This window comes from Manacus vitellinus, unplaced genomic scaffold, assembly GCF_001715985.3.
Source record: "Manacus vitellinus isolate BGI_N305 unplaced genomic scaffold, ASM171598v3 scaffold_0_pilon, whole genome shotgun sequence".
Lineage (NCBI taxonomy): Eukaryota > Metazoa > Chordata > Aves > Passeriformes > Pipridae > Manacus > Manacus vitellinus.
Window position 1 is genome coordinate 49,524,979 of NW_021938789.1, and position 144,179 is coordinate 49,669,157.

The 144,179-nt window shown below is 40.0% G+C and overlaps 1 protein-coding gene across 2 annotated transcripts; it reads left to right on the top strand.

Moving 5' to 3' along the window:
* The first annotated feature begins 19,706 nt into the window (after window positions 1-19,706).
* On the top strand, window positions 19,707-82,231 carry TECRL (trans-2,3-enoyl-CoA reductase like). Of its 2 annotated transcripts, XM_018084211.2 has the most exons (12): window positions 19,707-19,981; window positions 34,268-34,319; window positions 54,124-54,168; window positions 55,665-55,768; window positions 67,714-67,829; window positions 69,843-69,948; window positions 71,634-71,706; window positions 74,216-74,259; window positions 77,872-77,929; window positions 79,496-79,581; window positions 79,998-80,043; window positions 81,594-82,231. In XM_018084211.2, the coding sequence occupies exons 1-12, from the start codon at window positions 19,748-19,750 to the stop codon at window positions 81,719-81,721; spliced, it is 1,092 nt and encodes a 363-aa protein (XP_017939700.1). In that variant the 5' UTR covers window positions 19,707-19,747; the 3' UTR covers window positions 81,722-82,231. The 2 variants fall into 2 exon arrangements, with proteins under 2 accessions (XP_017939700.1, XP_029818979.1); XM_029963119.1 differs by lacking the exon at window positions 54,124-54,168 and having other exon boundaries at window positions 19,739-19,981.
* Window positions 82,232-144,179: the final 61,948 nt, after the last annotated feature.

A 144,179-nucleotide genomic window follows, 5' to 3' on the forward strand; every position in this document is an offset into this window, starting at 1 on the left:
GCTGTGAGGGAAGCTGAGCCCTCAGAGACGCAAAAGCCTGAAGCTATTTCCTTCTGTCAGTTATTCAACTGAAGTCATTGGGAAATTACTGAGGACAATACATCCAATTAGAGAGATCAGTTCTGCACCTCATGACAGCAGTATGCAGTCTGCATAGCTCCTGCAGCAGCAGGCAATAAAAGTTACTCACAGGCAGGCCTGCAATTCTTTGAACGTACTCGCACTGCAAGCAGCATAGACAGGGACGAGGTTTCTGTTTGCATGGCAGCTCTGGGGCAGCTAGATAATAATTCAGGTTGGAGGACAGTGCTTTTACTTTCTCCCTTCAGTTCTGTGTTGTAGACATCTGTAAGCACCACAGGTGTTACCCACATCTCTCTTAGCAAACAGGTTTGAATAGGTATTATTATAACCATTGCATTTCAGAAGCAGCTATCCTGTACACTTAAATGGTGCATACTCCAAGGAGATTCATTTGGGGCTTATGTTTTACCCACTGAGATAACATAACCTGAGATTCTGTGATTCAACAAGACAGACAAATGCATTGGAGTGGGGAAAAACTACAAAACTGGATGTGGAAATGAGTTAAGTTTTATTAAATTGTATTTTTTCCAGTAGTTTTATCAAAACCACACACATTTATACAGTAGGGAAAGAAAATATTGAAGGAGACAGGGAGTCTGGTATTCTGATAGTAGACCAGAAATAGACACTGATTTGCAACCCATTTAGAAAAAGCCAGTAGTAATCTGGACTGCCTTCGCAGAAATTCTCTGGAGCACTCATTTCTTGAACATCATGCTGAGTCTGGGCATTGTGTTATCAGTAGGGAGAGGTCAGAGCTGAAAGAGAAAAAATTGATGAGCAGGTCATTGACTTGGGATGAGTGACTTGTACAGTATGAGAAAGATTAAAAGTACTAAAGTGATTTATGCCAGCTAAGAATCTGAGCTGGCTAGTTTAGTTTTGGCCACTAGCCAACCTAAAGGGTGAGAACAGAGCTCAGCGGTCTGCAAATAACTGAAGGCTGTTAAATACCAAGGAGGAAATTAAATGATTTAATGAAGCACACAAAGGTGTAACTAGAAGTAGTTGGACTTAATTAAGAAAGGGAATATTGTAAATGAGTATCCAGAAAGCTTCTTGCTGATGAAATATGATAGTCTGAAAATCACCTTCTCCTGAGTCTTAAAACTGGATGTGACAGAATACAAATGTCTTGCAGCTTGAGAAAGATTGTGTGTTTATAGCATACAAACTTATAGCTGTTTTGCAGTCTTGAGCTCTAATATGTGCATCTTACCTGTTGCAAGCCATCATAGATGTTTGAGACTCATAAATGCAAATCCACTGTATTTTTTTGCTACCCTGAATGAATATCTGCTCCTCTTCCATCTGAAAAAAACCCCACAAACCAATAAACAACCCTAGCTTATAAGATATGCTTAGTAGAGAATTGGTTTTATGGTTAAATGGAGAAAAGTGATGATAACTATATGGAAGAGTAGCCATGATAGGCCTTGCAAAGTTCTCGGATTAAAAGATGTTTTCTGAGCTGTCTCAAAATTCTTAGAAAATGTCCCCCCTGCAGTGAGGACACTGCAAAGAGACTGTACAGCTGCAAACAGGAGAGAAACTTGAGCTTGGCTGGAGCATTCAGGTACCTCTGTGATGAAGAGACACAGAGTTGTTGCTGCTCCCCTTACCTTAAAACCAGTAGCGACTGACTAGGGGAGTAACACTTCCGTTTGTGAACAAACTGAGAATCATTAGCTGAGATATTTGAGAGACAGAGATTATTCTGAATTTGCTAAAATGGCCACATCTGAATTTATTTCACAGCTCATTAGGGAGCTGTGTATAATAAATTACACAGCGTGTTATGTTCAGCTAACCTGCCAGCTCCCTGGTTTTTTTATGCTCTGGGTTGGTGAATGTGAATAAACGAATAGTGCCAATTCGACCATTGTTTCATTTCCAAATGACAGGGACAGTGACTTGACGGGGTTTTTTTTCTATCTGTTGAACCTAAAGGGGTTTCTGGCAAACCTAGAGGTGATTTTTCTGCATTCTACATCCATGAGGTCTGCTTCCAGTTGATAAGAAAAGACATATTAGCAGGAGGACAGAACTACCTAAAGGCAGGAGGGTCTATTTTTCTTTCCTAATTGTTGCTCACAGGAATAGTTCCTCTCTGCCCAATAATTTCCACTGCCCAGTGGTCAGGATTTTCGGACAGGCTTGAGATGTCCTGTACACCTCAAGGACATGCTGGACATGTCCAAGTCTCAGCCTTGCCATTTTGTTATTCACTTTGGGCTGTGGTTTCATCTGGCTGCTGCACAGCATTGGGCATAGGGAAAAGGCTTCACTTCAGTTTCTTTATATAATTGCTGCATGTTTTGGTCTTTTTAACTTGATTGTGTAGTCCAAGTTTGCTTTGTGGTCCCACCTTACCATTTCCAGAGTTGTGAGAAGACACAGTTGCTGATGTAGGGGAGAGTACCAAAGCAGGAAGAATTTCTTTATGCATTTTTTAAACAATTCATCTTTTCAAAGAAGAGGGACTTTTTTATTTCTGCTACCCCCGCCCTCCCTCAGAATTTGAACCTGTTGGGCAAGATTTTCTTATTTTTACTTAATTTTTTTTCCCTTTCCTGTTTCACAGTTATTACCCAAAATAGATTTCTGTAGAGTGAGAAAATGTTTCATTAACTTCTTTGGTGCTCCTAGGAAAGAATAACTCATTACTGGAACTAGTAAAAAAAGGTAAAATATACATATATATGTATATATGTATGTATGTATGTCTTATAGCATTTATGCTTTCTCAAAGCAAAAGCTTTTGAAGATGAACAGGGAGCTTTAGGGAGATGTTTCACTGTGGAATGTTTCCATTTTCTGTCAGCACCATTCATCAACAGGATTAATTTTTTTCACGAACTGGCTGTTCCAGGCCATAATGATGGCTTTACGAGAATGTGTGGGGACAATTCCTGTTTCGTGTATGGCATGTTTGCATTAAATCTGGTCTAAACACAAAAACTCTACTATCTGTCTATACGAATTTCCCAGTTGATTTCAATAAATCAACTCTGTCCATTACTGATATGTATTTTAGATTGGAGAGTGCTTTATTCAGTGTTTCAAGAGTTGTTGAAAGAAAAAAAAAAACACCCTCTGACAAGTACTGGGTACTCTTATCTCATCTAAGGAGTACCCTGTGAAAGAAGTGTGTCTTTACCAAATCAGGTTTCAAACAGGCATAAGATTGGTGCCCGGATGGATTTGAATTCTTCCATAAAGTAAGTCACAATGTAGGCTTTGATTTACTGGCTGGGATTAAGGGATCAGTAGCATTCACAAGGACATGAAAGTAATACACGGGTGTTAAGACACCTGAAACCAGTGGCTGCATTTTTAAAACCAGCCAGTTCCAGCCTGTGGGATGAGGCTGGGGTTTTGTCTGCTCCTGTGCTTGTGTGGCAAAGCAGTTCATGCACTGAGCCAGCATTTGAGCACTGCAGGAGCCTTGCAGCAGGCAGAAACTGTGAGCATAACTGGAGGCAGGCTATGCCATGCCTCTGTTTCACCAGCTGTGACCAGGGAAAAAATTGCACTCAACTTCTTTATATGTGCTTTGATGACAAGTGGTCTGCTGGAGCCAGGCAGCAGGGCTAAGAAAAATGACCTGTCTTTATTTCCCTTTGCAACTGGTAACACTGTTAAACATCCATCCCCTTTACTCACACATACACCCAAAGAGCTCTGCAAACTTCTGACACTGACCTAAGTAGGGGATGGAAACAATCTGCTCTGTGCAACAGAATACAGGGATTTCCGTTTTCTCAAAACCATACATTCTACCTTAATTGCTTTCCTGTAATAATATAGCGATATGGTGTTGGCTTTGTATGAATAATTCAGGGCAGTAAAATGATAAAGTTATCAACAGAAGATGGCTTACAGCTGATAATTTAATGCAGTTCATAGATATTTCAAAGACAAAAAGATATATCTGCAGGTGGAATCTGAAATACTACATTGAGAATGTGTACAAATGTATTAACTCTGTTACTGGGGTAGAGGAAAAATAAGAGTCAGCTGAAGATAGTGAATAAAACATTTTTATATACCCTGAATGTATGCTATTGTCTTCTAGTAAATAATGAACAGAAGATCTTTGCAAAATTCAGATAATCTCCCATGCAATTGGTACACTGTATTTTATGAGGAGGAACGGGAAGACTTGAAGAAGACTCAGAACTCTTTCCAGTCAGGGGCTTAATAAATGTGGTAGTATGTGTGCAGCAATATATAAGGAGGCAGATTTTGTGCGTGGGCTACACATATCAGAGGTCTAGGGCTTCGCACACAGAAACATGCCCTGTGTGCAGAAGCTCTGCTTTTTTTGTCCCACTCACTCCCCATGCTCTCCATGATGTAGGAGCAGTGATCGAAAGGAACAACTGAAAGAAGGTTAAAAACAAAACATGAATTGTTGCAGCCCTGAGCTTCCAGGATACAGTTGTGCTTTCTGCTGCCTCTCTGGCCCAAGTTAGTGCTGGAAATGGAGCAACTGAGGGAAACATCAGAGCAAAACTCAAGTGCTACTACAATCTCCCAACAGTTTCAGCTGTACTAACAAATGTGAGAGCAGTCCACAGTTCCACAGCTCCCCAGTTCCCACGGTGGAGTGGACCTGTGTGTTTTGCTCCCTGCTTGGAGCATGGGGAAGGTGGGGAACCTCTTCATAACGCAAAACAGGATGGCCATCTCCTGTGCAGCTATGGCAAGCCAGCCACCAGGAAAAAGGCAGACCAAGATGTTCTATCAAGCAATCTTCCTGCTGAATCCTCACTTCTGCACCTCACCCTCGAGGGAGATGGTTTTCCCTTTCGGTGTCTTGATATAAGCACTTGGAAAAGAGGGAATGCATGAACGCACATTTGGAGAATTGCCTGAGGCTCTTCGCAGTTTCAACCTCTGCCTCTGCTGTGGAGGCTCAAAGGGCTGAGTTGTGCCCACCCATGCAGGTTCCATACAGCCCACTCAGGAGGCAGTGTGGGCACAGCCAGCCTGCTCGAGAGCGCTGCAGACTTTGCAGCCTAGACCTTGAGAACTACTTATCAGAGACCATGGCTTATGAGCTGCTTTGGAGAACAAACACTGTAAAGATGGAGGCTTTGAATTTTTAGGGACAAGTCTCAAGTAATTTTTAAGTTTGGACCACAGTTTTCTTTATGTAAATCCATGCAGTTAGGTTCTTTGTGTCTGTTGACCCTTCAGAAGCACCTTGCAAGCACCTCTAGAGATCTGCCCCGAAATAAGCTTGAAGATTTCTCCTGTATTAAATTGCCTTGTTAATATGTCTCTCTCTCTTTTTTCTTTTTTTTTTTTTAAACATTCCTCCCCTTTCAAAGAAAATGAAAGAGGAATCTTTACTCTTCAGTGTCAGAGAAAAAGAGAAAAAAAATCTTGACTTAATGGTCTTGTCTCTTTTTCCTCCCCATTCTGTTACCCTTTATACTATTCATTTACCTGTTTACTATTAAAATAACCATCTGATGGTGGCATTACTTCATGAAGTGATACAGATACGCTAAGTGGAGTGTGACAGATGAATTCCATAATTTGAAAACCTGCTAGCTATGAGGTAGCAAGCAGTGCCTTTTTTTCTGCCTTTATTGACTATTAAAGCTCCATTTCACAGAGCATGCTGTTCCAGTGACATGGTTTTCCATGCAAAAAAAGTCTTGTTTTTTTTCTGAAACCAAAAAGTCTTCCCATCTGTGTTTGTGTGGGCTATGTAATAATGGGATCATTTATTCAAGCCAGAGAAGATAGTTTGTTTTGTTAAGAAAATGGCTTTTGATTACCTTCCTAGAATCTAATTTTTAAAATATGTAAATTAAAAGCTTGCATATTAATTGCAGGGCATGCAAGTGCCATTGGCATTCTTTCAGTATACCTGTGCCAGAGCTGCTGCTGGCTGGAATGTGACAAGGCAAAGGGTTGTATAAATACATCTGGTCTGAGTGATCCTGATGGGAAATCTGACCACAAATACTTAATTCCCTTATGTGATTGCTTTCTGCTCTAATTACTTTGTGAAAAGACAGAATGATTGTCTTTTCAATAAGCTGACATACTTTTTAGATTGAAACTGTAAAGTGTTTTTCTTCAGTGGAGGTTTCCATTTTAATGGACTAGCAGTACTTACCAACTCAGCTTATCTCTTTTTGGCTCAGTTCAGCGCAGTAACAGCTGAGGAGTAACTTCATTAAGCATGTGCTGTGTGGCAGGGGAACACTGCTTTGCCAAAATCTATACTTATTGTGAAGTATGTTATTTTAACAAGGGAAAGCTAGGATTTCATTATACATTTATTCCCATAGTAAAGATAATTGCATTTGTCCCTCATATAGCAACTTTCACAGACCTTAATAAACATCAATTAAACCTAACCTACCCATTTATTCTGCAGCAAAAAAGATAAATATCCATCTTTAAAAATCAGTTCTCAAAATAGGCTTTTTCTAAATGTGTATCTACTGTTTATTGGACTATGTGGTGAAAATGAAAGATCAGATCTTGATCTTGGTTATCCCCTAGGGAATGACAATAAATGTGCTGGGGCTAACAGATTCATGCAGATGTTTTCAGAATGAAAAGCTTGTCTGCAAATGTTAATGTTGGAATGGTGGCCTTGTCCTTCACTCTCTGGTAGTAGGTGTTCACGTGCACTTCTCTGAGAATGGGGTAGTAACTTAAGCCTAGTGTGAGTCCTGCGCTGCTGGAAAGATTTTTGTAGCTGAAATCTAAGGTGCAGTTTCTGATTATGTACAGTGTGACTGGATCCTTGCCTACCTTTTCTGAGAAGTCTGCTAATCCCAAAATTTTGGCCATGGGGTGACGAAAGCAGATCACAAAGCAGATCTTTCATTCCTTGTGAGTTTCTGGTGGTGGGCATCTAAAAGATGTTCAGAGAGCCCAACCTTAGGTATGCAACTCCATGGAAAAGGGAAGATTTTTTTCCCAGGTTCAATTAAGGTTCCTTGATTTACCTTCTGTTCACTGACTGTGTATGTAGGAAAGGTATAAAAAGCAGTTTCCTGGGGCAAATGGTGTGAATAGCTGTATTTTATTAATTTCTAGGCTAAAATCATCTGAATGAGATGATGAAACTGAAAACTCTCAAAGTCTTTTATCCCATAAAATGTTACTGTCCTTTTTAGGTTTCACAATATTTCATTTTTTAAGTGTGTTCATTTGGTTACTTTTAATCAAGAACACAAACATGCTGGTGTTATTCAAGCAAAACCAAATTTTGTCTGGCTGCTGGAAAGAGTTTCTTTTCGGTTTGTGTTGTTTCTGAGCTCAGCCTTCAGGTCACTGTCCACTGAGCCCCCTGAGGCCTTCAGTTTTTGGTAAGCTCCCTCTGGCCAAACGCCCAGTCCATGCTAATGCACTTGCTGTGATTTTCAAAATTCTGCCCAGATGGTCTTTTCCTCTGGAATAGTTTATGATGCTCAATCTCCCATTTTCCTCAGGGGAGAAATATATAATTTAATTTGTGGGTTTCAGTAGTCTTACTAATGACTTGCTGCTTGTTCTGTTGTTTTTAAGGAGTTACAGATGCCCCACTGGCACTTTTATATTGTCCTGTGTTGTTTCCATCAGTTGTTGGATTTCAGGAGGGAGAGATGTAAACTGTACTTCAGCTTCTTTGAAACAAAGCTGACAGAACGGTTGAAAATGAGGCACATTCTGCTGCTAAATATTTTGCCTTCCTGGGTTGCATTTTGCAAGAGACAGTAGGAAAAGTATATTCATGAGAGAAACTACTGAATCTGAAATGCTTGTCTCTCAAAGTCTAAAGGGCATCAAGTAGGAAAGCATTAACTTTGGGCAGAGAACTTGCCCTTTAGCAACACACAGAACATTATTAAAACAACCTTTAAGGATTTTGCTGGTGAAGAAGTCTGACTACTTCTTTATCACCATCTCAGCAGTGCTAACTTAAGGCATGGGCCCGAGGAGCTCAGCCTGTCTCCTGATCCGACAGGTTTGCGCATCGTGCCAATGGCAATGACTCCAGCCAGTGCATCTCCTATAACAGGGGACCTGCTGGGCTGTGTGTGTGGCACTCCTGGGACCTCTACTGTTCTCGAAAAAACCTCTCTGTTAAGGAGTGTTTTTAAAATGGTGTGCTGCAGTAGTTAGCATATAATAACAAGAACTATAAAAGCAGAACAAGCAGAAATTATTTTAGACTTACCTGGTGGTAAGCTGTGCAAAAAAAAGATAGAAGGTTGCTATGTTCCTGTTCTGACAGATTCATGGATTCTTTTTTATCCTTGAGAGCTACATCTAGCTGAAAACAGAAATGTTTTCTGGGAGTAACATCAAGAGATTTTTTTTTTTTTTGGCCCTGTTCATTAAAGCTGTATTTTTATTCTTGATGAAGAACGAAGTATTTAGGTTTAAATGGGTGTTAGTCTGCAAGGAAGTGTTTTGAAAGAAATGTTGCTAGAGGGAGTTTTGGTTTCCTCTATGTAGGTAGTGTCCTGTGCTTAGCTTACAACAAGCTGACACCAGTGGTCAGTCAGCTTTGTTCTAAATGCTGTGAATTCAGAGAAAAGCTGTGAATTCAAATGTTCATTACAAGCCTGAGTTTCTAATAGCTAAACCTACAAAAAAACCCCTGCAACAGACAGTGATCAAGTGTCTTTAGTAGTTTTTTCCATGCTGTATTTTGCATGAGAAATCATCTTCTTTTTGAGAACAGAATGACAGTCCCAGGTCCTCTGTATTAACAACAACAGCAGCAAAGCAGGTTCCTTATCTGTAAAGAAACCTGCAGGCACAGACAGTTGCTCCTGGGGCTGACATAATGCAAAGAGCTCTGGCACAAAGACCGCTAAACTGGATGGACTCAGATACAACATCTGTGGTGCTTGTACATGGTTTGCTCTCAGGGGAAAGTTGCAGCAGAAAGCAGTTGGAGCCGTGTCTTTTGTATGGCAGTGATGACCAGTCATCTGCAGCTCTGGAGAGAGAGAAGAGAGAGACTGTGAAGGTACAGTGTGGCTGTCACGCACGCACAGCGAGAACCCTGGTCAGCTCACACCTCCCAGTCGGCACGACAGCGCAGTACACAAGGATTATGTCAAAGTGCATTTGCAGCAGTACATGGTTTGCCAGACATCTGACAGCTTGAGGTGCTGGCCGCATGGAAAAATAGCTGATGGTGAGAAAAGAAAAAGAAAAGCTATACCTTACTGCTTTTCAAAGAATTGGTCCCACGTCCTGTCTATTGAGGTTATATAGGATGTGTAGCAACATGGTTGCTGGGTGTGGGTCCTTTCAAATGCAGACATACTCCAGTCTCCTGCTGGAAGATAGCACATGTAAGACAGGGTTCTTGTAAAAAAAAAAATAAATATATCTCATCAGATTGTCGAACCAGCAATAACTGCATCAAGTCCCACTAGGCAACTGTGGGTTTTCCCTTTCCACCAGTTAATTTCTAGCCCTGGAAGATTGCAGATGTGATCTTGAATCTTCTTTCATCTCACTCTTATAAATAAGCAGCACCATCAGTCTTTTAGAGTACTTCCTACAGCTGGATATAGAGGGAGTACATTGTTTCTACCCAGGGGCTTTATTCTACAGCATTTTTGAAGTTGTCTGTGGATGTGAGTTGCTTTCTGCAACAGGAACTTGTGGGGAGGCATGTTCTTATCTTACCTGTAATCCTCCAGTGTTCCTTCCCAGACTGCTAAATGTCAGGGCTCTCCTTGTCTTATGTATCTGTATGACCTTGCCCCCAGGATGTCTATGGAAATTGCAGGAACGCTTTACAGAGACAGTTGTCAGCCTGTGAACAGCATCAGTGTTTTTGGTTTTTGTTTTTTTTTTTTTCCTCTTTTTAAGAAGCAAAGATAATTCTGACAGCTGGATGTAACCACATGGTAGTTGTCCTGCCATTGTTTGCAAGCTGGTCACAGTCATTCCTGACTAGGAGCTATTAAAGTGGAGCTCAGACTCCAGAGGTGTTGAGTGACATGCTGTTGTCCTAATGTGTCAAGCAACAAGTGCTGTCTTTTGGCAGCCCGGGCTTACATATCAGTTCTGTCAAGGTTTTAGAGTCTACTGTGGCAATCTCTTGCTTTGGCTGTGCTTGTCCTTAGAGCCAAACTACTTATCGCTGACTTGTCACATGCTAACTAATAAAAGCAGCAGCAAGCCTCTCTCCTTTTGACTTGCTAGAGGACAAGGGAAGTCTGTGCTTTGCAAACCTCACACAAATCAGTGTATTCTTCTCTGTGAACTGTGCAGTACAGAAGAAATTTGTTTACATTAAAATGCTTCTGTGCTGATGCTGGTGTGATTAAACAAAGCAAGAATAAACGGGGATTTGCCAGCAACAGAGAGCCAGGTAGAAAATTCTTTCTTCACTAGGGATTCAGATGTTTCACAAGAAGCCACAGGAACTTTTCTGGAGCTAACAGTATCATTTTACCTGGCACTCAAGTTTAAAATTGTCTTCTTTTCAACTTGTTCAGGTTACTGTGTGGTATAATACCCTGACAGAGATGAAATGCACACTTATATCTGCATTTCTTTCTGGTAGTTAACAATGGAAGAGAGGAGAAGCCTTGAGCTCACATGAGCTCCATCCTCTTGTGTATGGCAGGATGCCCTGATGCTGTATTGAGATTCATCAGCATTATGTCTGTGGGTAGATCACTTCCCCTACAGGTCAGTTCTGCTTTGTCCTCAGAGTACAAACTTGTGGCATGGCGCAGGAGTGCACAGACTGGATCCTGAACGCGATCCAAGTGCTACAGCCCTCTGCTCTGAGGCAGGTGGGTCCTGGAGAGGTATTCAGAGTCCAGCATTGAGCTGCCAGGGCACTTTGTGTCGAGGAGGCAGGTGTCTCAGCATGGGGTCCTCATCTGAATTTTAACCTTGGAAGTTACACATGGAGTCAAGAGCCTGATCTCAGGCTTGTTCTCCAAGGAGCAGGAGGTAGTCAGGAGGCAGGTCTTTCTGTACCTGAGCTCTAGAGCTGTATCATGTTTAGTCATGAGCAAAAGGACCAGGTTGCTCAACTAGTTTGTGAGACAGCCAGCTCTTATAGTTCAGCATGGCTCATGTGGGTGTGCTACTGGACACCCCACGGAACCACTACTTGCCATGATTCTGTCAGCATTGCCCAGTCTGGCTGAATTTTCTAGGAAAAGGCAGATTTTATTTCAGGGCATATGGTGGCTCCAGGTGCTGTGAGGATGGCAGGTTTGATGAGGGGGTAATCTAGACCACATGGACCTGATAAATTTGTGGTAGTAAGTCTGACACTCCCACCAAAGCCTGCTGCTAGCAGAATTGCCTGGCTCAGCACTACTTCCCATGCTGGACCAGACCCCAGCCTAGCAGAAAAATGGTCTGTTCTCAGGTAAAACTTCTTTCTGCTTCTGAAGTATAAATAAAGAGTGGGTTTCTTGTAGTGCCTTAAATATGATAGATTTCCTGTACTGTTTTAAACAATAGTAATGAGGAGACCCTGGTCTCTGATGCAGTCTTGTCAGAAATATTGGTCAAACCAGCAGGCACTTACTAACCCAGGACAATACCCAAACTGGGGAAGGGTCACTTCTTTATCAGGGTTGTTACTGAGAATAGTAATAGGCTGGGGGCAGATGATTTATCTGTACAGGCAGAAGAGTCTAAACAGGAGAATGAAATTATTATTATTGTTGTTGTTATTATTATTAATTCTCTCTGATGAACATGCTTTCTTTTTTTTCCTCTCAATTTTGCTGCATGGAAAATTTTTTCCAAACATTTTAAGCGTGAAAAAAACTGTCACTGAACAACAGTTCTAATGAAATAAAGTCCTTTTTTGTTTACTTGTCTAATTCCAAGTTTTCAGGAATTGTTTCTCAAAATCTTTTGGCTTTGAGAGAAAAATGTCACAAGAATATTTTTTAGTCACAAAATGATTGTAAAAAAAGACTGATAATTTTTCTTTTAGCTCAAGAATAATTTTTGGGCTGAGCCTGAGTATTAAAAATATCATAATAAATGGCAACTTTTCTGGAAACTTGAAAGTTTGTGAAAGAGGGAGGTTATGCTGACAGATGTTTCAGAAACTTAATTAATGAAGTCCTGAAATTAAAAAGTACAATTTGGCTTCTTTAATGAGAAGAAATACCACGTAACATTTCAAAAGTAATAAAAGACCAATCATCCCAAGAACTTCAGACAATAAAGAATGATTGTAAAATAGCAGTTAGGTTTCTTTTCATCATTGTGAACTTTTAAATATATCTCTGAATTGTCTGAAAGACTCTGATCATATTTTGTGACAATTATTGAGCTTTCAGGATTTTTGTACATTCTACATTACCAAACAAAACCTTTTGAATATTTTAATGATTGAATAGCTCCTTTAAGAATCTGTAGGTGTTCCAGTCAAGGTTGTTCTTCCCTCCTACTGGTCAGAAATTATCGGAGACCAGATTGTTCTAAAACTCAAAATCTTTGCATCCAAATGAATAACTCTTTTTAAATGCTTCAGTGTCACTAAAAACTGTATATTTAAAAAACATTTTGTTTTCCTGAAACTACTCCAAGTGACTCTAACTTCATTTTGCATGTAATAGTTTTCCCCAAAAGAAAGATGCACTTAATCTCAGCTGTAAGAACATGGATTTCCTAATTCTGTACTGCTGTCATTTCTGAAAAATGGCTTTGCCTTACTGTGTTTCTTTTCATTATCCTTACTTAGTGGCTGATCAGCTTCCAATAATGTGGTTACTTGATCTTATCCTGCAAAATTACAATCCATTATCTCATCAGGATATGTTCTCAGAGGGGATTTAAAAAAAATGCTGTCAGTAATACCTATACTCAGTTTAAATTAAGTGAGGACATGAAGTAAGCTTCACTGCTGTGAAGTACAGGGTATCAGCACCTGTCCTTCATTAATCTGCTCAGCCCTTTCTCTTTACACTGTGAAGTGGCATGATAACATAAAACCACAATTAAATGCATGGAAACTTGCTGCCTGTCCATGCTTTGAGGAGTCTCATGCACCCAGATGTTGCCTTGTTCTAGCTTTGCTGCTGGGCACGAGAATGGTTTGCTGCTGGGCTGAGATTGACAGGGAGCTCATCGCAATGGCTTTCCTCAAGTAAGCAATGGCATGCTAGAGTACACAAAGCCTGTTGTGAAAAGCTGAAATAAAGCCAAACATTTGTAAGCCAGTTTCTAACCTTTGTTAATTGAGGTGCCATTTTATTAGGCAGAATTGATGATGCAGTAAGGGGAGTCATGCTACATTAAGGCAAAGTATGGAAACACTTGCCACTGGAAGGCAGATGCTGCTTGAGGACGTGTTAAGGGATGAGTGTAATGCCGTAGGGAAAATTCTGCAGGTAAAGGTCAGTGGAGGTTTCCTTAAAAGTAGTTCTTGGACAAGTTTGTGTGACATTTCTTTGTCTGCTTTCTAATACTACTTTCTAATCTTTGCCTCAAAGAAACAATGGGGTACAAAGCATATTGTCTGTGCAAGGACTTAAACTCGTACAGTGTTGATCTCCCTGTCTGTCTGCAAAATGCCAAGAATAGCTAAAAATCATAGACTTTGTTTTGGAAAATAAAAAGAAAAGAAAGCCTTTTTCTCTAGACTTTTTGAGGTGAAGTTTCAAGCATTCTCGTCTATTTCTAAGAGCTACACATTTTCCTGAGTGAAAAAGAATAATAAAATATATAAGTTAAAAAAAAAAAGGTATTTCCCACAGTCATGTACTTCCAGATGCCATGTATTTAGGGGAAAAGAACATCATGTGCTTAAAATAATGAGAGTTAATAACATCAGGAGTAGCAGAATTTGCACTAATTTCATTTAAACAAGAACTGAAACTTCTCAGCTGCACAGTTGTAAATATGCTATTTATTGTCAGTAACCTTAAAAGACTGGTCACCTAAGAAGATTCATTTGGGCCTCTTTATTACCAGAAGCATCTCCTTGGACTTCTGTACTGCAGTCCACCAGCTGTCTGTTACGATATATCCTGCCTGTCATCAGATTTGAGTTCTGTATCATGCAGTACTTATTTTTGTAGAGAAGTAGGTGTGGGTTTGTGTGTTACTGGGTCTGGAGGTGGAGGTTTCACTTTGTACTGCTTGCAGATAGAATTACTGTGCCTGTATTTCAGCTTCACTTATTTCCCTTGTGTCTCTTGTGGATATTTGTGGGGGATAAAATAAACACTGGCTTTGGATTTGTTTTGCACTGTGAATTTGCTTCTAATTGGCACCACCCACAACAAAGTTTAAAGTAAACATTTTCGGTTTTCAAAGCCAGAAGGATAATTCCAGGCTACTGCAGTGAGTTTTCAAACGGCTGACAAAACATCATCGCTGTGGTCAGAGGTAAAAACTCCTGCAGAGACAAGGTGGGCACTAATGATCTCTGGGCCCTGCTTGCAAGCTGGTCCCTGGACTCTCCCTTCTCACAAACTCTGAAGGATGTGGCCTGAGGCTTGTGGCTTTTGGCCATGTAATGTTTCCATTGCACAGTTCACAGGGTCAGAAAGGCTGAAATCCTCTGCTGAGGAGCCCTGCCAGTATAGCTGACGGGGAGAAACTTGGGTGTATATCACTTTTACCCTGTCCCTTAGCTGGTGAGGTTTAGTCCTGACTGCAGCATTATTTAAAATAGCTTTAGGATTGTTTAGTGTTAGAGTCAGGGAACTTGCCTTCTGTGCCTTTTTACCTTGTCCATTACTTATTTATTAAGAGCTTTAGCTTAAAGAGATAAAATTAAACTATCCAGGTAGTTTTAGTAGTAATTCTGTGGAGCTTCTTCAAAGCAGCTTTTTATTGGTGTCCATGCACATGTAGATAGAATGCTTAAAATTGATTTTGTGGCTCCTAAGGTAGGCATGTGCAGGCAAAGAAACACCAGAGATTCATGCAGGGTTTTTTTGGTTTGGTTTGGTTGGTGTCTTGTTGTTGTTGTTGTTATTTGTTTGTTTGTTTTTTTACCATGCAGCCTTTATAAGCAGCATTTGGGAATAAACACTATCAAATTTCACATACTATACACTGCAATCTTAGATCTATGTTCTTAATATCTAACAGCCAGGCTCACATGCTTAAATTTCTGCAGTGCTTCAGAAATACGTTGTAGTTATTACTTAATTGATATGGATAACAGAATCAACCCAAATATTGAAAAGCATTAGGCCCCCAAATAATCAGGTAAACATATTCCTAAACTCTTAGCCAGATGAAGCCAGGAGCCAGACACACAAATTATTGTTAGTGTTTTTCCAAATGAGTACATTAGACCGGTTCTTAAATCTTCCCTTGGACAGCTGAGTAAAAAGAGTCTGAAAGCACAGCTATGCTCCTGTCTGGCCCTGAAAACATGAAATTCAAGTTTGAAATGGGGAGATGTGAACAGTGCTGGTTGGATCAAACACAGTACCAGGTGTAAGGGCTGCACAGCTGCTAAACAAGGTGATGAGGCCATGAGGGATGGTATGTGCCATGTGAATGTACTGGTTCAGACCTCCTTTAGCAAGGGGATTTCACTGCTTGTTTCCAACACAGTTGAGCACTTGACCCCAGCATCTCCTTCCCCAGAAAAATGATTGGTAGAATCTCCAAAAATGGTGAGTGTGTGTGACCTCCTCTGCTTTGTTTTAGGCTTCATGACCTATGGTACCGAACTGCACATACTTTGGGCTCTGGAGTTTTGTATCTTGGGGTCAAAGCCTGTGGGAAAGGAATAACCCTGCTATGCTACCAACAAGCATTTGAAGTGTGTAGGATAAAAAGTGCTGTGTGAGGGGCTGCTGACAAGCATCTGGACTGACAGAGATGACCCTCTGCTGTTGACTTAACAGTTGACATTCTGCAGACTGAAAAGAGGTGACCAGTTCTCTGGGGATGGAAGAGTACAAAACATAACCAAAGATGAAAAGGAACTTTAGAAGCGCCTTGAGATCCTTTGAAATCCCTTTGTGCCAGGCTGTCTGCAAAATGCACAGTACAAGAGAGCCTCACGCAGGGCAGGTGTGTGGAATGGGAAGGAAAAGCAGGAAAAACAGCAGTTCCCTGACACCTCACAGGAATTCAGTGTCATAAGGAGAAACTGAATGCTAAGTCTTAGTCCCTGATCAGTGCTTTGTTACCTATTTCGTCATGACCTGCACAGGCCGATGCTTGTTTCCAGATATTGATTAGAAGGGTGCCAAAAAAATCCACTACAGGTGTTACTTTTGTTGTGAAAATATCAGCAGTTCAGTTAACTAGAGATAATTCCCCTGCTGCATGCTTTGGGGGCAGACATTCCCTCCCTCCTGGAAAAAACACCTCTCAAAACAATGGCTTAACAAAGTGCCTGCCTGCCTCCAAAGCTAGGCATGTCAGCCAAGTGCCAAGTGAGGAGAGGAGGCAGAGCCACTGTTTGAGAAGAGTGATGCCCATTCTTGAGCCCCCTAAAAATATAGGCCCCTTATATGGCAGGAAACTCAGTGCAAGTTGAAGCTGTCAGAGGTGATTTAATTCTTGCTGAGTGCTCTTTGACTCCTCTCTGAGTCCCAGAATGAAGCTGAGGTCAGGAACTCAGTGACTGCTGGCTGCCAGCCCTGTCACAGCTCTGGGAACAGCAGCTTATGTCTGTGTAATGCAGATCAATAATCTCACCATGGGACTGATTGCTTGTAGCCATGTGCTGGGACTCCCTATCTCCAGTGTTAGAGATTGAGATGAGGTACAATAACTGCATTGAAAGGGAAGATGTGCCTTTTGTCCAGTAATTAATATTTCCCTTCCATGTGCACTTCTACACAAAATGGGCTGGATTACCTCAGTTGAGCCAGAACATTCAAACTTGCTGATGACATTTCAAGCAATTGCAGCACTTGTTACATTAATGGCAAAATCTCCACGGCTTTTATGCCTCTCCCTTTTAGAGCTTAGGTTATCAGTGGTAACTCTATCCCCGATTATTTTTGGTAGAGTAGCTTTCACCCACCTTATATGCAAGCAATATGTTTGCTGTAGACATGGTGCTGCAGTCTAATCCTAGACCCATAATATAACAGAGTGAGGAAAGGACCAGTCACCTTTAGAGAAGCCTTCCTAGTTTATGCCAGCAAAGGTTTTGGGTCTGTAAAGACTGTTGTTCATCAAAATGTTGAAATTGCATATGATTACCTTAGATTGAAAAAATAGACATATAGTTTTTAAGCATTTTCCTGGAATTGGTACAGATATTTAAGTGGTTATTGGTCAGTAATAGAATTCTGATCATTTAAATATCTGAAGTAAATCAAAAGCTTTTTTTTCAGAAGCAGCAGCTCAGATGTTATAATTTTAAATGTTATAAATGTACCCACAGTAATGACTGTAACACCAGTTCCTTTATATACATAGAAATTAGCCATGATGATCAATATTAATCTTTATTGCCTTTGAATTGAAATAAATTTAGAAATTTATTAATATATGCTATTACATCACACTGATTCACAGATTTTGTGGCTAAAAAGGGATATTGTATCAGTTTATCTCATCTCTTGTACAGCATGTTGTACAGTTTCCTTATAGTAGTCCATTCAAATAAGTGTATCTCACACCTGGGTTTTAGGACCCATGTATTCTGCAATCTTTACCTATCTTTTTTTAGCAAGCCCCTCACAGGTAGCCAACAATTTGTTTCTCTCCATGTTCTGATTAGCTTATACCAAAATTGCTGCTTGCTATATTGACTCCGCCAAGGTGGTGGTTCCTTGCACACCTTTCATTTAAACTCAGAGGCAGGTGTACTTCACAATATAACGATCACAATATAATCTTGTTCAGTTTAACAATTTTTTCCTTTAGATACTGTCTTGGCAAGATAATGACTGATTTCAGTATAGCCAAAATTTAATCTTTTTTTTTTTAGTAGGTGATCAGTATTGTTATGCATCTGCATTCCCACAGTCAGGGCTTTCCATTAACAAAGCCAGTGAAGGCATTCAAAGGCTGCATGACTGCATCAACAAGTAACAGGGACTTTTCTCTCAGGCTTAGCTACACCAAAGTTTGTCATGTCATGTGGGCATAAAATATCTTAGCTATGAGTTGCAATTAGCCTCTTTAGTCACAACAACTGGCTAAAGAATCATAAATAAATTCAACTAGCTCTTGATATTGCGAGTATTTTATTATTTCAAATGTCCAGTCCTGTTATCACTGAGCTCAGACCCATCCACGAATTCATCCCCTGCCAATTTGCCATTTTCTTCTCCTATGTCTTTTCCATAAGCAGGACACATTTCACGTATGCAGGCTTGATTTTCAAGAACTTAAGCACATATACAACTTGCTAAAGCATGGCTTATTCTATCAACAGCATAGTGTGGAAATCACCTTCTTTTGGGGGTCCCTGTCACTCTCATTTGGCTTCTTGCAGCAACTTATCAGTTACTTTCTCTGTTATTTCATAGAGCTTCTTGCCATGTGTCTCTAGATAAGATGCAGTGACCACTAAATTTTCTGTAAGTTATAACAGAGTCAAAGAAAAGGGACCTGTTCTATTCCCACACTACATCCCAGACGGGTTATTAGTTGTCTGGTAACATTTATCTTGTGGAATTTTTTTTCCACTTAATTAAATTTCCTCAGTGTAACAAACCAGTATGATTTTTGCAATACTGATTGTAGTTTTTCTGAGGTTTTAGCATGGAGAAATGTATTCAGAACTTACTCTGTGTCTCCACTGGAAAGAGCTGTCTGCAGGAATTTGCGGTGCCCTTCTGACACTGTAATCCTAAGCAGCCCAGGGAAATTTAGGGAGAATCTCAGGATGGAAAAGTGCTGCTAGTTCTATTAAATCCTATTAAAGTGTCATAAATGGAAAAATGAAGTTTAAACAAGCCTTGGGGAAGCACTTTCAGAGAAAATCTGTTGTTTTATGTATCTTTATTTTTACCATTAAAGCTACTTTTGTTTTGCTGCAGACACGCATTGTGAAAATTGTCAGGAAAGAATAAGAAAATAGTAAAATGATTCAAGCCCAAATTAATGCCTTTATGGTTATAATTTCCTTTACTTCAGTTGATTTTTCCCTGGCAGAGCTTTAAGAAAAGTTCTATCTCACCAAATAACAGAATATCCATAGTGCAAAAACAAGCAGATATTTGCAAGGAGCCCCAAAATTTTGCTGATGAACTTCTGGTGTTTTGTTATAGGTATTTCTAGAATGGATGACATCTGATGTGATTTTGTAGATGCACACTAAGGGAACATACATACACACATACATATGTGTACATGTGGGCTCTTTAAATATCTGTCTCAGTAGGTAACAGTGGAATTTACTCCATTCGTTACTGATTCCCCTGGGGCTCTGGAATTTCAGGATCTGACATCTTCTGATAGAGAATTTCTAGTTGTGTTGTTTCAAATGCTGGTTTAAATAAAACAAACAAACAAAAAAATCATTACCAGCACTAATACAGCACATCATGATGGCAGGTTAAATATAGACAGGGACTACAGAGTCATTGTTTTCACTCCTGCTAAATAAGACAGTGCACTTAAAATGGAATGCCACTTGACCTTTTGTGTCTCATCAGTCTGTGGCTGTATTTAACCGATGCAGGGAGGAAACATTTTCCCCTGGAACTGTCCCCTGTTGATATGACGATCGCTGCTGCGGGGTCACGCCATGCACCAGAGGCAGAAGCCCAGCGCTCCAGAACGCACGAGCGATCCCGCAGCCGATGGAGGAGCTCTGTCCATGTCTCACAATGACTCACGCTCTCTTCTCAACTTCTCTCAGCTTGTGCTCTCTGCTGGCCAAATCAAACCGTCACCAGCGCTCAAACATTCAAAAATCACATACTTTGAAGTAGAAATTCTTGATGTGCAAAGCAAGAAGCAGATCTGCATTGTGGACAAGGTGAGTGTATTATTCCAGCATGCTGGGGATGTGCCTGGTTCACACAGTGCCAGTTCAGGGACTCTGTTTTCACTGTGTTGTGGTCTTACTCTGCAGTAGAAGTACTTTCATTCTTTGGGAGATACTCAGAACTTTGTTAGTCACAATTCTGGGCTGCTTTTCTCCAGGGTTTTTACAAATAATCCAGCACTGGTTTGTTTTAGACCTCCTGGTTGTTCTGTGGACTCTAGATCTGTCCTTAGGCTGTCTCTTGACAGTGTTTATTTCAGAGCATGAGACTGAAATGTCTGCTTCAAAGTGGATATTCAGTTTTAATACATTTGTAAACCTTACCATCTCAGTAATGCTGGTATCCACACACACTCAACTGCACACTACTTATTAGATTGGGCAGGAACGTGGCATTTTAAAAAAATTTTAAGTTTTAAACAAAGAGTCTTATCTAAAAGAGGTATTTTGAGATTTTGTTTGGTTAGTTTGTTTTAATAATGTGAGCAAAAATATAAACTACGGCCAAATTTTATAAGTAGGATGAGAGGACTAGGTGGGAATGAAGTTTACAGACCCACAAAAAACAGCTAAAAAAATGCTTCACAAATATTTGCATCACAGTTTTTGTGATTCATTTTGTGATTCTCAGCGGAAGAGCTGGTCTGTTGCATGCCATGAAAGTGGGAATCCTAATCTATTTAGACTATAGAATTTTTCAGTAACATAGTAGAGTTTTGAGACTTACTGTTTTGCTAGAATAGAAAAAAAATAAAAATAAAAAAATTCCCTTATCCTCACTGGCAACAGCTGGAACTGGTAGATAAGTTTGCTTCAAGCGTTTAATGCCTTTGAAATATGTAAGGTGGAATACTACCAGATTTCTAGTGTTCTTGATCATTTAAAGGGTGTTTTTGCAATTTGTATGCCTAGTTAAAGGTAAATGTCTCATTTGTTCATTCTTTATGAGGCAAAATATTTTTTATTTTTTTTTTAATCTAAACAAAGAGGAAATATGTACAAAATGGTCAAACAAATATGATGACTATTAATACCAGTTCTAATGGTAGTGTTCACATTATTTAATTTATTGAGTGATATTTACACAGTTAGGTTATCTACATACTATACTGAATTAGGTTTTGATCCAAAAAAAGACTGAGTCTGTTCTTTATCTTGAGCTTTCCTATAGTGTCATTAAAAGAAATATATGACAGAAACAGAGTAAGATAAAGAGCCACATTTCAGGAATCCTTCCATGATGCATGCTGTTGCAATGATAGCAGACCCGTGTTTTAATTTTTATTCTGAATTTTGATGAGCCTTAAGATTTTCTACACCTTATCCAAACCATGGACTCTGCCCCTGCAGTGGTGGAAAGAGAGACATGAGTGGTGATTGAGAAGTACTCTCCATATAGAGGTAAAATACACAAAAGGGAGCAATAACAACTGTAAACTGAAAGTCTCTGAGAAACAGGAATTTGTGTTCAATTTACATGGCCAGCACACCAAGGGATTGGTACAAGTACAGTACAAGGCTGAGATTTCCAAGACTGCCTAAAAATTTGTTTTCTGAATGCTCATTCACCTAGCTGTCTAGGTCCCTTTATTTGCTGTGATAGTCCCTTCCTAAGACAATCCTCAAAGTACTGAAGTTGAGTTCTTTACTTCCACGAACACTTGTTAGTATTGGTGAGCTTTGTTTCTGTTGGTTATTAGAGCAAAAAAGAGACTGTTTTACTGGATTATGCATAATTTTCTGTTTAATTAAATGTAACTGATACAGGCCCAACATGACCCTTCTAATGCCTCTTTTCTGTTTTTAAGATAATTATGATTAACTTTGTTTCCTGAGATTGCATGTAATTACTACTTGTCAAGATTTATAATAGGAAGAACAGGAACCATAGATTTTAAAATGTATGTGTTTGCACTCTTATTGCATATTGTTAGTAGTTCAGACTATTATGATTTAGCAAATACATTTCTAATATTCTCAGATTAATAAATCTAAAGGGACAAACAAATAATGGCAGAGAGAGCAACCTTTTCTTTCTCTACCTAATAGAAACTCAGGCAGAGTGATTCAATGATTAGTGCTATGTGGTTAAATACCAGTGGCTGCTTCCAGAGGTTCAGTTTCTATGAGACTGTGCATATGAATCCATTCAGATCAGTGGGAGCTCTATAAAGTCTGCAACATCATGATACATTTAGCTAGTTTTGCTTTTAGAAAGAAATAATTTCTTGTCCTTAATGCAGTGTCAGCGATTTAGAAAAGGTGTGTTTAGCTGTGTGATCTCAAGAAATCAATTGACATAAATAGGTTTTGAATCCAGCATAAGTAACTGTGAATTAATTCTCTATCTGTAAAATGAAAATAACATTATTTTCTTTGGCTTTCTTACCTGTCTTATAGTTTTGGGAAGGACCAGTCACTTACACTAAGTGAACTGAGTGGTTACTATGAGTTTTTGATCATCTTTAACATAAAGAAACAGAATAAATACATATTTGTCTGCTTTCTAAGCCCGCAAGACAAACTCACATCACACTGCAGGCTTTTCCACAGTCAGGAAAGGCAGAAAAAAATACTGAAAGGAAGCAGTAGGAGAGGAAAATCCCAGGCATTTTGTCCCATAGTCATCTCTTCAGGAGCTAGGTCTTGAAGAAAATTACCTAATCTTGCAAAACTTGAAGTAAATTCACAGGAGTCAGCAACACCGGCAGTTCACTTTGCACATTCACACTGTGAACATAAAATTCTTCATAGGAATATAATTTCTTTAATATTGTCAACCTGCTCTGGGGACTTTCTCTGCTATGGATATGGCATTATGCAAGTAGTTTGGTGCACACAACCTTTTCCAGGGAGTTACTTAAAGAATTTAAAAGAGAAATAATGAGTAATGTGAGATCTGTAGCCAGATGGGGGGTCAGTCTCTTCTCCCAGGCAACCAGCAGTAGGACAAGAGGGCAGGGTCTTAAGCTGTGCCAGGGGAGGTCTAGGTTGAATATTAGGAAAAAATTTTTTACAGAGAGAGTAATCAGACATTGGAATGGGCTGCCCAGGGAGGTGGTGGGTTCTCCGTCCCTGGAGGTTTGTAAGATGAGACTGGATGTGGCACTTAGTGCCATGGGCTAGTAACCACGGCGGTGTTGGAGCAAGGGTTGGACTTGATGATCTCAGAGGTCTTTTCCAACCCAGTCGATTCTATGATTCTGTAATCTTTCGCTCCACATTTGCTCTTGGCATAGAAATTAATTCTGAGGTGGTAGGCCATGGAGAAGAGGCTTCAGATTTTGGGGGATCAGGGCAGAGAAAGGAGGAATCAGCAGTCAAAGGCCTTACAAGAGCTGGTGCCTGAAAGCCACAATTAGGAATATTTAGCCAAGAAATTTGGCCCATATTTTGACAGTCAGTCAAGGAGTGATAAGGAACAGTTGGGTGTCTTGTGGGTCAGTCTTCAGTCTCTTCAACATTCATATCAATACTGCATTTTTAAAGATATTCTGTAGTTGAAACATGAGTCATAAAGGTTTCTTGCTCAATGAGTGAAAGGACTATTTAGGAAAGAATAAGTCTCTTCTTTGGCCAGTGTAAAACAGTAGGTGAGCCTAGATGATCACAAGTCCCTTTTCTTTCTCACAATTTATTAATTTCTATGGATGAAATTCCTGTCTCTGTGTAAAGAAGAGAGGGCAGGTAATTAGTGATTTCTTGTTAGAAATATTTTCAATGAAAAAAAGTCCTAAGATGTCTAAGGGTTTTGGCTTTTGTATTGCTTCCAAAAAAGCATAGAAAAAACCAGAACATGCAAAATTGATCAACTATTATAAATGAAAGAAAACAATTCCTTTTTGTATTTTTTAACAAATAATCTACTTTTTTTGCCAGCCACAATTTATGAAAAATACATACATTCTCAAAAACTGTTTTACTTGTGCATAGTTCCAAAAGGCTGATGTAGGTTGGTTTTAAAGTTATCGATGTGCAATGATTTGATTTATAAATGCTGTTAAGGCAACTCATAACTGGTTTTTTATAGCATTTATTGTATAATATTTTTTTCTTCAAATTAACTTGTAGTAAAATGTATTTTCCCACAAACATAGTGCCATGTAATTAACTTTGCATGAGTTGCTTTTAAGGCAGAAAGTGTTACACAATACAGTTTTTACAGAATAAATCACCTTTGGGGAAACCAGCAGAGAAAGCTTTTTCCCATCTAAAGCCTCAGAGCTCAGTATTTTTGTGCTATCCGATTTTGCAAGTTAAGCTGTAAACAGAGGTGCAAACTCAGGTTTTGGCTACTATGCAGTGACCCTTCTTTTCAGAAAACTTCTTAATTTCTACTGAAAAGAGCTTGCTTCCTAAGATGTTCAGGAAGAGCCTCCTTTCTTGGTGTGCTGCAAAGATGATGGAAACTACTTTCCTGCTGTTCCTTAAACCAGCTCTCCGTGCGCTACACAATGCCTTCTCCCGCTGAAATCTCTTTGTAAAACCCAGTTACTGATAGTTAAATGCTTATGGTTAGGAATATACACTGTAGGAACATTTAACTATATGTTTGTGCTTATAGACATGATGTGCAATGCCTCTAATGAAAGTCATGTGAACATTGTTATTTTAATTAGATTAAAAGACTATTGCATTGACACAGGCCTGTGCATCAACCCCATCACTTGTATATACACAACTCTTCTTGCACTTAAGTATAACACTGTGTGTATTATTATATCTTTGCCAAAGATTAATTAGGGCTTATTCTGACTACTCTGAAAGGCCTGTCTTTGTATGAAGGCGTTCACAAGCAATTTTTTGTTTGAAAAGCACCGAAAACAGTAGTGTCCTTGTATCTGCATACTGTGGCTTAACAATACAGTCAATTTACACTGGCATGTCAGCAAAGCAGAAATGGTATCTCTAGTATCAGAAATCTATTAGTCTGGCCTATGAGTTGCAGCTCTATCACAGAAAGTGAACAGCCGAGAAGAACAGTCATTGCTGGCCCTCTTTTGCATAGTCAGCTCTAGCAAATAAAAATAACTTCTCACATCATGACTTGGAGGTTAGAGATACCACATTCATTTGAGGTGAGCAAATGCAATCACTAAAGTAGGCAATGAAACTCTGCAAAGGAACTCTTTGCAGTACCAGAACATTGCCTCTAACATCAGACTTTCCTCATTAGCCTCATTATAAGGAAGCAAAGTAAAGAAGGCCTTTCCCAGGAGAGTTTAATATTTTCATTGCTTTTTTTTTAGTATTTTTATAATATTTCACTTCAGAGGATTATATATTCTTCCTTGTGGAGAACAAGCAGAATCTGTGAATATCCACAGCAGCCTCATTCCATGAGTAGGATTTTTATTATAATTTTTCTCATTCAAGCAATCTATCATTAGAGATGTCCTGCCTCTGATGTCAGAGATGCCCAACGGAACTGAATGACCAGCTGTGTCAAAGGAGGGGGTTTTCATAGTAAGACCACAAATAGGTGCTGCAATTCCCAGTGCTAGCAATTCCCACAGCAATATGGCTGACGGACCACAGACACAGTGCTAGCTGGACACAGGCTCCTTGCTGTGGAAGTCCTCTTTCTTACTTCCCTTTGGAAGGAGGATTTCATGGTGTCTTGTGCCTTTCACTGTATGTTTCCACAGCATCCAGCACAATGGGGATCTAGTCCCTGCTGGGAGGCACTGCAAAAAAATACATTACATTTACAAACTCGTTATAAAATCTGTGTGTTTTCTTGCTTGCAAAAATTGAATCTTATGCCTACCCCCCACTGCTGGAGGTGATGACAGTAGTATTTTCTTCCTCAGTTATCAGTTATACTTGGTAAAGTAGGTAAACATATTCAAATTCTGTAGTAGCAATGCATTACACTTATTTCTTCCCGCTCTACTAGAAATTCACATAATTTTAGTGTCAATATAGCTACAGATGGTTTCAGATGAGAAGAGACAGCTATTCATATTATTTTCTGCTTGCTCTTTGCTGTCATCATTCTTGTTTCAATATGGCTTTTTAAATGGAATACCTGAAGAAATGGCCTTTGATTTTCCTAGAAGAGAGAGACTGGGGAGAGGAGAAGCTGGTAACTTTAGGGTATTTAGCATTTTTAAAGGGATAATTTAAAGAATTACAGAAGCTGCAACAGAAATGATTTAGCTGATACTAATAGAAGTATAGAAGTGCCTTTAAATGACAAGTTTTATACGCCTCTTATTTTAGATAAAAAAGGTCTAAGCCTGGAGGAAGAAATAAAGAAACAAATATAATAAATAAAATAAATATTCCAAAATATTAAAGCTTGATTCAAATCAAAAAGAAGAGAGTCAGTTCTTGAGACACCAGTGGTGCTCCAGCTCTTCACAAATGTAAGCCATTCTAGTGAACAGTAAAAAACAGCTATGCTACCAGAGCAGTGAATATTGCCAAAATTGTATCTGTAGAGACAGATTCCCAGCCAGTGTGAAAATGTCCTCTTTCCCAACAGTTATGACATTTTACCCCAGCCGCACATTTGCCTTATTGCATCAAGGATAATTCATGGATTATTGCAAAATATGAATGTACTGGAGCAATGTAAGACCATAGGGAGCTGTAGGTGTTTTATTAGTCTAGTAGTTAACAGCACAACCCATGATGGAAAGTTAGGTGTATAATGGCATCTCATCTAGGCATTATTGTAGCATTAAAATACTCCTGCATATGATTTATTGGTCCATCAGAACATGCTTCAGGTTATTTCTGAATCAGACCTGTGATTCTTCACAAAATACCTGAGCCATGTAGTCATGGATCTATAAATATCTAGCAGTATATATTAATTCTATCTCTGTAATATACCTGCCTACATTTAAACAACTTTGGATTTTAAAAAGTCCTTAAAATGCAAGCTTTACTTTCTTAACAGCTACACTTCTTGTGCCTCAAAAGAACAAATTGTGTCAGTCTGACCATCAGAAGTACAGCCAACATCTCTTCATTGCACTTGGTATTGTGAAAAGTACTTGTATTTCTAACTGACCTAATGATGTCTACTTGTTCTCACATATCACCCTTGCTTCCCACTCCTTTCTGCCCCTTCTCAGCTTCCACCTTCTCTTCCTGGACTACAGGGGGTTTGCTGTCTCTCTGTCTTTCCCTGCCTGCTCTCCCCAACATAGTATGGGACCTACTGACCAAATTTAAATGCATCTGATAGAGGAAAGGAACCCCCAGGTTTTAAAAGATTACCTAGTTCCTGGTAGCAGGCAGCACAGGCAGCTCAGCCCTCAGGGCAACCAGCAAGTGCACGGCAGCAAAAAAGCCCCAGATTCTTCCCCAGTGGAAATGTCTTAGGAGACAGGGAAGAGATATGGGGCAGCTAGATAAACCTTTGAGATCCTTTATTAGTGGAAAGTAAGGCTTTATTAGCTCTGCCACTACTAGAACTACTTGTTTGCCAATGCATGTTCTTCTGTGAATTTTCTTTTTAACTGGTTGATCTTAGGGTTTGTTTTTGCCTTTTTTTTTTTTTTTTTCCATGCAGTTTCCCAAATAGATTGTCACCAATCTATGGTAAGCACTGGTTGAGTTTCTTGGGTGCACTTCTTGATTTTAAGTGTTAGCAGTCTGTGTAGATATAAAGAACCAACCACAAATATCTACAGCCATCTGATGGAAAAAGGAAGACAAATTCAAAGAGGTTCTACAGCTAAGCCATATACTTAATTTGTGCTAGAACTGGCAACCAAAATCCAAACAAAAATCTAAACCTCTCTATAAGCCTCACTTTTTATTCCTGAGAAATAAGGGTCAAAATTACTCTTTATTATTTTAATTATTTATATTTTATTTCATTTTATAAAATAAAATAAGTTATTTACAATAAAATAATATTTATTTAAAATTTTGTTTTATTATTTATATTTTGTATTACTTTTTTTTTGGTCAAATTATTATTTTTTAAATGCCCATCCCAAATGTTGTTTTCTCTGAAAATGACAGTGAAAAAAATGAGTCTTGAATTTTTATGAGGTAGAATTTGGGAAAGATTGCATTACAAATAAATTTTGAAGCATTTCAATCTGTTATGACACAATAAACATTTCAAGTGCAATTTATTTTCCAACTTAATAGTGCATTTATTTGCATATTATTTCCTATTGGGTTATTTTCAATGACATGAGAGCCATGTGTTATATTATTTTACACTATCATGATAGATGTGTCAGAAAATAATGCAAAAGTAATGAAAGTTCCATACAGATGAGAAATAAAAAGTAATGAAAATAACACAATAAAATGAATTTTCAGCATGTTTCTGAAGCAGGGGTTTTGTTTTTTTTAATTCCTATTCCATTTTAAAAATTTGAAGTCAACACAAATTTACACATCCAGAGTTTTGCCAGAACAATTCCATTTCCCTTGTAGAAAAGTGTTGTGACAGAGGTTTCCTGACTGGTTTCTGCTGTTAATCTGTTGAGGTGAATACAGCAACCTTACTCAGCTCCCCTTAACAAAAGGTCAAAAGGCATGGGGTAGAACCAATTCTAGTCAGATTTGCTCAGAAATAGGCAACCATGGTGAATTCTGTAAACAGAGGGATGGCCCACACACCTTCTGTCAGCTAATGGATTACATTCTCTTTACCTACACTTTCATCTTTAGCAGGGAGAGAGAAAGCTCTTTCTGGTGTCTGACACTTTTTCAGGAAGTTTCTTGCAAAGAAAGCGGTGGTTTTTTTTAATGTAAGTAACCAGCTAGCAGTACAAAAGCAATGAATCATCTTTAGAGACAAACTTGGCTAGTGTAAATTGACATGACAGCTCCCCACAAGCATGCGACTATGTGTATTCTTAGATAATTTGGCCCATAATCACTGGAAATATTAGTCAGTTGGATTATCTCATATGCCAAAGTTCATGTGACCAGATAATAATCTAGAAGATTGCTAAGTGATACAGCTCTCTACTTACGTATGTACTGGAAATTACTGGAGCTAAAACGGTAGTTCTGCATATCCCTGGTTTCTGCAAAGACTGGCTTGAGATCAGAGCCAGCTGTTTGGTAGGCATTTCACTGCAGTCTACCAACTAAAATACTGAATTCTATATAAAGCCTTTGTGTGGTTGCTGACAACACTTGTCTATATGTAGGTACTTCTATGTCATTTCCATGATGAGCTCGTTTATTTATATCTCTTTGGACATGACTGGCACACTGGTTCACCAAGATAACAAGAGAGCAGTGTGGGACATACCGAGGAAGGTTACAGTAAAACAATACCCAATTTTTAATAGTCTTTGAAAATTGACAAGAAAAAATAATCTGATCTAGAAGTCAAGTTCACAAAACATGGAGATCAATTAGAACAGGCGTTTTCCTGATGAACTTTCTGTGAAATGCTGCTGATTTCTAGTGGTACATCATGGTCTCAAGACAAGGACAGGGTGCAAAAGCAGGAAGTATTGTTGCGTGCTGAATTTAGAAAGTACCTGGCTTTCCCATTGGCTGGTTATCTGTTTTGCAGCCAGATTCTCAGCTGCAATAAGCTGATGTCACCCTTTTAGACAAATTTACCCTGGCTGAAGATGGGGTTGTGGTTAATGAGCAGCAGTAGTAGCAGAATTTCTGAATTTCTGCAATTATGGAAAATGATTTCCTGTTACAAAGTAGGTGACTCAGTAGTGCAGTAATACTGATATATCACAAGGAGGAAAAAATATTCAAAAGGAAACCTTGAATGAAAAATCACTTATTTGCTGAAATTCTATTATTCAAATTCTTATTGATATTCTGCTGACCTCTAACCCCTACAATAATTCTTTAGTGCAAGAACTGTGTGATACAATTACAAGCAGATCACCAGATTTGGCATAATTCCTTGACTTACACATGTGAAAGAGGTAGGAAAGTGGATAACTATCTGACTAGCTTGCACTCACAAAAGGCAGTATTAAGTTCCCTTAATATCTTCTACTTAGTGCTCTTCCTTAGGTCATAGCCCAAGATACTAATTTGGTATTTTAAATCTTAAAAAGAAATGTCATGCTTTGTGGATTGGTGCATAAAGGAAGAATAGAACTGGTAGGATGACCCAGAAGGTCCTTTCATTCTCGAATTCCTATAAAATCAAAAGTTGCCTCAAATGGGAAAGTGAGAGTATTTTTGCTATGAAGGTACAGGAAAAAGAGGATTTGAGGTTTTTAAATCATCCTTTTCTGAGTGAAAAGTGTAATCAATGCAACGCACAGCTGTAAAATCTGCATTTCTTCATAACATTTTCTTTTGAAGAAAAAGTAGTTTTGAACCTTATACATGATAGTAAACTTCCTAGAAACTAACTATATTTAAAATCTGATGTTAGACTACAAGTTAAGAAGTAGGGAAGGCAGGCTTGACCATTAGACTATAGAAGATATGTGCCAAGTAAGAGGTATTTTTATAGTGAAATCCATCTTGCTTTAAATAAGCTAAGGATGGTCTTTCACTCTGTTTTCCGTTTGCATATTTGAAAAGTGCTGAAATAGAGGAAAGGAAAGATTATAACACCTTCACAAATAATTCAAAAGAATGAAAGGAGTGTAAGACTAATAATTAGAGTGAAATATTCCAAGGTGTTTTATTCAGTTAGCACAAAGGGTAATAAGAGCAGATGCTTTTCCAGTCCTTACAATTCTTTAGCTTGTCTTGATGTACAGTGAAAAGAACAAAAGATAATTAATGGTCTACAAGGAGGAAAGTCTTAGTAATAAGCCGATGTCTCAGCATCCATCTTCACATTGATCAATATTAGAAACTATAACTTCACTGGTTGTTTTATGAGATCTTTAAAAAAGGACACAGAATTATCAAGATCATAAAAAAATATATTTCATTCTTTTGTGGCCTGTAGCCTCATTATTCTGCCTGGAAAAGGACACTGCAATTCTTCTATGTCATAGCCCATTCTGAAGAGGAAAGTATTTGTGTTATTTTTCAACCCATGATCTGTGTAGTTTATCTCAAGTGGAAGGGTCCTTCTCTAAGCCAGCTGGCTCGTAAAACAAATGTGTTCCTGCCCTCCTGGCTGGATGTGTGCTCCTTGCCTTCCCTGGGCACCCTCAGCCCGTTCAGTGTGGTGCCATGTGGATCTGCCAGCCTGTGACCAACCAAACAAGCACATTCTCTGGGCCCCAGCTGGCAAGATTTAAACTAGCTCTAGCCTAAAGCAGCTTGGATGTACTCAGGCACAGCAGTGCTCCTGCTAATGAGCTCTGCCTCTCTCACAGGTGTCACACAGAGCACGGTCCTCCCAGCTGCAGCTACATAGTTCAAGCGCCACCTTTGGAGGTAGGGGAGGTGGTGTGTGATGCTGTGGACACACTCACTGGTTCCTCTGCTGCAGCAGACCATTGTAAGCACAGATCCTGGCAGGCACTTTGTCACTTTTAAATACCTAAGGCATGTGAATGGTTTTACAGGTAGACCGAAAACACTATCTTAGAGAAATTTTTTTAGCAGCTAAAGTTAGGTGATGTGAAACCCATGGCTGACATAGGGAGCCATTTGGAGGGGAGAAAGCACTGAATGTCTCAGGATGAAAAAGGGAGAGGGATGTAAAGGTAGATTTGCTAAGAAGGGCTGGACTAGACATTTTGAACTGACTGAGAGCAGCTCTGCCCTAAGTCAGCACATACTCAGGAGTGCAGGAGATGGAGACCCTGCCTCTGTCTCAAGCAAACACTGTTCTGTAAGTGTGCTAAGCTTAACAGTTTTTTCAGCTTTCTTTGACTTAATCAGATAATCATCTCTCCAGAGCACAGGTTGGCCCTGGCTCCTCTTTCCCAGAACACATTATGGTGAGATGCTGATCTCCTCTAGAGATGCAGGCCCTGTAATAATGTAGATTATACTGTATTTGGAAAGATGTTTCATCCTCCATCACATTGGAAAAGACTCTCCCTGTCCTTCATCTGGCAATGCCAGCTCTGAATACCTGCAAACCTGCCCTGTGCTAGGGCACATGACAGATTCTGGTCTGCAGTCTTGTGCGCCATATAGCTGTTGCCAGCTAAAGGCACTTGTATCCATATCTGACAGATTCTGGGACCCAAGCCTCACAGGTGTGAGATTACAAGGTGTGAGAAAGCGATTTCAGACATTTTTAGAGATTTTGAGAACATAACTCCCCCATCTCTAGTATTCAAGTCCACAGAGGCTGTACACATTACGAGAAAAGGCACATGTAGACTGTGGGAGATGTGCTGTTCAAATGGATGTTGCAGGGAATGGCTTAAGTGCAACGAATACAGATAAAATTTTTTCTTTCCATTTTGAACCAAGAAAGGTAAGATAGTTTCTTCTGTTGTTCCCTTTAGCTAGGAAGAAGAGAGACCGAGCTGGCATCAGGAACTCCAAGGGCAATGTCTCCTTCCTGGCACAGTACTATTCAACACGATTCAGGTCAACACAAATGTCAGGGCCAGGGAAAGGGTAGTCCTTGCTTTCAAGGAGCCCAGCTCTTGATTTGGGTGGAGTTGGCATTGCTTGGCAGGCACATCAGAGAGACAAGTCAAGGTTTAAGTAGAGGTTCACTTACAGCAGTTTCTGCAAATAAGGACTTTTCCAATGCCCAATAAAACCCTCTGTAACCATGGAAAAGAAAGTGTTCTTATCTAAACCCAAAGGAAAAGCTAGAAAAAATCAGTACTTTACAACCTTTTAGCACAGGTGTCATTTTACAGCTTTAGATAATTCAAATCTGTATTGAGCTCCCTGTCTGTTCATATTATTACTGGAAACAAGTTGCCTTACTCATAAGTACTAATGGCACATATATTGTATATCTGTGTGGGGTGTCAAAATATGTAAGAGTAAACTTTTCTTTCTGTAGCGATTTGTTACTTCAGAGTCAGCAATTTTATTTTCTCACATCAGTATTTCTACAAACTCAGTCTCTTCCACAAAACAACCTATGCTAAGGTGCTGACTGATCTCTACTGGCAGAATTTCTTATGTTCTTCTCTATTCTTTTGCATGGTTATTGTCACAAATCACTAGTAAGTAAAACAGATAGACAGAAATATCAGTAAGCACATTTGGAAGAAGTGGGGCTATAAGCTAGATGGTGCCAAGATCCAAGCAAGGCTCAGTAAGTCAGTTAATGCTTAAGTGTATGAGTTCTAACTAATACAATGAAACAGGAACTGCATATCCCATAGAAATCTTTAGGTGGGCAGAGACAGATAAACTTCTGCAGAGCAGGACTGTTGGGTTCCTGTGTAACTGCCAAGAAGGCTATGCCAGGCAACTGCTGCATTCTGGTTAAACTGAGGGAAGCTGGGGATGGGGTGAGCCAGGTGCTGAGTGCCCAGACAGGGAAAATGGTGCTATGGCTGTTTCTCTACCTCAACCCAAAGAAATTCTGCTACTCCTCAAGGTTTTGCTATAAGTCACCACCACTTCATACTGGTATTAATCTATGCCACACAGGTGCCTAAAGTCTTCAGGGGAGAGGGTTTTCTGTATACTGCTGTGTGACTGCAGTGATGGAATCTCTTGCTAGAACCAAAGCAGATCCCCCTAGCTGACACAGTTCAATTTACTTCTCAGTCTCTGTGCTTAAATGAACAATACACAATTTAAATCAGGGTCAAGTTGTTGAAACCTTGATGTCACCTTCATCTCAAGCTCAACATAATACTTCCTGAAGTGTCCCACTGCCTTTCCTTGTAAATCTAAGTCTTTCACTCTGCTAAGTTGTGTTTCTCAGATACTTTGTACAAAGTATATTAAGAAATCAATATACATAATAAAATAGAGCCTAAAAGGCTTCCAGACTGCCATCTAATACTGTGACACCTGAATTGCGTCAGTGCACATGAACAACACCATGCAGCAGCAAACTCATTTCAGGCAGAAAGGACAGAGCCTGCCACCTTCCTACTGGCTTCCCAGGAAATCCATTTCATGTCTCTAGGAGATGGGCCTCACCATGCTTGAACTTAACTTTAAAGATAAACCCTTCAAGTTTTCTCACTGGTTTGATCTTGGGGGCAATTATTGCATCAAGTAGGACCAGAGGCTTTCCCTTGACCCTTGTGATTTTAACCTTCCATTGATCAAGCAGAGGTGGTCCAGGTAATGTGTAAGTCAAATGTGGACAATCCTTAATAAATTTCCTGATTTCTTTCAATTTTGCCAAAAGAACTTGCAGACAAATTAATTCATCTCTTCATTAGAGGAATGGAGAAGGGATCCCAGAGTGCAGAAGACAAGAAAATTAATCTGCATGCATTTCGCTTTCTTTTTCAGGTACCTCCAGCCTCTACCGTTCTTGACGTGAAACACAAATTTCACAAAGCATGTAAGTACTATGGCTAACAGGCTGGAGGCATGGTTAGAGGCCTTTCAGCTTGGAGAAATTGTCAAATTTATTTTTCATGAAATCTCACACAAAAGCTGAGACTGGCTTGACAGCTCCAGTACTAAATAAGAACAGTGTTTGAACTAAGGTTCTACTGTAGCTATCGCAAATGTGAGAGTGGAAGGAGGGGCAGTAGTTTTCTGTCTTCCTTTTAACATTACATAGTGCCAATCCAAGGCCATAACTGTATTTGTTCTTCCAGTGTTATGTTAGATAAACTTCATTAACATTAGACTGCTCCAAGCTGGCCATAAATAGACCATGTAGACCAAAAAACTACTTGGACAAACTTCATAGGTGGGCCTACAAGAATCTTGTGAGGTTCAACAAGTCCAAGTGCAAGATGCTGCTTCTGGGTCAGGGCAATCCCAGAAATGAGTACAGGCTGGGAGAAGAAGTCACCGAGAGCAGCCCTATGGAGAAGAACTTGGGGATTCTCGTGAATGAAAAATTGAAAATGAGCTGGCAATGTGGGTTCGCAGCCCAGAAGGCCAATCATATCCTGTGCTGCATCAAAAGAGGAGTGGCCAACAGGTTGAAGGAGGTGATTCTGCACCTCTAGTCTACCCTCATGAGTTCCCCCCTGGAGTACAAGAAAGACGTGGACCTGTTGGAGCAGGAAATTATCTGAGGGCTGGAGCACCTCTGCTGTGAAGACAGGCTGAGAGAGCTGGGCTTGTTCAGCCTGGAGAAGAGAAGGCTCTGGGAGACCTCACTGCAGCCTTCCAGTACCTAAAGGGGGCTTACAAAGAAGAGGGAGACTGACTTTTTACTTGGGCAGATAGTGACAGGATATGGGGAAAAAATTTTAAACCTAAAGAGTAGGTATTTCAGTTAGAGATATGGAAGAAATTATCTACTGTGAGGATGTCCCATCCCTGGAAGTGTTCAAGGCCAGGTTGGATGGGACCCTGAGCATCCTGATCTAATGGGTGGCATCTTAGATGCTGAGCTTTCATTATTTTGACAAAAAAGTGTTTATTTAACTAAAGGCTAGATGCCTTTTGCAAAAAAAAAAAAAAGTTGTCAGTCACTAAGCTCTTGAATTCAGAGTAGCATAAGTAGAAGAAGAATTATGCTTCTACTCTGTCCTTAGAATTTTATAAAACACTAAAGCTCGAGGCTTCTGTGGTCACACACAGATTCAATCGAAGAAGCAAAATGCTGTTGACCTGACTGTTTTAAAATTACTAATTTTCACTGCCTGTAAGGACTTGTAAAACACAAAATGGCAAAAGTTCAAAAACTGCACTGCTGAGTACAAAAAGATGGAGTGCATGTGTTTTAATATTTCAATAAGGGTATGTCCTCCCATCAGTTTGTGAAATGCAGTGCATTTCTGCCTAGAATCTCTTAAATCAACTGCAACTGGATTTATATTGATGCAGTTTAAATCAGTTGAAGAACACTGGCATAGAGGTTTATGCCAATACAACTGCAATGAGATTTTTAATGGATTTGGGCTAAAATGGTGCAAGTCTGTGTATAAGCCATTTTAATGGTGCCTATTTTGATATTAGGAGGTATCTTACTTCTCAAGTACCCCCAGTGATGTCAGTGGAGCTACTGTCAAGGAAGACAGCATACAACAAAGCATAGTACACACTGTGAACCAAACCCTCTGACAGTACAGCATTTTACAGCACATGGAAAGGCTGGCATGTGCCTTCAGTGCTTTTTCAGGCCTCAGTTTTTCATGTCAATTCCTCCCATTCCCAGGAGTACACCACAGCAGTGTCCTGTGTCCTTTCTTCTTATTTCAGCTCATTGCTTTGATCTCTCTTTTCCAGTTCATGACTTACGGATGTTGTTGTCTCATGAGGTTTCCCCCCCTCCCTCCCCCTCCCTTCCTCCTTTCCCAATTGCAAAGACCAAATCTTCACTTTTTTCTCTTTGCATAGTCTGGAGGATGACAGCTAATAGCATATAGTTCTTTTAGGCAAGAGCTGAGAAGGGACTGAAGCTGATCTGTGGATGCCTTTGGTTACCATGCTATTTTGTACTAGCTCATGCATTCATTTCTGTCATTTTGTGTGTGCCAGACTCACATGTTCCCCTATAATCCCTCGTTAAAACACACTCCTACGCACACCCCATTACAGTCTCCCTGTCTTCATACGTTCTCCTTTGATCACCCATGCAATTAAGCTTTCTCCTCAGCTGGTGTCTTGTCAGCCCTTCAATGAGAGGAACCCCTGTGCAGCAATTTCACAAGCATTCTCTCTGTCACAGAGCAGGTTTTGCTGCCTGATTCAAGAAAGGAGGATAAAGACCACATTATGAATTGCAGCACAGGAGGCTATTAAACATTAAAATAAAAGAAATGAGATGCAAGTGACACGTGCCATCTTACTGCTAAGTAATATCTAAGTCAGTCAAATATTAGTTTGGATCTGTGTTTATGCAAAAGGCAGAATATGGATTTAGAAATCCGGGAACAAATACTGAAACACTTCTCAGCCCTCACTTCAGCAAAACTGTCTCTACTGAAGCAAAGCCTCACCCTGTGCTTTCTGTAGCATTGAGTTCAGGGGGGCAATCCCAGTTTTATCACTGTAGATTGAGGGATCTTAGTGAAGAATAACCATTTAAGATGGCCATTTCCACAGGAATTCAAAGGCTTTGCCCAGACTGAAGATGGCTGCTTTGAAACATCCCCTGGTTGCCGTAGCTGCTGCCCCTGGGAGGGACTGGCAGCACCAACCAGGGTCAGCCCAGAACAGTAGTTTCCCTGTTGCAGCCCTCCAGCCATCAGCTCTACAGGGGCTTTCTGTAACAGATGTTAGAGCAAGGCTGTCACACTTAATAGCAAACATCACACCTGCCCACCATGAATCTGTCTAATCCTTTTGAAACATATCTGCAGTTTTGACCTGAGCAAAATCCTCTGGGAGGGAGTTCCACAGTATAAGTATGTTGTGGACAAATGTCTACACTTCTACAACTTGATATTTTCTGCCTGAAATTGAGTGGCAGCTGAGTGTCTGGGTGTCACTGGCCATGGTGCTGTATTGTCTAAGGCATGGTCAAAGAAGCCTCAATCAAATTGATGCTGTGCTGTAGGTGACTTTTCTAGTATTTTCCTCATTCCTTTGTCTAGCTGGCAGAGGTGGAACTAAGCCAAAAACTAAGTGTATAAGAAGGAAGTCTCTTGACCCATTTTCTCAGTTGCTTATAATGAGTTAGGTACCTGGCATTTTCTTTATCTATACAGATTATATTATCAGTGGAGAAAGAAATATCTTGTAGGCTAAACTTCCTGGGCTCTTGTCCTTGGCAATAACTTTTCACCTTTAATTTATTTTTATCTTTGCAAAATGTATTGGACTGCTGTGGGAGGAAATCTTACAGATAGAAAATGAAAAACTGTAATAATAATGCTAATTCATGTATCACATAACTAAAATAAAATACCTCTAGAACAGGTAATATAGCAGAGTCAGTGATCATTAAATATTTTCAAGGTTACTGCATGGAACTTGCTGAAAAATCTCTTGAAAGAAGAGGAAAAGTGGAAAGGAGAGGGGGAAATAAGACCTCAGCAGTACTGTAACAAACTTATGGAGGCAACCTCTTGCACAAGGGGGACAGCACAACTAGAACTGTTCTGAAGCCAGAAGAGTGAGCGTAGGGAACCAAAAATTGCCTTCTAGGCAGAAGGAGCAGGTAGGGAATGGAGGAAGCCTGGTGATGAGTGGAAGGAAAAAGGGAAGTTGGAGAGAACTGAAAACATAATGAGTATCCTAGCCTACAGAGGGGAATGAGGTGCTCAAGGAATAAGGAACAACTCAAACTGCCAGCTGTCCCAATAAAATACTAACTCCTAACCATTTAGCTCCAAAATTGCAGGCACTTCCATCTAAGATAACAGATGCTGCACAGAGCATTTAAAATAAGCAATATGAATGAAAAGTAAATCACTAAGACAGAAATTGTCAGTAGATGGCACTCAAGAATAAACAGCATAATTTCTGGACAATATGAAATTTTAGAATCCTGCTACACCATCTTACAACTGCTCCTTATAAGTATTTCTACAGTGATCCTAGGAGCTATGTTCCTGAGAAAGCTGCTGAGATATTTTCTGTTGTTTTTCTCTAGAGAGAGGACAAGAAAAAAAACCCGCAATTCCTTCATGATGGGATGAGTCTCTCTTTTAGCCTCCTCCTTATAGGCTGCAGGGCAGTGTGTTAGGATTTATCTGCCAGGTTTTACCTATTGCTCTCATCCTGCATGTTCCCCAGAAGCCGTGGGAGAACAGGCAGCCCTGAAAATTTCTTCACTGCAGACATCCTGGTCAGAGCATTTCCCATCTGACTGCCTGCACAAAAGCAGCATCAGAGGGTCCTGTGCAGGCCCTTCCAACATGCCATTTCACTAAGTGCATCAAATACTATCAGTGACTTCCAAATGCTCGAATAAGATGTTTATTGCCTAATGTGAGGAGATACCATATCAGAGGGCAAACATGAGCAGAAGTACCACATCATACAATTCTTCTCCATCTGTATGGGAGGCCTGTGCACATTCTCCCTCCTTCCCTTTTCAAAATGATCTGTTACTGCCTTGAGCTTGCTTCTGCCCCCAGTAGCCTGTCAGCAGTGCTCAGCTCAGGCAGTGCTCAACAGCTGGAGGGAGAGTTAAAACCAACAGGTTCTTGTTCACCCAAAACCCTGAAGCAGATCTTCAAAACACAGAACAAGAGGAGTCAAGCTGACATGGGGAAGAGGAAGGAGAAGAATCTCTCATTGCTTAGATATCACAAGGCAAGCCTTGTGAGTGGAGCTTTAGGCAAATGAGGTACTAAAATTATTTAGTGGAGGAGGTCCTCTTTCTTTTCTCCTTTTCAGAAAGTCTGCTAAGGGTTTTCATACTCTGAATCTGCAACTTTCCTGCTTGTAATGACATCTGAGAGCTAGTAGCATAAGTAAGGAATAACTCTGTATTTTGCCTAAACACAAGAGTGGGATGCAGAGCTGTTGCTGCAAAGGATGACTGTTTGTACTGCATCACATAATTCCCTTCTAGAGGCTGGCTGTGATGTTAAACTGCAAGGCTCAGAGAGGTGAGAAAGGATGCTGTGGGGATTAGTCATTAAGAGCAGTACCAGGGCGAACGGTGACTGCTAAGCCAGTGGCTTGCCTGCTGGCTCTGTATAATCAGGACTGTCTGATAACACAGTCTTGCTGAGAATCTGCAGTTCCTCTGATTTCTCCACACTGTCTATTACAGCTGGATTCTCAGGTTGCAGAAAGTTAATGAAATCTGTCAATTTTGATGCCTGGAGAGACTCATGTGCCTGGTGAATACATCTGCTGGGACTCAGAGAAGCTGAATTATGCTATTTATGGCTCTACAAAGTTGACTTCACAGTCTTGGCCTGTCAATCAACCATGTGTCTCACAAATCAAAGAGATCCAAATAAGTTATATCTAGGGCATAGAGCCTTTCAGAGGGATCTTTCTTTTGCCCTATATTAGGAGATCAGGCTTAGAAAAAGTCAAAATTTTTGAAAAAGGCCACAGTCTGATCCCACCATGAATTGCCTTGAGCTGGATGCACTCCCTGGACAGAAAGGCAGCTACTAAGTCTATGGCTTTTATCAGATCTCAAACTCCTTCCTCCCTAATTGTGTCCTAAGCAGTTCACACTAGCCCAGAATCCATATACGAATGAGTTTTTGAAGGGATAGACAATATCCTGCTGTGCAGGCGTCTGACTGCAGAGCTCATAGGCCCAGCATTACGTCCCCAGTGCAGATTCACAGAGCATGTTGGGCTGGCAGTCACATCTAACTATTGTTTTTATTAAATTCTCCCCTCTCTGCATTCATAACAACTCAATTGGAAATTACAATGAAGGCAAATCACTGGGGATGGGCAGTTATTACAAATGGGCACTAAGAACTACAGTGATTTCATCAGGGTAAATTGCTCATTCATCTGTGTTGGCTTTGTAAATGGAAATTACTAGATTAGGAGGAAACATGGTATTTGTTTCATCTTGTATTTATAAGTTATTTTTCTTTTGTCTTAGTCACACAGCCGATATCAGTATAACATCAGTTTATGATGAATTTCAGTGATGAATGATGAATGATGGAATTCTAAGATCTTTTTACCTCTCTATGCCTGTCAACACAACTCAGTTTATTAGAAACTCATTGAATTTCTTGTTACTGCCACAGTGAGGCTTGTACATACTTAAATTCTTTACTTTTTGCTTCACAAAGCACAAAGTAAGCAACAGATCCTTCCACAAAACTCAAACCAGTTGCTACCATCTTCCTCCCAGCTCACAGTCAGAGATCTAATCCGTGAGTAAATTGCTTCCTTGCCTCTGCAGCACGTGCCTGTCAGAACAGACACTAAATTCTTGCTTTGGCATGGTGCTTTAGCCACAGGGCCAGCCTGTCTGGTAGCCTTCATTTCTGATCTGTGCAGGAACAAGCATCAGGAGGATGACCTCCTCTCAGCCTATTTGTGACATATCTGTGCAAATCTTTCTATACAAAATACAGGAGTCTGTCTGTTGGTACAGATTTGTGTGACTTGAATTTCTGGCTTAGCTGTCAAAATAACCAAAGCACTCCCGTGAAAGCTGGGAATACTTTCACCTCTTTTCTAACAGCCAGTCAGGAAATGAGAATGGCATCATTGACCTAACACTGTTAAAAGGAAGGAGAAGCCAAACTGAATTAGCCTAATGATTTTCATCTTCAAAGTGAATGAAACTTTACCTTAGACACCACATCCACTCCACCCCACCCCCATACCCCATTCTGTTTTGGAGTTACAGAAACACAATCCTGGCCATTTTTCAAAAGGGGAAGAAAATGCATGGATATGCCCTCCAGAAGGTTCTGTGCACTTCACAGACAGTATTTTGCATCCTGAGCCGTGGTCAAAACCCGCCAATTCAAACCGTGCATCTCTTGTTGACACTGCTACGGCCCAGAATTTTCATTTGGACATTTCTAGCTGGGGTGCTAAGATAATAATAGTGAGAGCAAGCACCAGACTAGGCATCTACAGTTTGCTTCTCTGCTGAGCGCTTGAATCTCATTGTAAGTTGTGGAGGAAGAGATATTAAAGTAGTCTGAAAAGCATCTGATCAGATATCCCTGAAGTTTTGCTCTTTGAAATTTACATGTGGTTACAAAGAATATTTTCATTATGTATTGAATTAGGAAAGTATGGTTGAGGTTTGGCTCACCCAGTTGGTTTAGAAGCAGGGCACATAGGACCTTAAGGAAGACTTTTAGAGTCAGATTTTTAAAGCATTCTGGTCGTCTAAAGATAACAGTAAAAGCCAAAAGGCTACCTGGGATTTTGAAGTCTCCTGATTCACACTGAAATGAATGTGATGTTTAAGACTTAGGTCTTTAAGACTTGACCAATGGGAGTCATGCTATTGACTGGGGTGAGTTGTGTGTTAGATACTTTCTCCCTTTCGAGCTTCATTTTCTCATCTATAACATTAGAATAATTAACCTTCCTTTCATCCATCTTGGGATCTATTGTCTGTTTTGCCTGTTTTGCCTGTGATCCTGTAAGAAGCATTTGGGACAAAGAATGACCTAAATATATGTTTAATGACCTATTGAACCAGAGGAAGTAAGGTGTCTAAAACACAAAAGCCAGGCTATCCATTAAATGCTTATAAGGTGACCTTCAGAAAAAGAGCAACATTTAAAACAGCAATGGAAAAAATGAAGATCAACTAAAAAACTTAATTGGAAATGCACATTATTTCTCTTTTTTTGGCAGCTTCTGCATCCGATGTTATTGCATTTCATTAACAGGATTACAGATATCATTTCAGATGACTAACATAATAAAAGAAAAGGCAGCTAATCTATTGAGATGTAGCTTGAAGCAGAACTGTCCCTTTCTGCTCTCTGGGATATTGTCCCCAGCTGAGATTTAAAGGGCTCTAACAATGCATCACAAATGACATCCTATGTAAACAACTGGAGAACAAATGTGAGATGCTATTTAAATGCCTCATTAAGAAAAGGAAATTTCATAGCTAGATTCTTTGCTTTTCTTGCCTTAGGATTAATTGACAGATCTAGATGAAAAACAGCAAAGTTTGTTTACCAGAATTGACTATTATTATTTACAATGTGTCTTATTAGTGCCTGTGGCTCAACTGAGAAAACTACAGTAGAAGACCCTATAGAAGTAATCCAGGCCCTAGAGAATATCCAGACTCAGAAATTAAATGAGGAATTAAAGCCTAGTGAACTGTCATTAGAAGATGTCAAGATAGTTTTGGTTTTTAAACAGCTCCTACATCAATTGAAACTCGGGTATTACATTTTTGGTCTGAAGAACAGATTGAGTTCCAGTGTTAACCTAATGTTCACCACCAGATTCGTGTGGGCCTAATGTTCATTCAAAGAACTCAAGATACTAAAAGCCTCAATGGGCCTTCATTAGTGTGAAAAGAATCTCATGTCCATTAATAAGACAGGTGTCTGTTGATTATGGCAGGGTCAAGATCACTTCAGGCTTTAAACGTGCTCTGCATCTACATCAGGTTTTTCACAGGAGTCCCTGTGCTTTTGAACACCTGAGTTGGGCAGATGGCTTTACTGAAAGGTCCAACAGCTTCTCTTAGGAGGAGATGCATGGAATGGGTCTACATGAAATGTCCCAGGACTTCTTGTGAAAGACAGTCAACAGGCATTGGATAACAGAAGAGGAAGTAAATCTCCCTTGCCAAAATGAGAGGAACCTACTTCCTTCTTGAAAAACCCTGGGAGAACTTGAGAAAAAAAATTACAAGGCTCATGGTGTCAATTCTAGACAGGTTAGGTAAGAGGCAGCAGCTTCAGCTTCTAAGTTCAGACTTCCCCCCAGGTCTTCTCTGCCTCATGCCTTCCCTGGCTGTGCTTCTGCAGTCCCTGGCTTCCTCAGGACCAAGAGATGTGACATAACAAGTAGCTGCAGTTCTGGGGTCAGGGTCAGGTGAGCAGGACAAGAGCAAGGGAGGCTATTCAGGCCTGAATGTGAAGGATGTCAACCTGTGATGGTGATTTGTTTTGCATTTGTTTACATGTGAGCTCTCTCTCACATTTGTAGCCTGTTTATTTATTTATCTTTCTATTTGGACATGAAGGGAAAGAAACACTCAGAACAACCAAAATAAGAAAGCTTTTCAACAAAACTTGGTATTTGTGAGTTTCAAGTTAATGAAAGCAATGCATCAAAGACAAGAAGCTGAACAAATGATTCTGAATAAAAATAATGTAGTAGAGTGGTGTTCTGCCTCTTTCTAAATTGCCCTCAAATTGCAATGATATTGAATATATTTGCTGTTGAAAATTATTCACCTTTGAAATAAATGATTTGTGGGTTATACAGGAACAATGTATGTTACTCTGGTTTAAATACACACTGATGGGGAGGCACTATTATTTTATATTCTGCCATTAGAGTGCAAGCTCAGAACGCACAAACAGTCTAGATGAGCTGTGACTATAAGATTTACAGAGGGAAAGCAACAGAGGAGTTGAAAGGCCATGAAGTGTTTGTCATACAGATTGGGATGAAACATCCTCCCTCAACTATGAGAATGAATACTCACCAAATAGTGTTGCCATTGTCATGTCCCTCATGGTCTGTGTATAACTGTGGAAAAGCACTTTGCTGATCAGCTTTAAGCATGTTATGTTTCTTTCTATGTGGCTGCCTCATGGTTGACGTGCAGCCAGCCTACCTGGGCTCATTTCCTGCTGGAACAGCTTGGGATGGTGGGTCTTGCACTCTCACAGAATCACAGAATCATTTAGGTTAGAAAAGACCTCTGAGATCATCAAGTCCAACCTTTGACTTGTCAACTAGACTATGGCACTAACTGCCATGTCCAGGTGTTTCTTGAACACCTCCAGGGATAGTGACTCCACCACTTTCCTGAGCAGTCCACTCCAATGTTTAACAACCATTTCCATGAAGAAATTCCTCCTGATGTTCCGCCTGAGCCTCCTCTAGTGCAGCTTGAGGCTATGACCTCTTGTCCTGTCTCTAGTTGCCTGAGAGAAGAGGCTAGTACACCTTGCTACAGCCTCCCTTGGGGTAGTTCTGGAGAGTGATGAGTCACCCTGAGCGTTTCTTCTCCAGGATAAACAGCCCCAGCTCCCTCAGCCACTCCCCATAGGACTTACCCTCTAGACCCTTCACCGGCTTCTTTGCTCTTCACTTCAGCACCTCAATGTCCTTCTTGCAGTGAGGGGCTCAGAACTGGACACAGGACTAGAGGTGTGGCCTCACCAGTGCTGAGTTAAGGGGGACAATCACTGCCCTGGTCCTGCTGGCTGCAGTGTTTCTGATACAGGCCAGGATGTCATTTGCCTTCTTGGCCACCTGGGCACACTGCTGGCTCATGTTCAGCCACTGTCAACCAGCACTCCCAGGTCCTTTTCTGACAGGCAGCTGTCCAGCCCCTCTCCTCTAGCCTGTAGCACTGCCTGGGATAGTTGTGGCCAAAGGGCAGGACCTGGCACCTGGCCCTGTTGAACCTCACACCGTTGCTCTCAGTCAATCGATCCATGGCCAGAGCCTCTATTCACTGGAAAGGTACTATAGTATAGCCTTGTTTCGCAGCAAGGGAACTGTAGTATGCAGAGGGAAAGTTATTTGTCCTCTGTCATAGATCTGAGATGGGAAGAACAGCTTCCCAAGCCTCATAGCAGTGCTTCTGAGGCACAGAAGCTTTTGATCAACCTAAATAAGGTGGTGGTATAAGAGAATTAAACCAGCTGAAACAAACTTCTCCCAGGAAGGACATGGGAACATGACAGCCTCTGGCTCACATGCTAGTGTCTGACCTGCTACCAGAGCAGGGCAGATCTCTGCTGCCTTTTCCTCATTGCTCCTGGAGAAATTACAATTTAGCCCTATTCTTAGTGGGGATTAATTTTCAGTGTGGTGAATTTACCAATGAATTTACGAGAAGTTAATTTGTATTTAGGAAGAAATCATGTCAATTCAAATGTGTCCAATTAATTGTTGATGGCATTGGTGTGGCTATTAGATACAAAACTCACATTGCTTTTGGGGTTAGTGAGGGAACACATCCTGATCAGATTAGTGGCTGGAGAGAACACCATCCCCTGGATAGTCAAATTTTGAAAGAAAAGTATACTTAATTAGCATATTTTAATAGCTAATTGACTGTGAAATACTTTTAAAGAAACATAGCTAGAGCCTGGGGTAGGACTCTCCTCTGCCCAGTACATCTGAGGGGGAGGCACAAATGAACTTTTGAGCCATCATTGCTATATCAGCTGTGATTGTTGGGCCAACACGTACCTTCTGATGCTGGAATGTAAATCATCAGGGCCCCGATCCTGCTGTAACGTGTGTTGGCACCGCACTCCATTCAGGCAGCATGCAAACAACACAGAGTTGAAACAGTGACCTCGCCAGTTCTCTGCTCTCTGTCCCTCTTGCAGCTCTTTGGAGAGCTGCTACCTAAATGTACTTAGCAGTTGTGCTGATTGCAGCAGTACCCACACCAGAGCTTTCTGAAGTGAGGAAGCAATGACCTGTGTTATCAGTGTCCTGAAACACAGCATATCTGCAACACTGCAAGGCACAGCACTGTTTGTTCTCTTAGAACATGGCACAGGATGAACATGAACAAAGGTTTTAAAAGAAACAACATTTTAAAACAGGCCTTTGTATCTTACTCTGTGTGTTTTCTAAGATCATGACGATGGACAGATACTTGTGTTTAGATGCTCTGCTTTGCTGCCTATAGAAACCTTGTCTGGGTTGACTACTCCACAGCAGTAAAGATATATAAGCTGTTACGGATTGAGATAGACAGCAAATGATTTCATAAGCCACCAAACATTAAGCTGCATTTTTAAAAATGCTGTGTTAGAATATGGACAAGCAGAAAGAGAAGGAGGGATATTTTTAGTCCCTGAATATTTAGTTTGGCAAATGTATGTTCCTTAACATGCAGTTTCCCAGGTTTGGGTTGCCCTTTTTACGAAGGCTTCACTGATAGAGTTAATATTTAGAAAGAGAATCCTGCTGCAATTCTCACATTCCCCCAAATACCTCAACCATTATCTTTGTCACCTTTTCCAGACTTGTAGAGACACAAGAATCAAAGGCAAAGATAACTACCAGAATACAGATACTCAGTCGGCATAAATGATTTCTCTCTTAATTGGAGTTGGCATTTCAGAGCCAGAACACAACTGTCTGCGAATACGGAAGCAAACTCAGTGCTGTTTTAGTGCATGGATGACAGGACACGGCCCTCCCTGGGACCTCCCTGGTCAAAAGACTCCCCAAACCCTCCCAGCTGCACTGACCACCCTGCCCACGGCCACCCCGAGCAGCACTGCTGTGACTGTGTGCCCTGGGGGCAGCAAAGGCCGGCTGTTCAGCACCTCCTCACCCCCTGGCACTGACAATGGGCAGACCCCTAAGGGAAAGTTCCATCAAGCTCCAGGCTTGTCAGAGTATCTATTTTCTTGTTTCTCTGTATTCTACTTTGGTTGTTATTAATGAAATAAGAGGTGGGCCTCATTCCCTTTCCCTTCCTTTGCCCACGCACATTAATTTAAATGCAAATTCACACAGAAAGATCAAAATTAATTATACTTTCTGCAGCAGGCTACATGGAAAATTGAAATGCACAGAGTTGGCTTTTCCCTTTTCTCTTTTTTTCATTTTTTCTGGAAGAGCAAAGGAAAAACAATGTACCAAAAATACTGAAATATGCATGTAAATGTTGAATGCTTGCTTGCTTTTATTTTCTCATGCTTTTTGCTTGTCTGAATTTCCACAGTTGCTTTCAGTTGCAGGCTGTTTCGGAAGGAATATTGAAAGGTTAATCTGCTAGTGACATAAATTGACCTGTAAATGACAAATAATATTCTGTTTACCAGTAATAAGAATCAATCTTAATTAAGAAAAACTATGCTGACTCTTAAGAAATTTGTCCATCATTGCCTGATCAGAATATAGCTGAAGTCTGAGATTTTTTATTTTATTTTTTTTTCAGTGGGAAATAAAGGCATAGGGAGAGACGAGTGTTCTATTTTTCAAGGAGTTAAGGCATTTATATAAGTTTTTTTCACTGAAAATGCAGCCAGGTAAATTTGTTACCCAAGGTGCAGTGCAGAGTCTTGGAGAGTGCTGGGCACAGTCACAGCAGCTTAACTGCTCCCAGGAACAAACATATGGAGAGGGCTATGCTGTTTGCCAGATCCTGGGCAAGGAAAGCAAAAAACTGACACTTTTTTTAAAGGAAGTGGGTGCAGGCATTGTATGCAATGTGTTATAGAGCCATTAGGTATGCTCTGGGAAACCTGCTGGAGTGGGCTCTGTGGGGCTTCAGTGGAGGCACCAGGGGGGCAGTTACATGACTTATGTAGGTCTCAGATTCTAAGGCCAATGAGAACAATCGAATGAAGAGCTAAACCAGAAGCATTTAACCAGGCATTTAGTCAGGCTGGGGCTTACTTGCTTAGTAGTCTGTGGGAAGCATGTGCTGTCCTGCCTCTAGGCCAGATCCTGTCCTTAACCCTGTCGGTCTTAGCCAATGTCTGGAGACATCAGTTCAGCCAGCTCACTGCTTGCTCTCCCTCTCCAAGCACTATGGTTGTAGGTAGATGAATTCAGGTATTGCAAAAACCAGAAGAAAGAAATGGATGCTTATGATCAAATAGCTCATTTTTCAAATTCCACATGCCATTAGGAAAGAACTTTTTTGTGTCCCCATAGCAACTAGAGTTCAAGGTGCCTTTGTAAAACACATGGCCAGAGATCTTCCCTGGAAAGCTTACAAATGAAACAAATGAGAGAAAATACTAAGGGAAAAAAGCTGACAAAGAAAAGGGATTTATCCCTGGCTACAGAGCCATTAAAAACAACATCCATTTGGGTACTCTGCTGCGATTTTACTGAACAGGACACACTGGATCTGGATCTGCTCTTTGCACTAATTTCCCATAAAAACATGGATCTAGTTCAAGATCTTGCTACTGCTCTTTAAATATTCTGATACACCTCTCAACAGTCTTCTACAAGAAAACAAAGCCTAGCTGAATGATTCTGGATCCAGCAAGTGCCTTCCCAAGGTCAGCCCATTGCCTTAAAGACTAAGAAATTGATGGAAGCAGCGTACAATTGGTAGCCTGACCTTGCGAGCCCAGCTGGCCTCAGGAGTTCAGTACAGTGCTAGGCCAGTACAGCTGAGTGTACTTGGAGGGGGCCTGACTAGAGGGGGTCTCTGCACTAGCCCTGAAAAATAGACCCAGGTGATTTTGTTGGTGTTTAGTGGGTCAAAGCAACAAAACATCTGTTGATCTGCATCCAAAGAGGGCCTTTGGAGTGGGGCCATGTGAAGAGATGCCAGTGCCCCGCTTGCCCCAGACTTGCTGCTGAGAGCTGCAATTCTTCAAGTGGGCTGGTTGTTCAGATTGCAGTACTCAGCAGCTGTCATTTATTACAGTGGGGGCAAACACAGTAAATAATCACTTCAGATACTTTCTCTCTTGATCTTTTGGCCAAGCTCAGTTTTACTGTGGTTTCTTAGGTGTGCTTTGCTTTCTGCCATCATGCTCAGGAATCACTCAAGTGCAGTGTTAGCACAATAAATCTCACAGCCTTTTCTTCCAAATAAAAGCAGAAAGCAGTAGCTTCTAGTCATTTCACCATCCTGCTTTCCTGCTGGCAGCTCAGTGGAGCAAGGGTATGCAAACTTCAGCCCAGGCTGAATTGTTAGCATGGTGATATCTCTATCCCTGTTTTCTCAGAAGTGTTCCTGAGAACACTCAGACATGCTGGCTGAAACCAAGAGAAACAACACTATGACCACTGTTTGTTTAAGGTCAGGGACATGGAACAGCTGTATTTGTTTAGCATTTGCTTGTCAAGGAAAGACCTCAGCAAGTTTTCAGATAATCTGTCTGTCTCTATATTTTATGCACAAACCTGCCATCCCCACACATACTTGAATCTTTCCAGCAATCTCTTCTTATTGCTACATAGATATCAAAATTGCCATCTGGTTAAGGTGGTGGAATGCATTTCAGCCGTGCTCAGTTCACATAAGCAAGTGCTGTTACATTTCTCAGCTCATGTGTAACATTTTGTGATCAGATCAGGGAGATTGCTGCTGCAGTGGTTCCTTGGAATTTCCTCTTATTTCTGCAAATTTAAACAACATACTGCTGATGATTGATTATAGTAATTTTGTTGTTCATATCATCCTATTCATATCACAGCAGGTATTGCTTGTAATTATTAAGGCTATTTGTTATTAGAGATGCATGGGCAGTGAAATACAATGAGAAGCAAACAATTTAACTGGTAATAAAATTAGCTGATCATGGAAAGTCAATCTGCTAATTATCTCCAAATTGTGTGTGTCAGTTCTGTTTTGCATTTCTTAGACTCCTTGCTCCCCAGTGAAAAGCTTTTGCAGAAGAATTCTAAAGAACAAACTGAATTCCCCATCAAGAGAGGTTTTCATCATGTTACACCTTTGTTCTCATACAGGTTCACATAATTTCATATTTTGTGACAAATAGGCATTTTATTGTGTAATTTACTGCACTAATAGTGCACTAATTTTTTATAGAAGATTCTTCATAAAACAATAAAAATTAGGCTGATTCCTTCAATTTCATAACTAGTGGAAAGTACTCAGCACTTGAATTTCATAGTTGTTAAATTTTCAAAACATCTTGTGATATTTAAGTGGTGGAGCACACATTAAGGTCAGTTTGAGCCACATGGATAGTAAGTACCTTTGGACACTTTCAAAAACTGCATATAGGCTTTTCTAACTGTCCTTGGTTCCTGGGATTGTCAGTCGAATAATTTACTGAGATTCTAGTATACATGCAGTGAAAAAACAAATCATATGGGCAGCAGGACCAGTACAACTTGGTTTTCTGTGCATTTTTGCATAGTGGTATTGGCAGCTGGCTATGGCACTGAGGCTTTTATTTTAATTAGTATTTGTATGGTGTTTGACAGCACTACATCTCTTTTTTATGTCCAGCATTAATAGGTCATTTCATAGTTGGGTGTGGGAAAATTAAAGGTGGCTATCAGATTTTATGTATCTGTCAGTTTGCTAATATTTTAATTTCTGTTTTAAATATGGGCAGGTAAAACAACCAACCCAACTAAGATTAAATATTATTTCTCATATCCGTTTATTAAAACAAATTATTAAAAGTAAACATTGAGTCATTTTACAAGAAAATATCATTCTCTGTTGAAAAATTATGATGCCTTAAATATAATAGAGTTAAGATATAATACTGGGTAAATAGAGCTGTGGTTTGAACGATCATGGCCATTCTTATTTTCTGGAGAGTCTATATCTACTTTTCCAAGTCAAAACCAGTCTGGAATGTGAGCTGAAATGTTATCTTTACAATTTTGTACCAAGTGTGAAATATATATTCCAACCCATAACCCTGTATAAGGGAGCTGAACAGCTCTGCTAATCACAAGGAATCTACAGAGACTGTGACCTACTAAGTACCATGTGGCTGAGCTCTGATGCACCATCCCAACGTCAGAAAGTAAATAGCAATACATGCTTGGTCTTAGATGCAACAGGAGTTACAGGATAAACTTCAGTCACCCTTTGCCTTGGATTGTCATTAATCTCAGTAGGAGGCAACAATGGAAAATGTTAATAAGAAAAAAATGTGAATTAAACACCAAAACAACCCTGTGAAAGAGAAACTCTTCAACTTTAAATTGGAAGCAAGGGGAGTTCTGCCAGGTGTGGGAATGCAGAGAGGCCTTCAAGGGCTGTGCACAGCTGCAGCTGTGCCTCTGCCTTCAGCCAGTGCTTGTTTACTCTGTCTGGGAGCAGGCACTCTCCACATGCACTTTCGAACTCCTGCTGATGGCAGGTGAAGCTAATCTGTCAGACAGTACTGGCTCTAGATATCCAAGAGAGCCATCAACCCCTTGTTCTGACAGGCAGTAGCAAGAATTAATACAAGCGATAATTAGTTACTCTGTTTGACTTCTTTTCACTATTTAAAGAGAGCTTTTCTCCTATAGGAATGAGATGAATATGTGTCTGTCAGAGTCAGGCTGTATTGGAATGACTTCTCACATTGCCAAGTAGCAACACAGAGCTGTCCTAGTGGGATCTCTGGAGGATCCCTGTGGAAAATAGTCACCGGAGGAAGGCAAGTAAATGGTGACAAGTGAGGCCAGGGGCCCTTTGGCTGACCGCCATCAAGTGGTGAGCAGGATGCCTAGGAATGTCTGGGGCTTCCTATCTGAAATGAGTCTTATCAAGCTGGGAGAGCAGACTCCTTGTGGAGGTCACACTTCTCCCCCGAAAGCAACGCTGGTTTTTGCAGGACCCTGGGCAGCTAAGACTTGGGAACAGCCTTGATATTCTGCTGCTAGTAAAGACCGAGAGTGGGAAACTTTTGTGTTCAGACTCAAACCGACATAGAAATGTGTTTTGATTCTGTCTCCCCCTCTGTTTAGCATTTCCACTTGACATTAGCTAGTGTCCCCCAATCCCACAGTAAGAGATGGGAAGGAACAGATAACTCCAGGTCACTCCAGCAAAATACACACAGCATGCCAAGCATGGTCTGGAAACCAGAGAGACACTTTGGTGTGATAACAAGGTCACTGCAGACAAGCAATGGCAAAGGCACACTTCTATCTAAATCTTTGAGTATGTTTGAACATAATGGTGTACTGAGGCTAAAGGACTGGAAATGTGGGATGACGTGCTTAAACGCACAACCTCTGTTTGCCCTTGTGAAGATTATGAGCCATACCTAAAAGCACATCGCCACAGGATCAGGTAAATTGACTTTTATTGAAACATACTGTAATATGAAGGGGGGAAGATTCCAATTTAACACAAATACATTGCATTTCAGGCTCCCAAATAACTATTGATATCTGCTGTCCTGGAGCAAATCATATCTTCCTTGACAAGTCAGACAGCTGCTCCTTCTCTATCTTCCCTTTGTTATCTTTAATAGCCATGGATTGTTGTGGTACCTTCAAAAAAATATTTGCGACTGACTTGACGGATGTTTCACCTCCTGCTATTAGCCCTGGTTCATGGGTTCATCTAATGCCTGTTCTTGCTGACGAAAGACCAAGTGCTTTTGAAATGAGAGTGTACTGGATGTCACTGCGCAGTGCACACTTTGTACATGTCCTCTTCCCCTCCAGCTGGCAGCTGCTGGGTGAACAAGCTCTCCAGCTATCTTGATTATCCTGACATAAGTTATGGTAGAAGCAACCTCCAGAGCTCGTCTGGTCCAGGTTCCATCTCAGAGCAAGGCCAACTTTCTAGTCCTGTAAGACTGCTCATGGTCATCCCCAGCTGAGGCCTGACTATTGCCAGGGAAGTAGATCCCACAGCTTCTCAGGGCAAATGTTCCCACGTTTGATCACAGTCACTGTGAAAAATTTTTTTCCATTTGTTGAAGATATGGAAATATTGGTATCTTAAATACAGGATCACTAAGAATTGTAAGATAGGTCTAAAGAAAACCATGGCTATATTTGACCAATTTCACTCAGACTTTGAAATGAAAAGACAAAGCAAGTCTAATAACACCAGGGTTGTGGGTTTGATACCTGTACAGGCCATTCACTTAAGAGCTGGACTTGATAATCCTTGTGGATCCCCTCCAACTCAGAATATTCTGTGATTCTATAATTCCTTCAGGCTATCAACTGTCCTCAGGTGTGTCAAAGGAAATGAAGGCAAATGTGGTAGAAATGGATGAGGGTGGTAATACTGCAGCAGTTCCTTTGCCTTCCTCTGACAGTCTTTGCTGCCCACAAATCTCAGTCAACACCATGGGCTGTGTAAGGTCTCCCCAGACTGCCTCAGATCAGACCAGAAATGTGCCAGGTCAGCCCTAAAATCCTTCAACAGCAAACTGAAGGTTGTGAATGGGTTAAGCAAAGTTACGTGTCTTTGTGATGCAAAGGAGGAGTGTTTATTTTGTCCATTCATCAGCCAGCTGTAGAGGCACTACAGGCACTACAAAGAGCTGGCCAAGTTAACAATTTGAACTGTACCAGTTAGACCAAACTGGTCCAAAATCATCAAAGGGCATCCAAGAACCACTGCCAAGGGCTATCGTGCATTTGGGGGTGACCTTTAGTGCATTTAAAAAACTACTTTTAGGTAACATCCTTAAGTTGAGGAAGTTATGGAAGTTATACATAACTCAGTATTAGCTACCCATTTTCCTCTACTTTTTGTATCTTTATTTCCCTGATTAATCCATGATTAAGAATGAATACAAGCTGCATATCCCTAGTCAGGTTTTATATTCCTGAATGGGAAACATCACCCCCTTTGGACCAGACTGTAGCACAAGCACCATTTTAGAAGGAGGGACAAGGCTGACACATTTAGTACTGAGTTTTGGCAAATCTGATAATAAACAGGGTCCTCTTTATACTTCCCAGTGGTGCACATACAGGTCTATTTTTCATGTGCTGATGGAGCATTCAGCACTGAGACTGACCCTTACAACACTTAAGAAGGGAGAAGGGACTTATGCTCTAATATTAAGTGTTCCTCCAGCTCTCTTGTATTCTCCTTGTAGAGCTAAGACTGAAAGAAAGGTGGGGTTTTTCTCCATCTCACATTTGTAGCTATCAGCTGAAAAAAAACCCAACTGAGAGAAATTTAGATCCTTCACCATGAAATTAACAGCCACGCTTTGTGATTGGAACAGGTCCCCAGTGGTACCCTTCCCGTGTTGGCCTGCAACTAGAACGCAGTAAGTATTCATATGGTTGAATACAGCCACCTAATGTATTACTAATCCTCTGGCAGATTCTCCTTCTAACAGTATTGCTCTCTCTATACGTGTTATTGGGTGAACTGTTAGCACATTTTCATTAACGGATATCAATTTTTAACTTATTAGTCTTCTCATTAATAAAGGAATCTAATGTTTTTCATAATGTTTCAGGATACAGTATATGATCAAATAAGGAAGACAAGGCAGTTTTAAACCCATTTGCTCACTTCTCTCACTCAATGCATGATCTATTTTAATACTTGCTTACAGCCTCATCAGAAGATGCAGCTGCCTGCAGGAGGCAGCCTCTTTTTTTGTGCCAGTACATAAGTTCTTGGTGGACATGGCAGTGGGAGATAAGGCTGCCACGGGCTGTGTGGTATTTGGTCTGTGGACATGTTGAATTTCAAAGCCATAAAAAATGAGGGCTCAGCAGCTGATGGAATTTAGCATCCTTGCTGATGTAAACAGTCAACAAATGAATTGAAAGAGAGACGCAACGCATAAAGCAGAAAAGAGCAAAGATGTGTTGCAGCCATGACAACATCCCAAGCCAGTGGCTGTTGGAGTTTCCTAATATCCAGCTCCCTGCCCCCACAGAACAAAAGAGAAACAGATATTGCCATTTTATCTCTCTGTCTGTACAATCTAGGTCCATTAGGACCTAGGGGAGGTTTATGTTAGATATTAGAAAAAATTTCTTCACAGAGAGTGTGGTCAGACATTGGAATGGGCTGCCCAGGGAAGTGGTGGATTCTCCATCCCTGGAGATTTTTAAAAAGAGACTGGATGTGGCACTGAGTGCCATGGTCTAGTAACCGCAGCGGTAGTGGATCAAGGGTTGGACTTGATGATCTTGAAGGTCCCTTCCAACCTGGCTGATTCAATGATTCTATGATTCCATGACTGGAAGCAGATGCCTCAGAATGCTGGGAAAAATAATGTAGTGCTCACATACACCTGGTCTGCCTAGGTCAGAGCTTACAAAGAAATCTTGAACAGTGGGCCTTTGCCCAAGAAGTTGCATTCATCATGAAGTGCCACCTATTGTGAAATAGCCTGACGATGTGAATGTTTCAGCAAAATACTTCAGTGAGGGCGATGCTGCATAACATCGACTTTGCCATTAGTCTTGCAAGACAGAACAAAGAGTGCTCTACGGAGTTGTCTGTGTGATTGCTTGGCATGTCTCTAATGGGTTAGATTAACAGAGATAGCATCATACAATTGCCATGCATTGCTGCCCAGTGTCATGTCAGCCTGATGCTTTTGTTAAAATGAGATGAGAATAACTCTCACAGAAGTGCTCTAAGTTGTTAACCTGGAGAATAAGTACCACATCACCAAAATAAATCACAATACAAGCTGGGCCGACACCTGGGCCATTATCAGGGCAGTCTATGCATTGTGCTGAATCTCTGAGAGGATACCTGTTGTTCATGCCATCTCCCCTTCCTTTTTTGTCATTGCAGATGGGCCCTTTTTGAAGGATTCAATTAACATTCAAAGTCTTGCTGTTTCCTCCATCATTACACTGTATTTTACAGACCTGGGTCAGCAGGTCGGTTGGACCACAGTAAGTATGTCCTTGTAACAATCAACAGGATATTTCTTAATGTACAATGTGTTTTAGCATCAAATTACTCCAACTTCCCCAGCCAGTCTTTCCCTATGTAAAATGGTGTAATTACTTATCAGCAGTCAAAACAGAATTAAATGAGCAGTGAGCTAAATTATCAATATGCTAACTCTGGCATCCAATTAAAGATTAGAAGGTGGACATAAAAATATTGCCTGAGAAAAAAAATCAATTTTAAAAAACAGTTTTAGCTTATCTAGGGTTTATATGCCTGTGCAGAACCTGTAGCCAAATATATTAATTTGCTGCAAGACTCCTCAGCTTTGAAAGTGGAAGGATATTAAAAAGAAAAAATGGATTTCTAGTAATCCTGTTACTAATGTGGAAAAATTATTGGATGAAAATGTCTTTCTCTTTGTTCACCCAAAGCACAGTTCTGATAGAGAGGTTAAGGATTCCAGGCAGAAGATGTCCAGCCAGGCTCAGGAGTCACAACTTTTGAATCTCTTTCTAAAACAAAAGTATTTGCCATGAGCAACAATATCTGTATTATGCTCTAGGTAGGCATGGTCTCAGTCTGACTTCAGTTATTTTCCTGTAAGTAACTTTCAGAATACAGTATATGATCAATATGAAGACCACAGTTGGAAGGTCAAGGTGGTGGGAGAGAGGCAGCACATTCCACTCAAATGGGGTTGTGGGGAACTCTAACCTTACAGGCTCCTCTGGGAAAGGAAGAAGAGAAGGATTCAATGCATTCACAGCCCAAAGACAGAAGACAGTAGAAGTATTTGAAAAGACAGTGAAGGAATGGGAAATGAAGAGACTTTTCCAGTGTCCTGCATCAGGCATATGTGGTGGAGCTGAAAGTAGTTTCACTACTAGACTGACCCAGCTTTTGCTGTAGTTTGCATGTACTGCACTACCTGGGGTAAGACATAGCCCATATCTGTATATTGGGTAATGAGACTCTCAATTTCTGCAGTGAGAAACATGAGTAAGACTGAACTACTGTTTCTGAAAGCCATTAAAACACTGACAAGACTATTCATAGCAATGGAAAACATACCACCAGTTGCTTTCAATTCCTTTAATGAAGCAAGTGAGTTTTCCCTAACTGGCATCATGGCTGTTGGCCAACTTATTAAATTCTTAGCTCAGGCAGCACACAGATCCCACCCTGCTCATGCAGGGGGACCACAAGACCCACTGACAATCCACTGTCCTTCCTTGGCAGTGCCTATATGGATGAAGCTTGTGAGCGTCAGATCTTTGAGCAGCTCACAGGTGATAGTTCCTGTTCATCTCTCCAACAGGTCACTATGGGCTAGGAAGCATTACTACAAGACACTTGGAGTAAGCATGCTAATTTACAGTTCCTTATCTCTTGGAAGGTACACTCAAAGTGTTACTGCCTGAGCTGCCCTTGACCTTGGGATGTCAGCCTCTGGATCAGTTCTGTAAGGTCATATATCCATCTCACCTGCTCAAGCTCACCTACATTTCCCCTCTCCAAGGAAGCAGATTGCCCTGATCAGCACAAATTCTGACAGGCTTTAGCCCCTTTGAAGAAGAACATGACCTATATCCATCCTTCCCAGTTCCAATAGGACCCAAATCCCCAGGTGGTGACAGGCAGTTTACTTCAGTGGAGCTATAGCCTTTGACACCTACCTGTTTCAGTGGAGGTCTGCGAGTTGCCAAGGCTTTGCCCCACCCTGATTAATAGCCTACTGGGGCCACACTGATTAATGCCAGTCCTGTTTCCCCCCTGAATCCATCCCACCACTTCTCAACCATGGAATTTCCTTGCCAAGCAAAATTGTGATTACTGCAGCTTTCTGTTTGCTACAATTAAGTAATCTGCAAAAACCTTATTTATTCTCTCTTTTCCTGGTGGTTTATGTAGCCTAAGACAGTAACATAACTAAAGCTTAATATCCCATTATAAATAGTGCAGTTATGACCAGGAGTTGATACTGCAGGCAGTGGCATTTTTTTTATGATTTAATCTGCATGCAAAAAGTTGACTCCATGAGTTTCTGAATATTCATGTTATCCCATTCTGCTTCATATTCCAAATTGTCTCCATTCTTAGTGAAAGAAATCTTCTTCCTAGCCACATCATTTAAACAGCCAGGAGATTTTTATGTTATAACTAGTCTGTAATAAGAGAGAAAAAGTTCATAGAAGATTGTATTCTAACAATAGCAATTAAGAATGCATTTGTACACAGTATGTGTAGTTTTACTGCCATTTTTACTATGCTTAGAGCTCCCATTCTCCCATCCCCCTTGATACTCTATCAGATTTATGCATACAGAGAGGGATGTTTCTGATTTAAAGGGTTGACATTTAAATAAACAAGGCGCCGAATGAAAATATTCTTATCTTGTCAGCAAAAGGATAGCTAAGGTACAAAGGGCCACATTCAGCTCTGGGCTCCAAAAATAGATACAGAAGCACATGGAGACATGCTGGTGGCTCCAGAGGTCAATGCTTTGGGCATGGATCTCTCTAGGGGAACGCTAATCACAGAGGTGGGTCTTCTGGGGCTCTGTCACCTCATTGGAGATCACACTTGAGGATCAAGAACACTAAGACCCCCAATGCTGGGGATTTACAGCTAGACAATGACTTGTGGTTTTTAAAAGGGGAAAATAGTACTGACCTCCACCACTACCTCCTGGGAACAGAGCCCTTTCCAAGAGAGTGGTAAAATAAAAGGTCTATTCCCAGACAGAATTTGGGTCTCGATAAGTCTAGGAGCAGTCTTCTGAATCAAGAAACCTCAGCTTCCCTTTTGGAGCACCCACAGTCTCTGATTTACAGTCCTTGTCACGCTCCACCTTGGTGGCTCAAGAGTTTGCTGTCTCGTCTACTTAGGTCCTCCGTGAGAGGCTGACACTTTGTAGGAAGGATGTTCCCTCCTTTTCCTCGACCTTCTTAAAACAGGGTGCACAATGATCAAAATATTTTTGGTGTTTTGTGCTGTGAAAGGCCAGACATCCCCTGGGCTCAGGTTGCTCCACAGCTTTGAGATTGGTTGACCAGTCTTCAGCAACTACTAGTGACTGTGTTTCTCTGATGGAGAAGAGAGGACAAACTGGGGTGAGGGATTTGCAGTGCTCTGCTACTGGAATAATTATTTGTCACTCTCTTTTGAGAATGTGATCCTTTTCTGGGATAATTTCAGTAGATATCTAGCCTCAGTTGGCTCTTTTAGAAGAAAGGAGACCCTCAGGGCTGATTTGCAGAACACAATTCAGGGACAAAACAAAACCTGTTTCTTAGTATCATCGATTTTGTTAGAACTCTCGCTCTACTCTGCCTTATTTATATCAAATATTTCCAGAAACACATAATTTACTTCTGCACAAGACTTACCAATTCCTTTACCCTACCTGGAGGGTCTAGTTGAGGTTTGCTGACTGATGTTGCAGAGATACTGATGGGATATGAGTTTACAGATCTTTTCTATAAGGCCTTGCAAATATTTTACCCCAGGGGTGCTTGAAATTCCTACCACTGGAGTGATGGGTTGTATTTTTAACCTCTGTTCAATTTTGGGCCTAAGCATGTTTGACAGACACCTCTTTTTATACATTGCAATGCAGCATAGCAAAATACATGGCTGGTGTTTTATTACTAATAATGCACACTGCTGCTGTAGTCAAAAGGAAGAAAAAACTCCATTCTTCATCCTCAAATTCGCACTTCTGCTAAAGCCTTCCTCATTTGAGCAGTGATTGCAATTTCTGATTTATCAGCTTCTGTTGTCCTGTTGCCACCTGGGCCGGCTACCAGAAGCATCCAAATAGAACTAAGAAAACAGTACAGAATTGTAGAAAATATATTTTACCTACAAGTCTGTGAATTTCAGAAGATTAACCCTGAAACACAGTACTTCAGCAAATATTTTTTGTAACTTTGATTTCAGATTAGGGACTGCTTAAACACTTTGACTCTTGAGGGCCTTAAAATAGTACGGCTGGCAGCAGAACTGCTCCATTTCAAATTTCCCAATGAAAAAAACTCTGCTCAATTTAGCAATGTGGAGACTAATACTTATTTAAACCCAAGAGCATCTTTGAAGTCTGAAACCCCACATTTTTTGCTAATTAATCTGTTCCCTCCTGGCTGGCAGGCAAATTTATCACCAAGTTAGACATTGTGGAAAATGAACAGGAAGCCAAGAGATCTATGTTTGAAGCTGTGTGATTATGTATAGCAGGTACACACAGTGGGGAAGTGCAATAATGAGATGTGCCTGTTCTCTCAAGGGGAAGGCAGTGTTTCAGTCACCGTGGTTCTCTTCTCTTACTCACACAGTGCCAGTGTGCCAAAGTTTTTCTGTCCTGTGGGTGTGGGTGGGTGGTGAATATGGGAGGAGCAGTTTTTTTCTGACTGTCAAACACAGTGAGTTGGTCCTGTAAATGTGGAACAATCCCATGAAGTCTGTGGGATGACTGTGATAGGAAGCAATTTGCATATGGATGGGTTTGGAAAAGAGGCAGCCAAACTGCTGCAGACTCATTTTCTCCACCTTCTCTATAATGAGGTCAGCTTTGTGCTCCCCATGGGGAACAACTTAAGATATTTTCCCTAATTTGTGAACAGAAGAAGAGACTTCAGTAAAGGTTTATAACCTGTCAATGGAATATAAAAGTACAGACAATTACAATAGAAAAAAAAGAGAGGATCTGAGAAATCTGAAGGAGTGTGAGGACTGGGAGTCCCAGAAAACTAGTGAGCCAGTATAAAGATGATAAATGTAAGAAAACTGATATGATCATAGTTTAGAAAGGAATTTGAGATCCAGGTAAGAGAGGGAACTGAGGATCTATAGGATGTATCAGAGAATGTCACTGACTATAATTCTCAGCAGATAAGTATGAGGGTTTGCATATTTTGTGGCCAATTCACGGTTAGTTGTGGGAATAGGACCCTACAAATTGAATAACACTTTAAGGGAATAGTGGGTACCTGAAAAAACTTTGCAGCAGTGCCAAGTAAACAGAACATGTGATTCTGTGTAAATCTGTGGGTGGCTTAAGAATGGCTACAACAAAGTGCCAAAGAGAGAAAAATCCCCAACTGGTTTTTCATTGCTAAACCTCTTGGATCAATAGATAATTTGCTCATAGAAGATGATTGTCAGGAAAAAAAGAACTCACTATTTCCTCGACAGCACCTTTTCCAACTCCAATTACTTGTAATTCAAAGCACCTCTATTTTACAGCTAACAGTTTGTACTTGGCAGAGGTTTGTTTCTGCTTGAACACACAGTAAGTGTTGCTCTACCTTGGTACAGCTGGCCGAGTCTTGAGCTGATCCCAGTCAAAAGCCATGGACTTTCGAAACACTGTGACCTTTCACAAAGGCAAACTACACACACAAAATTGGTCTTATTTTTCATTTAATTAAGTCTAATATTTTTCAACCTCCAGGATTATCAGGAGAGAACAGCTTGCATTTGCCTGATTTCTTGCCATGTTTTTATATTGTTTGTGCCTTTGCTTGGGCCACATATACTTTTGGCTTTTTGTTACTGCCCAGTGAGAGCATGAAGTCAACAGATAAGGGAAGGGGAGACCTCTGAAACTGCCCAGCTGGCTGATTTGGATTCCTCAGATGCTGCTTCTAATAATGCAAACCGTGCTGCAACAATTTCTCTTGGTCTCAGCAACAAAAGCCACTAGCTCATGATGAACCATGTCAGTAGGTCCATTTTTCGGGTGCCAAAGGGAATTAGGGAGCTACTAGAAAAATTAATTTTGAGGGGTGAATGTTTTAGTTGCCATTGAGCACAGCAGGCTGAAAGAACGTATGCCTAAGTGTTTATTGGAATACCCTTGAGTTTTTACCACTTCCAGTGCAAAAAGAAGGTAGAGGGAATTCACAAAGCATAAACAGAACAAGCTGTTTCTTTCAGTTATGCACAACCTTATGCTTAAACCCTTCCTGCTACTTAAGGAACAAAGAGCTACTTGATGTATTCCGCTGATAAGTGTAGATGCTTTCCTGATTGTATTCACAGTAACTAAGGAGGTTGACATTTTGTCAATCTATGCAAATTTTAGCAGTTCTAGTCCTTCTAGAATGTGTAAATCTGGCAAAATTATTTTATATGGGGAATTTTGACCAACCCCATAGAGTGTAAGGAGACCACAAAGAGGAGAGTGAACCATAGAGTGAAGCAGTGTTCAAGAGAGTGAACCAGAGACTGAACCAGTGTTTGAGAGGCCCTTTTGTCATTCTTTGTCCACCTTTGTCTGATGCCCTTGACAAGTCACTGAATTTCTCTGTATTTCATTTCCCAGATCTGTGGCAAGAAAATAACAGTATTTTTCTCTTTCCAAAGTGCTTTGAGGCTTCTGGATGAAAAGCACTCTGAAGAACTAGATGAGGTTATTTATAATAACCAGGTGTTAAAAAGCACTATTTCATTTATGTATCTAAATAGCAGATGATAAATCTACATTTTAAAATGATGCACATTATATGGCAGATTTCAAAATGCTGTCGAAGCCCTGTAAAGGTTTGGCAGCACATCTGAACTCACATTGGTGTTTGGTTACAAACAGAACTTGAGTGTTTTGCTGAATATTCATAAGTACAAACATATACAACACGCATACATATGTGTACATAAGAACAACATTCATTATTTTGCAGTAATTTTCCATTTTGAGTAAGAAACATGAAATGGCTTGTGGTCTCAGGGAAGAATTTTGACCATAGTATGAAGTGGTCTGATGCCAAGGTTTCAGACAGCTCAGTCTTTAGAAAAGAGACAGGAGGAAGCTGGGATTTCACCTCCCTTTTTCCACAGAGCAAGCATAGGTCTGACTCAGGGACAAACAGGGTCCATCACTGTTCACTCCCCAGCTGTCCTGAGTCAGCTGCAATTTGCCTATAAAATCCTACAGCAAATCCATCCCTATTTCTGGTATTTGCAGTAAACATTGAGCTGCAGCCTGAAATACTCATAGACACCAAGTCACTGTAGAGTCTACCCAGACAAGGGAAGTTTCAGGTGCCCCTGCATGCACTATTTAAGTTTTGCAGAATGGATTACATGAGAACTGGAACAAAAAGTCATTGAATATTCAAGAAGCCCTTAAGAATTGTATTATCTGAGACAAAATTGCTGTTGCCATGGATTTTTACAAACATGAAAATATGAAACTTTTACAAAGGTGAAGATTTAGAGATGGTGCTAAAAGTATGCCATTATCATCCCCAGGTAACAGTATGGCTTTTAATGAGGTAACAAAGCGTATGAAGCAGAAATTAGTCTAGAAATTAATAACGTTTCTTAATGATCATTAGCTCAAGAGTACTTAGGGCTGGGATTGTAAAAGGAGTCTAAGGTAGTTAGATGTTAAGTTTAATGTGATCTGGGGACTTGGGCGGATTCAACTGCCTGATCTCTTGGGTTTCCCCGAAGCTGTGCTCTGTACACTCACACATAGTAATGGTCTGTTTGTTTGATATCAGTAGATTCTCCTCTTTGTGCTGTATGTACTGCCTCAGTCTGACCTTGGCTCAGACCTGCATCTAGTGCCTTTGTCTCATATTTATCAGAGAAACTAAGCCCTGTCCATTAGATAATTTATAAACTACAGCTGCTTTTCCATCAGAGTTACCCAGGACATGCTTGAGCTGTTTTGTATCTCTTGCTGTGCTGAGAGCTACAGACAGTGACCCAAAGTCATTGTCCTGGTTGAGGGTATTATCCTCATCCTGCACTCTCTGCCTCCCTCCTTGAACCCAGACATCCCATGGACAGCGGAAGAGAAAACATCACAACCAGTACCAATGAACTAGGAAACTCCCCCTACATGGCATGGAAAGAGCTGCAGGAAGGGATCAGTGTGGAAGAGGCTGTTCGGCCTTTCCTCAGCTCTGCTGCTTGTCATAAATGAGATAATGTGAGACTATGCCAAGAGGCAATAAGATAGGGTGTGTTGTGTGATATTACAGAAAGGGCATGTCATAAACATTACAGAGAGGAATTAGCTGATGCCCTCGTGAAGATACAAATATGTGGGCTGTTCATTTATGAAGATTCTGTTGGAATTTTTTCAGATTCCCTCCTCTCCATTGCCTCTGTTTATAGCTTCCTTTTGTCCTTTTCTGCCTTTTTGCAACCAGTACACACGGTACTATTAACCAAATCAAAATCCTTTCCATACCCTTCAGTAGACCTGTTGGGGTAATGTCAGCTACCCCTACCAGCCAAAAAATCACCTCACCTTCCCTCAAATAACTTTGAAAAACTCTTTTCACCTCTGCTCCATTCGTGCCTCCCTAAATAAACCCTCTGCCCTATATGGTCTGGGATTTTAATTCTTGACCTGGCTGTAACTCAGTTCAGCAAGATGTTACTGGCATGATCAGCTGAACAGAGATAAAAGAAGCAGGTACAATCTGGCTCATGTAAGATGAGATGCCTTGCTGGTTTGCAGATTAGCTATTGTGTACTGTTTTACCATTTTACCATTTGTCCCATCTTCTCTTCAACGACGGAAAATCCTATCTTTGCTCTCTTTTGGCTCGTTTCAGATCTCAGTTTTGTTGTTTATGTAGTAGATATTTCCAGTTTATGTGTTACTGACTCAGATCCCCGTGGACCTGATTGATAATTGAGAAAGTTAAAGAACCTTGAGTTTATCACCCTGTATGGAGCTCATGTTTGTGAGAGTTTTGACTCAAGAATACTTTGATTCAAGAACACTTTCTCTATGCTACTGAGAATGAGAGGTATATAGAGTATATAATGCCAGACAGTGGAGAGGAGAGAAGGAAGGTAAGAGAACTGGACACTCTGCATGCTACGAAATAAACTGTGCAGATGTGGAAAAAAGATCCTCTTTTCTCTCTTCAGAGAGTTAATGATAAGCCCAAAAGTTAAATTCTATTGACCTATGCTCACTGTTACAGAAACATAATGCTCCTCCAGGAAAAGATCTTTGTGTTTATTATGGTCTACCATATTTGGTTGCACCAAATACATCAAAATAATCTAGGCAGGACCACAAGATGGTAAAGAAAAAGTATTTTTTTTTAAATGTTTCTACAGAATAAAACTGCTCTATGTTTTAAATGATCACTTTTTAAAATGAAATGGTATTTCTTTTGTTCAGAAACAACAAGCTACAATGTTATTATTTTCATGCTTTAGTTTAAAATGTGATTATTATTTTTGCAGGACATGTCAGTAGGAATTAGTAATTTTGAACACCTATAAAAGTGATAGGTTGAACTGATCCTTGACACAACAAATAACTCCCCAAGTAGTCATCTGTAGGATGAGTCTGAAGATATTAGGTAGGCTTAATTGAATACACTCATTGAGAATCAATAGTTCAAAAAATGGTGCTTGCCCTTGATTGCCAATGGGTTGAAATTATTGTGATGTTGTGTTAATTTAAGACTGCTTTCCCTTTCACTTGCTTGAACTCATGGGAATTTTTAGCAGAGTTTCTCTGCTGGCTTTCTGGAACTCATTTTTCATTTCTGATGAATTTAAAATCAGTGGGCCAGAGAACTAGAGAAGTGGTTGCAGCATGGGAGATGCAACAGAAGGAAACAGTGTGAAACTCAAGCAAAATAAAATAAAATACAGCAAAAGCCACTACAAAAAAATTGAACCTCATCCTCTAAAACAGAATGTTACCGATCTTAACTATGTTCCAGCAATGTGGCACAGTCATGACAAAGGCAAATATAGTCCTGCCTGCCAGACAGTACCTACTCTGATTGCTAATCTCATGGCTGACCCCGGACCACCTTCCTTCACCTTGTTGATTAACACTTTGTGTCGGATGTGATCGACACACAGACAAGACTGAACCCTGTCCCCAGCCATAACAGGTGTCTCTGTGAAGCACCTTGAGCATGCTGGTGCTGCTCACCTCCACAAACCCCAACTCAAGAGCTGCTTCTCTGAATTCCTCTGATGAGACACCCTGCATTTCCCCCTCCTACAACAAACCTCATCACAAGGATTCAGGTATTATGTGCTTGGTCGCTTTGGCTGTTAAATAGAGACTGGATTTTGAAAGTTTCCTTCTTTCAGCATCTGAAATCAGTCAAGGGGCAAGGGGGGAACACTTGGTGCAGTGACAAATAAGCACGACTTGGTGCTAAGTCCTGCCAAACTCTTCCTGGTAGCTTTGTAATATGCTTGTGCCAAACAGATGATAAAAGCTGGCAGTTATGGATGTATTTTGTGGTGCAACTCAAGGATGACAGAAAAAGCTACGCTGAAGAAAGCAGCTCATTCCAAGCTTTTACACTGACCTGCCCAGGCCATATTTTCTGCACCTCTGTCCTCTATACCACCACTGTTTATATTTACTGTATCAAATTTTAAAAGTGGAGGCCATCTCTTACAGGGTTTGCAGAGTGCCTAACACAGTGGGCTCACAGTTAGGAACAGACCTATACAACTGCTATTAGGACAAAACAGGACAAAAGCCCTTAATTGTGGAGCATTCCACAACAATGTTCTTTTAGACTCTCCTAGATTAAATGTTTTTACACACACACCTGCTCTGGGGATCATGCAGAGTCTAAATGGAGCACAGAAGTAATGATGTCTCATGGAAAAAAGAAAATTTTGGTAGAGAACACTTCAATCTGTTCCTTTTGGAGACAGTCCTGCTACGAAAGGCTAAAATTTCAAAAAGTTTCCCCCTATAACAGAAGAAAAGAAATAGTACTGGGGGTCCCAAATGAAGGGAACCTAATTGCAGGATGTTTCTGCAGGAAAACCTTTCTTCTCCAATGCTCTTCTGAAGAGCAATTAGAAGAACAGCCTCCTGGGGGGCCAAATACTAATTTTGAGACAGGTAGTCTAAATGTAGTGTTGCTTCCTTAAGCCACAGGTATTTATTCATTACAATTCCATAGCAGTGTGAATAGCCACTTTAAAGCCAAATGGCCAATTAATTATAAATCTGTACCCCTTAAGCAATACTATGCACTTGAGTTATGATTTGCCAGTGCTTGTAAACATGCAGGACTATACCGCTTCCATTTTATTCTGAGATTAATTCCACTGGGGACAGATGATCAAATCCTGACCTCACATCACTCTAACCTTGTTTTACTTCCTCCAGTTGTTTGTGGCCTAGGAGTGTTCCCCAACAAAAGGCAATACAGACTGTACCAAACCAAAGCCAGGACTTAAAACTGAAGGAGGCTCATGGAAGCTCTATGACTCTGCCTTCTCTTCCTGCCCCTTCTCTCAGCTCTCGGTGTCTAGCAAAGGTGATAGTGGGAAGATGAAATGATTTTTTTCCTGCTTTACTTTCATCACAACAGGGTAATTTACTTGTATATAAATCTGCTCAGGCGGAGTACCACTCAGTCACTGAACAAAAGCTCAAAGCACCATGCACCAGGCAGGCTGGTCCTGCTCTTCCACCCAACACCAAATTTCGACCAATGATCCCTCCCTTCCAGATGACTCTGCTAGCAACCAGGAGTTGAGGCTATGTTTGTTTCTGTCATGCTTGGTTGCCTTTTAACTGACTTAGCACTTAATTGCAAAAAACTCTGGCAGAAAGCAAGCCGCCTTCAGCTTTTGGACCTCGGTTTTCAGTCCTATTTTGATTCCAAATGGGCTTTTGATGTCACAGCCAAAAATATAAAGAGGAGATAAATATGGTTTTGACCACCTTCCATGAAGCATTCCTGACTGGGTTAATTTTCTACACAGAAACCTCTCTCACACTTCCTAGATGGATTTTACTCCTTTTCTAAAGAGATAGCAGAAAAAAACCTCAATGTGTCATTTAAGTCCTCAAAATGAAGCCAAAACGCCATTTGAAGGATGAATAGGGTTGTGGATAGGGGTATTCTTTTTCTCATACCTTTACTGGTACAATTTTCTACTCTGATACAGCTATTTTATTTTTCATTTCTAGTTTTTTCTAACAGAATACACTGGACCTCTTCTAATATATCTGCTCTTTTATATTCGCCTCTCAACTATTTATGATCAAGTGGAAAGTAGGAAGAACTTCCGCCACCCGGTGGTTCAGTAAGTGACACTTGTGTGAACAACTTTCCTGAAGCATGAGGAGCCAGAGGGATGGAGACTGCACTTCCAGAGGGGAGGAGGTTACACAGAGTATGGGGCTTCATGCCTGGTTTAAGATTCAATTCTTACAAGTGAGGGTTTGGCATTTTAGCAGAACTCATAAGCCTGACCAAAAACGGGATCCCAGTTGCAATGGTCACCACGGGAGATGCAGTATTTCCTCCAAATAGTTTGCACTCTAGACACAAAGCCTGAACAGAGGGTGAAATAATAAAAACAGTGGGTAGTAACTTGACCAAGTCAAGCTTGACAGAGAAGAGAGGACAAGACTTCAGGTGTCCCACTCCCAGTCTATTTATAGCACATTCCTGCTCATGAGATGAGTAGCATCAGCATCCAGCACAGAGGATAACTACCCCCACACCAGCGCTCACCTAGGCAGAAGAAGGAGGAAATTCAACAGGTGTGCATGTCACGAGTCAGGTCAAGAAATTCTAAAGGGGCATCTCCACAGGATGGTGGTATAATGCTCCAGGAAGGCTGGGAACTTTCACACTTTAAGAACTTCCCTTCAGTGCAATTGGCCCCATTCTGGGTGGTTAGTGCCTGTCAGAAGGGTAAAATGTGACCAAGGAAAGCCTGTCATCTGTGTAAGTTGGACTACTTGTTGGAGGGCACACAGGGAACTAGAAAGCTCAAAGGACTGTACAGCTCTCCCACAGCACTTTTTCCACACTATGACTGCAGAATCGAGGGAACTAGTATACAGCAGAGAAACACAGTGAGTAATAATACCTTTTACAGATGGAGGAATAGACACTTGGAGAGACATTAAGGGGGTTAGTGGAGCTGGGAATTAGAACAGAGAATTGAATGTAAATCCAGAGCTGCAAGATGTTTGTCTTCCTTCTCTTGCTCATATGCTTAAAGGGAGAGCACAGAAGAACCAGAAACACCTTTACCTTCTTTTATGTGGGCAAGGAGTGTACAGAATCCTTCCGGTGGCCACTCCTTAATGGGTTCATCTGAGGTCCCCATCCTAAGCCAAATTCATTTTAAAATTCCCAGCAAAGCTGAAAGTTTGCTCCAGGCTTTGGATAAGTCATTAATTGTTTGAAAATTTTTTAGCTCAACTCTCTCTGGTTTAATCACTTTGAAATTGTTTAATCTTTGACTCTGGCTTCCATACAAGATGCATAATAAAAGTATTTGAGATTTTACATGCTGAAAACCACTTTTCATTTATGTCTTATAATTGGTTTGCAGAAAGATGGGCTATGGTAGTGTGGTAAATGTAACCAAGATAAAATGCCATCAAGAATCACTCTTGACATTTGTTTCAGAAACTCAATCACTATGAGCTGCAACTCATTCTCGGAAGCAAATCAGCAATGCCTGTTATTGTTTCATAATCGTCCTCAAAAGAGAATCAGTATAATAATTTCTACCACAATTACCTCATTTCTTTATAACAGGCAACGAAAAAGCCATCAGAATGGATTAACGTTGCAAAAAAATCCCATTTTGCGTCCACAAGGAAATGAAATACAAACTACCTCCATGCAGCTACTTGAGTTGGCAAAGGACAAGGATATTCAAAATGTTTTTAAATGTCAGACACATCCTACAGGAGCATTAAGGTGGCCTTAAAACATGGGAGACTTCTTTTTGAAAAGCTTGTCAGACTCCTGGTTGTATACACAGCTGTCCTGTCTAAATGTCTTTTAGGGCTATGTATCACATTCAGAGCTCAAGGAGCTCTTTCTAATTCAAGGCTAGTAAAAAATAAGTTGCTTCCCTGCAAAATGCAAGCAACTTTGTACAACACTGAAAATGATTCCATTAATCTTTGGTTCCAGATGCTTCAATTAACACAATAACTTAAATCCCACTATTTCAATGTGACTGCAGTTTTGGAATATTAGTTCTTATTCCTTTCATGACATTAACTGTGAAGTAATAAAAAGTAATCTTTCACTTACCTTAATTTCCTTTCTTTTTTTTTTCTTCCAGCTTGGCCTGCTTCTGTCACTGTTTACACTACATCAGACATCTTCTGGAGACATTATTTGTTCACAAGTTTTCAGAAGGGCACACTCCTCTGAAAAATATGATAAAGGTACCAATATGTTTATCATTTTGTGTAAGAGAGAATATTCTCCTATCAAAGAGTCCTTGGAAGGAGATAGGGAAATAAAAATTTATTTTGTAGTTCCAAGAACCATGTTTAGTCTAAATACAGACACAGGAAAATTTCAGGGCCATGTCCCCAAGGACATGAATTAAAATTAATGTCCATTTTAGTTCCTGCATGTCAATGTCCACTTTGACTCATCCACCCAAGGGGCTGATTGTCATGTCCAGGATATTTTTGAGACTGAATCCTATTTTATTATGAGAGCTGCTGCTGCAACATCTAGCAATGTTGATAGAAATCACGCACTACTACCTCTGTGCAACATAAATACAGAGAGAGAGCCAGGCCTTGCATTAGGAAGCGAAAATCAAATTACAAGTAGAAAAAAAAATTCTTCTGATGGAGGCCTCAGGCAGGACAATACTGAGCTGGCCTAGTCTTCTGTCTCCCAAAGCCTCCCGAATGTCCACTGTGTGTCATTACTCATACACTTTCCTTTCTTTTATTTCACACACTCTGCCTCGGTCACTTTGTATCACACCCCCACCCCATTCAATGTGACTTAAAGACCTTCCTTTTAAATGTTTTGAAAACATTTAGGGTTTTAGTAAAGGAAATAAACATATGGCCATGATAAGGGGCTTGACTCAATTCCAGTCAGAAAGGAGCTAATGAGATGCACATATAGAGATGCATAAGCTAAATAAGCCAAATGGCTTTGGAACCAGAGTGACTCATGTATGTGGGAGTTAAAGACCCAGAGTTACTGTTATCCCATTGTGTACCACAGTGACATTACACAAAAAGATTAAAAAGAGACAGCCTGACTTGCAGCTCTATTTATGGCATGGAACTGTACCCAGTCCTAGCACACTGTTCTTCTACAACAGCTACTGAGCATGGGATCCTTAACTTAGACACACAGAGAAGTTTTATCCAGTCTCTGGGGTGGTTTTGATTGTTTGGCTGGTGGATTTTGGTTTACTCTTGCAGAAAGGATGGGAGCAGTGACTCCTACACAGATCAAGAACATAATCACATTATCTCTGCTTGGGCTTTACTAAGCCCATGGCTTCAATCACCAAGCAAAGGCAGTTGGGGTGCTGTTTTTCAGCAAGATGATAAAATGGGGTGCAATTTATGGGAGTAGATGTAGTGTGTAGGCCAAATATGTTTATAGGAAGGATGTTCCTTATTTTTTTGACAGGGTTAAACCAGGCTTATTCACTTTTACTCCTTATTGTTTTGTCTGGTTTAACATTCTGTTTGTCTAGCTCTATCTTGCTTGGAAATGCTGAATTTAAGGTACAGTAACAGCTCAGCTGTGTTCACCATCCCCAGACTTTTAATAGTACAACTTAGAGAAATGTGCTCTTCAGCAGTAGAATCAAAGAATGAGAAAACAAACCCCAATTCCTACAACAGACATAAAACACGTTTAACACAATAATAATAATAATAAAAATCTATGTTGTGTCCTTTTTTTCCTTTTCCCCTAGCTTCACAGCATCTTAAAAAAGATATATATTCTGAGACTCACAAAGCCACTGCAAAGTCTTTCAGTGGTCATCTGGGTTTTGCACTTACTGGAATTTATGTTTATAAAGTTCCAGTTTGTACTTGCTTATTGCCCTTTCAAAAAGATTATCTTTTTTTGTCTGTTCCAGGGCTGTGCCTTTTACTGGGGATTCACATCCTGGATCGCCTACTACATCAACCACCCACGGTATACTCCACCATGTATGTATGAGTAGAACACAAATCTGACCTTGGTTTTAAAAAGTTTTTGGCATGTAACCTCAAGTCCTCCAAAATCAATAGACGGTCCCACATGAGATCATATGACTAATCTAGCAGAAAATAGCCTTTACACCCTGTCAGAAGGAAGATTCTTATGTTGGAGGCACGTCTGCTTGTGCCACCAAATGTATGTGCCTGTTCAATAATGGGCAATCACTTTCCAGTTTTATCAACTGGAAACATCGGCCAAGTGGAGGAAACATTGGCCAAGTGGAGAAAACACAAAAATTTTGCTCCTCTTCACAACATTTGTATTAAGAATACAGGAGAAAACTAGAACTGTCTGCGTTTTCTTGGAGGAGATATTTATTTGCTAAAGATACATCCTTTTCATGAAAATTAGGATTTTCTTTTTCTTTCTTTCTTTTTTTTTTGTTGTTGTTGTGAGAAATCAGTAAAAATCCATCCCATACTGCTGATAACCAAAAGATCCTATTTTTTGAACTTTCAGGTTTCATTCATCATTTTGTTTCCTCTAATCATATTTGATTGTTGCACTGCTGTATCTTCATGACTTTTTCTTTTTACTCTTTGAGCCTTTGCTTCTTTTGAGCATTATTGGCTTCAGTTTTATTTTCTGCTGTTTTACTTCCCTCGCTACACCATAGTCTTTCTTTTCCTTTGTATATTAGATTTATCTATGAGCTTTGGGAACAAAGCAGTTGCTTTGTCATTTTTATTTACACTCAGGTAAATTGCTAAGTTTTCTCAATAAAAAAATTCTTGTACGTGACACTTGCTTTTCTTTCAAAACAGCACAGAAGTTCTGTTTCAAAACTATGTGATTCATTGAAAGACAGTTGAATTTGCTGTGACTTTAACAACAAAGCTGCAGACAATATAGAAAACTCCCTAGACACAGTTTTTAGCGGTCTGGGCTATCAAATCAGTAGGTTCAGCTTCTTTATTGAGGAAATCATTTGTTCAAGATACAGAAGAGAAAGCTTTTAGAAGAAATATTTCCAATTGCTTACCACTGCCTTAAAATGACAGTTATAGGTATTTGGGTCTAATGATGGAGATCACCAGCCCTCTGACATGGTTAGTGGAATCAGTAAAACACTGATGGTTTATTTTGGATGCAGGAACAGGTAACCTCCACAGCCCTTTCCAGCAATAACTGCTCTGGAGTCCAGCAAGGAAAGGCAAGATAGTTGCAGAATTTACCACAGGAGTGGTAAGTTAAGCCAGGCTGACAAAGGGCCTATGAAGAACATCTGCTTAGCAGCTACATGCTCAGAAGTTGACATGTGCTGGTGGTTCCGAGAAGGCCTTTTAGCACATGCTCTTGGCATCACTGAGGAGTCATGTGCCAGCCAGAAAAAAAGGGTTCTCAAAAGTAGAGGCTTGATGAGACTTGGTCAGGGAGATGAGGTATATACATATGGTTTGTGTCCATCATCTGTGAGCAAGGTTTACTTGAGAACTGCAAACCTTTGGAGATGAACATGGTAGAGCCCTACACTGGTCTGGGGACAAGAGCAAAGAGGAGAAGGCAGGCAAATGACAGGTAAAATTTACAAAGGCTAAATATATTTCTTGCATGGTGAGACTGAAGCATATTGTAGCTACGTAGTAAAGCCTCACTATTGACTCACTACTTAAAAAAAAAAAAGGTAGTGGATGATGTAGGGATAGGTACAATTTTGGAAGAATTTGTGACAGAAAGCTAGAACTCAATTTCGCTTAGGAAGACTGTAAAATGCCTTCTCAAACAGGTTAGATGGTTTTTGCTTCCTTCCTTCTGCATTTCCGAGGAAGCTGCAGGGAGAAGCTGTGAGCAAGCTATCTCCCTTGTATGCCGAGTGATAACAAGTTTGCAGACATGTACAAGGCCTCCTCTGGCCACAGAGTGTGGGGAACGAGAGAGAAAAGATACAAAAAGCATTGGAGAAGGCAGGGCATTGCCTTTTTCCCCCTGGGGGCCAGGTATGTGCAGCATCATTAAAAAGTGGTCCTTGCATTTGAAATAAATCTTTTTTTTTTAATAATACCACTGCCTTGGCATTCTTGGGAAAAATAACTGCGTATGTTGTACCTTACAGATAGCTTATGTATTGGGTTCTCTGCTCATGGGGATAGAAAGGCCTATGGATAAGGCTGTGATTCTTGGCCTGGTTCTGCCACTAACCTTTACTTCTCTTTACTCTTTTTGCCTTTTCAATTTACCACCACCAGCTGCTTTGACAAAACAATTGGATAGATGAAGATGGCAAATAAGTAAAAAACATTAGGTGAAACCTGACTTGAGATCAGTGGTGAAGAGACTGGTATTTCTAGAGTGCTGTTACTATTTGTATTGTCTTCATATTGTGTGATAATATCCAATCTTTCTGCAGAGCCTGTCAGGAAAGAAGTATTTCTGCTCCTCAGCACTAGATTAATTTCACCCATAGCAAACCATGTGCATACCGTAAAATGCAATTTATCATTTCATTCTGTTTTCTAGCATTTGGCCACAGACAAGTTTCTTATGCTGCCCTTGCTTTTCTGGTACGTACAAAAATGAAGTTTTATTAATGACTGTGGAAAAGGAGTAAGTCACAATTTAGTAATATGCAGTAATACTGTTACACATTTGTGTATATACGTATATGTATTTATGACCATGCCCACAGCCCTGTTCCTTTGATGGCATTTAGGTTTCACAGGTTTCTCAGTCAGGAGGTCTTCTGCTACTACTTATGTATACAGAGGTTAATGTGAAGTACTGTATCAGAGAGCCATGAGGACATCATCAGCGTTATTACTACTGATAATTGTGTTAAAACACAATTATTTAGGCAGATTGAAACTTATGGTTTTGAAAACATTGAAGAATTACATCCTAAACAGGCTTTGCAATAGTTCAGCGTACCCTGAATAACTTCACCTCAACAGCTAAACAATAAAAAACAATAAAAACAATCTCTGCCAAAGTGGCTTAAGCCAAGGGAAAGTGCAGCTGACGAAGGACGGCTGAGACTGATGCTTGAATGAACGTAATTGCACAGGGAGACAGAAGCTTAGTCACTTCTCACATGGAAATGTAAATTCTTCCTGTCCTCTGAGGGCATTTTACTTGGAACTGCTGGGTGACGACTTACCCAAGCAAGCATGGGTTAGTATCCAAAACAGTCAGCTTCTTTGAAAGTCAGATACAGATCGGTTTCCAGAAGTAAAACAGGAAGATGGGACATTAACAAGTCTAGGCTCTTTCAGGCAACACTACTCAGAAAAGCATTCAAAAACTCCTTTAGCAATACTGAAATGCTTTTGTAAATTGGGACCCTTAAAGATCACAATTTTGGCAGTGTTTGTTTCTGGGGCTGGCCATGCAGTTCTCAGCTTTTCAAACCCTAATAAGGTATAGCAAACACAAGCAAGATACACATACGAAGAAGTTCACACGCTCCATGAGGCTCTACAGCTGAAAACAATAATCCAGTACATCAGGGACAGGAGGTTGTGGCAGTGGTGGGCAGTAGTGTGCCCAGAACCTTGCTCTCTGTACTCTTCCCAAGCTCAGGGGTTATTTGAAAACAAGAAAACTGCTGAATATCCAGTGCTACCAGAAAAACTAGTCCTCGTCAAAGTCTCTACGTAGAAAAAGCCTTCTTTTCTATTGAAACATCCTTCCTTGCCTCAGTGTAACATGCCCTGCTATAGCTTTTAGGGAAATTGCTGCCATTAAGCAAAGGGATGAGTCCTGTCAGGGTTGTTTGATATAAAATATGACGATCCCCTTCAGATCTGCATCAGCACCTGGTCTGTGGTCTCAGTTCTTACAGCTCTTTTGAGAACTCGCTACCCATGGAAACTCAAAGCCCTTCCCTTTCAGATCCTGTGCTGGCAGATTCCCAGACAATGATTTTAAAACACCAACAAACAAAATAAAATAATTTGAAGCTGTTTTCACAGGTTTCTAAAACATATGAATAAAATATTTGGAAGATTTCTTTTTCTTACCCTCTTTTAAACCTTGTGTTTATTGCATATCCTGATTTAAGTGTATACATCTGCAGCTGCCGTAAACAACAGTACTGAGTAATATGAAGAGTGTCTGCAGGCCCTTCTGAAAGATTGTCACATTTAGAGAAATGAGTCTAAGCTTTGCAGGGATGTTTTTCTCATGGGCTGCACACAGAACATAAAAAGTATATATCTAGACTTCAATATTTTATAATTGTAAATATGGTAAGCTTTTCTGTTGATGTTCCCCACTGCCCCATATTTTATATCTGAGACACTAAGGACTAGCTTACGTTTAGCACTACTTCTCAATGTAGAACATTAACAGTCACATTTCTAGAGAGGGACACAAGAGTTAATTACAGCAGAAGGCAGCTGCAGAGTCAAAGGTAAGTCAATAAAAAACCCCGCAGAAATGCCCTTTGCTTGTTTTACTTAGAATTGATTATAGAATTAGTAGGGGTTAACTATAGTTTGTGAATGTCTCCTGCTCCACAATAGTATGGGCATCGCACATTTCAGTATGTATAGTGTTTCACAAAACCACTTTTAACTACAAAACCTTTTTCTTTGAAATAATAGTAATTAGAAAAAAAATCATGTTCCTAGCTGATAATGGGAAGTATGTAAATTAAAATTACTTCTATTGCTATGGCTAGAGTTATAGCTTTGGATATGGTATTTTAAAATAGAATTTCCTTTTCTGGCTATTTATTGTTTTGCATCTGGTAGTTATAATAGATGACCATCAGGTAGTTGTAATTAAAAAAACATAAAAGAACAGCAAGATTTGAACCATAACTACATATCCATGCAGAATAACAGTTTTGCTAATAGACCTGATTTAAACTTTCCAAATAAACCCCACAAAAACCTCTGTCTAAAGGGGGAAAATTTTTCAGCAATGGTATCTACAATGTTCTTTCAGATAATGGCACATTTCAATATAAAATGAAGTTATATATTCTTTCAATTAGTTTTAATTTAGCTTTCAATTTAGCTTTACTTACTTTTACAATTCAGTTTTAAAGTTTAAAGGTTTTTTTTTTTTTGTATTAATTTTTGGACTTTATGCTTTTAATGTCTCTAGATTTTAGCATTTTCCTTTTTATTTAATTTCTTAAACTTTTTCCAGCCTTGCAAAATTTAGAATGTCAAATGATATAAGAAAACAGAACTTTTTAACAGTGCATTTTTTCAAGTGGAGAGGAAAAATCAGTCTTCAAACCTAAAAAAGAATAAGAGAGTTCAATTCAGTCTGAAATGTATGCAGTATTTTGATTTTCTTCGTAAAGCAAGGGAAAAATTAAACACATAAAACTACATAGTTGTGCTGGCAGGTCTTCTTTTTCAGGAATTGAAACTGGTTTTCCTACCAGCTCCTACTTTAAATATGGGTAAATATTGGGTTTGATTCTTCAGGAGTTGTAACTGAGGAAGTACTGAAAACCTCAAGAAAATCTGAAATCATCTACTACTACATGCTGTAAAACCAAATGGGGAGACACGATGCCTCTTCCAAAGATTTAAAACATTTAAATATTAACGACCAAGCTTGAGAGGTTGGTTAGGGCTGAAAACGTAAAAGCCAGAGAGTTGCAGAACCAGGAATAATACTGGCTCCGTTCATCTATCGATTCCTGACTACTATCCATTCCACCAGTCTGCCCTTCAGAGAACCACTGCCTTTTTCTTCACCCTATTTTTTCCTTCGTGTTATGCTGAACACCTTTGAAAGTGTGTGTAGGAGGAGGATAGGCACCTTACTCACAACATCTTTGCAAAGCCAGCTTTTCACCTACTTTTTTACAGCCTGGATTAAATCCAAAATAAATCAAGAAAAGCATCTTGCTGAATTTCTTAGACCCAGAGAGTCTCCCTGGTCTCCCCAGAGCAAAGCATGTGACCCATGCTGAAGGCCTGCCTGGACCGAGCTCTGCAGTGGCTGAACCAGGGGCTTTCACCCCAGGCTGCACCCATGGTGCTCATTAGACACTCGTGTGTTTCACAAAGATCACAGGCTGCATTTGAGAGTACATATTTTCTGGATACAGAGACTTGAGTTGTAGTGGGGGGATTCTGCTTATGCACTGCAACACAGTTACCACAGCATTTTAGGCATACGACTGAAAACATGCTTTTAATGTCTTGCAGATGTGTGAAGCTGGAAATCACTTTATCAACGTAGCTTTAGCTCACCAAACTAATTCAGGTCTGTCTTTCTTTCCTGTTTGTCTATTTAAGACTGAAGTGTGCTGAACCTATCCATCTTCTGCTGGTGTACAGTAATTTATGTACCTACATCCACAGATTAAAGAAAGATAAAGTAGGTACCATGCTATCAGTCTAACATCAAAATAAATGTGGTGACAAGAAAACATTAGCAACACTGCTGTTGTTCCAAAGCTTCTAGTAAATCTATCTTAATTAAACACAACTGCAATTTAAATATGTATTTAAGCACAGTTCTTTAAAGCATGCTGGTGACTGACAGCAGATTCCATTTTAAATAAGTCTCAAAAACTTTTAAACTATATTGCAGACTTTTTAGATGCATGCATCTCAGGCAAAGGTACACACACATATATACAAATACACAAAGAGACACTCATGAATACCTGCACAGGCATCAATGCTCTTAAAAGGCTGCTCCTAAAAAGGGTTTTCAGGACCTTTTGTATCATGAGAATAGAAGTTATACTATGTATACTGGCAAGTAAAATACAGTTTCAGACATTAATAGTATAATTTTCCACTATAACATCCTATTCAAGAAACTACTTTACCACAGTATGATCAGCTTCACACACAGAAGTCAGTTTCTATTCTGGAAGGCTTTTCATGCACTGTGATTAGGCAGGTGCTTATATTGTTTGGTGCAAGGGGCCTAGTTCAGTTTAAAAGCAGCAGGAGCTAAATAATTTAATTACATTCTCAGTGCCTACAAGTATTAAAGATAGCATTGTTGCCAGTACTTAAAAATATTGATAATAGATAATTTCTGCAATTCTTTTCTTGCTTTTTTCATATGGTAAAGCTAGTCCTTGATGAGAAATCACTGACATATTTCCTAACAGAAAATCTTTCAATTCCAACTTCAGAATAATTAATTATTTTTACCTGCTCACCGGTCCAAGACAGCAAGGAAAGGGAAAAAACCCAACCAAACATAAAAACCCACAACAAAACAAACCAAGCAAAAAAACCCCAACCAACCCCACGAGACCACTGAATTTGTATTATATATTAAATATCTAAAATATAAAGTATACATTATGATCTTTTTGTGTGAGCCTTATCAGCGGCTGTAGAGGGTAATCCTGTTAGCCCTGGACTTTTTTTCCTATTCTAACCAGAGATGTAGGGTGAGGATGTGGGAGCAGACAGGTTCATATTCCTGAACCAGGCTGAATAAGATACGGTTGCATCCTTTATATCCCAGTAGAGTGCCCTTAGTCCTCACCTGCTAGCTAGTACACATTAAACTACTTGTCTCTCTCTTCCTCTGAACAGAAGTTGCATCCTCTGGACATGCCAGACTTTCTTGTAAAAACTGATGCAAGGTTCACTAAGCAGCATTCTCACTGGGATACATACAGCTTTCGCTATCTCCAAAGAGTTCACCAAAACTTTTCTAAAAAGTTGTACTCTGAGAGCATTGGCCAAGGGGATGGCTGTTACATAGGCAAGCTGTGATAAGGTTCAGTTCATCTCTCCCTGTATTGAAACTGATTCTGTCTGATTTTTCCCCTGCTCCTTTTTTTTTTCTTTTCATAAGGAAATAAAACCTGTTTTCCAAGTCCAACTTACAACCCCTTCACATGGCTCTTCCTACTGGTGTCCTGTCCCAACTATACATATGAGGTACATGACTTTCTTCTGCTTATATGCAAAGGGTAGGTGGTTACTGTGCTTCAGCCTTTGTCTCCAGAAATCTGCAACGCCTCCATGCAGATCCCTCTGCACATCAATCGTGGTGTTCTGTATGTCAGAGTCTCCTTGTTCCCACAAATATTTCTCCACCAGACCCTTCTCTTCCCTCATGTCACTATTATGGCTCTTGTTTTTATTTCCCTCCACTACAGACTCCCCAGTGATTCAAGGATTTACTGCTCATCTCTTCACCCCATCCAGCACACTGGGGGGTTCATTTCTAGCTATTTTCCCTCTCCCACTTCCAGTACAAGTACCATGCTCTTTTTCTGGGGATAGCTTTTGAAAACTTACCATTTTGCTTTACGTAAATATACAACTTACAGTGCTTTTTTTCTTTGCAACAGGCTGGGTCTTGGATTAGTTTCACAGTGATGACACAAACTCTGCCAGGTAAGTTTGAAACAGAATGAAGACAGCATCTAAAGCGTTTGTGGAAGTGAATTCTGGAAATCTAAAATTTGCCAAAAAAAATTTATAGCATATGAAATATTGCCATCAAATTCCCCTTGTGAGATATCTGTGTGAATCTTCAAAGTGCTACCCTCAGAAAGCTGTGGAGAGTGTGAACACCACTGCAACACCTTATTTGATCAGTATCAGCTCTCTGCTTTTGGTGACATATTACTGTTCCTTCCATTTCCACAGTGAAAGCAGACTTTGAAATTTAGAAAAACAATAAGTCAGTATTCTTCATTTACAGTCAATCATTTTTGATATAGGAAAATTTTTTTGCATTGTAAACCTGGAATAATACTTCTAACAGGGAAAGAAAAATCCATGTACTTAGTATTTCAAAAAGAGGAAAGACAACATGTTCTTGGTAGCATTTTTCTGTTTACTTGTATTAGGCAGCCAGCTCGTAACTGCAGCCAGCTTAGTAGCATTTGTGACTCTTGTTCAGTACTTTCCTGCATCCTTAGAGACCCAAATACTCATAAAAATATGGCTCCTGGAACTAAGCTTTCTAAAACAGTCACTTTTTAATTATTTTTCCATTTCAAAATAGAAACCTATAAAAACTACTTGCAAAAAGTAGCCCCACGTGGTTTAAAAATGAAAAAGCAATGAATTTCAAAAGTGGGTTAAACTACATCATGCAAAGATTAAACTTTAAATTTTGTGTGAAAAGATGAAACATTTTTGTGCTTTAGGCTCTGATATGGAAATTATCTGAAAGTCTGGGGACATTTAGGGCTGTCCCTACAGTGGCAGGAGCAGTAACATATGAAGCACTCTCATCCTTGCTGTAATTGTCCCAGACATAACTCAAGCAGATGCCAAATGAATGTTTCTGATTCACCATCTCATTTTAAGGAAGAAAGGATAATGAATTTGCAAAATGCGTCAGTAGAATCATCTCCCATTTGGTGCCACTCAGCCTGAAGGGAGAGGTACCCAAGACCCACTTACTGGCTCCTGACAAGCACAGCAGGGTCCTGGGAAGTCTGTAGATTTTGGGCTTTTTGAGACCTTACTGCCAGGCAGCTAAATCAGGCAGCTACTGCCTACTTGCTCCAGGGCTGAGCTCTCCCTCCACACAGCAGGAAGTTACAGCACAGCTCCCTGTTATGGTTGAGAGCCAGAGGTAAAAACAAAGAAGTGTTATGGTCCAAAAGCAAACCAGAAAAATAGTTGAGAGAGGCCATGGGTAATTCTATGTTGAGATGACACCATGGCCAAGGAGGCCTTGTGAGTTATGGTGCAGTTGTAGGTGATACATGTTGTGTCTAACAGATGTGAACATCATCTGTGTGAATTCTGATGTTGAGGATGAGCCTCAGACTATGGTATATGAGCAACTGCAAGGCTGAGAGCAAGGACAGAGTTGTCTCTGCCCACAGAAGAGACTGCAAACATTTCCATAAACCCTATTGCATTCACAGAAACAGACATGGAAAGAAGACACATGATCCTTTTCTTTAAATCTTCTTCCTTGGTAGTTGGCATTTTTGCTTTCCTGATGGTCATCCAGATGTCTCTCTGGGCCCAAAAGAAACACAAGCTGTATCTGAAGAGATTTTATCCAGAAGTGCGGAGGAAAGCAGCTATGATTCCTATCATCTTCTGAGATCTTCATAAGAGTTGGAGTCCAAATGTACAGTTCAAGAGCCAACTCAGAGCCATTTCATTGAGTAACCAAGTGGATCAGAGGAAGAACTACTGGATATCTTTTTCAGAAAATTAACAATTCAAGGCAAAGAGCTTTTAATTAAGTGCAAAAATACAGCTCTTGAATTCTTGGTTCCTGCTAAAAGATATGATTTAATTAGATTTTCTGTAATGGAGCTAATTGGAAAGGGACAAGAAAACTGCTTATATTGAATGTTAGATATTTAGCTGGTGTAAGTGGGCACAGATGCTGTTGCAATTAATGAACACGACTCATCTGCATGCATTCAGGTCTGGTAATTTTAAGGTTCAGAGTTATATGTTGACAAGAGTCTTGGATTTTTGCACTAGATGTTTCACGGCCTTATTTCTATTAAACTGCACAAAATCAGCACATTCTGCCTCAGTTCCTCTAAACCATCACATCAAAGGGTGACCGCTTTGCTGTGAGCACCATTTAGTCTAGCTTCACAAGGTTTTTCTTTCTTTTCTCTTTTTTTTAAATCAAATTTCATATCAAATTGTTCAGTACAAATTGGCTTAAATTGGTCACTGCAAAGAGGTCTAGCTTTCTTTTCTTTTCAGATAGGCAGATCAGCTCCACAATCTCAGTTTGTGAGGTGCTTTCCATTTTGCTACTAATTTGAGGCATGACCTTGGGTACATCATTTAAGTCTGTCTCCCTTTCCCATTGAACAGTCTGGAAATAGCAGAAGACTTTCTGCACTAACAAGCATGTTAAGATCCCCTTGTTCAGTGCCTGATTGCATCCAGACACCATTCACCTTACTTGTATCAGGCACTGTGAAATCCATGGGCACAAGGTGAACCAGAGTACAGTTTGTTATCAAAAAGGAAAGAGATCCTGCCACATGCATTTCTGTCCATATTTTAACAGCCTCAGATGGACACTGTTGAAAGGCTTCAGCTCCCCTTAAGTTTGGTCAGGCTCTATCTTTGCTTTCCAGGACATTATTTCTAAGGGATTCTCTGGGCTTGTATTCAATTCCTGAAAACACTATGTAGCTCCATTTGCAAATCAGTGGCATCCGCATCATCCAGAAGCACAATTTTAGTCACATAGAGCAGAAAAACCAGAGCTGCTTCAGCAGGTATTAAGATATGGACAGTTAGGGCATTAAGTCCTTTTTTCGTTCTATTTCTGTTGCACATTTATCAATGTCTTTTGGCTCCCTGAGGCTGGTGAAAAAGCTTGCCTAAAGAACTTTATAATCATTAGAGAAACACTGTAGAGTACGCAGGCAAGGCAGGTAGTTTGTCTCCTAAAGGCGCCATTATCTTTGCACCATCTCAGGTGTTCTAACAAAGTTAATTTGCCCAGTAAATTGGGTTCATATCCCTCTTCTAATGTCTAACTTGCAACACTTATCCTAATAGCCACTGTAACTCGATTTCATCTTTGTAATGTAAATAGATCACTTTCCATATTTTTAAACTTGTATCCTGTGAACACCTACAATTTTTATTCCTCTCAATGGAAAACCCTAATCAAAGTGAATATGCACTTCTCTAACCCAGACTGCTAATAAAGACCTATTTTTGAAAAATTATTTTCTGTACTCTATAATCGCATACTTAACAACAATATTTTTAAAACTCTTTTTTTCCAGACAGTGTTAGATGTGTGAGTCAAGACTGTTGTCTGTTTTTTTAATGCAGCTACTGAGGATTCTTTTAATTTCATGTTTATGAAATGTCTCATTTTATCAATCTTCAAGTTTAAAATAGTCCATGTGGGAGGGCAACTTACCAAAATTAATTACTTATCTGTTAATCTTTTGATTGCAATGGCTGCAGCTTTAAGTTTGTTCAAGGCATGTTTCCAGTGTGATTCCGATGGTTAGGAATATGGTTCCTACAGTTAGCTTAGGCAAAGGAAATACTTCAGGAATTGTTCACCCTGTTCATTAGTTGTTTGTTCAGAACATGGGGTGGGTAGGAGAAGGATTTTGGCTCTTGTAGTAAATGACTGAAGTTTTAAAGTAAGGTAAAAAGTAAAGTAAAGAGTGAGAGTAAACACTAAGAACAAGTGAAGATGAGTTGCAGAAGGCTCTCTGATATTTTGAAATTCATCAGTGTAGTGTTGATGAGCTAAAACTGCTCTGAACAGTGTTAAATGGCTTCACAAATGGCAATAAATCTAACTTCCTGCATCTTCACAGATTTTCTTCTATTACACTGCCTTCTCTGATTTTCAGGGCAAGTTTCATGTGATTAGAACAGGTAAGTTAACTTCCTGGCATGGGGGGCATGTTCTGCTTTAAAACTAAAAGTATATAAAAATGGTCGGTCCTTGTTTTGCTAAACCTGTTGGATGCCTTGCTTTTACAAAACACCCAAAACACAAAAAGCCCAGGCAAAGAAAAAAAAAAAAGGCAAAAATAAGTATTACTATATAAAAAACTATGATGGACAGTGATTTAAGCCATGAGCACCATGCACATTTTGAACAAAAACAATTGTCCTCACACAAATATTTTCATGAGAAAGTTTGTCATAATTGTTCTGATTACCTTGGGAAAAATGCCTTATTAATCTCTCTCTATACTGGTATTTCTTGTATTAAGGGTTGATGAGGAAGTAAATGGTCGACTGCAAATTCCTTTGGCTGTATTTCCTCTTAAGCACAGACCTACCTTTTTCAGAGCCCTCAGTAGAAGGAAGGCATGGGCAAGGCCACCCCACTGCCAGAATGCTGCCATGTTTCAAGGTTAAAGGGAAGGAGTCAACCTCCAATATGAGCCATTAGATGCAACTCAGTACTTCTCACGTGAAGCTGCTCCTAAGGCATTGTGAAGGATGGCACCACTCCGGTGAACTGAAGGCATTGGTGTCCGTGGAGAAGGGAAAATAATCAGGACAACATGAATTACATTTTGCAATACTGCTTCTCCGTGAGGGCCATGAAATCCACTACTTACAACAAAACCTGATTTGTCCCTTTGAGCTAAATCCCTTTCTGATGCTGTTTTCCTCAGTTTTTGTATTCGGAAAGCTGACTGACCACAGGGCAGTGAATCCACTCTCTATGGTGCCCTGCCCTTGCTGTTGCTCCCAGGGCAGTGTGACTGTCCTGTGGCTTCTGTCAGCACCAAAGCTTTCCTAACTCCTTGTAGAGGCAAATTACAGCATTTCTCATGAAAGGCAGGAGGCAGCAACACTGTACAGCAGAACAATCGAGTGGTTGAAGTTGGAGACACATTCTGGTTAGCTGTGAGGAGCTGTGCTGTCCCATGTATTGGAACAATTCCTCCTTAACGGTCCTCTGGAGCTAAGCCATCTAAGCCAAGAAACCACAAATAAAGCAAGATACAGACATTTCGGGGCTACTAGGCAACAGTTCTGTCAGGAACTTTGTAAAAATAAATCAGATGGAGTATGAACAGATCTTTCTTGGCCTGCCCAATAAGGACTGTGTGAATGGCATTGCTCAGCCAGTGGGTTCAAAGCATATCCCAAAATAATCACTCCCAGTCCACCTGGAGAGACTGCCCAATATTCAGGTCCCTCTGTGTCAGGTCACCCTGCAGCTTACAGCTGGGTTTCTGCTGTGACCCTCCAGATGGGCGAGTCTCATCTTTCCCAAATTATTCCCAAGACTTTCAAATTCAGGAGCCTGAAGCTGAGCCTAAATTTAAGGCTTCAGATATACACACTTGGATTTTTGTGGCTAGCTCTTGCCATGAAATGCCAACCTGGAAAAGAGCAGGCACCAGCTCAGGATTCCTGGTGGTGCAGGGAGGCGTTGTGATGGGGAACCGACGTGGCAGATGCTTCTGTACACAACTTGGCAGCCTACATTTGGATTCCCAGTTTGAAAAAGCCCTTAAGACCCAGCCATATGTTTATCTTACAAGATGGTTACCATATCCTCGCAGCTGACAGGTCTGAAAATGATCTCAGTGATTTTGTCTTTCCATAGGGAAAGGGGAGCTCAAAAGGACACTGAAAGCAGGAGAAGTGAATAAAGGCAGATGGTCATCCTTTTTTTAAAGATGCTATTATCACCAAAATATCTTGTATTTTCCATTGTTTCGTATAAAGTAAGTGACTCTAAATTGGCTTTTATCACACTAGGAACTGAGATAAAACAGCCTGCTATCAAAGTAGTTCTTTGAAAGAGAGCTTGCAGTGATAGCTACATATAATAAAATAAAAATCACTGAATGTGAAGACTTCTAAAGCTCACTGTAAGAGGAAAAAAGCTATAGGAAAGCAAGAGACTATTTATCTATTTATAGTTTTAACAAGTGCAGCTGAACTAAAAATTAATTCAAACCATAAAGAGCTTTTCAGTAAGCTAATATTTTTCACATGATGCTTTATTGGCTTTCCTTTTCCATATTTTCCTAGGTACAAGTTTTGTCTACAAGTGATATTCCCTGTCATTAACATTCATGGAAGTTCTTAGAGAAACAACTGTATGCCTATCCCAGTGTTCGATAAATAAATGTAGACGAAGTGTTGTGCTGTCATTGAACACAGATTGGTATCTATATGAACAATATTTTTTCATGAAAGGCCTGGTTTATCATAGGTGAGTGCACAGAGGCTGCTGTATAGCTACAATTCAAGGGGCTTCTCACATCACACATGTTTAGCATCACAGAAGAATGTTGATTTTAGCAGTCTCTGCACATCTTCAGCCATCTGCAACTCAAACCTAAACTCTTTCTGTGGGTACCAGAACCAAGAGCTGAGCTGTCCCACAGCTGGTCCTGGTTGTGGTCTTGGTGTTTGGTTATTCATTTGTCTGGCACACCAAAGACTGGCTCTCACCTGGCTCTGCCCTGTGAGGACATCTGAGAAAACATTCATTTTTCCCTCTTGTCTGACTGGACATGCAGTTGTCCAGATGAGGATCATTGTTCACTGTGAGACTGAAATAATCCGTATTGAATCTCCTTGGAATGTAATAGTCAATCTAACACCTCCTTATAAAAAGAAAAGTTAATGGCTTCTGTAATATGTGTGCTTAGATTAAAAAAAATCTATCACAAAGTAACACCTCCACACTACCCAGGCTTCTAACATGTACCTGCTTTTATCTAACTTCTAAAGCTTTGGAAGACTGAGGAACCAAGTATGAGGAAATCATTTATAGTTTAAAGAAATGTGTAAGAGTATTTAATAATACTAATGAATTCTATGTATAAAAAAGCAAACCACATCTTTTGTCAAAGAAATCTGATTGTTAGTCAGTTTCTTCCTAACACACAGTATTCTTCCTGTGAAAAAGTAATATATCTCTACCAGTGATCCCTTTCATTGTTTCAAGTACCTGGCCATACTCAATGGGAAAAGGCTTTTGCTTCAAAATTACAAGTTCCACCATCTGGGGGCTCTTTTAAAGCACTACAGGACAGGCTCCAGAGAAAACAGATCACATCAATCATTTTTTTCCTCTTATTCATACTGAAAAGTTTATAAGTTTTCAGTTGGCTGGTGAAACTGTGACACCGTTACAAAGCAAACAAATATTTAAAAAGGTGTCCCTCTCCTCAAGACAAGAATAGAAATAAAAGGTACTTTTTATCTTTTCTATTAATAATATGAGGCCATTTCCAAGGTTCAAGGGCATCCTTGCAGAAGGAAACATTGATTAGAAATCTGGAAGAACAAGACTGTGGTTGCAGTGTGCTTTTAGGGATTAGCAGCTATGTCTTTTTGAAAGAAATTTCACTCTTTCTGACAACCGAGCTTGAAAGAAATGGATTAAAGATGACACATCTCCAATATCGCATCTCATGAAAAACAAAGTACCTATTCTTGAACCAAGAGGGAATATTTGTCATATATACAAATGCTGTATTTTTCCACCTTCTGGTTTACATCATCTCTTTGCAGAAGGTGCTTTGAACTGGACTTGTAAGCCTTTCATTCAAACTCGTAATTATTTACCTGTTAGAGCTTTGATATACACAGCTATGTCAGAGGAAAAGCACTTGATTTCAAAACACTGAGGATGAAGAATCTATTTGTGTACTGTAAACTCATTTCAGCCGTGTCGCCCCACATATATGTGATTATTTTGCTGCCATTTTTAGATATCCTTCCAATAGCCACATGAAGAACAATGTTCAGCCATGTTCAGAGACTTGTCAAATATCCCACCCTAGTCCAGGTGCAAAGTACAGAACTAAATCTTGAAGCAGTGAATTGCAATACCTGGCACTACCGGAGCCCTAACTTCAAAACACCTCTCCTTGCTTCCTTTGCTCCTAACCTCTGCAGGGCTGAAGCTACTCAGGGACTCCTTTCTGCAAAAGCACAGGTGTAATTCTTCCAGGTTTGCATCAGTATCTTACTATGAAATCATAAATCTGGAACAACAGAAGCAGCAACACTCTCAAGTACGTTTGACATGTTTTCTTATTCAGCGGGCCCTAATAAACAAAACAAAGATGGATATTGTGCTTTTATGGGTACAGGGACAAACTGAACAGGGCTGTAGTAATTAGAGAATTGGTTTCTCCTCAGGGGTTCAGTGCCTTGGGCACCTATCCCAGGAGAACGCAGCGCAATAATTTGTTACTGCAATCTAACAAAGGCGATCTTGATTATGGATCTGAAATTAAATAAGCAGGTAATATATTCTGATCACATGCAAATATTTGCTAGAAGCTTTACCTCAAGCATTTTTGCACTTGGTCTGGAAATACTAATTTTAGAATAATTCTCACACATTATAATCACATGATGGACTTGCACGGAATGTGAGAGACAGAAATGCTAAAGTGTTAATGGCTCAATCGGCCATTTGCAAAAGCAGAAGGGTGATTGTGGAGGCCAAGTTTGCACCTTCCAGCCGAAGAGGAGGAGGAGAGTATTTGGGTGTGTGGTGGTGAAACCTCTGATCTGCTTAAGAACGCTCGGGTGCAGAGTGGGTGTGCACCCACCACTGGAGGATGACCATGAGAGACTGACCTTTGTTTAGCAACAAGATGGATTTTTGAATCAGATAAGGGAAAAGGCTGATAAGAAGCAGATCCTGTGAGATGGGATAATGCTTTTTATCATGTCAGTTTCCTCCCTTACATGACTGGCTCAGGTGTAAAAATCTCCCCCCCGGGCAAGGTATTGGGTCACTCACAAGTAGGCCTGAGGGTATTCATCCCTTCAGATGGGGCATATCTGGGTCAACTATGCTGATGAGAGAGGCAGCTGCATGTCTTAGAAGGTGCCATAAACCATCAGAGACCCCCGAGGTGCTCCCAGACTCATTTCTGGGGCCTTCCACCAGAGGACTGCGCGTGACCCACGGTGTTGCATAGGACAGTGTAGTACTCCTCACCCAAGGGGAGGCACCTGGGCATTCCCACCTGAACGTATATTAAGCCATCGAACTTTGTGTTGTGTGGGCTCTCCCCACATCAGAGGGATCAAGACTTTGACCATCACTTTGACCAATGAGCATTGAAATTGCAACAATCAAGTGTTGTCACTGGATCCATGCATGGTGGTATCTTTCCACTGCACTGTCTACTCTTATCCTTTCTTTTTCTTTCTTTCTTTTCCTTATAGATTTTCTGAAGTGACATCTTTATACTTTTTTATTGCTATATTTCTACAGATAATAACCAAAATGGTTATATACATCCTCTCCATTGCAACCAAATTGTTCTAAAATAAACCTGCCATATATATATACATATATATGCACACACACATATATATATAGACACACACACATTTATATATATATATAAACAGTGGCCATTCAGTGTCATTTCACTCTAATCTGCCCCAAGGGATCTATTAACAATAATCTCAGTTACCCTTGCATTCAGTGGGGAGCTCATAACAACAGGGTAATGCAAGTTACACAGGGAATTACTGCATGCTCTGTTCTCATATATACTTGTCTTCATTGTTTCTCAGGGAAATTAAGTGCTTTTCCTACCAGTGAAGTGGTGTCCAACTTTCCTGCCCTTCTGAACTGCAATACCAAATCCTTAGGGCAGACACAGGACTTTGACTGAGGGTGTCAGTGTGTGTGATCTTCACAGAGGGAGTTCAGAAGTCACAGATAGGAGAAAAGAATCCCCACAGATTACCCCACTCCACTGCTGCTGGTCCTGAGCCCATGAAGGACCAAAGCCCACCTCAGGCCCTTCTTCTCCCCCTCAGAGTTCCTTTGCTGACAGTCCTGGCCCTGTCACGAAGTTTCAGTGCACAAGTCTTCTTGGAACTATTCAAGACCTGAAGTGTCACGAGTCTGCCACAGCTGAGCTAGGAGATGTGCTGCAGGTGCAAGGTCAGAATGCTGAAGCCAAATGCAAGATGGGCTTAGCCATATAAATAAGTAGCCCACCAAACATCTTTTTACCTTGAGCAAGTAATTGATCAGTAACTTCTTATCCCTTAGGCAATTCTTTTGGTCCTTCCTAGCCTTCCTAGCCTTCCTGTGTTTTGTTAAGGCTCACATCTACTCGCTCTCAGCAGCAGAGGACTGCCCAGACCAACAGAAGTGAGCACAGCATCCATTGCTATCAAACACTTGGAAAAATGACTGCTTTTATTTACTGGTAAACAATTCATATAAGAGCACTAAATCTGGGCGAGCGTAAGGCAATATGGGGCAGTTTTGCCTATGGCAGTTCTGGGGCCTTGGGACTGCAGATGCATGTATCATTCAGAAAGGATATCTAAGCAAGTAAAAGGAAATACCTTGTGCAATCACATAGTTATGTTGTAATTATATGCAAATAACACATTATAAAACATGCGGATAAGATCCCCACTTCTCAGCAGCCCTTCAAGCAGTTCGCTTTTTAGATATCATTGAGCAAACAGAAATAAAAGCAAATCCTTCAGGGCCCACAAATCTATGGTTGACATACACAATCAATAGGCAGTTACAAAGAGAGAAAAACTGCAGTTTTCTTATTCGAGATAAGGAGCGGGGGGAGGAACTTTGCTTCCCACTCCCCCCATTTTCAGCAGAGAAAATAAAATTGATTCACTGGTTACAGTGCAAGGAGATGAGCATCTCCAGCAGAAATTAAGGGCACAAACAAGGTCACAATACATAAAAATTTCAAGCAGCAGCAGACAGAGCTGGCTAAACCGACTGCCATTTTAACTGCAGTTGTTGATAAAACCATCACATTAAGAGGCAGGCTGAAGGATGGTCAAAAGGTTAAGCCAGGCAGGCTGGTACAGAAAACATAAAAAATGTCCTCTGCCACAAGAAATGTCTGCGGATGAGGCTTCTCCTGTTGCTGTCTTTATGGGGAGGAGGATGCAAAACTCAGGGCAAGTAGGGGTCCTGCTGATGCCTTGATCTCAGGCAAGCCCTGTAGGACTTGTTGTTTGAAGCCGACGAAGATTAGTGGCACCAAAACTCATGCTTGGTATTTCTATCACTTCTAGAGCTTCTAATGATTTTCCCTGCAACACATTTTCTCTCTATTTCATTTTCCTTCATCCCCAGAGGCTATACTATATGTCTTTATGTTGCAGCAAAATATTCTACAGATGTAAGTAAAGAAAGCCATCTGTTCTTTGAAAATGCAGTGTCTCAGCTAGGATTTTTTGGGTTAGGTTTTTTTCCTTTTTTTCTAATTAATACAACTAATCTATCAGCTTGTGTGCATTTCACACATAGATGAAGTACCAAGCATTTCAGTGTAAGCTAGGAGAGAAAAGTTCAATCAATCAAAAATCACTACTTTTCTCCCTTTTGACTTTCGATTTACAAAGTGTTGCATATTTATGTTTATACCAGGAATCAAAATGTACTAGTTCCCACTGGGAGCCTCCTTTCCAAACCTCCTTTTTAGGAATGAGTTGCTCACAGTGCTTCTTTCTCTTCAATCAAGCATCATTTCCTTGCTAATTACTGCAAATTACAAGTGCAAGGGGCAGCATTCCCTTGTTTTCTGAGAAAGAACCATGTGGGCTGAACGCTGCGAACTGGAAAACACAGCGTTTGATTTCCCCATCAGAAATATACTCTGACTGATCTGTACATGGGAGTTTGACATAGCTTGAACTGTGAGTGAACCAAACCTGATGCTTCAGACCACTGGAAAGTCAAAAGCACTAGCAGGAAGATTCAGCATGCTGCCAAGGGAAAACAAACGTAGCTGGAAAGCTCTGACCTTTTATTTAACAAATGTAATATGGCATAAGAGTATGAGGGGCAAAAGTATGCCATAACTGAGACTTACTGTACACTCAAATTGTTGCTCTGAAAATGGGCTACCCTTATACTCAAAATGGGACTGTAGACATGGGGCCACTATCCAGGTTGTACCATCTGTGGGATGGATGCGAGAGAAATGGGTAAGAAACAGGCTGCCTCTCTCCTTAACCCAAGCTAAGGGCCAGGAAGAAGCAGAGGGTCTGATGGGGCAGAAGGTCTCTGAGACCTGCTGGCTCCCAGGGATAACCTGGTGGTGCAGTGGGTCACACATTTCCCCACGCCTTACTTGGGGATCCAGCCCCAAGAGGCTTCTTGTTCCGTCACCAGTCTGCACAGCTCCAGAGCAACCTCAGGGCAAGAAGGGCCAAAGGCAGCAGAGACACCAAAGTGTCCCTTTACTGAGCAAGCAAAGCTTATTGCTCCAAGTGAGCTAATATCCTGGAAACTCTTCCCTGTCCCTCATGTTCCCTTGCCATTGATGGTGCATTTCTCCAGAACAAAAGCTGTCCACAGTGCAGATGGCCATTGTAATCTCCCTGAGTGACATAAATAAAATAGATGAATGCAAGCAGACTAATGATCTACTCTAGGAAGGTTGGTTATGATGCATTGAAAAGAACAGCTGGTTGTCGGCAACATATTTATCAGGAATTTAAAAGAAAACAACAGCCATATAATCCAGAGGATTTAATGACAGAGTGGAACGAATGCTGAATAAATGCTCCTTTTGATAAATTCACAAACATTTGGGTGATGCAACAGTGATTTATATTCTTCTGAGAGAAATAAACAAATTAAGGATTTCATGGCCTTGTGGAGAACAGATTTTGTAAAAGTGAATTTCTGTGTACTTTCAGATAAACCTTATCTCCTTGGTATTAGTGGAAAACAAACCATGGTACTTTCACCTTGCAAGAAACTCCAGATTTTTGGTATTTAGTTGGCTTGTTACTCTGCTCTCCCTAAATCAGGTAAGAAGCATTTGTTGCTCGCTGAGCAATATATTACAGAGCAGAATTTTATACCTGGTCTATAGTGAAACCATGAAAACTATAGTAAAATTTTACCTTTGTGAATGTCAAAAATGTTTGACTGAAAGTTTAGTTTTCACAGTGTCAAAATGTTTCCTTGCAACATGGTAAAATCACTGCAACTCACAGGGTTGCAGAGTATGACATTTGTCTTTAAAAATTACTAATCATCCAAACTAATACAAATAGGCAGTACTATTGATGAGTAAAATAAAACTATTTTAAAAAAAGTGCTCTGTCTGAATTCTTCTGTTGGATGTCTTCCTACAGAATTTTCAGATGTCAACAAAAGAGCATTTTCCAACAAAAATCATTCCAGAAAATAGCTTTGGCCAGCTCTGAGGAAAGTGACGATAGCTGAAGGTAAAAAGTACATGAACCTCTGGTCCTACGTGCTCTCAAGCATCAGACCTCTTGCATCTGTTCACCCCAGTACTTATATTTGTACACTGGTACACTGTCCAAAGTCACAGGGACAGGCAGGATGACGGAGCCTCTCCTGGATGCAGCAGCACTGCACAGAGCACTGCTGGTTCACAACTCACTAAACCCAAGTGTGCAGAAGCCGCTCCCTCCTTGTGCACCCTACAGTGCCACAAACAATGGAGCTCGAGACTGGAAAGAAGCACTTAGTTAAGTCAGCACTTAGGGGTGCATTGCCATTGAATCATGGCTATCATGTTCATCACATCAGATAGCTCTAAGCCAGAAGTAAGAGAACTCTTTCCTGCCCCACCCTGTGGGCACTGGCAGGATTTGAAGCACATCCTATACCGATTCCCTGATGAGATCAGGCTCTCAGGAGAATTTCTCCTGCATTTCTGACTTGTTATGGGGGAAGCACTGCCCAGATGGCTCTCAGTAGGCTGTTAAGGGGCAGGAAGCCCTAGATATATAACACCACAAATTAGACATTGCTAAAATGCTGGTAGGATTTTCAGACATGATCAATAGGCAGAGGATCCTACTGACAAAATCTTGCTCTTGTTTGGATGAGATGTTTTTGCTGTCTTTTGCTGAAGTCCTTGCTGAAATGCAACTCCATCATCATCCACAAACATTCATCTGTAAACATGCATGATTTTCACTATGCTGAAGGTAGTTATTCTGTACCCTAACTGTTACCAGCATTGTTATTAACCTGCATTACATGGGCATTCAGAGCACTCTGGTTGCCATCCTGAGTCAAGACACAGTCACACACATACTTAACCCCAAGCAGACTGCAGGCCCCACACAAATCAATGGGCTAAGACTTCTGCAGCCCTCAGGATCTAACATTTAACACTGAAAGCAGTGTTAAAACTCTTTCCCTGCCCACAGTACTCAGCTATGTGAAACGGACATTCTTTCAGCACTGGCAAAAAGTTCATGAGCTCATCAGGGGAATAGTGTTTCAAGTTCACCAAGATGCCTATTTCTCTTTCTGTTGACTGCTGAAGGAAGAAATGATCCATATTTCCTACCACATGCTCCATTCCTCCAGACAGTTCAAAGCCTCCTCCTGTTCCCATACTTAGACCCGCTGTTGCTTATTAGTTGCTACATTAGCACCTGAAGCAAAGATCAAGACATCATTATGCTAGGCTCTGTAAACAAAAATAAAAAGGAAAACAATCCCTTACTCCCATCTGAGCATGAGGAGAAGAGGTAAATAATGCAACCAGGTATGAGGGTGATAAATCTTCAGTTATGGAGGATAATGTGGAAAGAAAAAATCCTTCTAGATTTTCATTACCAAACTCATTTGAGATAAACTGTAGGAACGATATTTTCTTGGAGGGGAAATGAACTTTGTACAGTTAAGACTTTGCTGTCAAAAGCAAAAGATAAGAATGACCTTTGCTTTTAATGTATTTGTCTCTCCATATCCATTATAGACAGTGAACCCAGTCTATTAGCACCATTGGTCTAACACTAAAAGTCAATTTGATTTAACCATACTTGCTGGCACTGCAAACTGCCTGACTATCACTCAATTAGAAAAGAGGCATTAGCTCAGGTGTTGCTCAAACTCTAGCTGCTCCTTTGCCTTTGTAATGTACCTGAGATTCTGCTTTAATTCGATGTTCTCTAATCACCTGGGTTTAAATCAATCCAGCACTGTCAAAAGCATATGGGTTCAAATGAAAATGCAACATTTAAAATACAAATAACCACTGAAGGTAGATTTTAAGTGCTAGTGCTGTATCATTATGGTGAAGCTAATGCCATTTACAGCAACATTAAAGCAAGTGTTATTAAGAGAAAATGAGGCATTTGTCAATGAGTGTTTTTAGTATCATTAAAGGTCTTAGAATTAACAAACTTGCAATATTTTGACTAAAACAAGCTCATTCAAAGGCTCTTTTTAGCACATTAGCATCTTGCTAGACTTTGAGGATGTTTCAGATCTTCCTTCCTTAACTTGTAAAGGAAGAAATCAAATTCCAGTAAGAGTGTTATATAACTACTTGCTGTTGCATGTACACTTTGAGATACAAGTACTCAAAATAGAAAGATCAGCCTTTTTGCTGGAGAGTATAACATTTAATTTCCAGGGTCCCAAAAGGAAATATGAACCAAGTTCTGATCTCCCCAGTCATTACTGAGGGATTTTTTTATTATATTAATTACCCATTATCTTTTATAGGACCATTTCTTCAGTGAGAATGCACCCGCTGAGATTAGAGGTCTGCCTCCAGTATCATAAAGTTAAAACAAGCTGTGAATATCACAGATGGGCATACATTTATTGCAAGAGAATTTTTTGAATATTCAGTTGCAGAGAACCTTCTGAAAACCAATCTGAGTTGTTTGTAGAGTCCTTAAAAATGTATTACTCTGTTTCACCTACAAACACCTGTAGTGTCTTGTCTATGTGGATATTTCGGTATAGAAACACACATGGAAAACCCCACATATTTCCATGAAAGATGTTCCCCCTTCAGGAACAAACACCTGGATTTTACTCCCAAATACTGGTGTATCAGCACCCTCCCTGGACCAGCCCAAATCCTTGAGTTTCCCTCTCTCTTTAATACAGTGCTTCTTTACAGACCTGCCTCAAAACCAATGAGATTTCTGCAGTACATTGCAGGGGAATATTCTTACCACAGAAAAACAGGTTTAAAATTTAATGTCTAGTTCTGGCTGTGTACCTTTTGGTGTTCCTAATAAAAGCCCACATTACACCCAGACTACCTTACAAATGAAAATGTGACAATGTCACAAAGTGTCATGAGCCTACGAAGGGCTTGGGGCACAGCTGTGGGCAGCCTGGTCCAGAGCAGAGCACAGGGCTATGGCCACCCTGCATCATATGAAAGGTCCATTTAATCTGGCATTTTGTTTTCAGAAGCATCCAGAAAGGAGGACAGAAGAGAAACATAATGACAAAGTGACTGCATATGACTTTGGACTGACTCAGCAGGTGTATCTACATGGTAGAAGGCAAGGCTCATTCTACAATCCAGAGTTAACCCCAAAACATTTCTAGGGCAGAAAACACATAACAGTAATAGCACATGTACCCAGGCAAATACACTCTGCTTAAAAGACCTGCATTTTACAGACTACAGTTGCCACACATCTGCCCAATTCCAAGCACAGCAAGAGAAACAAACTGTAGTCTTATTTGGTCTATCTACCTGGTGTTAACCAAGGTATACACCCCTAAGCACTGTATGCATTCATTAGAAGACAAAGCCCTCACACTGTGCTGAAAAGTGTGAGGAGAAACTTCAGGTTTCTTTCCCAAACGGTTTTCATTTCTGCTAAGTTATATTTACAGGTCCTAAGCAGCTCTTGCCACGTGGATGGGGCTGGCATCCTTGTTAACTGAAGTCCACATGTGATGAGACACAGAGAGGTTATAAGAGCGCCCTTCCAGTTGGCTTAAAGACAGAGTGAGAGAAAAGAAAAATGCATGAAGACTCAGGTAATAAGAACAAAGGCTTTAAGTTATAAGAGACTGTGATATAAATAAAATTGTGCTGAAATGCACGTGGAGCAGGCTCGACATGTTGTCACTGTAAGTGCTGTCCCTTTCACTCGAGGAAGGTCTGGCTCAGTGGCTTATTGCTCAATTATAAAGTTAATCAAAGAACTAATTGAGCTTGGTCTTTTGAGCCTTTTCTTATGGATTAACTTTTATTAGAGCTGAGGACATGAGGAAAGTCATAAAGGGCAAGGAGATGATAAGCCTAATACGTAAGAGGAATGATAGTAATATGTCATATTTCTGAAGCCAAAATTGGGTTGTAGGAAGGAATATGACAGAGCCATGTACCTTTTAAAACCCTATAACCTGGATGGAATTTGAAACCTTTCTTGCAGTGTTTTGCCATCTCAATTGTTCATTTCTCTAACTGTGCTTCCAGCTTTTCTAGTCTGTTTTCAGCAAACCAGTACCTGATGTGAATGAGATGATCTGCCTGTAACAGAAACTAAGGACTATAGCTCTTTTTTAGAACAAAATGATCTCAAGGATAAAACTTAGTTATCAATGTGATATTAAAGATCTGCACGTATAATAGCATTTACATGAAGAAAAAAAATTACAGAAGAGGCCCAGCACTAATATAGACCATGTAGAAGAAGGATGATTTCTTAAAGGTGTTGTTCAAAGTGAACTTGCATTATTTGATGTGGGCTTCAAAACGAAGGTGCTTGGTTAAGTTATGTGAAAAAACAGCAATGAGTTACAGTTCTTGACATTTTCATGCTGTTTTTCTAAGACTAATATGGAGAAAAAAAATTGTTCTACACTTCAGAGCAATTAGAATATTTTACGTTTTAAAATTGTTTTGGAGAGCGCATATTCTGCAAGTGTCTTAGCTCATACTGGATAATGATGAGCAAGTGAAACAGAATGTCATGCTTTCTAAAATGTAAATATAAGGAGGCATTCTTTTCTCTTTCCAATGACTATCCTGTGCTACAATTACCTTTCTTTTGGCTGACTAAATAATATCCTCTTGATGAAAAGGAAAGTGCTCATGGGAACTTCCATCACATGGTTACAAAGGAATAAAATAACTTATTTAATGCACAGCAGCCAGGATTCAAAGGGAAAGAATTAAAATTGAATATGCTCCCTGGTTATGGGATTTTTCCTCATATTTGGTCGGGTATGAGATAAGAGCTACTGACTGGAAATACATGGCTACTGTAAAGTTCAGGGTCAGGTGTTTGGGTACACACCTCCACTTCTGAAAGTCGATGTAATATAAGCCATTTTGGTGATGCTGATTCCCTCCTTCCAGGAGGAACCATCTTCCTTAGAAGATAATGTGGGGAGGCCTTGACTGAAGGTCAGGGGACAGCTTGCCATCTCTGTTCAAAAATATAAACCCAAGAGGGCATAGGCAAAGGATGATCAAAGAAATTACAAGTTCATTTTTGAGAGTGAACTAAGAGTGTTTGTCTTACTTAGCTTAGCAAAACAGAGGTCAAGAGAGATCTGACTGAGCTCTGATACATACCTAACTGGGATGAGACATCACAGCCATCTGTGATAGCAGCAGACAGAATTTAAGTGATCCTTTCCTGCCCTACTTTTCCACATTCATTTTCTTGGTGGGATTACCATTTACAGAAACTACTCTGTTTTGCAGTCTGGGATGTTATTGATGCTTTCAAAGACATGTAAGGATGTCCTAGTAGGACAGATGCTTGCCTCGGTAAGCCTCTGAATTTTGGACCAAATTTCATGCTCCTGCACAGTATGAGAGTACACATGCCTCAATCTATATGATTCTCTTAAAGTTAGATCTCTACATGGTACAAAACAGTGGTTCTAAGATACTAATATCATGAACAGAAATATACAGCAGAAGGGACAGCCCTTTATTCTTTAATTAACTCGTACAGTTCTTCAGCCATATCGTTCATCAAGCCTGGCCATAAAAATGGCAATTTTATAGCATATATAAAAAGAATAAAATGATTCACAGAGACTGAAGATCCATTTACTGCAAAAGTATATGCCTGTTTGAGTACAACAGATTCCAAACAGATACATTACTGTGACCCATAAAACTACTTCAATAACTTATTTACTGTAACTTTGGGTGACATTGTCACAGATTATTAGTTTTGTAAAACGTTTAGGTGCATCAGGTCATCGTATTGTTTGTGAAGGGATTTTTTTTTGTCAGATGTGTGATGTTGGTGTGTAGTGAATGGTCATTGTAATTCCTCGATGTCCATTATTTTGTCTACATATTGTTAGGATATAAAATGAATGGGCCAACACCAGAATAGTTTGGGAAGTTTAAGACAAACCTAATTAGAATATTTTGCACCTAAACTTTTTACCCTGAAAACTTGAAAGACAAGATTTAAATGCAACATAATTGTGACTAGTTTTAAAAAAAATAAAAAAAGATAAAGTTTAAAATGCAGATGGGAATAAGAACTTAAATGCTGTAATCTCTGAAGAGGACCAGCAATCAAAGTCTAATATCCTCATATTGTGCCAGATAATGAAATATTAAGCTGGAGATAATAAGATTTCTTTCCACTGGATAGTCTTCAGCATAGTTAAACCTATGAATGAACAGCTGAAGTGTTTTATATAAGCAAAAGGTTATATGTCAAGGATTCTGAAGACTGAAAAACCCCCCAGCCCATTTATTACACACTCACATCACCCATTCTCTTTTAAAATTGTACCATAATTAAATGCATTTCAAGAAAGACCATTTCACTGATGTGCACTGAGGGGGACTGGGGATGCAATGGACACTTTGTATCCAGCTTCCCTAAGGAAACAAAGGCTAGGTAACTGTGCTGCATGCATGCACACATCTACGCCTTCATCCTACTTGCAGTAAATGCAAATATTTCCATCAAATTTGACAAAAAGGCAGAGATGTTAAGACAGTAAATTCCTAGAAGCTTTCACAGAACTGGGAAAGCTAATAGAGAGGTTTGTTAGCAGTCTCTGACTGAAGGAACAGATAGGGACAAGTCACCCTCATCAGCCTCTGAGAAGCCAACACTGGCACAAAAAGTCATAGGAAACCAAACTAAATTCATTCCATGACCCATGGAGCTGCCACGTCTTTAACATGCCAGTGAGGTGCAAAAACACTGGCAAAATAATTACTGCACTGACTGTTTATGGTACTGGATTTCTGTGGTCATTCACCAGAGGTTTTATATTTCGAGCTAAAAGGAGCAGATGAGTCCTCCATGCCCGCTATAGAGCAGAAAGAGAAAATTGATTTTTACACTGTAAGTAAAACTGCAGAAGAGAAATACTTCTCCTGGGGTCTTACAAAAGCCTATGAGACAAGCATAACTCAGTAAAACACAGCTCCCTGCCTCCTTAACTTCATGTGGAAATCCAAGACAACTATCTCAGAAAAACCTTTAAAATGCAAACCAGGAATTACATACATGCCCCTTGAGGATCAATTCCAAGGTTTATGGAGTGAGTTTCTACCTCTGAGCTTGACAGCAAGAGGCCCTTGCAGAAGAACATAGATGAGGACGTAGGCAGAGTGCCCATTCCTCTGGGATTCCCTCCCACCTTCTTGCAGTGGAGGGACTTGCATCTAACAGGTTGCAAGTGGGCCATTGCATGTGATAGCTACCACTGGTCCTCTTTCCTTCCAATGTCTTTAATGTCTTTTTTTCCTGATCCTGCTTTTTGACAGATGTTTGGTCATTTTTACAGAACTGGTATAGATGTTTTGTCGATTTTCAAAAATGCCTTTGAAACCACAAACCATCAGTACGATGATGCTCTACATGCTCTACATCACCATGCTGTACATCATCAGCCTGCTGTACAATGAATGAAAAAAGAACAATCTCTCACACTATTTCTCAAAGTCTATTAAATTGCTAACACAACAAGATGAGCAGTGTTTTCTCATGGAATAGTTTTTGAATATATGTTCTCTTTCACATGCTTATGAATGCCTATGCTCCTGTTAACTATTACAAATATTCACAGGACATCTCTGCTTCATTGCAAATTACAATTGCCCATCGATTAATCTCTTTCCTTCATCTACATTTTCGCATGATCCCATCTGTAGACAAATTGTGGAGAGTCAGACTTGGTCATAAAACCAACATCAAAATCAGGGACCAGAGGAGCTAGGTGGAGTTTTGTTTTTAAAAAGGGAAAAAGTACGGAGATTGTATAAGCTGGATGGGGAAGTGCAGTTTGGGAGTCAGCCCACCAAACCACTGTAGAGTACAAGATCAGACATGGAGTGTTGGTGCACTGAATGCAACATTGCAATTAAAGCATGGAATGCCAATGTAAGTAACATTTTTCCTATTTTTCCTTTTTTTTTTTACTTCTGCTAAACTTTTTGTTAAGCAGAATCTCACAGAAGTACTATTCCTTAACACATTAGTAAAATTGCCGTAGAAAATGTGCATAGAGAATGTGTATTTACATTTGTAGCTGAACTACTTTTCCAGCAAAGGCAAAGCCAGGTTCTCTTGGGAACATATTTGGTCTTTGCAAAACAGTGAATATGTTGGGATTTTTCTTCTCTTTCTAAAATAAACCACAGTAATGCACAAAGAAGGTGGCAGATGGTCGCTTCTTAATCTGCACATGAAATATCTTCCAGTTACAGAATTTGTTGCTTAATGTCTCAAAGTCCATATTAATTATACACACTAACAGAGGGCAGTACTGAAAATGACTGGATCTGGTTGTGAGCTTGCACAGTCTTCAGTGTGGAGTTTAATTGTTGTTCCTCATAAAGCAGCTGAAAAGCTCAGACAATGAAATTTTGCCAGATGGTTGTTGATAACACAAGATGTTGTGCTGCTTTTTCTGCTGCAAACTACTAGGGGAAAAGCAGGCCTCAAAATCTCCCATGGATTTGAGGATTTGGCATTTTTTTAAAGTATGGGATAATATTCATGTTTGTTTTTGAGGTGATAACAAGGTCTACTAAGTACCTTGTGACACTTTAAAATAAGCTATACGTGGCATTTGATTGCCATAGAGGCCCTATCCTGATCTTCTGCCGGGGCTAAATACTCAATAGCTTACTATCAGTCACTGAATAGCAAGAAAATATGTTTTTAATACACGCATTAAGAAATCAGATTAATTATATACCCACACTCTTGTGAAGCTGCAAACCTGCTGTAGAGAAACCAGCTATTTCATGATGCTGAAAAGAAGAAAAATACCATGGCAACTTTCCTGTGCTGTTTAATCACATTTACTGAAATTTTACTAGGTGCTTTTGAAGTAAAATGGCAGGAAATAATCTATAAAAAAATAATGTGGTTTTAAACACAGAGACCTTGAATTTGAGTATAAAAAGGGATCCAAATCTCTAATTTAGTGGAACCAGTATGATTAAAAATAATTACATTTGTAAAGTGAACATTTGGAGGAAAAAAATGATTAATGTGCTCAGTAATAACATCCATCTAATTTGTATAATGAGCATTTTCATTTAAAACCATGTTTTCATTCAAAATATGAGGAGATTAAAAAAAAACACCTCAGAATTGTTAGCATCATCTACTCATATTTCATCAGCATTCCGATTCTGAGTATGGCATGGCTTTGTGGCCATCCAGTCTTTACAAAAAAACATCCAAGAATAACAACTTATAATCAAATTTTTTAATTTATAAACTCACATACATGCCATGAAACATTAATTGTGGCAAATCAAAAGAAATACCAGACATTTAAATACTGAGTGCTCGCCATGTCAGCAAAAGCACAGAAGTTAGTAATCTATATGAATATAAATTAATGTTCATTAAATCTCTATTAACTTTCCCTGATAACAACCTTGGAAAATATTATTTTGCCTTACTGTTTGTGGTTATAACCTTAGATTGTCAGCTTACTTTTGCTCCATCCCAGACTGCCCCCTCTCTTTTTCTACTAAGGGCTTGTTCATCATTTTCATTGCAGCGGATGATAGAGGATCATGAACTGGATACTCTATAGCTCTTTGAGTTAGCCTCCTAAAAGGATGCAAAATGAGAAGTCATTTAATTTAAAGAAACAGAGATGTTGTTGCTTTGAACATGCCTTAAAAAAACCTGCAGCAGGAGACCTACTCTCTCAAAGTCCACCCTGCTCCCATGGCATGGCAGGAGAATCTCTCCCTTTCCAGGACTCCACCTATCGGCTACTACTTGGAGACTGGCATGGCCTGGCCTGGCCTGGGCTAGCAAACCAAGCCCTGCTGCAGAAGAGAAGATGCTGGCTGGTGCCACCCCAGAAAATGTGTTGCTACAGTCTGGGGACCCTGACAGGTCACTGATGCCATCTCTGTCTCACATGCCTGCACCCACATCCCATAATCTCAGTGCTCTGCATCTCACACCAAAGATGAGTTCTGACTCTGCCTCAAAGGTGGAAAACAGACCTGCTCCTCAGGAAGGCATTTTATCATCTTCAAATTAACAGGCTTCTACTGCAAGTGATCTGAAAACCCTGTAAAGGCCAAGACCCCTGCACTGGGATGGCATCTGAAGGTTCACAGTGCCTGGAAAGCCTAAGAGGTTAGGATAGACACCACCCAGCACAGACACTGCAGAGGGTCTCAGAGCCTCCCTGCTTTCCCGTCAAATCCCAAGATGTGGCACAACAGTCTCAGAAATATGGCATCACACTTCCCCTGCAAGCTTCTTCATGCTTTATGGACACCCTGTATCTGCATCTCACCCTTCTCCCTGCTGGTAATAAAGAAGTGTCTGAAGGAGTTTTCTAGGAAAGCAGCCACTTAACTCACTGAAGTTTGCCCTCATGAAGTCAGTGATTTATTAGTTCCCATGAGTTGCTTAAGTGAATAGCTAAAAACATACACTAAAAACTTCAAATATATCCCAGTCTGGTGGGCAGGAAGGGAGGATGATCCAGAGAATAGGTACAGGTCAGCTCTAACTCTAACTTTAGCATTCCTTTCTCTTCTCTATAATTTAACTGTTCCTTTAAGTGTGTGTCTCTGATCTAGTTCACTGCATTTCAGGTCAAATTCAAGAAAAGTTCTACAGGAAAATGGAACCTCATTTATATTACTTCTCTAATGCAGTGGTTGTTTAGAATAACTTCATTTCCATCCATTCCCTAAAGGTTTTTCAAACAAAATATGTTTTCCATTTGCTGGCTAAATGAATGGAGAGGAAAAGAAAACAGTTCACATTCAATCCAAATTACTGTAAGGCACCAAAAATGAGAATTCTGTTCTCAGTTCTCATTTTTCAAGGAGACTTCAACAGGAATTAAAAAAAAGAGAAAAGGTAATTTCCACAAACTTTCTCGAAGTGTGTCACGTTCTGTTTTCTGAATGCTTAATAACACTTTCAAGCTTGCAGACTTATTAAACAAGACAAGGACATTGAATTTCTCCTGTGTCTCTAGCCCTGTCTATGCCAGAAAAGTTTAAATTTTTATGTTGTCTGACTAAGCTGGTTATAACCGTCTGTGCTCCCAGCACTGAAAGACTGAAAGTTACAAGAGAGTTACAAAAACATAATCCAATATTTTATGTGTTAGATGCCCAAGGTCAAGGGTGCAAATCCTTTAGCCTGAGTGGTGCATCAATGGAAAATTAATGGGGCTGTTAAATGTTAAGAGATGCTTTAGTCACGTTGTTATGCTTGGTAGCAGGGCACAGGGCTGAGATGCTATGGAGGGCAAAGCAGATGATCTAATAAAATAACCTTGAGAGGGCCTCTCCTTCCTCATCTGAGGGGCAACAATCTGCCATGGCTGAGGTAGAGGAATTTCTTCCACCAGCTCCTCTGCCACAGAGATCATATCCTTCATATGCACTGCACCACAAGATAAACAGGAGTGTTTGTTGCTACAGCAGCCAGTAGAGTTTCTTCATCTTTTCTTTCCACTGTTCTTTCACAAGGAGAGAGGTTTTTTCCCAACCCCCACAATTCTTAACTTCTGCTGCTGTTTTGCAAGTATAGTTCCCTTTAAGAAAAAAAGGTCAGGATAGGAAAGCAGACTGTAATTTCTAAGGTAAGACAACTAAGAATCTGTCATGACCATTATTCAACTAATCAGGGATAACGTCAACGACCTCATTCTGTCAAAAAATATGTACAACAATGACCTCTTCCTTTATCAGGAGCAATGGGATACGACAGCACAGCCATTATTACTGTGTAGATAAGAAAGCATCCCCTTGCTGTTCCCCTGAACAGTAATGCATTCGCATAGCTTTTTCTAGTGCCTCTCATGTCTGGCATATTTTGATTCTGTTAATAATATTATACTTAAATATCCTTGTAACAGTTTGCAGATATATCTCACTAATGAGAATTAACTGTTCATGGTAGGATATGGTGTTAATTTGGGGAGGGCTGGCAACGTCATTTACTTAGGAAAGGACAGATGGTGATTGTGGCCTGGCTGCAGTTTAGTTGGGAAACCTGCACACAGGGTAATTGAACCATCCCGCTGTACAAACTTCTCAGATAATTGGTAGTGGCTTAGAGCTTTATTATTCTAGTTCAGAGTCCATGACCTGCATTTCCAAAGTGATTAACAAATTTTAACCTATTGTAATAAATTTGCAAGGACCATTGTAATTTCAGAGACTTATGCTCTGCATAAAGCCAGGTCAAAGATCAATACCAAATAATCTCTGCATTGACCCTGTAATTCCTGACTGAGCAATAACACAGGAAGATCATTCACCCCAACCTGAGGTTTGCTGTTCCTTCCCTGTTAAATATTTCCACTTTATTTATATACTCATTCTGGCCAGTTTCATTTTCCAGCCAATTATTTTCATGATGCCTTTTTTCCCCTAGAGATTTCCAGTATCAAAAAATCCCTGCTGCACTTCTCCCTGAGTCTAAAGTCTTTTTGCAGTTTTTGTTTGTGAGGAGCTGAGTGGCAAAGACGCTATGAGAAATCAATGAACCCCAAATTGTCTTTCTTTTTAAAAAAAAAAAAAATCTTTAGTGGAGAGAAAAAGAAGTGGAAGGCTGAGAAGCTGGAGGCATGTGCAAAGAATCCCTTAACAGTTTTTAAATTAAATTCCTTAATGCCATTCTCATTAAAAAGTTTTTCTGCCAAATACTGTTTGCTTATGACTTCAAACTGCCTGCATTAATGATGAATAACCCTTCTGAAAGGTATTTACATGTTGCCTTGTCACTGCCACAGACAGCAATTTTATGAAGTGTGAGAGAAAGAAAGAGAAAAATTGGAGAGTGAACTCACAAATTGAGACTCTGTACTCACTGCAAATGGCCATGTGATATCGCAGGACAAGTGCCTTCAACACATGGACCGGGAAAGCATTCCTTTGCCCTATTATAATGATTTGCCACAGGCAGATATTTGCAGAAGTCATCAGCTCACATTGTGTTGGCTGCTACTCTTGCAATGCTCAATTCCTTTCCTGAGACGCCATTTTGTGAGATATTCAACACCATCGAGCCAGTAGGAATTACAGTGTACTTTTCCGGATGTATAATCTTCTATCAACCATGCTAAAGGGGTAGTTCAAATCAAGCAATGGTACCACACAGTCTCACAGGACCATACAAAGTGGTCATACCCATTACTATTTTTCATTCTACTAATTCTATAATTTTCAGTGTTGTTAGTTTTTGTTTGTTTGTTTGTTTGTTTGTTTTTCCTGACAGAGACTGGACAGTTTCTTCCAGACCATAGAAACAGATATTGTAGACTAATCAGTCCAATCAGGTTCCTGGGGGACCCTTCAGATATGAGACCATTTTTTGCTGACTCCCTGCTTACTAATGCTTTTGGGTATCAGGAGACATATTTGCAATTGGTTCAATAACAGAGATGTGAGATGAATGAGATGAATGTAGACATTTTGCAGAAATCTACAGACATGCTGACATCAGGGATAACCATGTTGGAGCTTACTCTCAAAAACAGACTCACCCTTCTGCCCAATGCTAACAGTTCATTTCATCCCCAAATCCAAGATTCTCTTAACTGAAAGAGCCAAGGTCGTACTGAGCTGGACGCTGCCAAGTAAGGAACAGCTCAGCTCACTGTAGTTTGAACTACAATCCTACTCGAACCAACAGTGTGGACAGCAGTATAAACCTTGAGACTTCACATGCTCATGCCCACTTCATCACCTGCAGCTAGGCACCCAGAGATACACCTCCCTGACATGTTCCTGCCTTCTCTTACTTCTCTCCTCCCTCCAGTGCCTATCATGCCAAATCCCAACATCCCAACAAAGGGAGCATGCTGGCATTTCCTTTTTTTTCTACCTCTAAGAGGCCTTATAAGACCACAATTGCTTACAAAGCATATCAGCTGATCAATTTAGGCCTTGACTGTCCCCAAAAGCCTTCCCACAGAGGATAAACAATCAGTCACTTGTGAATTGAAAGATGCAGGTTCAATCTGACCCACTTGCACTCTGGCTGAACTTTATATCAAAAGTCTACCAGGTAAGCTACACAAAATTAAACACTGCTTGGAAGGCCACATATGAACTGGAAAAAACAAAGCCACTACAGATGTCCAAACAATTTTCTTTCACACCAATTGTAAAGCTCCATGCCAATGTGCAGTAACAACAGGTTGCCAATTACACACATTTAAACACTGGGCAGGACCTGAGGATATGCACTCTACAAGGCTAGAGGTAAAAAGGAATGGTGAATACACAGGCTGTGTGCGCTATTGGCACAATTTGGTTCAAGTAGGACATTAGACAGAAAATATGTGCATTTATGGCAATCACAGCAGTCCCTGCTTCCCTGAAGATCTGTGAATAAATCAAATACCTGGACAGGGCTTCCTTGGCTGTTGCACTGTGGGTGCAATTTCAGTGTAGTTTCCGTAAATTTGGCTTGGCTGAGCAGAGACAGGAGGCGTCAGGTTTGGAGAGATTCACATGCAGACCTGCCCATCTGTGCACATCCCAGCCCCATGCAATGCAGGTTGCCCAGCTGGGGCAAAATTAGACTGATCCGGAACGAGCAGCAGCAGAGCCATATTCTGCATAGACAGATTTTCAAACTTCAGGGCTGTATCTCACTAGCTAAATGACACACTTTCCAAGATGCAGACTATCTCCTCAGGGTGCTGCATGGTAGTATAAGCATACTCAGAGCTTCTGCAGGCTTGGCAATATGCTCTGTTGAGTATGCACATATTCAGGGTAGACACAGCCCTCCTCAGTGAAAAAGCAAGGGATAGGTGGAGAGCTGGATGGTCAGAAAGAAACCTGGCTGGAGGGTGAGTGCACACTGGTACAATATACATCTGTACATATGTTATTAATTTTACTGCTACCCTTTAAACTGAGTGCATTTGGAATACCAGCTACATACCACCACAAGCCATGCGGAGTAAATTCTGAAGAAAGGAATTAAATATGCAGTTAATTTTTCCATGGGCTAGAACTGGATTTTACTTGCCATACAGATTCCCAAGGAGACCCATTTGAGAGAACTAATGAAACATTAATGCCTGCAAAAGGTTTTTAAGAGTGGTACTTTAGGAACTGTTTGGCTTTGGTGAAAGGTTTGACTGCCTGATAACCCTAGAGCCTGCAGTTATAGTACAATATTTATAAATGGAAGAGACATTTACAGCCTCGTAAAAGCTTCTGTTTATTGTTATCAAATTGCAGTGTTGCACTGAAACATTAATATGTAGCTTAACCTGTTTCTTGTAGCTCTGTTATGAGAACTGATTAAGTAGCTGAGCAAGCATAATGGGCGGAAAACTAGCAAATACCAAGTGACAGGGACAATGCATGACAGTGAAAGAAAACAAACCAAACACTGCTACCACATCTGTAGCTTGCCTTTGGCTCTTGAGGTATCCAGCTCAAGAGCACAGATAGTGCAATGTTTCCTCTGAACAAGAAGTTGCTTTACACTGACTGAATCCTCTGATGTCCTGATGCTCTAGGACACAGCACGGATCACAAATCTCACTAAAACAGGTATGATCAGAATACTGGGGAGTAAATGGGCTAATACGTTCTCCTGCACACCACCTTGCTTAGCAGATATCCATCCATTTCTCCCTTGGCCCCTGCACTGACTCGTTCTGGAATCCTGCTCTGGTCCTGTATGTACAGCTACAGGGACTGAAGAAATGTACAAGAGACAACATCTTATTTGACTGAGTAGACTCATATCTTGATCCTGAAATGTGTAGGGTTTGGTGTGGGAGCTGGACAATAAGCTGTCCTGTATATCTTTGAAAATTTCCAATGCACAGGCAAGTTTTGACTAGGAACCCAATGTCTTGGAAGTGCAACACAGCAGGACAATGGAAGGAGGATATGCCTGTGAAAACTTTTGTTTCCCCTGTTCCACCCAGTTAAGTAGCACATTTGACATAGAACAGCAGCCTCTGTACAGCTGCTGGTGAATCAGAAATAGCACGATACTTTATTTTCCTCTCTGATGGATATATACCCATGGCAGGCTCTGAACAAATGTATTTCAATTTAAAACATTATGAGTTCATAAAGGATTGCAGAACTGACATTGATGCTTTTATTGTCAAATCGGTTCAGCATATAACCTCTCTCCTTCAAGAAAAGTCTTGGGCAAATAGACCTTGCAAAGTGATGTGAAGGTTAATGAGCATAGTCCTTGTGTGGCTAAAACTGACAGAACAATGCTACAGTGGCTGCTTCTTCATTTGAGATCCCCAAGGTGGCTTGTGGAACTTGTAGCCCTTTACCCTGCTTGTGGCCCAAGATCCTTCTGTGAACTACATCTTCTCTAAAGCACTGTGTCAATCTTGGTGACAGGCTGTGAGGTACAGCTCGGTCACATATCTTTTAGCACAGTGTCACACTGGAAATACCAGTACTTCAGGAAATCCTGTCCAGAGGAGATGGAGAGGGCTCAAAATACAAGTAGTCAGAATATTGTATACCCTAACCTCTTTTCCAATTAGCTTGGAATGAAACTCCATAGATCCCTAAAATTCAAAGATGGAAAGTGACCTGAAATGGACTTTTCAGCTTTTTGTCTGGAAATAGAATGCCTTTAACAATCCAGCAAGAATTTGCTGCTGAAATATCTTTTGGATATCAATTTCCTGTCCAGCTCTATGAATTCCTAATGAATTCCTAAGAGACCAGTCTTCCTAAATCCCATAAGTATTTTGGAAAGCCTCATTTTATTTTTTTCTATCCACTGAGAACAAGAATCTGGTGTTCCATATTTCAATCATCTTCTTTGTTACAACCTGTTAGGCAAAACATCAGTGAGACACTATAAAGGCCCTCAAGGTCTTTTCATCATGCACATCTCAAGGCCTTTAATACAGCTGACACACACACTGTAGGAGGGCTTCATGTTCCATCTTCAGCACTCTGGATTACAAGTAGCAAGAGTGTCCTACAGACCAGAGGTGCAACACACTGCAAAAGTGCTCCTCGTGGGTATGCTTGTAACGAGCAAAGGGGCTGTAGAAAACTGTATGCCTCAAAATCTTCCCCAGGCTAATATCAAGAAAATAATGAACTGGGAAATAATTAAAAACCCAAAACAACCACACCACAACCTCTCTTTCCCCCACGCTGAATTATTCACCTTTATGGAAGTGCAGAGCTTCTAGGAACACTGTGAATACATAAAGCTAACTGTTGAGCTACCTGTTTCAGGGTGGGTTACACCCAGCTAAAACAGAAAGGCTTAATCACTGATCTTCATTTACAAATTACAGATGAAACTAGACCTGGTCAGGAATCTACAGAAGCACCTCTGCTGCCATACAATGGGTCCCACCATGGATGTAGATGATCAGAATGAGTTCTTAGATTTTTAGGACAAGAGGAAATAAGGGCAGAAGAAACTCCCAGTAATTGTCTATCCATCCTCCTTCCCATTCATCTTACATTCTTCCTTAGCTATGAAATGTTTGTTTTGCATGTGTCTTCATATTAAGGTATAGTATCTTTTCTTCCTCTCCTTAGGAATGTAGAGACTTAATATGAGTCACTAAGAATAAAAAAGGAAAAGAGTCTTTTGGCAAAGGTAATGCAGATTGTAAATCTTTACTTTTTCAATTCATGCACTGCATCCTTTTAGACTTGTTCCCGCTGAAACCAGCATGATAAGTGCAAATTTAAAATTGGTTCTTAATTTGAAGACCTTTGAGTTTTGGTACTCTAGACTTGCATTTTCAAACTTCATGGCATTTATACCAAGGCACGAGGGTTATTTAAATTTATTTTTCATTATCAGTAAAAGAGCCTTCAGTATATTATACCATGATTATTTGAACACAAGTCCCTGAAACAAATGAAAAGTAAGGGGAATGCTTTTAACTCTTTAGTTTTAGTAGTAAGCAGTTTTCCATAATGGAAGTATCCTACCTTTTTCTGCATCTTACTTGAGAATTTCAGGAAAACAGAGATGAAGCTCTTAAAGTAATTGTCCAGGTAAAAGCTTCTCTGATCATCTAACTCCCCCCCCCAAAAAGCTTCTGATTAGTTTGTTTCCTAGTGGCCAAAACATTATAAAGTAAATATTTTACTAGTGTCACACTGTCATCCCATTTCAATGCTGAAAAGAGTATGCAATGAAGACCAAACACAGAAAACTTTATTTCTAGCTGTAAGTACAGTTTCCTTATAGTGCAGACCTCAACCTAAATGCATGCACAGAGTGCTCCGAGATGCCTTCCTCCAGTTCCAACTGCTAGCTCACTTGAGTGTACCAAACTGCTGTCATAGGTGCTTGCCAGCTGTATCGACTCTAATTGCATTCTGCAATTTCCCTCTCTTGGCAGCTCTGGGGAGGCCTTCCCTGCTGGAAAACAGAGGAGGCACAGATATCCCATCATTGCAGAACACAGCTCTGGCACTCCCGGCTGAGGAAACGGCAGCCCTCGGAGCTTGCTTCTTGGGAATGGGCCCTGCAGTAAGATCACTGGCTTAGCCTGGGTGACAGCAGCAGGGGCACAGAGGTGTCACACCTTGCTGTGCTCAATTCAACAGCAATTGCTATTGCCAGCCTTGTGCCACATAAGCTGGCCCCAGCGAGCTGTACATGAAGCACAGGAGGAAGCTTTGCCAGCAGCAGGGTGAGCTGAGGCCATGCCTGGGCCTTGGAGAGAAAGAACAGAGACTAAATAGCCTCCACCCTACATATTCCTCCAGCAAAAGCCAACAAACAATTACTGCAATTTACAGCTGTCAGCCCCAAACATAATTAATGTGCAATCACAGCCAGACGACCATCTTAAGGGAGAACACGGTCTACTTAGCTCACTTACCCATAGTAAAAAGGACTTTATTTTTAGGGATCACTGCTAATGGCAGACAGTTTCTTGGGGGCCATCAGGATTTAAGCAGATGTGGGAACAGATGGCAGGACAATAATGCTTTTTTGGATGATTGACTAATGCCAATGGTAATAAAGATATTTTGCCAATCTTAGATCCAGTAACAAGGAATTTTTATCCCAAGAGGTGACAGGAGTTGAATTTTTCTTTTCTTTGTGTGTTTGTAAGCACAAAGAAGTCCTCACAAATTATACTCAACAATGTTTTTGTCTTCTTTCCCTTATCCTAAGAAATTGTTTTTCTCTGTATATTTTGAAAAAGGTAATACAAATATTTAATCAGTTTTGTCATGTCTCGACTCTGTTGAAAGCGGGATGACACATATACCAAAGCAAGGGAGTAAAATCTGTCCAGCAGAAGGGAAAATTTATGGCTGCAATTTTGCAGAGGGGTCCCTATGATGCAGTAAACTGTGAGAGTGAGGCATGAAGAGTTTATTAAAGCCATAAGAATCCTGAGATGAGATTACAGCCTTTATACTCTGCCACGCTTCAGATTTGATAACGCATGTCTCCTACCAACCCCCTCCCTCTGCCAGCTCTCCTGGAAAGGCAGAGAGAGGAAAAAATCCGCAGTAGATTGATTTTGATTTCATATGTAGCGTTCTCATTAATTTTCAAGGCATCAGCTTGAGCAGATCAAAGTGGCAGAAGACGCTGACATCAGCTTTCATATCTGAGAGGTTATCACTCCCTGATGATAAAATTGCCGGATTATCAAGGAGTGCATCTGAAAGTCTATAGCTACTGTAAAAAGCATTGTGACATATAAATGCACAATGTGACACCATTACTGTATCATCTTTACTGGAACACTTAGCAAACATTTTCAGTGTCACCAAATGACAGTCATGCCTTTAATTTTATTTCTCAGTTTTGTAGCCCTGGAAACTATAATTTGGGGGGATAGCACATTCTTTTTCTTTGTCCTGACTGCCTTCAGCTCTGACATGACCATCTGCAGTGGAAAATGTGCCATAAAATATCTGGACCAGTATGGCCAAGGAAACTTTCACCTTTTTCAGAACTGCTGCTGAAATGTCATAGTAACAGCAAATGATCCCTTAACACCACCATTAGAAATGCTTATTTTAACATTTCAGTTTGTTGGGTTTTTTATGCTTGGTTTGCATGCAGAACCTCAGGAGTAAGAGACATGTTGTTCTGTGGGCTTTATACACGCTATGACCTCTTGTTTGCTTCTTTTGTTAGCAGGGGAGACAAGTCAAGCAAAATACTGTAACTTTCTTTAGTCTTCCTTTTTAATGCACAGTACTGATACAGTTCTAAGACCACTCAGGGCATAAAATAAATGGGAAAACAATTTCCCAATAACCATGGAGCATATCACCTCTGGTTCTTGGTTTCTGACAGCAGAGAGAAGGCTTGCAAATTCTCTGTTAAGTAGTTTCATTCACAGTCACTCTTCTTCCCCGTTTTGTTTGCTATCATTCAACATAGCAGGCTTAGGGATGAATTCACAGCAGGAATACAGGGGAAAGGCTACCTAAAGAAGCTTGGACATTTAGCTATACATTTCTGTGAAAGCCTGGTTTATTGTACTGCTCCGAGAAAGTTTTAGAGAAAACAAATGTGTAATATTTCTTCCCGTTCTGGGAATCATACAGGAGAACAGATCTATCTGTTCTTGATAATTGCAGTATGATCAAAATGTACCTCACCCAAAGTCATAATGTGTTCACACACTACAAGGATTGTAAAAGTAAGGGTAGAAAGCATACTTGTAGCACACCTCATTTAGGTTTGCTTCTCATCAACCGCTGTGGCAGCAGGGAGAAGGGAGAAGTCTATTTCTTGTTTACCACAAATCTAAATCAGTGCAGAAATCTTCAGTCACAATTACTGCATGAAGACTAAACTTCAAAATGCAATCCTAAAATCAATTGTGAAACTGTTAAAACCATCAAAAAGTTATGTGTGAGCAGTCAAAAAATATTTATTTTTATGGCTCTAACCTTGGCCAACCTACCAAGAGCCCACCAGTTCAGACTTAGTGCATATCTATGTACTACGGTTGGTTCTGCACAGCTGCATTGTGTAAAGCACTGCATCTCAACTCTGTCTCAGTGCTTTCCTGATTATCTTTGATCTGAGAGAGGACAAAAGAGTATTGCTTAGGATGTAGATCACATGCCTCAGTGAGAAACTAAAGACATTTGATCAGGTTTATCTAAGACAGAAGCGTGATTCACAAAGGCAAGAGATTTGCAGTAGAAGCAAACTGAAATCAAGAGTCATGTCCTTAGGGACGGAGCAAACATCATCTGCAAATGAAGGCCACATGTCACCAGCATAAACTACAGACAAGAAACTACAAAATCACAATCACCATCACAATAGTTCATCCTGGTATTAAAATGACCTATTACTTTGTGGGTATGTTTTATCAAGCTCATTTTACAGAAGCTGCTTGTGTTGCTGACAATGATGTGTCTGTGGCTTTGAGTTGACAGTAGGCTCCAGAATACACCAAAGAGTGCACACATCTAGATGGTCTGGATGTTAGCTCAGGCTAACCTGTTGGCTGTGCTGCCTAAGTTTGCTTTGAACTAGCCCATTCACCATATCTACCCCAGGTATCATAAGAAATTCATGTAGATGAACGACAAAAACAAACCCTTTCCAAGAAAAGCAACTAACCCAACCCTCAAACAAACAGAAAGTCCAGATGGTTGAATAATGGAAATAGTTATTTGGTTTGTGAGTAGAAATAATAACTTGCATCCAGAGACAAAAAAAAAAATCCTAATCAAAAGAACAATGAACAAACCACAAAAACCAAACAGCAAAGAGTGCTCTGCTAGGATAACCTGAATAGGAATTGCATAAATGTCTTTTTGGAAAGTAATCAACCACCTCCTTTATATACAGTGTGAGGTCACAATCACTGAAACACTGAATAATGCATACCTCTCTTTTTCTTAAATGTAAAGAGCAAGCCTGTGATACAAGATCAATATGATGAGTGCTTAAACACATTCTAGACAGAACTCAGACTGAAGACATAATGATGAAATACCACCCAGCAGAAGTAATAATACCTCCTGTCAGTACTTGTAACAGTCCAAAAGCAATTTATCGACTAGAACCGTGAAGAAAATATTTCTGTTCAGTGAAGTCTTATGTCATTATGAAGTGAATTTGTATTGCAAAACAGCACAAAAGTTGATATTTCTTGTGAACCTTAAAAATACTTAAAAATACTTGTGAAACTTGTGAAAGACCAAAAAGCTGTGTTTTCATATAGTTGAATCTTTTTTGTTTAAAAAGAGAAGAGAATGTTTTAAGTCAACACTGAAGCAATATAAAAGAAAGTAGAGAACATTTTAGCATAAAATGAATGTTATAGTATAAAAGTCTCAATGGAATTAAATAGCATAAAAATTAAAAGTTTTAACTAATTGAGACAAACAATTCAGCATTACTTAAATGACATGAACAAGCTATTTGCTTCCATCCCTTCCAACTGAAAAAAGCCATCAAAATGTAAATGTACCCATGAAATTTCTGCACTATTCCAGTGGAAAAAACACATTTTGACACATTTCTTATTTGTACGTATAAAATATGGAGTCTGCTGCAAAAAAAGAGACTCCACTGTTCACAGGTATCAAACTGGTTATGACAGTATGATGCTCTTTTTTTTGCAGCTCTTATCTGAGCAACTCTTATCTAAGCTGGTCGGTGGTGAGGTCTTTTGGAAATGGTATTCCTTTTAGCTCAAAGTGTAAATATTTGTAATGACATCTTCAGATCATGCCTGGGAAATTTCTCTGTTTAGCTGCATTTCGAGAGCTACAGCATGTTTGACGGGACCAGATGCAACTCAGATGTGTTGACGGCGATTTAGAAGCACCAATCCTAGTTAGTATCACTAAAAGTCTATATCAGATTGTGACCTTCCCAAATTCAAAATATAACATCATTAAGCACAACACAGCCTATCATAATGCTCTTCTACAACCTTCTACTTCCTTTTCCAACTTGCCAGGTCAGGTGAGGCTCTTTGCAATTATTCAGCAACACTACACTGATAAATCCAAGCATCTCACTGATGTTCTCAGACTGCATTTTACTGTAGAGCTTCTGGCCACTTTAACACACAAAGTGAGTGTCCTCTGAGTGCCAAAAAAATTTCTTTGTCAGCTAGAGTAGGTGAGGATCTGCTAAACTGCCACTGAAGACACAACTTGGAATTTTACAACCTAGATCATCCCGAGTCTCTCCCACCCATCATAAGGTTACTATTTAACCTGCAAAATTGTATTTGATTAAGAGGTCAAGCTTTTAGAGGAGTTCATATTTTAATGCTATTGGCAGTGAACTTGTTGAGTTAATGCCCAAATTAGGTCACCAAGTCAAGTATTCTGGTCTATTAATATTTATAGCCAAGCAACTGTCCTCCTCTCTCATTGAGTTTATAACATCTTTCAGGTTTAGAACGGTACTAATGACTAAAGAACCTTCCTATTTTTTACCTGAGTGAGATTTTTCAATGTGTTTGTTGACCTTAATTATTCTTGACAGGATTTGTTATACATATATCTTGAGTTAATTCAGTTGCATTATTTTAGGTGCTCTGTCTTAGTACCACTCTTTATAATTACTTCTGGAATCATAAATCTCTTGTAAACCTGATCTTGTTTCAATTGTTGCCTATTTGAAAAACATTCACACTGAAATGATCTCATCAGCCTTCACAAATCAAGAAATGAAATGCTGCTAAATGTATATTGCATTCTCTTCTTGATCAAAACCATGTATTTCTAAAAAAGGTTCCATATTCTTTTTGTTTTGCAGAAGTGTCTTGTGAGCACCTATGAACTGGTACTATACTAGAAGTGCAGTTTATCTATATGGAATTCCAAACCACATTTCCTATAATATGGCTCTAAGCCAGTTTCTCAGGATCCAGTGTAAATATACTACATCAAAGTTGAAAACTCTGAACAAGATTGTATAGGGGCCTCAGTCACACAAAAAACATTACTCAACTCCCTGAAAAAGTGTGAGGAGGTGTAATGTAGAATCTGTCCCAGCTGATCTCTCCTCCAGCCCTTCTTAATTCAGCAGCCACATGGCCCTGCACCCTTTGCCTGCAGCAGTTCCCTTTGCAATTTGGGCTGATGGCCCAGGATGGGGAAATCAAAATTACAGCTTGATTCCCATCTGCTGCAGAGACCCACCTTCTCTCCCAGCAGCCATTGTGTCTTGAGCTGCATCCTGAAATTGTGCTCCATGAATGACAGTAAGGGATCTATCACTTCTCTGATCAGCCCACATATAAAATGATAAAAATGATGTCATACATCCCCATGCACCTGAAAGTCAGATCCAATTATAAATTAGACTGTTCAAGTCCCCCTTTTTTCTTGGCCTAGGTCTGTTTTGAATGTGAGCTGGAACCAAGCCATGCCTACCCAAGGTGCAGCTGACCTGACCCCTTAAGAGGCACATTCACACAGACATATAAATGAACCTCCCCATACTCCAACCACAAACTCAGACGGCACAGTCTGTATTTGCAGTTAAGAGTTAAATTATGAAAAAAAAAAGGCCTTTGATAATTTGATCTTTATTTTTACTATTTAAATGCATTCCTTTGTGGCACCTGACCTCCCCACAGATCCCTGAAGATGTGACCAGTGAATGCCGCCTTCAGAGCTCACGTATTGGGACTGGCAACAATGAATTCGTTTTTCACAAGAGAAGGGCTGTAATGTAGCCACTGATGAGGACTGTGTTTGGACATACATAGTGAAAAGAGGAAAGTGTTACCCTCACGCTGACCTGACACCAGCCCTTGCAGCAAAAAGACCTGGCAGTTACAGCAAAGAACTGCTCCACCTCCCTTTTCATTTATGTTTGCATTTATAGCCTCAGTGGTGTCGCAGCTCCAGCGCGGGATAAAGCAGGATGTGGAACTTGCAGAGTGCAAACCAGAAGATCCCAGTACAGCTCCAGAGCCAGCTATCACTGCACATAAGAGCTCCTCATACAAAATCTCAGTAATTCCTTATCCAGGCAAACCTGCTGTATATCTTGTACAAACTCACAAACATATACTTTAGGCCTACAGTGTTTCACACAGCTAATGCATTTATGTTCTCATTCATTCTAGTCTGATAGCCAGCCCTTAGGCATACTGTCACAATCTTGCTTTTTCCAAGTAATTCATATCGGAGCTACTGCCTCCCCAAGAAGAAAATATCAATAAGAAATTATACAACTTTGCAGTAATTTCTGCTTCTTTTACACTGAGGAAAATCCTGAGTGGAAACTGAGCCCAATGAAACTTCAAAAAATGGTGGAGAACAGGACAGGAAGCAAACAAACCAGTCACGAAATAAAGTAACTAGAGAATTCTTGTGTGCTTGCAGTCCCTTCTCAGGCAAATGGTATCCCAGCTGTTCTTATGGCATGAATTAGGAATGACCTGATGTGCCAGAGAGCAACAGGCTCTCTCTGTTCCAAGGAATATTTAATGATGCATTCAGCTGTACATAAAGGGATGAGGGAAAAAAGCAACTCAGTTTACAAGTTGGTAGGTCAAGTTCTCCACTGGGATGCAATGAACACAGGCTACCTCACAGCTGGGACATGGATGATGTTTCCAAGATCCCCTGAATATCCAAATCCTGACCAAAGAATGCAGTAGTTCTAGAGTTAGAGGTCTATGAATGCAAGTACACCTTCAGACATGCACATATTCATGCTCTCTCTTTTCTTATTTTCCCCTTTCTATTACACAATGCAATAAATGCATGCTCTTCAATTTGATTTCCTCTCCCCAACAGGCCAAGCATATGACTCAGGTTTTGTTCACTGAGCCAAACAATCATCTGTGCTCCAGCTCTCATCTACCACACACCTGCAGTAGCTACCTAGTTAGACTCAACAGCCCAGACAACCACAATCAAACATAGAAATTATAGCTACTCAAAGAAAATTAATCTAAAGATTAATGACTCTCAAGTAACTGGAAGTGCTAATATGTTTTTGTTCTTCTTTTAATTAAATGTGTTCAAGTTTAGAATGCAAATGCAAAGATTCAAAACTTCCAGGTCTGAAAGAGAGTTAATTTAGATTGGATACAAAGAAGATATCTTTTACAATGAGTGGCAACAGACACTGAAACAAGTTGCCCAGAGAAGCTGTAGGTGTCCCAAGGGAAGTGTTCAAAGTCAAATTGGACAGGGGTTTAAGGAACCTGATCTAGTGACAAATGTCTGTGCCAATGGCAGGGGTGTTGAAGGTCCCTTCGAACAAAAATTATTCTGTAATTGTATGATTCCTACCAAAAGCAGGAATACATACAGTGAGGCAAATATGGTTTGGTTGTCAGTTTGTCAATAAAAATCCTAAACTATAATAGAAAAAAAATAGTGAAAATTGAAATTATTCTGAGCACTGAATTTCTTAACCACCTCTGATAAAAATGTTGAAACTACACCAGTCCAAAGGTAATGAGCATAATTCTTAGCACGAAGAATTCAACCCTTGAAGTCAACTGAAGATTTGATTATATGAGTAACTCTCAGTACAATTAGAACTTTCAAAATAATTTCAGAAGGGAAGCATGCCTAAGAAAAGATATCTACTGTAATTGTCTTTTGTCTCTAACAAGTATGCCACCATCTCAGGGAGAAAAACCCCATCTTCTCTCTAAAACAACATAAAAGAAGCCCTGCTGTAGATGCAGAACATACAATTTGGGTAAATTTACTGTTAAACAATAACATTTAAGCTGCCATAGAGAAAATGGCTCAGGTGAAGGCACTGAAGTCACATACTATGAAAGCAAATAGCCTCAGAATACCCCACCTCCTTCAGCCATTCTAGGCTGCCATAGAAAACATGGCAACAGAAATCAAAGCCAAGTCAGTAGGGCACTATGTGGCATCTGATAACTAAATTTCTTCTATAAGACTCTTCTTTCCACTCCTACAAATAGAATACCATGCCCAAAACACATAAACGATAGCCAGGAAGCTTTTCTCATGCTGATGTTCTTGCATGGAGCTTCTCTCCTGTGTGCCAGACAGCAAGTAACAGTTTCCTGTCCTACCCAAGCAGTGGAGCGGTAAGCGATTAAAGTATTTTGGAGGCACAGTCATTTCATAAAAATAGAGAAAGGTAGAAAAAGGTGTTTGGGATATTGAAATTGCCTATTCTTATCTACTGTTATCTACCATTATAACTACCAGAACTTTATTACAAATATTAATCAACACAAATATTTTGTATCTTTGTTAGCAAACCTGATATCCCTCTGCTCACTTTCTTGTTTCTAAAAAATTTAGAGAAAAGTTTTTATTATTATATTCATTGATTCTTAGTGTTTCCCATCAGACATTTGCTGCTGCCTGTCCACGTGGTTGATATTTGAACTACTGGGCATTGCTACTGGCAGACTGTGTCTATCACATTTTAAATAGCAGACAACAATGAAGGCACTTTACAAGGTGCTGCTGAGAGCTGCTATTTGATATACTGAAGGGAAACATTGGTTCCATTGTTTTTGTTAGCTTTGTTGTTTTTCTGCCCTGTAATATTGATCATAGCGTCTTTGTTTATTTTTTCATAGCTTATGCCTTTCAGAATTCAGTGTGTCTCCTCACAGGTTTCTACTGAGTAGTAGATATCCCAATCTTAAGCAGTAAGGAGCAAATGGACAATAAAGACGCTAAAGATGCAGGTCATTCAATTTATGCTGAAATGTGCTGTAGTTTCAGAATCTGCAAACATTTCCAACTCTTTCAGGCAGAGTCTTCAATACTTATGAGTATTTAGGAATGTGTCCTTTGCCAATCCAGATGCTCATTGAAAAATATTTCCATATCTACTTGATAGTGTTTATAATAAGGCATCTGACTATCCACAGATGTGCTTTAAATGCTGAGAATGACCTGCCACTGCAGTTCTGCCTGCTATGTAGACATGGACTCACCAGGCCTTTCCGGCCTCCTTGCTGTCACTGGTATGCAAATCATGTGCTTTTTCATCAAAGGACAACTGACTGTGTGACTCTGACAGCTCCTTTTCTTTTCCTGCACAAGAGAATGTGGCTTCATAATCAGCTCTTAAAAAAAAAAAAGAGAATAAATAAATTAGTTAAATAAACAAGAAACACCCTTCAGAAATGAGTTTTCAGCTCAGTATCACTCTGATCTGTTAACATGGATCTGATCCTGCAGGAAACAGATGATGTCACCTTCACTTTTGTACCAGTACAAACCAAAGGATCACAAGCCTATGCCTGGATATATTATCCCTGCAGTCTGTACTAAAAGATGGAAAAAGAATGGTCCAGAAAGTAACACACTTGTATTATTTACTAAATACAATCAAACTGACAGCTCTGACTACAATCAAGGCTACTCATAACCCTCAATCCTTGTGGCACCTTCTCCTGCTCTTTTTCTTTCTTTTTTTTCCCTCTGTGAAGTTTTTCACAGAACAATTCTTCACCTAAGTGGCTAACCTAGAACCTGAAAAATCCAGTAATGCTGATGCTACTAAAGGCCTGGAACAAGAAGCATCAATCTTCTGAACCAGACATTCTTTTTTACTCTAATGGCATTATTAAAAAAATATTAAAATATTATTAAAATGTTTTTCTAGGATATCAATCTGCTTTAACATGACAAAAGATATTTTATCAGAGGGTTTAATGTCAGTGAATAATTTTCAGCCCACTGGTCGACACATTTTCAAGCACCACGATGGATCTCCCAACCTTCAGTCACAGCCCAAGCTTCACAGCACTGACAGATCCCACTTCTGTCAACAGCTGCTCAGGTTTACTCCTTGAGGCAATACAAAGTAAGGGGTATGCCCATACAACATGCTGTTCCCCTGTACTAAATCCTACATTGAAATGCTGAGGTAGGCAGCAACCACTAGTGAATGATGGAAATTTGAACTGCATCTTAGAGTCCATGACACAAGTTCCTCTGCTGTTCCTAATCACAGAGCAATAGAAAAAATCCCAGTGGTTGCTGGGGTTTTCTCCATGTAGCCAGCAACACTACAGTGGGGGTGCTTGGCTGAAAGTTGAGCTGCATGCATGATGGAGATAATTGTATGCTACTAATTAGCAGAGAATTTAACTAACAAACACAACCTAATTAAGAGTTGACATGGGCTTCTTTGACACGTGAAGCATTTACATGAGGATCCAGTGTCTCATTTTAGGAGAGGCAGTATTTCTGCCAAAACTAAAGACTCTGAGCTCTGATCTATCAGTAATATTGAAGGTCACAAAAGAACCATCTTATTTGGCTTTGAAATCTTGAATCTAGTTATAAATAACAGGTCCACATCATCATGCACATCCTCTATTCACATCTATTATTTTCCTCATACATTTTAACCCAGAGATCATTCCTCCTTCACTGGCACATTGGAGGGATGAGAGAGAAAGGAGAGCCAGTCTTGTTGCTCCTGCAATACAGAGTCGAGCCTATCAATAGTTTCTCCATCCTCTGAAAACTACTCACAAATCTAGATGCATTAACTAACATCACATCAAATGAGGCAGAAAGGTGGTCCCAGCTATGCAAGATTTGCAGTTCATCAGGAAAAGAACGCTACAGTCTGGGAGAATGGGACCACTTCTACCCAGACACCATAGAAGGAAAAGGCTACTCATTACACCTGCACAGTGGGCCTTGCCAGAGTCAAAATCCAAACTAAGTTGGTGCTTTCAGGATACTCTAATCTGTGTGGTTAACAAACCTGCAGCATTTCCTACCCAGGAATAAAGAGGTTTCTGCGTAGAGGTATAAGATAAAGGTATGCCTTGATCACTGATTCGTCTTTCCTTTCTTATCAGATGAAGTTTTCATCGCAAGTGCTGAGCAGGAATGAAGATCAACATCCCTTCAAGCAGTCATTGGGAAAAAAAAAGCAAACAAACCCACTGTTTTGCCTATCAAGTCTTAGCTAAAAGCATTTTAGAAAATGATTTCATATTGGAAAAATGAAAATTAAGAAATTTATAGATATTGATTATGTGCCTTAGGCAGGAAAGAAAGCAAAGGGATCAAAAAGATGATTGGTTTATTCCCGGAAGTAATGCTGATCCATCTGATACAAATCAAAAGAAAAGAATTTGACATATACTTCAAAGCATAATTGATGAACAGATTACTCTATTAATTCTTTCATGCTGTTTTCTATCATCCTGTGTCAAGTTTTCTTTCTCACTAGCTCTCATTTTGCAAAATTATTTTCTATTCAGTTGAAGAATTATATCCTTGGTTACTATGACATGAGATGCCACATGACAGACAGACCGTAGGACATGGAAATATTTCTTGAGTTATTTGAATGGCCAAAATCCACAGGAGGTCACTGTGTACACTCTGCAGAAACCTGATATACATGACTATCAACATTTCAAATTTGCACAAGGATACCTCACTGACAACATATGCAGCCTAATTTGCAAAGATGCTTGGGACACACAAGTTGATCTCTATAGGGATTCCTGGAAATCTGGGCTTTTAAAAAGGCCTATCCTTGGGGAAATGTGCTTGACAGTGCTAATTATACGTCTTCAAATTTTGTGGCACTCTTCTCCAATCTCCCTGGCTGCTGCTAGGAGAACACTTTAAAGAATCAGGCCACATTAATCCCCGAAGAGTGAAGTTATAAAATACTTTGTAGACACAATGTGGAAGGAAAAAACTAATATTTAAGGGTAGAAGCCCAAATACAGTGTGCTATTCCAAACTACAGCACTGGTTTGCCATGGACATCACTCTAAGCTAAATTTCCCAGCTAGTTAATGACTAGGGTCACCTCTTTCTCTTTGGGCTGTTGAATAACTTTGTAGCTAGCAAGAACTGATTTGGGGTACAAACCCTGTGTTTTACATAGACAGCACACAAGATGTAACCTTCATTAGAGACATCACAGTTGTTATTACTTCTCTATCAGCAGCACTGTGGCCGCAAATGGAAATCTATACCATGAATCTCATTAATATCACACTACTGACCATCTCTCCCTCCCCATGGTAATTCATAGTACAATCTCCCTGTTTTATTACTCTGAGAGTTCAGGTGCCATACTGTAAATATTGACTGTGTGTCTGTATTACAGTTGGTATCACTCAGAATCATTCCTTCCCAAAGGTTTTCCAATATGTGTTACTCTTAGCTGACCATTGTGACATGCACTGATCAGCTACACGCTCAGGATTGAAGACTGTTTCTCATAAACTGGCTGGAAATTTTGCTTCTTTCAGTAGAAACTGCAGCTGGTAAAACTGAAGGCCCTGTGGGACCCAGGCCCCAGCCTTTACCCAGGGTGTATACAGGCATAAAATCACATATGTAACTTAAATCAACAAAAAGAGCACTAAAAGACAGCCTTCAGTTTTTGCTGGGGATGAAATATCTTCACTCAGAAGTGACATATACAAAATCTGATACTAGAATTTGAATATCAAATTATTCAGTCCCCTCAGTTGCTGGGGATGTGCAGGACTAACAATGTCTTTTGAGTAGCAGTGGTGGTGTTAGTTTTTTTAAACAAAACAGAAATCAATGTTTCTGAAGTGCATTGTTATTTAGACAGATAGTCACCTCAAACTTATGAGTAAAAGTGCATTTAAAATAAAATTATTTAACACTGAGCACTTATGAGTGAGGACACTATCTTTGGAGGCAATCCCCTCTCCAAAGTTTATTACATTTCAAAATTAATTAAGTTTGCTTAATCTATAGTTAGCATCTGCACTTAGTGCATTTTTTCCTAAACAAAGATAAAATGCCATATATAACAAGCTAATAGTTTAGAAATAGCTTTCACACTAATCACCCAAGTACCAAATTGGTGCCAATCTATTTATCTTGTCTGTGATACTTTCAGATAGAATGATATATAAGTAAACTGCCACAAAATATGGAGGTGCTTAGCTCAAGTAGAATAAATTCCAGTGTCGGTTAAAAGGAAAATATGAAAGAGGCCATTAAACACATGCTCACACAAATTCATTTACATTAAAGAACAAGAGGACCATTTGCTGTAACTAAATGTAAGATAATTAAAAGTGGGAATTACCAATTAGAATCTGTATATTAGCGATAAGTAGTCTTAAAAATACTGCAATGCAGAATGAGCCAATACCATCAGTCCATTTTATTTTTCAGCACTTTCGTTTCTAAGAACTCTACACAGCATTTTCGGTATACAGCATACTTCACTGATTTCTTATGAGGACAAAGCACACTGAACTTCCCCTGGAATTAAATGTCCGGTAACAGGCACCACATATTAAGTAGCTTCCCTTCCATGCTGCTCACGCTCACTCTACATTGACCTAAGTATGCATGCACTTAAATCTAAATTTTAGGATTGTTTGCATAGATTGACTGTAACCTGTATCAGCAACTACAATAATTCAGCAATAACCTGAAAAGTAACTACAGAGCACCCGCAGAAATAGCAAGGCCTGATGGTTGCAGGCTGGTGCCCAAAAATATGGGTTCCCTTTCTTATCTGTCCATGCTAACACCTCAAGGGATCTCTTTTTCCATGGATCTCTTTCTAGTCCTTATCATCAGGGGACATTACCAATGTAAAAAAGAAACTTTTTCCTTTGAAACCAAACTACCTGAAGACCCATTCAGCTCCTGGTAGAGGCAGGGCCAGCTCTGAGTTTTAGTCACTGCCACCATGAGCCTGATAAGGAAATCAGTGTCTCTGTCAAAAGGAAACAAACCTGGGGAGCATCAGGAGCAGAAGTGAGAATGGATAAGTGACACATAGGTACCTTCCCATTTATGACTGAAATGGTGGGATGTTGGATCCCAAAATATAATATTTGCAAGAGGAATTTGAGCGGTCTCAGTAAAAAGCCATGGGCTGTGAAAATTTGGAAAAAAACCTCAGTTTGAGAAGCAGATAAGATATTCTCGGTGTGAAGCGCCCTGCCCAAGACAGAGAGACCATACCCTGATGTTATCAAGCCTCTGCAGAAGACCTACTGGGCTCTTTCTCTCCCTTTGAGTTCCATGAATCCTGTGTATTCTGTAAACCTGAATACCTTCCCCCCCCCTTGTAATTCCCCTAAGATAAAGTGGGTTTTTCCCCTGTGGTGTAAGTGTTAAGACCCAAAAATTTGTAAACCTGGGTTTTCCTCTTTTACCTCATCTCTGTAAAGCCCCTAATTGTAACAAACCAACCCTCCGATCAATATGCAAAGCCTGTCATGAATCTGTAGTACCCCAGACCCATAAAATACCACTTTTTGTATGAATAAACGATTCCAGTTTCTCGTCTCCACTGGGATCGCTTAGTTTATTGACTCGCCACTGTGGGATCTGCAAGGACTTCTTGGGTAGGTAGGAACCATGGTGTGCTTTGCTCAGACCCTGCTCAGGAAGGTCTGGACAAATCCATATACTCTTTATGCAGACCACACCTTACCCCTACTGCAAGCCTGATGCATTGAAAGATGCCTTCTAAACAGTTGCTCTGTGTTTCTGTACATCCTCCAGCCCCACAAAGTCTAATCAAAGGCACAAAGAACAACGGAAGGTGCTGCCAAAGGCAAGGCTTTGGTGGCAACGCTGCCTATGCAGCAGCTCACTGCTCTGAGCTCGTGGTTCTGAGAGGTAGCACAGTGACAGGACACAGCCAACACCAATTATACCCAGAGACCAGACAGGCCTGCAGCCCAGCTCAGACCTGGGAGCCAGCTTCCCCAGCCCTGCTCAGTGATAAACCACAAGACTCCCTCACCCTGGTTCATAAGCAAATATTCTGAGTGGAATTACCTCATTAAATAAATGGGGTCTCCTGTTCTTGTGGGGAATCAAGAGGTAGAAGAGCTTCAGGTGCTTTTAGCATGAATGTAGCCACATATATCTTCCATTAGCTCAAAAGAGCTTTACATACATAGGCACATTGAGAAGGTACTGTGCCCTCATACTACTATTGAAAGGAGAGCAAAAGTACTGAATTAATGGCAACCCTAAATACACTGGTTAATAGAGTATCACATATAACTGACAAACAAGATTATATGCCTGCAGCCAAAGAAACATATTTTTATTATCAGTAAGTAAAACAAGTGGATATAGTGTTTCTTAAAAATTCCTATAAAACCCTGATTCCCTGTAGTCCTGTCCATTAAAGTACTTAATTTCTGCCAGTGACCTGATTCACTCTTATGACAGCAGGCTTTAGTCACTTCAAAACAGCAAGACTGAGGCTATTGCAGGGTCTATTGCCTGCAGACTAAGGAAGTATCATCCATGAAGATCTCCTGAATGACAGTCCCCATCATGTTAAAGATATATATGAAGACAATGATGCAGACCTGCAGTAAGACTGTTAGGAATGGCAGGAAACGTGCAAGACAGAAACAAGGTGTCCTACAATTTAGGATCTTTCAGAAATATAATGCCCCCATAGCTGCATATCAAGGTCTCAGTAGAGGTATGGGCTGCATAGGTTCCTCAGCTCCAAAGATCTTGTAAGAGACAAAATTGCACAGTTCTTGGGTGGGGCTAGATAGGAAAGAGGGGAGTCCGAACGGGGAAGTTGCTTATGCTTATGGTTATTTTACATTTAGGCCCAAGTAAGTTGTCCTGAGTGCAGGCTTAAATACTGGTGTTGTCTGCAAAATGGTAAATATCATCACCTGATACCTTCAGACACCTTGGGAAGTCTGGCCATGAGCCTATATGGGAGATAATCTTCATAAAAAATAAGATCCGCTGTGTTTGTCTCATTTAGCATCATAAATTGTTCTCAAATCAATGGGAATAATTGTTTTAGTTTTAAACTCACCCCTTTTGATATCTCTGAATACCTATATACCTTTCAGTATGGGCTGGGGGACCATACTACCTCCTCCATTAATCACTTTATAAAACTTTGCCCTCTATGGTTTTGTCAGGATAAAGGTCTTCTCTAAGGCTGACAAGTGTTAAGCTTTCACATTTCTCCAGGCCCCTTTCTGTGGCCTCATATTTCTTCTCCTTACTTGTGAACTCCATTTATTTGCTCACAAACCAACTCATGACAACATTTGTCAATGAATTTAATGCTCTAGTTAGCAAGGAAGAAGCTTGTTAGCTAATGCTTATTATAAATTCTCTTCACTCAGTGGGCAATGGACTATACAGACATTTGACTAAGAGATAAATTACAGAAAATAATTTTAAGTATTTTTTTATCCTCTGGAAGTAGTCGATCTGAACTGAATCCAACAGAATGATTTTCATGGCGACAGCTGTAGCAAAAAGGCTCCTATAAAAGATATATCTGCACATAAAATATAGCTGATATAAAGTGCTGCCTGTAGATAGAAGGGAATACACAGTACTGAGCATAAAGCTCTTGTTATTCCAGGCAAAGGGCTGCTGGTCAGTGGGTGTATGAATGCAGACCTAGGACCATATGAAACATTTCAAACAGCGAAGGAAGGAAAACTAAGCTAGTTTTCCTAGGCACCTTATAGGGTGCCTACAGAGATTTGGCCTCTTCATATTTCATACTTAAATCAAGATGTTAGATTACTATAATACTTTTAAAAATCATAGTAGGTATGTATCTCCTTCTCAAGGGACCCATATGGTCTGTGGTGTCTGGCTTTCAAGTAGGTCTATTTGAATCTTAAATCCAACTCCTGAACATCTCAGAGTATTTCTAAATTGCCATTTTCATAACACATTTCCTAGAGGAAGCTCTGAGTCAGAACAACTTCTGCTGGAAGCACCAAAAGAAAAACATTACTATGATGCATGGAGCATTAGTCGCACAATGCAAAAAGAAACAAAATAATAGAATAGCACTGTAATGATTTTCAAAACTATTAACTTTGTTGATGAGTCATTAAAAATTTACTCCCTGCACTGATTCAGTGAGAGAACACAGTAATTCATTAAAATCTCATGCAAAAGGTTTTAATCCAGCTGCCTCTTGAAATATGCGGACAATGCACATGTTTGGTTTTAAATTACAAAAGTTTGGGCTCTGGATAAAAATCTTTTTGGAAGGAATAACACAAATGTTTCTTCAAAGTATTTACTACAGTTTTATTGCAGATGTGTAACTGCAGCTAAAAACCAACAACACAAAAAAAAGAGATGGACTCACATCTATGATATACACTAAATCCTCAGCTATTTATCATTATTAAACACCTCTGCTCTGCTGTTAATCTTAGTTTTACTGCAAAATAATTAAACATGAGTTCACAGAACAGGAGGAACGCATTAAAGGACAGTAATATTTAATTTTTCAGGAACAATAGTTCAGTTTTAAAGGGTTTTGTTTTTAAGGAGTAGGCAAAGGACAGAAAGAATCTGGCAGTCCTGCCAGCTTCTATGATTGCATTACAAATCCAGTGACATTTCATGCTCAAGTTGTGGCTCCTGAAGCCCTCTAACATGAAGAAAATGCTCAGCTTTTCTTTTATTCATAAGTGACTTGCTTTTCAGCTGGCAGGGGAAAGCTTGAAAATATAAACCCTAAAGAAATACCTCAGAGAAATACACATGCACACACAAAGTCCTGGAGTCTCAGGATTTTAAGGCAATCTCATGACTTACGGAATCTTTGCTCACAATTTCTCTACTCTGGCAAGTACTGGAATTTTCTGAAGTAATCTATGAATATGAATATGCAATTACGATATCAACATCAGACACTATTGTATTTTAAATTAGAACATTTTCCTTTGACATGTAGTGAACTAACACACAATAGTTTAGTGAGAAAAGTCACTAGGAATAAAAAGCAGGCTCTTCTCAAGAGCACACCAGAAGGAAGGTGGCCAAGAGTCAGGCTTACTGTCCTCCATCATGCTGCCAATTCTGTATTGCTGTGGTTTAGGATCTTAGATCAAAAGTCCTTCCCAAGACAGAAACAGGAGCATCTGCTGGAGTTGCCTAGCTAGACAAGTCAAAAGAGAGAATCTGGAAAGAGAAAGAAACTGAGAGACTTTTCAAGTCAGGTAATGGAAAAGACAAAGAAAATCTGAAAGGCATGCTTAGTTTGCTTTACTGTTTCAGCACAAGCAAGAGTTTGACTGAAGGAATACCCTTTCCAGCATCAGTCTGGACTCGTAGTCACAAAAACCTCACTACCTTCCACCACTCTGGTAGGCATTTAAACTTGTTCTCTCAGGATCCTCTATAATAAAAAGTGCAGTTTTCAATGAAACCTCTGAGAGTAGGATCACAAAAGAAATATCTTTATCTTTGGTAAAGAGAGAGAAAATGAATTACTAAGAGGCAAGAAAGTTTTATATATTAGTTTCAATAAAAGGGTTGTAGATCTGTAGAGAAGCTGATAAACCTACAAGACTGCCCACTAATATTCAGTGTGAGTTTTCTTATGGGTCCCAGAATTCTTCCAACCCTAATGAGAATTAGTCTGTGTATTTTCTAGATAAAAAAAAAAAAATCCTACTAGAGGAATACAAACATTCAGAAAAATGTAGAGGAAAATATTAGGTGCAGAAGGTTGCACAAATCTCATGCAATGGTAGGTAGGGTTAAGTGAAAGGAGTACTGCGGTTACCTGAAGGTCAAGCTACACAGCAGAGCTGCTTTAATCATCTTGACAAATGGATAAACTATAATTAATTACCCATCTCACTAACTCAGGCCAAAGATGAAGAAAATAATAAACCTTGCTAAAGACCTTCAGTCAGATCACCAATGAGGTTGATTAAGAAAGTCCTCCACTTGGCTGTACTTATAAAGGTCTAAGAACAGCAGGAGGGTAAGATGTAAGCTCTCCTGCTGCCATCATCTATTTAGCCAGGAAGGGGAAGCCTTCAGAATCGTTCAATGTGTGTTCATGTCACAGGCCAGAGCATATGACTGCTGTGCCCCTGATCTTCACAATGCATTTACCTTTGCTAAATAGCAGCAAGGCAGAATAAAACCCAACAGCTTAATGGATTTCACTATTTTTTTCCCTGCCATGAGAAACAGCAGCTGTGCTAGCTCTCTTTCCCAGTACTACTTCTGGGCTCTCTCTTTCTCCTGCAAGGGTTTGTTAACCAAAGGCCATCAAAGCAAATGTCAACCTTTCTGAAGCTGTCATTAAAATCTTAGTCAGGGTCATAATGTGAGTATCCATGTTGGTCTAAGGCAGAGTGGGACTGCTGAATACTGGGTTGAGATGCAGCTCAAACTAAGGGCCACTAACTCCAGTAGTGCCCATATTTCACCTGCAAATGCATTCTTGCCTCTGACACTAGGGCCCTGGGTCAAGTAATTTCACTACTCAGTTTTTACCTTGCCTGTGCAGCACCAGTGCTGATAATTGTGCCTGCACAGGAAAAGTCCATCTACTGAGGCTCTATCACTATGCTTACACAACAGCTAGCACAACAAACCCCTGAGCTCTACCTTTTTCCTGTCAATAGAGACTGAATATATTCAGAGATTTTCTAGGGGCCTTTTGAGAGATCCATCCCTATATTCCTGTTTTATTTTCAGTTCCCCTGTCTAGTAGTAGCTTATTGTGAGCAGGAGGAAAAGGTTTCAAAGTCTCTCCACAATAACCTCCATCCTCTCCTCACCAAAGTCCAGAGGACTTTTCTCAAGGAGATGCACACACTTTCCAGTATAGACCAGCAGTCTTGCAGCTGCTGAACTGCTTTGTGGAGTTGTCTCACAATAAACACACACAAATGTGTAAGCACATCTAAGAAGACACTTTTCCAAAACAACAGATAATCACTGGAAATGTGGCAGCAACCATGTTAATAAATCATGATTAAATGCCATCATCTTTAGTTACCACATTTTTCAATACATTTTATGTTTATTTGTTGTGTTTTCAACTCCTTTATGTTGTTCTCATTGCCAGTGCATGAGCTACTCTTGTCTATGGTGGGCTGATTCTGGAAGGTGCTCAGGGCAGCTGTTGAGGTGCTGGGTGCCTCTAATTTCTATCAATATCATATGGGAACTGAGCAAGCTGAACACAATGTAGGATGAGGCCCAAAGAGGATTTTGAAAATAGATGTTTCTCCTCTGGCATCCAGCAGGGAAAACACGCAATCGGTTAGCACACTGATAATTATTTTTCCATTACTCTGAGAACAGTTTCATCCTTCTTTATTTTCCTCTAATTGCCTTGACATTATTTTCTAATCTGATCAGAGTGAAGCAGATTTTAAAAATATATGTTTTCCCTTCTACACATGTTGTTAACTGTTGACAAGCCTTAAGCAGTTTTGTTAGGCAAACCCGGCTGCTTGCTCTGGACCATTTGAAAACATGAGAAGCATAATGTTTCCCAATCGCTGTGCTCTGATTCTTGTGCACATGAAGGATAATACAAGATTAAAGTATCCTACTGGAAACGAAGGCACTAGCGTTTGCCTCAGGGTTGTGCTTGCAACTCCATGGGTAATCAGAAAGTATCTCTTAACTTTTCCCATATCTCCCTGAGTTGATCAAGCAAAAATAAAAAATATTTTCTTTCCCTCAGTATTTTTGCCTTATCTACTTATTTGAGCACACTTTCTGGGACAGGAATGTCTTGTGCTGTATGCACAAACAATACAGGATTGCACAGTATGCCAGATCCTGGCTTGGCTGGCAGCCTCTTGCTGCCACAGTAGTATAAAGAGTAAGAATTATTGGCCATATCTAAAGGGCATTTGAAAACTGGTCCTGCTGTAACTCTGCTGAAAACCCCTACTGCTTCTGCATTAGAATTAGTTAGTTCATCATCAGATATATTACTCTCTTGAATTTTTTTATCTCGAACTACAAGACAAAATAATTTCTTATGGCTTTCTGCTATGAAGGTTACTGCATTAGTCTCAGCATAAAAAGAACAAATGAGCTTTAGTCTGTGTCCCCAGAAATATACTCCAGATGGACTCCTATTTTAAACATGAGAAATGTATGTCCACCGAGGTCAAAATAACAGTTTCAAAGTCACACTGGAAGTGGAAGCAAGGAGCGGTTGCTTTGGTCTGAGCTGAGTAGCATTTCCTCTTTGCATGAAAATTCTTCCATCCCATCCCTGCAAACAATATTGTGGGTTGGTTTTAGCACAGGTTTAACCTTCAAAAATGGTAGTACTTTCACATTTCCATAACCTATTTCTCAAGATATGATTTCTAAATGATCAAAATAATTTCTCTTTGAAAATGCCACCTTTATTTCAGTATTTTGAAGCAAAAGCAAAAGGGTGGGGCAGGAACAAATTATTTGCAGGTTCAGGCTGCATTGGGTGGGTAGTTACAGTTAACAAAAACCATAATTTTTTCATCAGATAAACTATTCAACCAAAGCCCTGTGCACATATCTGCTGCAAACACTTTAATTTGGTGCTTCTTTATTGGGTTTTGGAAGGAGTTATTGAGTTTCCTTATTGATTTTTAGTGAGTGAAACACTAGGGTTTTTTTGGATCTCAACTAAGCTAATTGATAAGTGTTTGCTAATAAACAATAGCAGGGGCAAAAAGGTAAATGAAATGCAATCAATGCAACTCAGGGCAAAAAAAATGCTTTCAGAAGCTTGCAAAATGGTATCATTATAGCAACAAGCCAAGTGTTGCTGCAGAAACACTTCAGAACTGTTGGAGTAATGAGTGCTACTGGAAATGTAATGACTGCACACTGAGTAATTAACAGGCTACATGAATTACTGGTACATCTAAGGATGCATGTTTATTTTAGCTTGCTGGGCAAGATTAGGTAAAATAAAGTATTCTATAATTTAATCAGTATGGAGTTTTTATTTCCTACAGCTTGGTTATAACTTAAAATTGAAGATGCAATTGTAGATATATCTTGTGCAAGCACAGTTAAATAAATCAGTAGGGTTCAACTTAAAAACTATATCAAAGACCACAGTCTGATCTCTCATTGCAAACTATTAATAACTATTGACCCAATGTTCAAAGAACTTGTGAATGGTAAAATACAGTATAAGTCACTGTACATTGTTGGTCTAATGCTTTCTAAATCATGCATGATGCAATCTTAGTCAACTCACCCAACAAGCAAAAAAACACCCAACCCACGGTCCTGGACAAAATAGTCACTTTGCCCAGATGATGCAGATAGAATGTAGCTGTTTGATCAACTAAGAGAGTGCTTGCTTTCCTCCCTTTTCAGTACACACACCCTTTGAAATATTATTAATGACCATTATGAAATTGGCTACAGGTCACAGTCCAAAACCTGAATCCATATGGTCAAGGAGGAGAGGTTAATGCCATTAGCGTGGAGCATGTTGCACAGATACAGAGTTCATCCCTTCCACACTGGATAATAAGGTTAAATTGTGCAAAAGATGACGGCAAAGGCTTGAAAAAAAGTAGAAAAGTATTTTCAACTGAAAAGAGTTTCCTTTTTTTTTTTTAATGGAACGTTGAACACTGAAAATCGTCAAGTGCCACTGTCAGTTAACTGGGAATACTGCTGTGGTTCCTCATGGGTATTTCTGTGCCAGAGACTCTCTCAAAGTCAAGGGCTTCTGGTGGACTTCATTTCCCATGAGATGCTGAAAAATTTGAGAGCAACTCTCTTTGAGAGTTGCTGTGGCCTCAGAGCCCTGAGTAGGCATGGTCCAGAGGGGAAGTTCTGTCCCCAAGAGGGAGGGAGAGGTTCACTGACACCATCCACCAAAGTTACAGCAAACTGTCAGCCAAAGACATGCACTGCCTGTCACCAGACCCACATCCCTTTACAATAAGACTTGCCTCAGACTCATGACATTTTTTCCCTTTCCAGATTTTCAAGTTTGCTTGCTGCTTCTGCTTTTCTGACCTCAACTAAAGGATTCGAATGGATGCTTCTCCTGAAACTTTAAACATGTTTCAGACTTCCTTTAAATGAGACCACAAAAGGAGGTGGTAGATGAACACAAAGACAATGTGCTTGACAAAAAGACCCTTTGCCCATCCCATTAATTGTAGCAAAGCCTAGGGAAGGGCCTCTTCTGAAGTCTGCTAGCCCACTTGTTTGTACAAAACCCACTCTTAGTTTATCAAGTCTGCTTACAAAATAAGGAGAATATACATGCAAGAATGCCTGGAGTCTAGTTCCTGCACACATGAGACAATGACATCCTCACACTTTCCATGGAGAGAGAGAGAAACAGACAGTAAATTGTAGAGTATGCTGAAACTACCCAAATCATCACACAGACAAGCCAAGAAATTGAGACAAAGTGCTTTGGAAGGGAAAATTCCTCCTAATATCTGCTAGGCGCCTGACTAGGTCAGGCCACCCTGTTTAGCACCCAGTTTGAGACAAGAGGGACTGAAAATGGAAAAAGTGGAAAAAGAAGCTACTATTGCTTGCTAACAGGAAGATGCGGGGGGGGGAAGAATACAAATGGGAAGGGCTGGAATAGGTTTTGGTATAAGTACTAACATGGTTAGTAACCATGTTCCTTTGAGACTTTTTTTCTTTAATTCACAGAACAAGAGTTGAGGCTCTTTAATCAAAAGTGATAAATGCCCTTGCTCTGGCTCTTGCTCACAGCCTGTACTTTTATATACCTGCATGGTTCAGGTAGAGCACAGCGTCCTGACAGAGAATGAAGGATGGCTCCACTTGCCCCTATTTCACAGGCGGCTGGAATCAGTGCTCACATCTCACAGAAGGAAGAGACATTTCAGCCTTGCCAAGACAAGTCAACACCAGCTCACCCTGATCTCATTGTCTCTGTCTGGTTGTACATGCCTAACCCAGGCTCCTGATCTGAACAGGTTCACAAATATTGTACTTATTCCCTTCCCTAAGAAGGAAGGCACATAAGAAATGACTGCTTTACCTCACAGCCCTCCATAGGGCTCAGCATGCCCCAAGCATCCACAATGATCAAGGATCTCTGGGGTGGCAGTACCTGGGTCTAAGGAGTGAGTAGATGTTCTGGTTTTACAGACAATTAAGGGGTTCCCCCAACAGCTGAAGTAGGATTGGGCATGAGCATAGACAGAATTGGCTTTTAAAACAGCTGTTCAACTACTTGTATCCTAGCTGAGACTTCCAAGTTTTTGCAAATATTCTTAATGAGATTTGTCAACTTAGAGGGAGAAGGAGAATCAGACAACTGTAACTATGGCAATAAGATCATTACTGGTGCGGAAGACCCAGCCATTCCCAATGCTTCAGCAGCCTTCATGCATGATGCCAATTAGACAAATTCTTTGTGATTCCCTCAGACTTCTACAGCATCGAATGCAGAGGCTCAGCCTCTAATGAACAAGATTCACTTAAAATTATGTGAAAAACCATTGTTGTAAAGTACGTTAAACAAATTTGGCCATTATTTTCCCAGGCTGCCTATCTTTTTCCACTTCAGTATCATCTTCTAGGACTGACTGCTAGTTACTGAATATGGAGACACATGACTGTATTGTAGTGGGTCAGAGTATGCTCTGCCAGTTTAGCCTGTGCATATCTCTTCATGATGCTTGGGCAATAGATAGTTCCCAAAGAGTACTGATTCATTCAGAAATCTGGTCCCTTTGAGTATACAGAGCTCTTTAAACAATCATCCCTGCTGTGGGTGCCACAGATGTCTGGAAACCAGGCACACAAGGTGATTAACTGAATGTTATTTGTTAATCCCATGGTCATACCTGCTCATTCTATCTTGCAAATACTGGGCACTCATTAAATTTTTTTACCGTGAATGGCTTCTATGATATTGTTTTGACCATTCCTTAGTGTGAAATAAAAAACATGTGCAAACATGTCTGAGGGTTTATACCTAACACTGACTAGCTACTTTTCAGCAGAACTGTTTCCATTAGAAACAGCTAACTGCCAGAATTAAAAGGCTTTATCAACCACTTCCCTTTTGATGAAGGATTGCTTTTACCCTTCCTGGCTGGCTTACCTTACCAGATCCTCAGCTGTCCTCCTGTGAGCTATTGGATTTCCCAGCTCTCAGCTACCAGCACATGGAGGACTTTCAAGGACCACACATCCTAGCTGTGGTGCTGCTCCTCCAATTCATCTGCTGGCCAGCATTCCCAAGACCTGGCTTTCTCATAAGCTAGCCATGGCCTTAGACCCAACACTGATGTTCTCCAACTACTTCTACATTTTCTAGCTCAGCAAGGTTTTCTGCAATCTATGTTCACTGCCTAGTTCTTTGTTTCCTCCAAAGCTTTACAGACAAAATAAGACAGAGGTTAATGAGAGGAAGGTCTCAATTGCCCGTGAAGTACTCAACTTGTACAGTCCTTTTTTCACACCAGCTTCCTCCCACAGTTTTAGCCAACCATCACTTTTCTTTTTAATTTTGGCCCAAGTTGTGCCACCTTGCTCTGTGCTGTTAAGAAGTTTCAACTCTGAGCTATGCAAACCCTTTTCCTCAAAATACCTTGAGACTACTGAGAAAGATAAATAATCAAGGCCTACAAAATGCTTTGATGTTAATCATCAGATGAAAGATGCCTTAGGAACAGAAATATTGTACAATAAAGCAGAAACAACCTTTTTTTTTTTTAAATAATTTCTTCTGATTCCCTGCACATATAACTTGTGCTTTGGATGGGGCAAAGTGAGTCACTACTCCACTGAAGATAAAACAGCACTGTAATGGCAGCTTAAAATATGAACAGGAGTGTCAACCACAAATGCTGATTTAAACCAACAACTTATTTGTAAAGCCACTGAGCCCACTGTTTAACTCTCGTGAAAGAAGAACATAGTACAACATCTTTGAGCAAAAGTGGACTGGGAGGATGAAGTGGGTATGATTTAGTTACAGAACAGAAATCTAGCTCTCATCACACTTTACTAGATTACTGTGCCATCTGAACCAATGGAATTACTGTGCTGGAGTTAGGAGTGAAAAGTGTGAGAAACTTGTAAACATCCTGTCATTAAAAAAAACTATATCTACTGCAAATCTCTTTGAAACACCCTCATTATGTGCCTTGCAGTGCCTGTTTCAACAGCTGTTCTTATTTACTGTCATCTACATTCCCCTTTTAAAGCAAATTATTCATCTTACTGGTCAACTCTTCTTATTGTGCAAAAGTTCCCTTATGCAGGCAGCATATTAGGTGTTTCTTGTAAAGGTCGTCTTCTTGTTACTGTTCAACAAGCAGCTGTTCATAATCCCAAAGCTTAACAATTACATTAATTTTAAACTAAAGGTTGGAGCCATAAATTTTCTCCAGTATTTCCTGCAGCTAAACTCAGTAATCAATAAAAAGAAAACACTAATAATATTTCATGACTTTTTTATTTTCTTGTCACACATGCTGCAGTAGTGTATGGAGATAAACAAGTGCCTGTTTTTCTGATTTCATTTTGAACACAGAAATCACTGTAGGGCACACAATAAAACTTGATTTTTGGCTTATGCTCCACAATCAACAGCTAATCCTCAGCTGAACATTTGATACAAGGTGCTTTGCTTAACCTTTTGTCTGCTGTCTCTCTCACCTTTTTTGCGTGTTCTTTCATTTCAATTAAGCTGTGACTGAATATATCACCTCTGGGTATTATCTTTCCTTAAATTAAACAGCACTTTGCCTTGTGATCTTAATCAAAAGCTCCTTGAGGGGGAATCTCTGCTGTTGCACCTGGGCACTGAGTCCTCCTCTCCCAGGCATCTCTGAGTAGAGCAGTGTGTGTGAGAGATCAGGAGAGGAATGGGGCTGCTACACACGGACAAAGTGATAAGTCATTGATGATAATGTGAATACTGATGCCAAAAATAACAACCTCTTCTAGGAGGGGATGGTATAAACTCAGCTTTTCAACCAGCACAGTACAAATACATGTAATTCAAAAGCTCAGTTTAGATGAATTTGACTGTCCGGTCTATCTTCTCTGGCCAAAGCTTTTTTTAGGGTCATCCTAAAATTTTCAGAAGCCAAGGCAAACCATAAACTTGTTGTGTCTGATATTTTGATTAAATAAATATGAGGCAAAGCACATGAATTTTTCACCATTGTGAAAATTGTTTTATGTTCTGCCAGTGTTAGTATTTCTGTGATCCTGAAAAATTACTTTTCTATAGACTGTGAAATGTCTGTGTGAGGCTCCCTGTGAAGCAGAGGGATACTCTTGCTGATACTGCTGTCACTTAAAATAAGTGACCACTTATTTTAAACAGTTCCTTGGACATTTGCTTCTAAAAGATGAAAATGCTGAAGACCCACAGCTTGGATGGAAAGGTTAGCCAGCCCTGATGAGGGCTCCCCATGTTTTTACTACACCCACCATCACCTTTCTTGCTCAGATCTGGTCCAGTGCAAACAGCTCCAGAGGGCAGACAACCAGTGAGACAGACATGTCCACACTACAACTCCAACTGTCCTCCTCTTCCTCTATAACTGCATAAAAATACAATGTATTTACGTTAAGGTATTCAGAGACTCCCAATCTGAAATCCACTGAGTCCGTTCTAACGATTCTTATAAAAATGCCATTGCTAAGTAAGGACTTGACTTTAGGTAAGTCTTACAAGAGATGACGAGGGGCAACAAAGGACTATTAAGGCAGCCTGCACTAATAAGCACCTTCCTTCTGATGCTTAAGCCAGGAGCCTGGTCTCTGCAGGCTCCCTTAACATCAAAGGAGAGAAGCTCGGATGCAATGACAGCGCCACAACTGAACAACACTTTATCTTATGTGTGTAGATTCAAATGCCAGAGTGGGTGACTAAGAAAAACAGCAAAGGAGAAAAATGAATCTAAAATCAATGTTACCTCACATACAATCATTGGAACTCCACAGACCAAATTGCAATATGTCCAAATCGCATCAGACATGTTGAAAGCTGTTACTGCTATAAAAGTTGTCAATTAAGAAACACACTTTGATTTGGGAATATATATTCATTTTATGATTGATTTTACTCTTTTTGGTTAAAATAAGATAAAAAAATCAGGTTTTGGCTAACTACTAGACAAGAAAATAAATATTTCCTCCACTGCCACAGAGTTCCCATGATTTGTAGCTAATAATTATTAGTGAATTGCTGTAAGGGAGTACTACATAGTGCTGCAGTCTCCACAGAAAATGTGGCGATGCTACAGACATGCAGTGTTGCTATGAACATGTAGATCTGGCTTTTTATTGCCCATTTCTCTGCTTGCACAAAGAAAATTATAAAACCGCCTCACACTGCCCCTGCCCTCATCTGGCCCTCCCAACTTCCCCCCCCCAACAACAACAAATCCCCCAAAAAACAAAAACCAAAAAAACAAATTCCCCCCCAAACAAACAAACAAACAAAAAAATCCCAAACCAAAATACAAACCAAAAGAGAAAAAAAGGCTTCTCTACCATCAAAAAGGTCTGATTAGGTATAAGGGGATCTGAGAGGTGTATGCTATATATTTTTCTACCTGTCAAGTCATCATCTTTTCCATGCTCCTTACAGATCAGCAGGGCAAGACCATTTTCCTTCTAAAACAAATATTTTAGATTTACTGTATCCTTAAAGACCTGACATTTCAGGGTCTCTATGGGGACATGTGATGGTGAGCTTGTAAGTCAGTGCCCTTTCTGAGGTAGCATGGGATCCTCCCTCAACAAATCCTGCCTCTGTACATACAGAGCCTCATTCCCTAATGCCACATTTAAAATGTGCACACAGGCACATAGAGGGATTGTACCCCTATGCAATGAAGCAGAGGTGGGGTTGCTCACTTCAAAAGAGTTGGGGAGAGCCAGGGGATCCCCAGGGGCTATGATTTTTTTTTGTGGATCCTTTCAGCCTTTCTTGAGAAGTGTCTGCTCCCCAGATCAATACTTGGCCTTCTTCTACTGTAAGTCCCCACTGCACCTGAATGCAAACACAAACACATGCAAGTATGATTGCTCTCTTGTGTCCTTTGGGTTTGTTTCTTTTTATAAATGCCAGAAAAGTTCACCTCCATTTCATGAGCGGAATAGAAAACACTGAACAGCTTTACTCTCCAATGAGACTGTTTGTTCTTGGGGAAATATTGTCTAGCAGATGCCATCCTTCAAACATGCGTTTAGCATCCATTTAAGGGTGCAAGTGGTAGAAACGGGGAATAGTAGTGTTGTCACATGTGCTTTGCTTAACTCTTTTGTACGTTTCCCTTCTCTGGGGCAAACCATTTCCAATTGCCTAGCTGTAGACTAAAGCTATTTGTTTTAGTTAGCCTCAGTCTTAAGCAATTTGTTACATTTTGTGTGTGTGTATGAGCACTCTTATTTTTGGTAAGAGATTAAATCTCCCTTCTGACATAACCACACTGTTGGAACCTTTGGTATGTCTGCTTTTTGCACCAGTTCCTGGCAAGAGGGATGGATGTTTCCTGGTCACTGTCTATCATAACTGTACATAGCTTAGAAAAAGGGTTTATTTAATTGTTAATGAACTCAGTGCTTCCCACATTGAGAAAGTGTTCTCTTTTGGGATCTTAAGCATTATTAAGATATAAAGAGATGAGACAGGAAAACATCCTGTGCAAAGAATTGGTTAAAAGATTCCAAATTCTACGGTTTTTTATTTTCTCCTGTATTAAGCCTTGTCACAGGAACAAGATGGTATTTCTGCCTGGAACAGTCTTCTGCCTCGAGTTCGAAGTGACAAAGCATTAATGTATGCAAAATATGCAGCCTACAGCTTGTTCATTAGGAAAACGGAGAAGTAGAGGGGAGTATGTAGACTAAATGTCACAAAGGCATATAAAACTCTTTGTGGCTATAAAAAACTCTTCACCATACATAGGAAAGTGCAATGTACAAAAGGAGAGAATATGCAACTGCTCCACTGCCAAATGCCTAACAGTGGGTAAGTGTAACATAAGCCAGGAGCACATGGAGGCTGTAAACATCAGTGAGGACACCTCTGCAGCAAACTTGAATATCTTAAGGACTAAAATTGCCTGCAAGATGTCCTGATTTTACTTGGATTCTCAACTCACAAGTTTGCTCTACCTGGATGTATTTTCTGCACTTCGCAATGCCTTGACCTACTTACTCTACCCCATAACCTGTATAGGCTCATGTTTACTCAATCTCTGTAGCACTAACAGTATTGGGAATGTTGCTATAGAGACAGGCTGTCCCAAAGGACAAGGTACAAGGAATAAGTAAATTTCAGTCTTGAATTACTGTTTCCATACCACAACCTTGGGCCTTGCTTCTTCTGTCAGCAAGTATCTGCTGAAGTAACTGGACTTGTTCACAGTTTTCTATTCCAATCAGCATCTTATGTTCATGGCCATATGCAATACACAGAACGAGATCGGAAAGCTGAACAATGATCCACCAGTTCTGCTAATTGCCAAATGGGGGTGAAGAATTGTAAATGTCAGCCCCATTATTAAAATTCATCAGACATGTTTTTGAGACCATTCAAACTGTCATCGAGTTTAAGTCAGGTTCGGAAGGCAGTGGAAGGAAGAGGGAAACCAAATTGTTTAATGGTAACATTTTTAAAACAAAAACTTTCAATTTAGAATGCATTTAAATTATATGAGGTAGATCAAAGTTTCAGTAGAGCTGTTGCATCAATTCACAATGGAAAAAGAGCAAAGAAGCTAATTTTCAGCTGACCTTACACATGTCTATACTAATTCTCACTGCCCTACTTCCAGGTCCTAATGTTCATGCAAAGTCAACAGAGACAGTACAGTTCACTGCCACAAGCCATTTTATTTTTCACCAAAAAGGTGTTTCATCCATTTGCCTCACTTATTTTGCTGAAAACGTGAAGCCACGCCCGCACTGTCTGAACAGAACAGTTTATTTATTTTGAGCATTGCCCTATTTTTTTTTTTGCAAAACATGTGATCAAAATCAAAATAAAAACTCTGCCAGTTCTAACACTAATTTCTGATGAAAAATTCATTTCAGAATTTTTTTGTTATTCCACTTGGAATAAAAATAATTTCTGACTACAAAACAGCTTGTATAACAGACAGTCTATGCCCGATGCCTTCCTAATATAAGAAGAGAAAAAGCAATGAAGTAAGAAAATACCCACTCTTATATTTGAATTTTATCAAAATATGTTATTAGTGAAGAATTAGCTGTATGGGACAGTCGGTGAGCATTCCTGGTTTTAGAGCTTGAAGCTTTGTTCCCAGGGTTACATGATAAGAGGTATAAATCAGGAAGACATTGCAACTCAGATACAATATTTGACCTTCTTCATAAAGCTTTACCTCCTGCTCTCAAGAGATAAAAGGGTGAGGTGAAGAGAAATTTCTTCCTTTTTCCTAAATAGCTTCTTAGCTCTCATGATTGAGGAAAAAGCCTCCTGATCTCTAAAGGCATTAAGTCCAGAAAATATGAAGCCCCCCCAAAAAGGAATCAAATGATAAGGGTCACCTCTTTTATAGATAATATCTATCTAAAGGAAAATAACACATCTGTTTTTTTGGTGCTATGCTTATGTTTTTTCACTAGACAAATAGCAAAATCCCAGACAAGACATATTTCAGCAGTTTTGTCTTATCAATCCACAGAGCCAGCAGATGGAGCTGAGGTTATGCTTTTAGCAAGAGGGAGCACAATTAATTTCTGGAAGGATTTCAGTGAACGTTATGCATGTGTATAACAGACAAATGTGTGTAGACACACCACACTCTGTACAAATTAGGTATATTTAAGGTTTAAACAAATAATTTGAATGAGCCATAGGAACTAGTAAATCAGGTTCACAAGTGTCTCTTCTGCATGCTTTCCTGCTGTCTAACAAAGGGTTAGATTTTCTTGACTGTGGCTCCTCTATGAGCCACTAATCCTTTAAAAACTTGTAGGAGTGCAGTCCCTCTGACACCACTGCTTCTCTTCAAAATGTAATTGAAATTGGCCACCAGCTTCAAAAAGTGTTAAAGAGATGAATATACATGTCCAGACAGCAGAATTATTGAAGTCCCACTACCTGACATACCTAAGAGACTTAGGCGCAAAAAGCTGGGCTTATGCTCCATAATACTTTGCATATGG

Excerpts from the sequence above, each read along its gene's own strand:
- TECRL (XM_018084211.2), top strand. The coding sequence starts at position 19,748 with ATGCACCAGAGGCAGAAGCCCAGCGCTCCAGAACGCACGAGCGATCCC. Across the intron at positions 54,169-55,664 it reads TGGCCTGCAACTAGAACGCA|ATGGGCCCTTTTTGAAGGAT; the intron begins GTAAGTATTCAT and ends TTGTCATTGCAG. Across the intron at positions 55,769-67,713 it reads AGCAGGTCGGTTGGACCACA|TTTTTTCTAACAGAATACAC; the intron begins GTAAGTATGTCC and ends TTTCATTTCTAG.